Source organism: Chionomys nivalis, chromosome 3, assembly GCF_950005125.1.
Source record: "Chionomys nivalis chromosome 3, mChiNiv1.1, whole genome shotgun sequence".
Lineage (NCBI taxonomy): Eukaryota > Metazoa > Chordata > Mammalia > Rodentia > Cricetidae > Chionomys > Chionomys nivalis.
In genome coordinates, this window is record NC_080088.1 from 149,373 (window position 1) to 271,268 (window position 121,896).

Sequence of the window (121,896 nt, forward strand, 5' to 3'; positions counted from 1 at the left end):
AATTTTTTCTCTGGCTTTAAATTGGTTAACCTTTTGCTGGTGTTTGTAGTCTTTTGTATGTCTTGGATGTGAGTTCTTCTTCAGGCACATGAACATGCCATTATTTTCTCCTTCTAGCCATCTTGCCTTATTCTCCTTGTTGGTATCTCTGAAGCACGCTGGCTCATGGTGATGGAGCTGTTAGGCTTTAATCTTCTAACACAAAGTTTTGGCTGATCCAGTCAAAACAACGTGTGCCCATGTCCTTTTCCTAGAATATGCGCATCTCATTTCATACTTTTAATGTTGCATTCTGATTGTATTTTATTGCTGGTGTTTCATAGTCACCAGCACTTGTGTTTTTCACGTGGGGATACCAAATTGCCCCAGAATCATTTCTTGTTGGAAAAAAAATGTCCTGGAACTAGCTCTTATAAGCGACCTTATTGAGATTCACCTGCCTCTGAGTGCTAGGATTATAAGTGTGCACCACCAGAGCAAAAAAAGGTTCTTAAAAATGATTTTGCGGGCACCAGGAGAGACAGCAGCGGGGTGAGTTTGTGACCAGCAGCGGAGGAAGCAGCCCTGGACAGGGAACTCTGAAGTTCCTCATCCCCCACCCTATACTCCCTGGGCTCCCTGCAGGAGCTCTACACCCTGCATACTGCCTCTCCCTTCTTGTCCCACCCAGCTTGCATCCAGAATCCTTCTTCCTTCTGCCCCCTTTCCTCTTTGGGCACATAACACCATCCAGCTCAGTCTGTCTGGTGCTGGGGGCAAATCCTCAGGGCAAGTAGGCAGGCGAGACTTCCTTTGTTTCACTGGCCTGCCTGCAACAAGCAAGGTAAGGGCTTTGTTTACGAACTACCCAACCTGCACGGAGATCTGATCTTGGCACCAGGAGACAGAGCAGCGGGGTGAGTTTGTGACCGGAGGCGGCAGAAGCAGCCCTGGTCAGGGAACTCTGAAGTTCCTCATCCCCCACCCTATACTCCCTGGGCTCCCTGCAGGAGCTCTACACCCTGCATACTGCCTCTCCCTTCTTGTCCCACCCAGCTTGCATCCAGAATCCTTCTTCCTTCTGCCCCCTTTCCTCTTTGGGCACATAACACCATCCAGCTCAGTCTGTCTGGCGCTGGGGGCAAATCCTCAGGGCAAGTAGGCAGGCGAGACTTCCTTTGTTTCACTGGCCTGCCTGCAACAAGCAAGGTAAGGGCTTTGTTTACGAACTACCCAACCTGCACGGAGATCTGATCTTGGCACCAGGAGACAGAGCAGCGGGGTGAGTTTGTGACCGGAGGCGGCAGAAGCAGCCCTGGTCAGGGAACTCTGAAGTTCCTCATCCCCCACCCTATACTCCCTGGGCTCCCTGCAGGAGCTCTACACCCTGCATACTGCCTCTCTCTTCTTGTCCCACCCAGCTTGCATCCAGAACCCTTCTGCCTTCTGCCCCCTTTCCTCTTTGGGCACATATCACCATCCAGCTCAGTCTGTCTGGCGCTGGGGGCAAATCCTCAGGGCAAGTAGGCAGGCGAGACTTCCTTTGTTTCACTGGCCTGCCTGCAACAAGCAAGGTAAGGGCTTTGTTAATGAACTACCCAACCTGCATGGAGATCTGATCTCGGCACCAGGAGAGACAGCAGTGGGGTGAGTTTGTGACCAGCGGCGGCGGAAGCAGCCCTGGACAGGGAACTCTGAAGTTCCCCATCCCCCACCCTATACTCCCTGGGCTCCCTGCAGGGGCTCTATACCCTGCATACTGCCTCTCTCTTCTTGTCCCACCCAGCTTGCATCCAGAACCCTTCTTCCTTCTGCCCCCTTTCCTCTTTGGGCACATAACACCATCCAGCTCAGTCTGTCTGGCGCTGGGGGCAAATCCTCAGGGCAAGTAGGCAGACGAGACTTCCTTTGGTTCACTGGCCTGCCTGCACCAAGCAAGGTAGGAGCTTTGTTTACGAACTACCCAACCTGCACGGAGATCTGATCTTGGAACCAGGAGAGCCATCAGTGGGAGAGCTAATCTCGGTACCAGGAGAGCCGTCTTTGGGCACGGAGATCTGATATTGGTACCAGGAGAGACATCACTGGAGCACCAGGAGAGCTATCACTGCAAAGTGCCATCACTGGGAAGGTACATCAGTAGGCAAGGAGACCTGATCCGGTAAAAGAAGATCCATAGGGGAGCATTCGGAGAAAGAGATGGGCAGGCGCCAATGCAAGAATTCACCCAACAATCTGAAAAACTATATGAAACCACCAGAACCCAGCGACCTCACAACAGGAGGGCATGAACACCTTAATCATGAAGAAGTAGATAAAATTGACTTTATGAAAGTGATTGATGCCCTTAAACAGCATGTAAAAAATGCCCTTATAGAAATGGATGAGAAGTATAACAGAAAGTTTGAAGAATTGAGTAAATCAGTGAATGATACCCTAGGAAACCAAGGAAAAAGAATCAAACAGATAATGGAAACAGTTCAAGACTTAAAAACTGAAATGGAGGCAAAGAAGAAAACACAAACAGAAGGCCAGCTGGACAGGGAAAATCTAGGTAAACGAATAGAGACTACAGAAGCAAGCATAACCAACAGAATACAAGAGATAGAAGAAAGAATCTCAGATTCTGAAGATACCATAGAGAAAATAAACACGCTGATCAAAGAAAACAGCAAGGCCAACAAATTCTCATCACAAAACATTCAGGAAATATGGGACACAATAAAAAGACCAAACCTAAGAATAATAGGAATAGAAGAAGGAGAAGAAGCGCAGCTCAACGGTCCAGAAAATATATTTAATAAAATTATAGAAGAAAACTTTCCCAACCTAAAGAAAGATATACCTATGAAGGTTCAAGAAGCATACAGAACACCGAATAGGCTGGATCAAAAAAAAACATCCTCTCGCCATATAATAATCAAAACACAAAGCATACAGAATAAAGAAAGAATACTAAGAGCAGCAAAGGAAAAAGGCCAAGTTACTTATAAAGGTAAACCTATCAGACTTACACCTGACTTCTCTATGGAAACCATGAAAGCCAGAAGGTCCTGGATAGATGTACTGCAGAAACTAAGAGACCATGGATGCAAGCCCAGACTACTATACCCAGCCAAGCTTTCATTCACTATAAATGGAGATAACAAAATTTTCCAGGATAAAAACAAATTTAAACAATACGTAGCCACAAATCCAGCATTACAGAAAGTAATAGAAGGAAAATCACTAACCAAGGAGTCCAACAATGACCACAATATCTCAGACAACTAGAGACCCTTCACCAGCGCAACTCAAAGAAGGGAAACACACAAAATTTACTACTAAAAAAATGACCGGAGTTAACAACCACAAAGACAGACACCTCCTCAGAGTAAAGGGTTGGGATAAGGCTTATCAAGTAAATGGACCTAAGAAACAAGCAGGTGTTACCATACTAATTTCTAACAAAGTTGACTTCAAACTTAAATCAATCAGAAGAGATGGAGAGGGACATTTTCTACTCATAACAGGAACAATTCATCAGGATGAAGTCTCAATCCTGAATATCTATGCCCCTAATATAAAAGCACCCACGTACGTAAAAGAAACATTGTTAAAACTCAAGGCAGCCATCAAACCGCACACATTAATAGTAGGAGACTTTAATACTCCTCTCTCACCAATGGACAGGTCCTCCTGAGAGGACAATAATCAACTTTATATGGAAAAACAAAAAACCCAGGATAGCCAAAACAATCTTATACAATAAAGGAACTTCTGGAGGCATTACCATCCCTGACTTCAAATCCTATTACAGAGCTACAGTAATGAAAAGAGTGTGGTAATGGCATAAAAACAGAGAAGTCGACCAATGGAATCGTATAGAAGACCCGGATTTTAACCCACAAACCTATGAACACGTCATTTTCGATAAAGGAGCTAAAAGTGTACAATGGAAGAAAGAAAGCATCTTCAACAAATGGTGCTGGCACAACTGGATGTCAACCTGTAGAAGAATGAAAATAGACCCATATCTATCATCATGCACAAAACTCAAGTCCAAATGGATCAAAGACCTCAATATCAATCTGAACACACTGAACCTGATAGAAGAGAAAATGGGAAGTACCCTACAACATATGGGCACAGGAGATCGCTTCCTATGTACAACCCCAGCAGCACAGAAATTAAGGGCAACATTGAATAAATGGGACCTCCTGAAACTGAGAAGCTTCTGTAAAGCAAAGGACACTGTCACTAAGACAGAAAGGCAGCCTACTGACTTGGAGAAGATCTTCACCAACCCCGCAACAGACAAAGGTCTGATCTCCAAAATATATAAAGAACTCAAACTAGATGTTAAAATGATAATTAACCCAATTAAAAAATGGGGCACTGAACTGAACAGAGAATTCTCAACAGAAGAAGTTAAAATGGCCAAAAGATACTTAAGGTCATGCTCAACCTCCTTAGCGATCAGAGAAATGCAAATCAAAACAACTTTGAGATATCATCTTACACCTGTCAGAATGGCTAAAATCAAAAACACCAAGGATAGCCTTTGCTGGAGAGGTTGTGGAGAAAGGGGTACCCTCATCCATTGCTGGTGAGACTGCAAACTTGTACAACCACTTTGGAAATCAGTGTGGCGGTTTCTCAGAAAAATTGGGATCAACCTACCCCTGGACCCAGCAATACCACTCTTGGGAATATACCCAAGAGATGCCTTATCATATGACAAAAGCATTTGTTCAACTATGTTCATAGCAGCATTATTTATAATATCCAGAACCTGGAAGCATCCTAGGTGTCCTTCAATGGAAGAATGGATGAAGAAAGTGTGGAATATATACACATTAGAGTACTACTCTGCGGTAAAAAACAATGACTTCTCGAATTTTGCATGCAAATGGATGGAAATAGACAATACTATCCTGAGTGAGGTAACCCAGACCCAAAAAGAAGATCATGGGATGTACTCACTCATAATTGGTTTCTAGCCATGGATAGGGGGCCACTGTGTCTATAATTTGTGGTCCTAAAGAAGCTAAACAAGAGGGTAATCCCAAGGAAAAACATATAGTTATCCTCCTGGCTATGGGAAATAGACAAGATTGCCGGGCAAAAAATTGGAATCTTGGGGGTGGGGTGGGATGGGGGTAAGGGGATATGGAGAGAGAAAAGTGTGAAGGAGAGGATGAGGGGAACTTGGGGAAATGGGATGATTGGGGATATAGGAAGGTTGGATAGGGGAGCAGGGAAACTCATATCTTAGTTAAGGGAGCCACCTAAGGGTTGGCAAGAGACTTGAACTTGTAGTGGCTACCAGATGCCCAGGGCAATGTCCCCAGTTAGTTCCTTGGGGACCTGAGGATAGGGAACCTGAAATGAACCTATCCTATAGCCATACTGATGAATATCTTGCATATCACCATAGAACCTTCATCTAGCGATGGATGGAGATAGAGACAGAGACCCACACTGGAGCACCGGACTGAGCTCCCAAGGTCCTAATGAGAAGCAGAAGGAGGGAGAACATGAACAACGAAGTCAGGACCACGAGGGATGCACCTACCCACTGAGACAGTGGGGCCCATCTATTGGGAGCTCACCAAGGCCAGTTGGACTGTGACTGAAAAAGCATGGGATAAAACCGGACTTTCTGAACATGGCGGACAATGAGAGCTGATGAGAGGCCAAGGACAATGGCACGGGGTTTTGATCCTACTTCATGTTCTGGCTTTGTGGGAGCCTAGACAGTTTGGATGTTCACCTTCCTAGACCTGGATGGAGGGGGGAAGACCTTGGACTTTCCACAGGGCAGGGAACCATGACTGCTCCTGGAACTGGAGAGGGAGGAGAAGAGGAGTGGAGGGAGGGGGAGAGGGGCGGGAGGAGGGGGAGGGAAATGGGAGGCGGGGAGGAGGCGGAAATTTTTTTTTTCAATAAAAAAAAGAAAAGAAAAAAATCACTTAGAGAAAGCCAAAAAGTAAACGAAGAAACAGTTGACAGAAATGAATGAATCTGTTCAAGACCTTAAAATAGAAATAGGAGCAATTAAAAATGTGAACTGAAGGAATTATGAAAATGAAAGTCTAAGTAGTGAAATAAGACCTACAGGCATGCTTTACCAAAAGACTAAAAAACATTGAACAGAGAATTTCGGACTTTAAAAGCATGATCAAAGAAATGGATATATTGATCAAAGAAAATGTTAAACCTAAAATTTCCCAAACATAACATCCAGGAAATCTGAAACACTAGGAAAAGACCAATTCTAAGAACAATAGGAAAAGGAGAAGAATCTCACCCTGAAGGCACAGAAAAAAATTTTCAAAAAAATTTATAGTCAAAATCTTTCCTAATTAAAATGACACAGGAGAATGCAGATCACAGAATCAACTAAGTAGGGCTCATAGGACCTCACAGAGACTTAAATAGCAATCATGGAGCCTGCAGGGGTTTGCACCAGGCCCTCTGTATATATGTCATCATTGTATAGTTTGATGTTTTTGTGCAACTCCTAACATAAATAAAGGACATTGAGCATATAATTTGTGATCCTAGAGAAGCTAAATAAGAAAGTGAACTCAAAGAAAATCGTATAGTCATCTGCCTGGAGAGCGGAAGTAGACAAGATTGCAGGGCAAAAACTGGGAACTTGCGGGTGAGGTGGCATGGGGCAAAGGGGAAATGGGATGAGAAACGTGAGAAGGGGAGGATGGGAGGAGCTTGGGGGATTGGGATGGTTGGGATATAGGAAGGGTGGATACGGGAGCAGCGAAGTATATATCCTAATTAAGGGAGCCATCTTAGGGTTGGCAAGAGACTTGACTCTAGAGGGGTTCGCAGGTGTCCAGGGAGATGTCCCCAGATGGTTCCTTGGGCAACTGAGGAGAAGGAACCTGAAATGACCCTATCCTATACTGATGAATATCTTACATATCACCTTAGAACCTTCATCTGGCGATGGATCGAGGTAGAGACAGAGTCTCAATTTGGAGCAACGGTCTGAGCTCTTAAGGTCCAAATGAGGAGCAGAAGGAGGGAGAACATGAGCAAGGAAATCAGGACAATGAGGGATGCACCCACCCACTGTGACAGTGGAACTGATTTATTGGGAGCCCACCAAGGCCAGCTGGTCTGGGACTGAATAAGCAGGGGTTGAAACTGGACTCTCTGAGCATGGCGGACAATGAAGGCTGATGAGAAGCCAAGGACAATGGCACTAGGTTTCGATCCTAATACATGAACTGGCTTTGTGGGAACTTAGCCTGTTTAGACGCTCACCTTCCTGGACGTAGATAGAAGACCTTCGTCTTCCCGCAGGGCAGGGAATTTGGACTGCTCTTCAGTATCGAGAGGGAGGGGGAATGATGTGGGGGGAGGAGAAGAGGAGTGGGGATAGGGGGAGGGGAGTGGGGGGAGGGAGCAATATTTGGGAGGAGGGGAGGGAAATGGGAAACGGGGAGCAGGTGGAAATTTTAATTAAAAAAGAATAAAAATAAAGAAATACAAATTAGGGGCTGGAGAGATGGCTCAGTGGTTAAGAGCATTGCCTGCTCTTCCAAAGGTCCTGAGTTCACATAGTGAACCACATGGCAACCACATGATGGCTCACAACCATCTGTAATGAGGTCTGGTGTCCTCTTCTGGCCTGCAGACATACACACAGACAGAATATTGTATACATAATAAATAAATAAATAAATATTAAGAAATACAAATTAATAGTCATTTATAATAGTTAAACTTGTAGTCATGTTAGGTTTTCTAGATGTACAGAATATGGCATTTTAAATGTCTTTAAAACTTAGGCCTTTTCATGACAGTGAGACATGTTTCCTTCTGATAGCACCAATTATTTCAGAGAGGTTGATGGGCATTGAAGAAACTCATTATGGAATTTGCCTTAAATGTGACAAGGCTAGACATTTGGGCAAGAAACTGTTCTTGCCTGGATTGCTTGATGGTATGTTGTATAAACTGGATGTGCAGGACCTACAAAAAGTGACTGCTAAAGTTGCCTAAATAAGGTGAGATAGGGCCAGGCGGTGGTGGCACATGCCTTTAATCCCAGCACTCAGGAGGCAGAAGCAGGCAGATCTCTGTGAGTTCGAGGCCAGCCTGGTCTACAAGAGCTAGTTCCAGGACAGGAACCAAAAGCTACGGAGAAACCCTGTCTCAAAAATCAAAAAAAAAAAAAAAAAAAGGAGGTGAGACAGTTCCTGCTCATGAAAGAGTCTGCTAGACATTCTGCAAGACACAGAAAAAAGGTAACTGAGAAACTGCCAATATAGGTGGAAGTGTCTTTGAAATTTTCTGTTTCATGGAAAAGTCTGCCAGACACTATGGGTCTGTAGACTGAAGATGGATGTCCCAATGTTACAGAAGAACTTTGGGTGACTGTCCAGGCAGCAAGATGTCTTTGTCAATTCTATAGTTTGGAAGTGCTTATAATTAATTAGGTATATATCCTTCATGTGGCTTTGATGGAGTTGAAAAAAGACAGTTTTATAATTATAAAAGATAGATTAGATATAAAACTTTAGAGTCACAAAGATAGAATAGATGATAGAGTATTTTCCTTAATTTGCCAAATATAAATGGACTAAATATTGCAACCATAATTCTTGCTTGATAATTGTTTTGTTATGTGTAATCTTGCTATATCAAAGTTAAAACCTTCCTTTTTATTTAGACAGAAAAGGGAGGTGATGTGGGATTCCCCTCTGTATGCTGTGAATATGTTTTATTCCCAATGGTTAAGAAACTGCTTTGAATCTGTGGCAGCACAGAATAGAATAAGATGGGAATTCCAAGCAGAGATAGAGAAGAAAAGAAGGCAGAATCAGGGAGATGCTATGTAGCCACTGAAGGAGACAGATGCTGGATGGAACCTTACTAGTAGGCCACAACCGTGTGGCAATACACAGATTAATAAAAAATGAGTAATTTAAGATGTAAAAGGTACTTAATAAGAAGCCTGAGCTATTGGATATGCAGGCTTATAATTAATACAATTTCTGTATAATTATTACAGGTCTGGGCAGTGGGGAAATGACCAAGCAACATGTTTATACCAGGATATAATGAAGTTTGCAAGCTATACAGCATACACAAGATTAATGTCTAAGTTCAATTGTCCTGTTAAGCATTCATGCTTACTTGACTACTAAAGGATCATATAAAGAAGCACAAATCAGCCTGACTACTTCACTGCCTGAGGGAATGCAACAGTCTGTCAGGAACTGGGAAGTATATTGTGACCCAGGAACCATGGATTTTACCCTGAAAATCCTATGACACATGTCTCTCAAGGCAGTTAGGTCAAGCCAACTCCATGGTTCCCTGAAGAGCCTACTGCCCAGTAAAATCCTATGACCTTAACCTCCACTGTTTGCCTTTACTATCAACATTCCCATCTTCTAGGTGCTACAAGAACAGCTGATTAAACTCTTTGTCCAGTTTCTGTTATCTTCAGCATTCTTATAAGAGTCAACATTCCCAGGTCCTTTGCAGCAACAAAATCCCCTTTGAGTCCCATTTTTTTTCAACTTTCTTCTCTGTTGCTATTATTAAATTATGCAATCAAAAGCAACTCAGGTAATAAACATGTTTATTTGGTTGTTAACCCTATTTCACAATTCCTCCTTATGACAGCTTAGGATAGATACTCAAGCTAATAACTAAAAGCAAAACATGTGGAACCATTGTTTTCTGGCTTTCCCTCTTGATTTGTCACTGTCTTGTGCTCAGCTAGCTCTCCTATCTATCCCAGGGCTGTTTGTTCAGAGATATTGCCAACTCAGTGGAAGAGCCTTCCTATATCAATCAAAATAAACACAATCTCTCTCAGATACCTTAATCAGATATTCTGATCTAGGCACTCTCAATTGGTATTTTCTCAGATCACTCTAAGCTATGTCATGCTGATAGCTGAGGCTAATTAGAAGAAAGAGACAATAATATTCAAGAAGGTTTTAAAGATCCAAAGGCAATGTACTAATCATATCAATCACTTAAGCAGCAAAAACACAAAGATAGATATACCAGGAAATGGAAAGAGGCAAACATCTAAGATAAAGAAGAGAAAACTAAGACTGTCTCTCCACAGAAACTTTCCAAACCAACAAACACTCAAAGAACTCATAACATGAGAAATCTGAATACAAAATTGGTGAGACCATTATTTTCCACAAAATAAACAATATACTTAGAAAATAATGAATAAAATCAACAACATAGATGAGTAGCACTGACAAAGCCACAAAGACATATTATGCTCCTTTAAATAAAAACTACAAGATTCTAACCAAAATCAAACTCTAAGAAATCACTGACCAGCACTCATCCTATACATTTCAGTTCTTTATCCTTTACCAATAATAGAAAATGGCTTGGGTGAGGAGAGCTATTCCACCAAAACTGGATTCACATAAAAGCTTCTCATGTCTTCCCTTCATAGAAAATAGTTTTGACTACTAAAAAAAATCTCATTATCTTATAGTAAAGAAAAGGTTGTCTGTTAGGATCACTTAGACACCATTTTGCTCTCCGATTGCTGATTGCCTGTAAGTCTGCAATCAGAGTGAGGAAATGAAAACATTTTAAAACAAAATGCAAGATAACAGATTTTTAAAGAATCAGTGGACACCTAGAGAAACTTGTTTTACACTAATTGCTTTATAAGTCACAAGCACTTTTAAAAACAAGTTTATTGATGTTTTTTGCTGTGTTTGTGCATGAGTGAGAATGTCTTCCATATGTATACAAGTAACATACAAAAAAGAGGGGTTCAGATGCCCTGGATCTGAAATGGTAGAGTTATGAGCCTCACAACTTGAGTGTAGTTATCTGAACTCAGGTCACCTCCAAAGTGAATAAGTGTTGAGCCACCTGCCAACATCCATAATACCTTTTATCCAATAAACCAAAAGTTTCTCAGAGATTAGCAACAAGAGCAATAAAACCTAAATAAATAAAGAAGTAAATAAATGATCCTTGGAAACACGATACACCAAAATTAAGATGATGTGTATGGTAAATTTGCACCATAAATGAATACAGTACAATGACAATTCCCAACAATGTATAACAGGAAAGCTGATTACAAAGCTATATTCATATTGGAAGCACTCAGAGTAATCAATAGGATTATGAAAAAATAGTACACAGACTGACATAATATGACTTCTTTTTGGGCAGTGGTGGTACATACCTTTAATCCCCACACTCAGGAGGCAGAGACAGGAGGATCTCTGTGAGTTTAAAGCTGGCCTGTTCTACAGAGCAAGTTCCAGGACAGGCTTCAAAGCTACAGAGAAACCCTATCTAGGGGGAAAAATTACCACAAAGCTGATCAATCAAGAATGTGTATGATACTTGGGAAAGAATAAAGAGGATGGAGAGAAAAAGCCAAGAATAAAAGCAGGAAAACATAGTCAGGAAAACAAGACCAAAGGAAACTTAGTCAGGAAACATGTGGTCTTGACCAATGTTACCCAGCTACCTATGATTCTATGTGTATAGAAATTAAATAAAGACTTCACAATTTTCACAAAATTACCTCAAAGTGACCGTTAAACTGTTGTTTCTGATCTTCCAGCTACTGGTATTTCTTCCAGAGAGGTCCCATGCTCTAGAGCCCTCTCTGCAAAAAGAGATGATCTACTACTATGGTTCTGCAGCACTTTAGTCTTCCTGGTGTTTTCAGGTAAACCCAGCCCCAATGATGCCCAGTCCCAAAACAATATAGAATAATTTCTACTTCCTGTCAAATGGATTATAGCACAAGGTATAGATTCTGCTCTATCTACCTGCCCAACACCATACACACCTAAGAAACCTCTGCAGCTCAGAAACTCCCTTTGTCCCCTGGAACTAAACATCACTGAATCATACCATTGCAGCTGGTGGTAGCAGAAAGTTAGAAGCATTTTAATCATGCATTGCTAAATGACAATCAAAATCACCATAGTTCTACCAGCTTTTAAACTATTTAAAACACTTATAAGACAAACTTGAAAGTAGACTGCATATTCAGAACTTCTAGAAACCAGATTATCAGTTTTCAAATCTGTCTTCCCAATGTACACCAAAAGCATGACTCTGTTTATACACTGGACAGTGATATTACAAGCATAATATCCTACCATACCATTGTTGGGCTGCAGTCTCCCTCTCCCCAGGAAATCCATTCACAGGGAGGCTCAGAGGACAAGGAGAAATGTGCAGGTCATTACATAGAGCAACAGAACCATAGCCTGGCTCATGGTCCATCCAAATCCCAGCAGAAATGACAGCTCCCTGAACACCCTACACTCACCATGGCATAGCTTATGGTCTTCCTTACAATTCACCACAACAAAAGTGGAGAAGAATCCTGGAAAGAACGTGCAACCTACCTGCCATTATTATTCCTGATTGCTAAGACTTTCCAGAGTCCCTCATTGGCTAAGGCCATCCTGCTGGGCCTTAGAATATTATCTAAGCTCTCCTAATGGGTAATCAGAGATCAAATTACTCAGACAGCACAGTACTTCTTGTTATACCCTTCCAGCCCAGTAGACAGGACCCTAGTCCACAAAGTTTGCAATTTAGTAGACATTCATCCACTTTCCTAGGGCATACCCTGTTCCTCATCCAAAGCACAGGGTCCTTTGTGTGCACATTCCATTCCATTACACACCCAATGTGCAGTGCAGCCAACCCATCGCCTCATACCTGGGAAATCCTGCAGCCAAACACAAGTCACATTCACAACTGTTGTTAAAGAAAAATGAGCCATGAATTAGAAGATAATAAGGGGTCATAGTAACGCTTGGAGACAGGAAAGAGAATGTGGATATGATATAGTTATAATCTCAAAAATTTATTTTGAAAATAATGAAACAGGATTTATGGCCATGTGCTTCAGAAACTAGGGATTTATATTAGAGCACATCAAAGATTTCTCAAACCTTTTATCTCAGGTTGTATATTTAAAACCAGTAAAATAACAGTGCTTTTAGGCAGGGCCACATTTTACTCAGATCTATTTTGGTTGAACTACTGCAACTATAGCAATTTGGTTTCATGAGGTCAATTCTTTATCCATATTCTTGATTGACCTGGACAATGGACAACAAGAAATGGCCACCAGGACATTTATGGAGCGTCTAAAATTTATTACCTAATTCCTAATTAGGCAATCAGTACATAGTTAAACATTGCTAATCTCAACTACTGTTGAAGTAGGAAAGTTCTCAACCACTGTCCTGTCTCTCCCTTTCTGCACTTCCTGCTCCTCCTCCAAGGCACACAGTCCTATGTGTGCACATTCCATTACACACTCAATGTCCAGTGTAGCCAACCCTTTACTTCATAGCTGGGAGGTCCTGCAACCAAACACAGAACACATTCAAACAGTAATTGTTAAACAAAAAAAGGCCATGGATTAGAATATAATAAAAGGTCCATGGGAACAGTTGGAAGTAAGAGAGAGATAGTGAAAATAATGCAATTACAATATCAAAAAAATATGGTTAAAAGTAGAAACAAGCTTCATGGTCATGTGCTCCAGAGACTAGGGATCTGTATTAGAGCACACCAAGTACAACTCACATCGTTTCTCTCAGGGTATACAGTCATGTTAGGCAGGACCACACACTTCTACCCAGTTCTTCTAGTTTGCTTGAACTACTGTAACTACAGTAATTTGGTTTAATAATAAGTTCAGTTTTTATACCTATTCTTGAATGCATGGTCTGTGGTGTGTCACTACTCATTGCTAATGTCAACTACTGCCCCAGCAGGAAAGCTTTCACACTCTTTCTTGTCCATTCCTTTTTCTGTTGTGACTATGCTTGTTTTACAGTTGGTCAGTGAACTAAATTCTTACACCGGTCCTACTTCACTTATAAATTCACAATAAAATATAGAGAAGTTGGAGGATACTCACTCACTGATCTATTTCTCCTTCCCACAGACCAGTCAAGGTCCAGCCTGGTTGGAGTTGCAGGATTGTCTTTCCAGCACTGGGTAGCAGAGGCAGGATTAGGTGTTCAAAGCAACAAAGCAATTCTCAGTTACATAGTGTGAGGGAAGCCTGAGCTACAGGAGACATTGATATAAACCAGTTGTTGTCAATCTTCCTAATGTTGTGATCCTTTAAAACAGTTCCTCCTGATGTGTTGAACCCCCAACTATTAAATTATTTTCACTGCTACTTCATAACTACATTTTTGCTACTGTTATGAATTATAATATAAAATATCTGTGCTTTCTGATGGTCTTAGGCCAGTGATGGTTAGGCCTGTGATAGCATCATTTGATCCCCCAAAGGGAGCTGTGACCACCAAGGTTAAGAAATCCTGCTCTAAACTGATATAAATAAACAAACAGCACTTAAGAAAAAGTGGAATGAAATTATTAAAGTAGGAAACATTGAAAAATATAGCAGTAATGCATTTAAAGAAAATGAATGTTAAAAATGATACCAATAATTGATGCTTTAAAATGATAAAAAAAAAAAGAAACAGTAGAACACTTATCTATACTAAATCTGAAATGGAGTAGGCCCTTCCCTGATAGAGAGAATGCCATTAATAAGAGAATGTATGACTTTGTTCCATGTAAAATGTTAGCTACTGAGTGCTGTAATGTGATGGTGTTACAGTCAATTGCCTGTTTCTCAAACCTTTCAGCTGACTTAACTATGACAACTAAGATTGTACATATCTGCATAGGAGAGTTCTCTAATTGGAAACTGAATACTTAGTAGTTCAAGCTATCCTCCCTAAATTGTACACCCACCAACTCTGTCTGTCTTCATTCACATGGAAGGAATTAATACCTGCAGGGAAATTACAGAGAAAGTCACTCACCTACCCCATCAGTCCTTCTTTGTAATGCAGACCCCTGCAGTGCAGTCTGTGACCTGGCCATTATCTAGTCTGTTTCCCCCTACAGTGAATACAGAACAATGTTCCTCCTCTTCTGGTCTGAAAGGAGAAGCCATGCTTTATACACAAATCCTTTCCCTATTCTGCAATGGACAGTCCACTATGTGACTCAAACACAATTTTAGAACTGTGTGGTGCTGCAGACATGTAATCCAAGGTCTAGTGTTTAGTCAAGAGGAGAACAAGGACAATGCCTTGTGAGGCTAATGACAGGGTTCAAGCACATCTCAATCAAACTAGGAGATCTTGACTCAAAATCACTTCTCAAAATAATTGGAAATTAATTCTAGAATTAATATACCCCCATGGCACAAGAGGACTTAATGTTAGTTGTGATCCTGTAATGGCCCCTTGAGCAGCATTTAGAAGTCAGTTTTTTAATGGAAGGATGGGCATTTGTGCTGGTTGTAAATGAGGCTTGTCTCCTTTGTGATGGGAATGCAGCTGGTTAATCCTGAGGTACAAACTTTTATATTTTATCATATTAATCTCTAACAGGTTAGAATACCATTACCTTTGGGGCATTTGGGGTGCAGCTCTCCTTTACCTAAATTCTACGCTGTGACTTAATGTTTCCCAAGAACTGGTAGTTCCTTAATTACCATCAATTCTACTCTTCTACACCACAGTTTAGCAGTGGAGTGCTACTCTATACAGGAAATACTGTTTACAAGCTCCACAGAATTAACTCCAGATGGATCATAAAAATAAATATTAAATGTTCAAAGTGAAGAACTTCTGGAAGATACTAAAGGGACCAGGGCTATCTGACTTTGGCAAATCTGTGTTCCGCTGCAACAATACAAGCACTAAGGGAGCCCACATTTCACAGTGAAGTCAACAACAAGGGTATTTCAAAGCACAGTCCCATTCCCAAATCTCTGAACAGGCGCAGTAAGGATAGTGAAGTTACTCAGAGGCTGCCAGACAGCTTGGGAATTTCAAAAAACATGCAGAATCACGCAGGATCACACAGACCCTGCTGGGGCATGCAGGAACAGAAGGACCAGGCAGAAACATGATGAACTCTGCAAATGGTCACCGGCTCCCACCTGGCCAGAGGAGGATGCACCACACTGTCTCCCATGGCTCAACTAGCCTCTCCTCCCCGTCTGAGGATAACCCCAAGCTCACCACGTCGCGGTTTTCCAGCTTGTCCATGCTCCTTGCTCAGCTTCCTGCACTCACAGCAGAGCACAAAATCACTGACGCCATCTTCTCTTCAAAGTCAAGCTTGAAAATGGCTGCCGCTGCCTGAAGAATCCTGCACAACTTCTGACTGGTAGGTCACCTAGGGGACCTAATAGGCTAGTGAGGCCTGAGTGACAAGAGCACCTCCCATAGAGTTATACTGTCCTTAAAGACACAGCTCAGCTGGGTGGTGACAGTGGCAGTGCATGCCTTTAATCCCAGCCCTTGGGAAGCAGAGGTAGGCGAATCTTCTTGATTTCTATACCAGCCTGGTATACAAGAGCTAGTTATAGGAAAGGCTCCAAAGCTACAGAGAAACCCTGCCTCGAAAGACGATAGCTAGCTAGATAGCTAGATAGCTAGCTAGATAGATAGATAGCTCGATAGATAGCTCGATAGATAGCTCGATAGATAGATAGATAGATAGATAGATAGATAGATAGATGATAGATAGATAGATAGATAGATAGATAGATAGATAGATAGATAGATATAGATGATAGATAGATAGATAGATAGATAGATAGATAGATAGATAGATAGATAGATAGACAGATCGATCTACAAGAGCTAGTTCCAAGATAGGCTCCAAAGGTGCAGAGAAATGCTGTCTTGAAAAACAAAAATTAATTAACTAATTAAATAAAATTTAAAAAATGAAAATTAAGGACACAGCTCAATGGTTCCTGACTCTGCCTTTCATCCCAACGACCTTTTCTAGATTAGCAGAGATGCGTTTCCATAGCATTTGCCCCTGGCTCCAATAGCAGACCCTACTACCTTCCTACTCTCCACAGACTTCCCATTCTTCTCCTTGACACAATGTGGCTATCTAGCTTATACAGGCCATTACAATATACTTCCACAGGTGGAAGGATGCCCATAATATTAACAGCTAAAGGGGGATTTAAAGATACAAAAGGAGATATTTGTTATTATGAGACCCTCACCTGTGGGGGCCAGCCATGAAAGCTAAGTCTGGGCAGGTTATCCAAAGGAAGTTCTTTACCTCCAACCATTTACACCTGGGACTTTGGCCATCGATAAATTTAAATGGAGGAACAAGAGATGCACTAAATTATGTCTTCACTCCAAACATAGTCCTTCTTTTACCTCCATTGTGGAAAGGCAATTCAATTTCCCCATGATAATTGTGATATATCACCCCTGCTAATGGTGTTATTCCTTTCTTAGACTGTTGGTTTAAGGATATTTGAAGTACAAAATTACCAGGGGGAATGTTTGACTTTCCAGTTCAATAAATGTTTGCTGTGGCTCCCAAAACTTCTAGGCCAGAAGAACTTAGGTTGTAGAAACAAGAGGCAAAAACTTTCTTAGTAGTTCACTAGGATTGATACTGAGTAGAGTTATTCCCCTTTCTACCCCTTGATTCTTGGATCCATGGATCCTAGCTATAGGAGAAACTATACCACATACTGGATGCTGATTCAGAGCATATACTGCCTTCAGGAGAACATTACCTCAGCCCTCAAGATGCTGCCACCTAATTGGTGTTGTAACTATTTCTTCAAAAGACCAAAGGTCATTCCATCTTTCTATCATGTCAGCTTCTTCAAGATGCTGGGAAACATGGTAAGATAAGTGGATTTCATGACTGTGGGCCCCAGTCATGTTTCTCTGGCTGTGAAGTGAGTTCTCTTATCAGAAGCAATACTGGGTGGAACATCATATCGGTAGATAAGACATTCTGTAAGTCCATTGATGGTTGTTTTGGCTAAAACATTACATGTATAAAATGCAAATCCATAACCAGAATAAGTATCTACTCCAGTAAGGACAAAGAGTTGTCCTCCATGTGTACTCAACTTGCCACTAGGTTGCTGGCTGGTCACCTTGGGGAGTGACGAGCCATATCTATGGCTCAGTGTTGATCTCTGCTGTTGGTTGATCTGACACTCAGTAATAGTTATAACCACATCAGCCATGGTGAATGGAAGTCCATGTTGTTGACCCCATGTCTAGCTCCCATCTCTGCCACCATGACCTCTTTGTTCATGGGTCCATTGGGCGATGACCATTATGACTGTGAAAAGAGTCTGTCTGTCCACAGAAAGAGTCATTCTCTCTACTTGATTATTTAATTCCTCCTCAGCTAAAGACACCTTTTGTTGAGCATTTACATGGGATACAAATATCTTCGCATACTTAGTCCATTTAGAGAGCTCTATCCATATACTTCTTCCCCAGATGTGTTTCTCAACAATTTTCCAATTATGCGCTTTCCAAATCCCTGACCATCCAGACAATCCATTGGCTATCACCCATCAATCAGTGAGTGAATAGCTGCATATTAGGCCATTTCTCCTTCAGAACAAATTGTATAACAATGTGCACTGTCTGAACTTCCTTCTTCCCACTGTGAAGATTTCCCTTCACCAGTATCTTTCAGAATGTCCCAGAATGTGGTTTTAATGCTGCAGATGTCCACTTCTGGGAGGTGCCTGCATGATGTACAGAACCACCAGTACATTTGACCCTAGTCTTCTCTTTCTCAGTCAACCAATATTAGGGAAAACATGAGGCTATAGGTGTATGTTTGGCAACAGAAGGCATTGTAACAGGAGTAGAAACCATAGGCATTTGGGAAACTTCTTCATGTAGCTTGCTTGTGACTTCTGAACCTGCTTGGGGCTGATCTTTTATATCCCACTTCCATTTGATAACAGATTGCTGCTATGCATGTCCTACTTCATGACTTGGTGGGTCGAATAACTCCCAGCTCATGATGGGCAGTTCAGGTTGCAAGTTAAGATGGTGGCCCACTGTCAAATGTTCAATTTCTCCTAGAGACTGGGATTACTGGCATGTGCTCACATGCTTGGTTGTATTTATTTTTGAAATTCATTCTATGAGCACCAGTGGAAGACACTTGAAATTAAGAGGTATTACATTGTCCCAATTCTCCAATACTTCTTTTCTTATATGTTACTCAGTTTTCTTCTTTTCCATTGTGAGTGTGTGTGTTGTGTGTGTGTGTGTTGACTATATAGCACAGGCTTTAAAACTCAGAGTACTCTTCCTGTATTTGTGTCCAATTGCTGGTACTTGAAAATTAATTCCCTTTTTTGAGAGAGGGTTTCTCTGTAGCTTTGGGGACTGTCCTGGAACTCACTTTGTAGACCAGGCTGGCCTCAAATTCACAGAGATCCACCCATCTCTGCTTCACGAGTGTTGGGATGAAGGCCTGTGCCACCACTGCCCTGTGAGGTGAAGCACACCTGTATTTCCAGCTACGCATTAGGCTGAGACAGGAGGATTGCTTGAGTCCAGGAGTTCTGAATTGCAACGTGCCACGCCTATCGGGTGTCTGCACCAAGCTCAGCATCAACATGGTGACTGGGAGCAGGGGACCACCAAGTTGCCTAATGAGAAGTGAACTGGACCAGGTAGGAAAAGTAACTTTTATCTTGCAAGTCTCCTCTTATGGTGGCCAGGAAAGCCAGGAGATGGTGTCAGAATTCCTGATACTGGAGTTACAGATAGTAGTGAAGCTGGATACTCGAAAGAATCTTTAGTGCTCCTAACTGCTGAGGTATTTCCACCCTAAGCTTTCTATTCTTGATTGTGTTTCCTGTCCAACACAGGCTAGTCAGGGTCAGACACCTGATGCTGACTAAAAAGTAGATTTCCCCTGCATTTAAGAGAATTATTCTCAGGCAGGAATGAGATCCCTAATTGTTTTCTCTGTACAACATGGTCAGCCCATTAGCCACATATATCCAACAAATATGGATACAGCAGGTTGTATTCATGTATTTCAGCATACTTATTCACCCATGCTTAACAAAGAAAGAAGTAGCTGGAAGGGAATTGGGAAGGGATGGAATGAAGAGATAAAAGGTAATATAATAACTTTTAATTAACAATTTATTGAAATAAATTTTAAATTAAAAAAGTGTGGCTATGGGGCTAGAGAGAAGGCTCAGAAGTTAAGAGCACTGACAGTTCTTCCAGAGAGCCTGAGTTCAATTCCCAGAAACACATGGTGGCTCACCATCATCTGTAACGAGATCTGGTGCCCTTTTCTGGCCTTCAGGGATACGTGCATGCAGAACACTGTATACATAATAAATACATTTTAGATTTAAAAAGAAGGGCTAGAGAAAGGCCTCAACAATTAAGAGCACGGGGTTTTGTTACAGAGGACCCAGTTTCCATTCCCAGAACACACATGTAAGCTAACCATTTACTGTAACTTTTTTTTTTTTGGTTTTTCGAGACAGGGTTTCTCTGTGGTTTTGGAGTTACTGTAACTTTTTTATAGTTAGAAAAAGGAAAGAGTGAAATTCTTTACAGGGATGTCACAGGTCTGGGACAGACAGCATTGCCGGGGCTAGTTAAAATGAAATCCTTTTGGTGGCCTTCTGCAGAGCCAGGCTGCTCAGAGGCAAAAGCAGCTGTGTTCTGAGCTTAATAGAGATCATCATAACTGTTCATCTAGGCGCAGAGGAAACAGTGCTGTTAAGTGAGTTTTCCTTGAAGTTTTCTGTTTATGCTGTCTATCTTTTGTATCTGTGAGAATCGTGGCACTGGTACGGTTATCTTTTAGATCAAACACCAAGATTGACAGGTCACATAGGCTCCAAACAATCATTTTGTCACAGTGCCATATACTTGATTTTCAGCTAAAACCTGTGATACAAGATGAATATGGGAGAGGCATTTCTTTCCATCATTTCAAACATTATTATATGTCCCTGCATGACTTTGAGGTAAGAGTGTCCCTAAATGTTTCTGCTTTTACTTTACGATCATGTTCAGAGGTGAATTTGTTAGCTGGACATGCTTAGGGATAGGCAGAACTCATCAAGAACATGGCCAGATCCCTTAGTAAAATCCATGTTTCCTTTGTTTAGAAAAAGCATTGTTTTGGAAATAACTCCCATGTTCTCCTTGCCTCCTGCAAGTAAGAAATCTTTTTCATTTCTTCTGTCTTGGCTGTTGTGATGGTTATTATTGGTAGTCAAATTGACTACCTCTAGAATTACCTAAAACCCAAAGAGTGAGGTAGACCTGTGAGGGACTTTTCTTAAAGGGTTGGAAATTAAAGACCTATCTTTAATCTGGGTCATTTAAGGTGATAAGATCCACCTTTAGCTGCTTAGTGGCAGTGCACTGCTTTAAGCCCAGCACTGAAGAAGAAGAGGCAGTTGGATTTTCTGAGTTTGAGACCAGCATCGTCTACAGAATGAATTCCATGGCTACATGGATAAAACCTGTCTCGAAAATACAAAAACAAAAGTACCAAACAAACAAAAAAACCCAATCAAATAAAGAATACAATCCCCTTCTAAAATGGATCACATCTTCTGGTGGCAGCTGACATATATAACATATATAAAGGATATTGAAGAAAAAAGCTCTTTTTTTGTTTTTGCCTGCTTGCCCTAGCTCTGGCTACTAAGCTGATTTTTTTAATTAGCATTATAGCCCACTTTTCTGGATTTTGGTATATACTGAAGACCAGCTGAGGCATCCAGCCTCATGGTCTGATCAACTAACCACTGGATTCTTCAAATTTCCATTGGCAATTAGCCATTGTTGGACTACCTAGATCACAGACATTCTAATAAATCACTTTCTGTATACATGGTGAGATTCATTCTACCATTCTACCAGTTCTGTTCTTGTAGAAAACCTTGAATAACACAATTGTGTTTATTTTTCACCTGCCCACTGAGGAAAAAGTATTTCATAAAGACATTCTTCCTAGTTCCATTATTCTCTAAGTATTCAACTTTCCAGGAAAACTACTTGTTACTATTATTTATTTGTCATGAGTTTGCTCTGAATTTTAGGGATAGAATTTCTAAAAGAATAGAACCATCATCCAGTCTTCTGATAGAAGAAAGAACTATTATCTTGTTTGAGATCTGGTTCCTGCTTTTCTTTCCTGGTTGTCTGAAGTCCGTGTGACAACCTGGTGAAAAGTACCTTCAGTTCACCTGATTCTGCATGGAACCACAGAACAAACATCTCCTTTTGTGTTCTTAAATCTCTCTTTAATTGTTAATATTCTGGGCTTCCTTCCATCTCTGGACAGGGGTTCTACAAGCTAGCTAGCCACAACGTGTCCAGGAGAAGGAAGAGGAAGTGCCTGTGGAGTGCGGGAAGATAGCAGGGTCTGCTACTGGAGATAGTGACAAGAGCTATTCGAATGTATACCTCTGCAGATCTGGAAAAGTTCTGTGGCTGGCTGGAAGTTACGGCCAGGAATCATTGCGCTGTGTCTTTAAGCATACTGTACCACTAAGGGAGGCGCTCTTGTCACTCAGCCCTCACTAGCCAATCAGGCTTTCCAGGGGACCTGCCAGTCAGAAGTGGTGCAGGACCCTTCCGGCCACAGGCTGAAGGATTGGCTTTGAATAGGAGCTGGCGACAGCGATTTGGGGGCTGCAGTGTGATCGCTGCTGCAGGGAGCTGCGCGGAGAGTTTGGGAAAACTGAAAAACCACGACATGGTGAGAGCGGGGCTGCTGTCCCCAAATGGGACGGAGCAGATGAAGAGGTGCGGGAGTCAGTATGGTGGGGCCTCCTCGGATCTGGGTGGGAACCTGCAGCCAGATTCCCTGCCCTGTGAGGTCTCCTGCAGCCCTTGCAAGTCCTTGGACCAAGAGGCAGGCCTTTGAATTACAGCTCCGTGGGCTGAATTTGCTCAGAGCATTAGCAGTACGGAGCTGTTTGTAGAAACATCTTTCTATTCAACTCCTGCATGCTTTTGGAATGCTTTTTGGTGCTTCCATGGAAAGCAGGTTGCCAAACTCGGAGAGGCCTAGATTCTCCAATATCTTCTAGACCTTCAACACTTTGCATGTAACCTCGGCCTGTAAGATCCATTTGGTTAATTTTGTGAAGGTTGTAAAAGGCATAACGTGTTGTGTAGCACTCAGCTACTGCGAGTCTCACGAAATAGAGTTTATCTGGGGGAGGACCCAAAAGTATACGCTGACCAAGCCTATTAGAGATGCTAGAATACACATTTGCTCACCAGGATTTTCCCGACATTTGACTCCAAATCATTACAAAGAAGCCCCCCCACACCCCAGTTTTACAACCAACCTCTAGACCTATCCCCATATCAAAGGACAGGCCTTTAAGCTGCTCAAGGAGGCATTACAGGGTCACAACTAAACTTAAGGCCTGGTGTGTCATAAAGTTGCAGTTTTCTTCTTGAGAAAATCATAGTTCTAACAGATCCACAATAAGACACCAGATACAAGTATTTGAAAAGTAGAACACTGTCAAGCAAGGTTTTCATCTAGGCCTCAGGCAGGGAGGTGCAACAGCCTGAGGCCTAGGCCTTGAAAGCTTTTCCTAGGGCCTGAGGTATTGACAATATAACAGAGCTCCTCTGACACCTGGAATATGTTTGGGAGAGCTGGAAATGGTCTGGGACCAGGGCCTTTGTGGACAGGTTGCTTCAGATCCTGAGAATCCAACTTTTTCCACCAGATGGAGCTATGGTTATCAGTCCCAAGGCTACTGTGGGCTTAGTAATTAATGTTTTGAGATACTCTGCTCCCCTTGTGTAGCATTGCTTGATTAGCTTCCTCCTGAATTTGCCCCACTACCGACTTCATAGAAGCCTCCCATTTCCTTCCATTTCTCTACTTGAACTAGTAAAGTTGCTATTTTTCTTAAGAAGCTAATTTGGCATGGGACATAGCTTGTGCAAGACCTCACCAGTTCAGCTTTTATCTTTCTACTTGTCTTATGTTTCTCATACCCTGTGACCTTCACCTTAGGACCCTGCCACTGAAGAATGATCTGCTGTCCCAGATCTCTTAAGAGTATCTTTGCTGTGCAACTCTCCCATCTTCCTAAGTTCCTAAACTGGCAACTTGCCTGTCTCTATTTAAATTGTAACCTGGAGTGTGAACCTAAAAGACACCTAGGGATGATGGCATATATGGAATGAAAAGTCTGTCTAAGATGGGTTCTCTTTGAGCATCAGTTAGAGATGGATGCATACCATCATAAGATTAGATTTTTCTTTATTAATCTCTTAAGTGTGTGAAGTGATTTATCCCTGGGCAGGCATATTAATTCTAGAATAGCTGCATTTCCATCCCATTAGAAAAAAAATGTTTCTGAGACAAGCTTTCCTATGTTGACTCAGGTTGGTTTGATTCCAGTCTGTTGCTCTCTAGGGCAGTGACCTTGCTGTCCTCTATATTACACCTTCAAAATTCTTAAGTTAAATGACTATACCACCTCAGAGTTTTAAAATTATCCATTTGAGTCATGTAGTCAACTGTCCAATGCCGTCACAAGAGAAGGATTCACATGTGGAACATTGCTTCTGTCTTCAGACCAAAATAGGAGAAATAGTTTATTATGTTCTCTATAGGGGAAACAGGCTAGGAAATCAGCTTCTGGAGTCACCTTTATGAAATAGGACCTGACTGTGGTACTGGGTGGGGAGTGGTGATTTTGTAATTTCCCAGCATGTTTTAATTTATGTCATGTAAATGAAAACAGACCAGATTGTGTGGGTGTGCAGTTTGGGAAGGTTATCTCGAGCCAATGAATATTGAATTTCTAATTAGGCAGCTCTCCTATGCAGATATATATGTTCAGTCCTGCTTGACACAATTATGTCAGCTCAAAGGTTTGAGAAACCGGCCATTGACTATAAGTCTATGTGTCAGGTTACAGACCTCAGCAGCCAACATATACATATGGGCAATATCAGTCAATCTTATTAATGACATTCCCTCTACTAGGGAAGAACCTACTCTTTTTCAACATCAATATATCTAAGTTTTTTAGTTCTTAAAATACATTATTTTTATCATTTTAAAATCACTTATTGGTATCATTTTTAAATATTTTCTTTAAGTGAATTATGTTCTTATCTCTATTTGTTTCTGTTCTCTAGTGTTCTAGGTAATTAATAGTCTTATTCCTTTTCTCTCAAGTGATATTGATTATTGATTTCTGTGTAGAGCAGTGTCTCCTATAGCTTAGGCTTGCCTCATGCTATGTAACTGAGAATTGCTTTGAAATCCTAATCCTGCCTCAGTAAGTAGAAAAAACAGACCAGTTAATGAGTGTCCTCAAATCACATTGACTTTTATTGGGGACTTAAAAATGAAGAGAGATCTGTGTAAGAATTGAGTTCATTGACCAACTATGAGTCTTAGTGAAGAAAGGGAGAGGCAGGTCAGAGGGTGAGAGCTTTCCTGCCTCAACAGTAGATGAAATTAGCAATGTAGAATTAGGTAGTCAATTTTAGATGCTCCATAAATGTCCTGATTGGTCATTTCGTATGGCCTACAGGCCAGGGTAATCAAAAATCTGGGTAAGTATTGACCTTATCATGAAACCAACTTCCTATAATTAAAGTATTTCAACCAAAATTGAAGACCTGAGTAAAATGTTATGGCCCTGTCTAACAGTACTGTTATTTTTCTGGTTTAAGATGTTCATCCTTAGAGAAAAGGTGTGAGAAATCTCTAGTGTCTGGAGCACATGGCCATAAAGCTTGTTTCAACTTTTCAAAATAATTTTTGACACTATAACTACATCATATCCGCATTATCTTTCCTGCCTCCAAGCTCTACCATGATCCCTCATTTTTTTTCTAATTCATGGCCTGTGTTTCTTTAACAACAGTTACTGTGTGAATGTGACTTTTGTTTGTCTACGGGACTTCCCAGCAAAGGCTTCACTACACTGGAGATTGAGTGTGGAATGGATTTTGCACACAAATAACTTTGTGTTTTGGATGAGGAACAGGATCTGCTCTAGGAGAGTGGAAGAATGTCTGTTAAAATACAAACTTTCTAGACTAGAGCCCTGTCTGCTGGGCTAGGAGGGCAGAGCTGGAAGGACTGTACTGTCTAAATCATTTATTTAATCTCTGGTCACCCAGTAAAGGAGCTGTTAGTATTCTGAAGCCTTGCTGGGTGCCAGTAGCCCGTGAGGGATTCTGGGGAAGCCTAGCAATCAGAAGTACTAGTGGCAGGCAGCTGTGCATTCTTTCCAGGATTTCCTCTGCTTCTTCTGTAGGAAGTTGTAAGGAGAATCACAAGCCATGCCATGGTAGGTATAGGGTGTGCAGAGCAGGTCTGCTGAGCTGTCATTTCTGCTGGGATTTGGATAGACCGTGAGCCAAACTGGTTTTCTTGGCCTATCTGGTGATGTGGGCAGTGGCCCTTGTCCTCTCTGCCTCCCTGTGTATGGATTTCCTGAGGAGGGGGAGACTCTGCAGCCCTGGCATGGGAGGAGAATATGATGCTTGTACTATCACTGTCCAGTGCCCACACACAGACACTGCTTTTGGTATGCAGTGGGAAGACAGATTGAAAAACTGAAGGAGGTGTGGTTTCTAGAAGTTCTGAATGTTGTATTCCACTTTCAGGTTTGTCTTATTAATGTCACAAAATGATTTAGAAACTGGAAGAAAGATGGTGATGTGGATCACCTTTCAGCAATACAATTAGAATGCTTTTAAATTTCTGCTACCACCACCTACAATGATATGATTCAGTGAAATTTTGTTCAGGAGACAAAAGGAGTTTCTGATCTCAGAGATTTCTCAAGTGGGCATGGTTTGGGGCAGGTAGATAGGGCAGAATCCACATTTCATGCCATAATGTATGTAGCAGGAAGCAGCTTTTATTCTTATTTGTTGTTCTGGGATTGGGCATCAGTGGGGTTGGGTTTACCTAAAACTACAAGGAGGCATAAGGGACTGCAGAGTCATAGCGAGAAATCACCTCCATTTGCAGAGAGAGCTCTAGGTCATTGGACTTTGTCTTTGAATGAAATATTAGTAGCTGGAGGGTCAGAAACAATAGTTTAAGGATCACTTTGAGTTAATTTTGTGAAAGTTGTGAAGTCTGTGCTTATTTTATTTTTATCCACATTGAATCATAGGTAGCTGGATAACATTGGTCAAGATTACATTTTTCCTGGCTATGTTTCCTGTGATCTTTTCATTAAAAATTGACTATATTTTTCTGCCTTTGTTCTTGTCTTTTTCTCTCCATCTCCTTTATTCTTTCACAAATATTGTACACATTCTTGATTGTTCTATCTTTTTGTTAGTATAGAAGTCATATTATGTCAATCTGTGTACTATTTTTTCATAATTCTGTTGAGCATTCTGAGTGTTTCCACTGTGAATATAGCTTTGTAATCAAATTTTCTGTTGTAATTGTTGGGCATTGTTATTGAATTGTATTCATTTTATGGTACACATTTACCATACACAACATTTTAATTTTGATGCATCAAAATTACTTCTTTATTTATTTAGGTTTTGTTGTTGTTATTAATCTGTGAAAGAATTTTGTTTTATTGGATAAAAGGTATTATGGGTCTTGGCAGGTAGCTCTGCACATATTATTTTTGGGGATGACCTGAGTTCAGATACCTATACTCAAGTTTGGAGGCTTATAACTCTACTATTCCAGATCCAGGTGAACTGACACCCTCCTTTGTGTGTCATCTGTATACATATGGAAGACATTCTTTCTCATGTACAAACATACACGAAAAAAAACTAACAATAAACTTATTTTCAATAGTGCTTGTGACTTATAAAGCAATTAGAGTAAAACATCTTGCTTTAGGTGTGTACTGGTTCTTTCAAAATCTGTTATCTTGCATTTTGTTATAAAATGTTTTTGTTTCCTCATTCTGATGCAGGCTTACAGGCAGTCATAGAAAACAAAATGATGTCTAAGTGATCCTGAAAGACATCCTTTTCTTTATCATAGGAGAATGAGATCCTTTTAGTAGTCAAACTATTTTCTATAAAGCTAAAATATCAGAAGGCTTCAAGTGAATCTCTAATTTTGTTGGAACAGCCCTCCTCACCCAACCCATTTTCTGTTATTAGTAAAGGAGAAAATTGGAGTGTACAGGATAAGTGCTGGTCAATGATTTCTTGGATTTTGATTTTGATTAGAAACTTGTAGTTCTTGTTCAAGGAACCCTAATATATATTTGTAGGTCTGTCTTTGTGTCTTCTTTTGTAAGTGGTGCCATCTATGTTGTTCATTTCATTAATTATAATCTGGACCTTCACCAGTTTTGTATTCAGAAAATTTCTTATGAGTTCCTTGAAAATTTCTTATGAATTGGTTTGGGAAATTTCTGGGGAAAGACATTTTTAATTTTCTTGAGCTTATACACTAGCCTCTTCCCATTTCCTGGCATATCTGTGTTTTCCAGTTGTTGCTGTCTTCATATTTGTGTTTTTGCTGCTTAAGTGGTTGATAGGATTGATACATTGGCTTTGGATCTTTAAAACCTTCTTGTATATTCTTGTCTCTTATTCCTAATTGGCCTCAGCTGTCAACATGACATAGCCTCTAGTCATCTGAGGGAACCTGAATTGAAGGTGTGCCTAGATCAGACTATCTGGTTACTGTGTCTGAGAGAGATTGTGTTGATTTTGATTGATATGGGAAGGCTCTTCCACTGAATTGACAATATCTCTGAGCAAGTGGGCCTGGGCTGGATAAGAGAACTAGCTGAGCATAATAAAGCAAGAGATGAAGCCAGAAAACAATAATTACACATGCTTTGTCTTCAGTTATTATCTTGAGTTTCTATCCCAAACTCCCACAAGTAGGGACTGTGACCTAGCGGTATCAGCCAAATAAACCTGTCCATTATCTAGTTACTTTTGGTTAGATAATTTAATCACAGTAACAGAGAAGAAAGTTGGAACAAAAAAAAGTGGTACCCCAAAAGTGATTTTGTTGCTATAAAGGATTTGGGAATATTGACTTTTGGAAGAATGTTGAGGATATCAGGACTTAAGATAGCAAAAGCCATAGAAAGCTAGATACAAAGCGTAATCAGCTGTTTTTATAGAACTTGGAAGATGGGTTCTCCTTGTCAGTCAGTAGAGGTCAAGGTCATGGGATTTTAGTAATAGGCTCTGACAGGAACCATGGAGTTGTCATGGCCTACCTACCTTGAGAGACATGTGACTTAGGTTTTTCTTGTTAGAGTCTGTGGCTCCTGGGATATAATGTACCTTTCAGTTCCTGACAGACTGATGCACTCCCTGAGGCAGTGCAACATTCAAGCTGATTTGTGTTTCTCTGTATGTTCCCTTAGTAGTCAAGGAAGCATGGAAACTGAACAGGAGTCTTAGACATTAATCTTGTGTACCCTGTATAGCTTGCAAGCTTCATTGTATGCTGACAGCTACAACTGTATTGATCCTGGGAATTGTTGTCATCTTCTATTTCTGATAAAGATATTAAATGTCTGATTAGTAAGCACAGGTGCTTAGAAACTTTCATAAAAAATTAGCAAGATTTTATTTCTATGATATTTTGACTCCAAATCTTTCTTATTCTCTCCATTTCCCAAGAAAGTAAGGCAGAATTAAAAAGTAATGGACTGATATAATATTTCTTAGACAAAATATTGCTTCTATTGGATGGTTATTTCTATTGACTCATTCAAGTCTATGGTGAAAACGAAACATGTAGAAAGAAATTAAAAGTCTGTGTCTTGTTGATAAAAACAGCATGAGGTAGTTTCAGATGACAGTCTAGTGGTGAAAAAGTGGTAGGAATTTTCAAGGACTTTAGCACCATTAAGGGGAAGGCCCTTGCTCTGCATTTGAAGCCTAGGAGGGTCCCGAAGTATAAGACTCCATCCATCTAAGCCCTTAATTTATGAAAGGAGAATGCAAAGTAATTCCTTGTCCCAGGAGCAAGATCACACAGAACCTGCAGCAAATTTGGTCCAGTCTTGGTAGGGTCCACCAGATCTTGGTAGGATCATCTGTGATGATTCTGGAAACAAGAAAGATAAAAAATGTAAAGGTTATAAATTCTTCATCTGTTGTCAGTTCATCATTATAGTACCCATCTATGTTTGGCAGAGTCAGCCCCAGTGAAAAGATTGTGAGAGTTCGTTGAGTGGAGCAGTGAAGATGAAGTTGGGTTGCATTTGACAACACAGGATGTTGAGATATTGATGCTATGAGACATCTGCCATGGAGAGCTGCAGATATGGGAAATGGAAATAGAAAAGAGCAAGATGTATGAGAAGCTGAAGGGTGTTATGTGATCTCTTGATCATATTTTGATAATAAGGCTTGTTTGGAGTCAGAGCAGAGCTAGCCATTAGCGGACCAAAAAGTTCTATAGAAGTTTGGAGGACGGTGGACAGATAGGAGACAGGAAGAAGTAAATTGGGCGGAGAGAGGATCTTTCATTTTTTTGAATGGAAAAACTAAAGAGGTAGGAGTTACTAGTGGCTGCTCCAATGTTTCACTGATCTTTCATGTTTTTACCCCAAAATCTGACTCCCAATTTTTTTATTAATAAAGGTTAAGCAGATTAACACTTCACCTGATACCTTAAAAGATATACTTAATAAACAGAAAGGATAATTAAGATAGATTACATAATAGTTTATTAACTTTAATATTTTAAATGCTAATGAAAAGGAAATGGCAGTTACAGAGAAATATAAGATAATAAAAAAACTGCTAAATTAAATCAACCTACATACTTGAAAAATATGTTGACATCAGAATAAAAACCAGGATATGTGTTATGTTGGGGAAGAGGTTTTGTTTTTGTTTCCATGGGGGGGGGAGTTATAGGTACCATCAAAATTGATAAAGATTAGATTTAAACATAAAAGATCTCTTGATTAAAAGAGACAATAGTTCATTAAACAACATGATCATTAAATCTAAACTAACTTACAAGATTGACAGATGCTTTACATTTGATCAAATATAGCTTACCAAAAATAAAACTCCCCAAAGTTAGGGTTGGGGCAGGATTTTGTTTGTTTTTTACAAAAAATAAAGATATCCAACTAAGTAATCTAAAGACCAGTGGACAAATTAGACTTCTAAAAAACAAACAAACAAAAAAATCAAATCATGCCCTAAAAATAAAGTCCTCCCCCAAAAGGGTAAATTGGCCTATTGATATATCCCATTTCAAATGGGATAAAATTTCACAAATCTTCCCAAATGTTTGTTTCTGCTGTTCTCTACAGATATATAAGACAAATGGTCATTTTACAGTCCCAGTTCAATTAAAAAACAAAAGCTGGCTTTAGAGTTGGAACATGGCTCTCTCCTTCTCTAAACTCAAACATGGTTGTTAAAAGAAAATCCCAAATCTCTGTCTCACACCAAAAAAGAGCCGCTTGATATGGGACAGAAGTAAAACCAAAATTAAGAGACTATTCTATTGCCTCTAATCTCATAATTCTTTGGTTTTATTTTTAACTTTAAAACTTTTCTCAAGGTATAAATATTGTCTCAAAATTTATAAAATTTATATATATATATATTAAACTTTCTGTCATTATATTAATGGTCATATAGAATACAACTAATTCTAATAAAGGAGTTCTAACTTCCTATCCGTGATTTCAGGTTAAGAGTCTATCAGGTAACTAATAATTGTTTATGCTCTGGATGTACATAACAAATTATGGCTCTTTATCCTCTTTGAGATTTTCTACATATAGCATTTAAAAGTCTTTAAATTTTCTACAGTAAACTGATCATTCTCAACAGCTACCTTTAAAGTCTTCAAAAGGAGCATAGGGTCCCACAACAATGATTCCATCTAGTTTGTGCTGATACCACTAAACTGACAAACACCACCCAAATATCAGCTTTGAACTACAAACTACTCAGGACAATTTCATATATACTATTCTATCTAGGATTTGCGATAAGCCCTAAACTTTCCCATTACACAAAGATTGGGCAACAAATAATAGAGCTAACTCTCCCATAACTTGACAATTATCTCATTTTTTTCAAGGTTGTTGTATTAAGAGCGGCGGGGCTACGTTCCTGGCACCTGGCCACCCGCATGGTTAGCTTATACCCCGAAATAATTACACGGAAACTGTATTCTTTTAATCATTGCCTGGCCCATTAGTTCCAACCTCTTATTGGCTAGCTCTTACATATTGATCTAACCCATTTCTAATATTCTGTGTAGTACCATGAGCTGGCTTACCAGAAAAGATCTTAACCTGCATCTGTCTGGAGTGGGAGAATCATGGCGACTCCCTCACTCGGCTTCTTTCTCCCAGCATTCTGTCTGTTTACTCCACCCACCTAAGGGCTGGCCTATAAATGGGTCGAGGCAGTTTCTTTATTAAATGAAAGTAACTCCTCCATCACAAGGTCCCCTAAAGATGATGTCACCCACAGACAACAAACAATAATTTTAAAAACGCAATGCCCACATTCCCAATAGGTGGGGTGGACAGTTTTTGGTCATTCAGTAGGTTGTGATATTTGTCATCATTTAGGGGGCTTGGTTACAAGTGGTTATTGGTAATGGACAAAAATAAAAATAAAAATTAAACAAAGATTAGATTCAGTGGTCTTGTTCTGAAAAGAAAAAGGAGATATATAGAAATGATAGAATAAAAGAGTAGATTGTTAAATCTACTTGTAAACAAAAACTACTAGTCTTTAATATTTTACATTGGTATGAACTTTTGCATGTTGATACAAATTTGAGGTTATTTTTATTATACTGTATATATACATATATATATATTTCTACTCTTGTTCAACATATTTTGTATGTTGATACAAATGTCAGATTATATACTGTATGTGCATTTCTACTTTTGTTTAAAGTATTGTTCCCATACAATTCATTTAACAATATAATGTAAATTTCTAGTTCTTAAAAGTTATTACTGCAAACTATTTAAGATAATAAAGAAATACAAGTTGGCTTATTTTTCTTAATCTATAACTATCTGTACTCTTTCTCTTTAAAGACTTTACCCTTTTTAATAACATTAACTTTATTTTCTATATTCTTTTTCTTCTCTCTCCCAAACCTATGTACACTCATCCAACACTGTGATCCATTTAGTGGTCTGTTATGTCTGAATCTGTTTTATTGTGAATCTGTAAATTTTTTTTACTATCCAGGAGTTCTTAAAATGTTAAGCACTTCTTAAGAACTTAAGTTGCGCCATGTAGAGGTAATACAGTAATAGGTAGAGCCTGTTTCCTGCCCAGTCTAAACCTTAACTGCACTGTTATTATGGTAATTATGGCAGTTCCTGCCTGAGGTCAGCACAATTCAGCATGGAGGAGGTGGCACTGGTTGTGGTGGCGCATGCCAGTAGGATTTGCTGAAGGAGGCAGAGGCAGGAGGATCACGAGTTCAAGACCAGCCTGGGCTACATACAGTTCCAGGCACACAGCAAGTCTAGTTGCCATCAAGCAAGCCATAGCACTTTACTCCAAATGCTCCATTCAAAAGCTCTGTCTCCTGCAGGAGCCAGACAGAGATCACAATGGCGGCACAGCCAAGAAAGCCGGCATTTTAAAACAGCCAGTTTTTTCCTGCTGCTGAGTCAAGAAAATTTCTTTGCAGCAAGCCACCCACAAACAGCCAAAAGCTATGTTAAACTCCCCCCACCCTTTTTTTTAAAGCCCTCTCAGGTTTTTAAGTGGATTTAGTCCATCACATTGGAATGCCACTATGTTGTATGAACGGGCGGGCTGCGTCCCACCACCTGGCTAGCTCAGTCAGTAGAGCATGAGACTCTTAATCTCAGGGTCGTGGGTTTGAGCCCCACGTTGGGCGCCACTCTGTTGTATGAATGGCAGGGCTGCGTCCCGCCACCCGGCTAGCTCTACACCCAAAATAATTATGCGGAAACTGTATTCTTTTAAACACTGCCTGGCCCATTAGTTCTAGCCTCTTATTGGCTAATTCTCACATCTTGCTTTAACCCATTTCTAATAATGTTTGTAGCACCACGAGGTGTGGCTTACCAGAAAAGATCTTAACCTGTGTCTGTGTCGGATGGAAGAATCATGGCAACTGCCTGACTCGACTTCTTTCTCCCAGCATTCTGTTCTGTTTACTCCACCTACCTAATTTTCTGTCCTATCAAAGGGCCAAGGCAGTGTATTTAACCAATGAAAACAACTCAAAACAGAAGACTCTCTCCCCCATCAAGTTACACAGTAATAACAGTTACTATTTGACTGTAACCTGTGTTTGGCTACAGGACTTCTCAGCTGTGAAGCAAAGATTTGAGTGCACTACATAGTCAGTGTGTATTGCTTTGGAAGAGGAACAGAAAGTGCTCTAGGAGACTGGGAGAATTTCTACTAAAATATATATTTCCCTGGTTAACCTGTCTGCAATTAGGAGTACCTCACAGCAGAACCAGAGGAGAATCTTGGAAAGAACCTGAAACCTACCTCCCACTGGTAATCCTAATTGCTAAGCCTTCCCAGGCTCCCACATTAGCTAAGGCCACCCAACTGGACTGAGAACAATAGCAGCTCACCTAGTGGGTAACCAGAGATCAAATGACACAGACAGCAGAGTCTTCCCAGCTCCACCCTTCCAACATAAGGGCAGACAGGTCATCACAAGCCATGATAGAGTGAGTGTGGGGATCTCTGACACCCAGACCAAGAGGAGCAGTTCTGCTGAGCTGTCAGAGCTTCTGTGACTTGGGTAGACCATGAGCCAGACTGTGGTTCCATTGATCCATGTGATAACCTGGGCAGTAGCCCTTCTTCACTGAGACTTCCTGGGTGTACACTCTGTAGGGAGGGGAAGACTGCTTCACTGGCTATGGAAGGCTGTATGTGTCCAGTATGTATACACAAGCATTGCTTTAGTGGGAGGCAATAAGATAGATTGGAAAATTGAAGGTCTGGTTTCTTGGAGTTCTTAACATTGCACTCCACTTTGAGATTTGTCTTACAAGTATTACAAATAATTTAGAAACTGTTAGAAAGAAGTGTTGGGAATTATCCTTCAGTAATATGTGATCAGAATGCTTTAAAATTTCTAATACCGGTCTTGACTTGATTCAGGGAAGTTCAGTTCCAGAGGAGAAAAGAAGTTTCTGAGCTGTAGAGATATTTCAGGTTTGCATGTTGTTGGGCAGGTGGATAGGGCAGATTTCACATTGTGTGCTATAACCCATGTGGCAAGTATAGGCATTAAATTACTCTACACTGTTTTGTAATTGGACATCAGTTGGCTGGGTGTGCCTGAAACCGCAAGGGGACACTAGAGTTTGCAGAGCCATAAAATGAGATTACCTCCATTTGCTACAAGAACTGTAGAGCTTGTGTCCTCTCTGTTTTGGAAAGAATACCAGTAGTTGGAGAATGACACTTTAAGGGTCAATTTGAGTTAATTTTGTGGGAGTTGTAAAGTCTGTGTTAATTTCTACACACTTATAATTATAGGTGGTTGGGCAATATTGGTCAAGATCACACTTTTCCTGGATGAGTGTCCTTTGGTCTTTTGATTAAAAGTTGACTATATTTTTTGGGATTTTGTTCTTGGCTCTTTCTGTCTCATTTATTCTTTCACAAATATTATACTTATTCTTGATTGTTATAGCTAAGTAGTAAATATAGAAGTCATATGGTGTCAATATTTTTTCATAATCCTATTGGGCATTCTGAGTCATGTTGCGTGTAGCATTAGAAGCAGGAATCCTCATAAATTTTTAAGAATTTTCTTTGGATTTCATGTTGCAAATTTAGCAAGCAGAGCATCTTAATATTGATGTATCATGTTTTGATGGAGGTGGGTTATCTTTTTATTTGTTGTTTTATTGGTTAAGTAATAAAGAAACTGCCTTGGCCCCTTTAATAGGACAGAAAATTAGGTAGGCGGAGTAGACAGAACAGAATGCTGGGAGAAAGAAGCCGAGTCAGGAGTCGTCATGATTCGCCCACCAGACACAGACGCAGGTTAAGATCTCCCTGGTAAGCCACCAGATCGTGGTGCTACACAGAATATTAGAAATGGGTTAATCTAGATATGAGAGCTAGCCAGTAAGAGGCTGGAGCTAATGGGCCAAGCAGTGTTTAAAAGAATACAGTTTTTGTGTAATTATTTCGGGTAAAGCTAGCCGGGTGGCGGTGGGAAGCAGCCCCGCCGCTCCTATTTCTACAGAGTGGCGCCCAATGTGGTAATGGTGTGGATTTGAAGGTCAATTTTGTTATATGTATATGCATATTTCTAATCTTGATTAAGGTATTGTGATTGTATAGGTCATTAAAAAATGTAATGTATATAGGTTGTTAATGGATAATCATCGATAATTGTCAAGCTTTTAGTCATGTTAGTTAGATTTTCTAGATGTGCATAGATATATTTCAGCTAGATAGGCATTCTTCATATCTTTCAAAGACTGCAGAATATGGCATTTAATGTTTTAATAACTTAGGGCTTTTCATGATAATGAGACACGTCTGCTCCTGGCAGCACCAATCTACTTCAAGAGGAAGATGGGCATCAAAGAGGCTCCTTATGGAGTTTGATAGACATTTGGGCAAGAAACTGCTCTTGCCTGGACTGATGCATAAACGACACAGAGAACCCGCAGAGAGAGGACGGCTAAACTTGCCTAAAGGTGAGATGTTCTTTCGGGGTTCCTGATTCATGAAAGAGTCTGTAAGACATTCTGCAGGACACAGCAGAAAGTGACTAAACTGTCTTTGGAATTTCCTGCTTCATGAAAATGTCTGCTGGATACTATGGGCCTGTAGGCCGAAGATGGATGCCCCAACGGTACAAAAGAACTTTGAGTGACTGTCCAGACAGCAAGATGTCTCTGTCATTTCTAGAGTTTTGGATTTCTTGTTTACTTAGGTAATATTATATCCTTCTGGAGTCTTTGATGGAGTTGAAGAATGGATAGATAGTTATAGTTTTCCTTAGTTATGATAAAAGATAGATATAAATATTGTAACTGTAATTCTTGCTTGACAACTGTTTTGTTATATGTAATCTTACTATGTTAAAGTGAAAGCCATTTTTTGTTTAAACAGAAAAAGGGGAAATGATGGAGGTGGGTCATCTTTCTATCTGTTGTTTCATTGGTTAAGTAATAAAGAAACTGCCTTGGCCCCTTTAATAGGACAGAAAATTAGGTAGGCGGAGTAGACAGAACAGAATACTGGGAGAAAGAAGCCGAGTCAGGAGTCGCCATGATTCGCCCACCAGACACAGACGCAGGTTAAGATCTCCCTGGTAAGCCACCAGATCGTGGTGCTACACAGAATATTAGAAATGGGTTAATCTAGATATGAGAGCTAGCCAGTAAGAGGCTGGAGCTAATGGGCCAAGCAGTGTTTAAAAGAATACAGTTTTTGTGTAATTATTTCGGGTAAAGCTAGCCGGGTGGCGGTGGGAAGCAGCCCCGCCGCTCCTATTTCTAGAATGTTTCCATGGATCATTTATTTACCTCTTTGATGGGGAAAGACTTGTTAGCCAATTATCTTTAAGAGGTGGATCTAAGTTAAGGCATGGCTTCCCAGGATTGAGGGGAAAATGTGTGCACTCCCCAGATGCTCTCTCTCTGGGTGATTCCCATGGGACATAGTGAAACTTGGACTTCTTGTTTCCTGTTTTGTAAGTTTTTTCCCCTTATAATAAATAAAAATATAATGTTTTTATCCTTTAGCTAGCCTGGTTATTTCTACACCTCTTTGTTTATTTAGATTTTGGTGTTAATCTGTAAAAGACTTTTATTAGATAAAAAGTACTATTGGGCTGGGCAAGTGGCACAGCATGTATTCTTCTTGGAGATTACCTCAGTTTATCCCAGTATCCAAGTTGGGAGGCTCATAACCACCATACTCCAGATTCAAGGGATATGACACTCTATTTTCTTGTGTGCCTCCTGTATGCTCAAGGAAAACCTTCTATATCACACAAACATACACAAAATGTGGGGATAACCTTGGTTTCAAAAGCTTTTGCGACTCTCAAAACAATTAGAGCAAAACTTTTGGTGTATAATACAAATTATACACTGTTTCTTTAAAAATCTGTTATCTTGCATTTGGTTTGGAAAAGTTTCATTCCCTCACTCTGATGCAGATTTACAGGCAATCATCAGTCATAGGAAACAAAATGGTGCCTAAGTGATCCTAATGTATCATTTTCTTTATTATAAGAGAATGATATCCTTTTAGAAATCAAAGGCATTGTCTATAAAGTTTAAACATCAGAAAGCTTCAAGCAAATCTCTCCAATTTTGGTGGTGCAGCTCTCCTTGCCCAATCCATTTCCTATTATCAACAGAGGACAGAACTGGAGTGCACCTGATGAGTGCTGACCAGGGATTTCTTGTGGTTTAATTTTGGTTTCAATGTTGTCATTCTTGTCGTATTGACCATGTTCTTTCCTTTACAGAAGCTTCTCAGTTTCAGGAGGTTCCAATTATTAATTGTCTGTGCTACTAGAGTTATATTTAGGAAGTGGTCTCCAGTGCCAAGGTATTCAAAAGTACTTCCCACTTTCTCTTCTGTGAGGTTCAGTATGGTTGGTTTTATGTTGAGGTCTTTGATCCATTTAGACTTGAGTTTTGTGCATGGTGATAGATATGGTTCTATTTGCATTCTTCTACATGTCTATAGACAGGGGAGAAAGGAAGGGGAGTGGGGAAAATATATAGCTCCATTATAAAACAATAAAACATAAAAAAGAATCTTGTTAAGGGACCATGGTGTGTGTGTGTGTGTGTGTGTGTGTGTGTGTGTGTAATATGTCTTTTTGTCTTGTTTGGTCAGTGGTGCCATCTGTGTTGCTGATTTTATTAATTATCTAATTTTTTTGTTGTTTCTCTGGATAATGATAGGTGTTCACCCTTTTTTTTTTCAGAAAATTTACTATATTATATTAAGAGTTCCTTGAAATTTTTGTTGGTTTGGGAAGTTCTGTGGAAAGCAGTTTTAGTTTTCTCTTCATAATCTTAGAGGCTCTTTTCTCATTTTTGGCATGTCTGAGTTTTCCAGTTGTTACTATTTTCATGTTTGGGTTTTGGCTACTTAAGTGATTGATAGTTACTACATTGGTTTTGTGTGTTTAAAATCTTTCTCTTATATTAGTGTCTGTCTTAATTAGCTTTAACTGTCAACAAGATGTAGCCTAGAGTCATCTAAGTGAACATCAAGTGAGGCTTTGCCCAAATCAGAATCACTAGTTACTATATTTGTGAGAAATTGTGTTGATTGATGATTGATTTGGGAAAGCTTTTCCACTGATGTTTCATTACCCTAAGAAGTGGGCCTGAGCTAGATGAGAGATCTGGGTTAGGACAGGACAGTGACCAAACAAGCGAGGAAGTCAGTAAACAAAGTTTCTCTGTGGTTTTTGCCTTTACTTTGTAGCTTGAGTTTCTATCCTAAGCTCCCCAATTATGGGTTGTATTCTGGCAATATCAGCCAAATAAGCATGTTTATTACCTGAGATGCTTTTGGTTAGAGAATTGAATCACAGCAAGAAACAAGCAAGTTAAACCAAAATGTAGTATGCCAAAACAGATTTTGTTGCCAGGTGGAATGTGGGAATATTGTCTTTTAGAGGAATGTGGAAGATATTAGGACTTTAGATGACAAAAATCATAGAAAGCTTCACACAGAAGCTTAATCAGCTATTTTTGTAGGACTAGGAATATGAGAGTACAGTGCTTGAGGTCATAGGATTTAAGTGGGAAATAGACTCCATGATAATTTAGCTAGCAGTTATTTGTATAATATTTTGCCCCCAAATCATTCCTATTTTCTCCATTACTGAGAAATTGAATAAGGTAGAATTAAAAAGAAATTGGCTGATTTCTTCAATAAAGTATTGATTTTGTTGGGTGTAAACTCATTCAGGTCTACAATGAAAACGAAACAAGTGGTGCAGAAAGAAATGAAAAGTCAGTTTCATACAGAAAAACAGCACTAGGTGGTTTCAAATGGTAGTCCTGTGGTGAAACAGAGGCAGGAAATTTTAGGAAGTTTTACATAATTAAAGAGAAGGCCCTTCTTGGCATTTGAAGTCTAGGAAGGTAACCTAAGGTAAGACTCCAGCCATGCAAGCATTCATTTTATGGAAGAAATAAGGAACTGATTCCTAATCCAAAGAAGCAACTTCATACAGAACCTGCTGTAACTCTGGTCCAAGCTTAGTAGTGTCCTTTACAACTTAGAAGGCAGATTTGGGGGAATCGTCTATGTTGTACTAGTTCTGGAAACAAGAAAGATGCAAAATTTATATTTCATAAATTCTTCTCTTGTTTCAGTTCAGCACTGTTGCATGCAGAATCACAGTGAGGAGACTGTGAGAATTCATTGCATGAAGCTGTGAAGATGAAGCCAATGTTGTATTTTGAGATGATAGGATGTTGAAATACTTAAGCTGTGAGACATCTGCCATGAAGAACTGTATACAGGGAGTGGAAGTAGGAAAGGATGCACATGTATGAAAATTTTCAGGGATAGAGCTATCTAAGCCCTTTGAGAATGAAGCCCCGCCTGTCTGAGACAGCTACAGGTTATGTTATTTGCCCTGCGGAATTTTAGTCTTTCCTAGTCCATTCTTCCCTCACTGTGTTAATGTTCCTTTCTTTTTTAAAAACTTATTCTTCTCTCATACAATACATCCCAAGTACAGTTTTCCCTCACTTCACTTCTCCCAGCCCTCTCCACTGTATCTCTCTCCACCATATCAACTCTGCCTCCATTTCCCATCAGAGTAGAGCAGATGTCCCAGGGATGTCAACAAAGCCCTGCATAACAAGTTACAATAAGACTAGGAACAAACCCTCCTATCAAGGCTAGCAAAGGCAGCATAGTGGGAGGAAAAGGGTTCCAAGAAGAGGTGAAAGAGTCAGAGACACCCCTCCCCCCATTCTCACTATTCAGAGTCACACAAAACCAAGCTACACAATGATAACATATATACAAAGAATCTGGTGCGGACCCCTGTAATTTCTGTGATTGCTGTTTCAGTCTCTGTGTGCCCCTACGAGCCCTGCTTAGTTGATTCTGTGGACTGTATTCTCCTGTATTCTTCAAATTAGGAAAATTTTTGACTATGAATTTTTTTGAAAATGTTTTCTGGGCCTTTGAGATTCTTCTTCTATTCCTATTATTCTTAGGTTTGGTCTTACATCAGATTTCCTGGATGTTATGTTTCAGGAGATTTTTATATTTAATACTTTTTAAATCAATATATCCATTTCTTCTATCATAACTTCAAAGCCTGAAATTCTGTGTTCCATGTCTTGTATTCTTTTGGTGAAGCTTGTCTCTATAGTTACTATAAGATTACCTAGATTTTCATTTCAAGAATTCCTTGAGTTTGCTTATATTTCCATTTTCAGGTCTTGAACAGTTTCATTCATTTCCATCAACTGTCCCTTTGTTTGTTTGTTTGTTTGTTTGTTTGTTTGTTGACTTTCTTTAAGAAAGTTATTAATTTTCTCTGCTTTCTTTAATAAGAGATTCACTCACTTCCTCTTTAAGGTCATCTCTCATCTTTATAAAGTTGGTCTTAACATACTTGTTCTTCAACTCTGTTGTAATATTCAGGGCATACTATAGAAGAATAGCTGGAATCTAGTAGAGACATATTGCTCTGGCTGTTTTTGATTCTGTTCTTATGCTGGTGTCTAGGTATCTGGGTTTGAGGTGATTGTGGTTCTAGGTGCTGATTTCCCAGGTTGTCTTTGTTGGATGGGTTTTTTGTTCCTTGGTTTCTATTTGCTCTTTGGTATTCTGGTCTGTGTGGCCTATTGTTGAACAGGGGTTCTCACCAAAGTTGGGGGCTGGAAATTACAGTAGGGTGGCCTATGTTCCAGAAGGGAATATCTGCCCAACTTTGTGGTTACAAAAAAATGATTTGGAGAGGGAGCTTGGGGATAGTGTTGAGGGGGCACTGAGAGAGTGGGCAGGTCTGTGGGCTTCTAGCCTACATATATTTCTGGCAGATAGTGTGTCCTTTGTTTGAGCAAGGGATCTCCACCCATGTTGGAAGCCACAAACACACAGATGAAGAGAGATGTGGGATTGGGGCTAGTATTGGGAGATTAATGAAAGAACAGAGGAGGTCACCAAGTGAGCAGCCTATATGGATTTCTGACGGTTGGCATGGTTCTAATCCAGCAGGGATTCTCTTTTTTTTTTATTATTCTTTTTTAATTAAGATTTCCACCTGTTTCCCATTTCCCTCCCCTCCTCCCAAATATTGCCCCCTCCCCCCACTCCCCTCCCCCTATCCCCACTCCTCTTCTCCTCCCCCCACACCATTCCCCCTCCCTCTCGATACTGAAGAGCAGTCCAAATTCCCTGCCCTGCGGGAAGACGAAGGTCTTCTATCTACGTCCAGGAAGGTGAGCATCTAAACAGGCTAAGCTCCCACAAAGCCAGTTCATGTATTAGGATCGAAACCTAGTGCCATTGCCCTTGGCTTCTCATCAGCCTTCATTGTCCGCCATGCTCAGAGAGTCCAGTTTCAACCCACCAGTAGGGATTCTCTATCTCAGTTTGCCTACCTGTTCTTCTGGCCATTGTGGCCTGCACTTAAGCAGAGGATATCCATCCATTTTGGAGTTAGGGAGATGGCTTTGGAAGTGGCAGTTGTAGGGTTGGTGGGGATTGTATCTATGGGAATGTAGGGAGTGTGGAAGTTTCATGGGCTGGTGGCCTCTATACCTGTTCTTCTGATTGGTGTGACATGCATATGCACAGGAGATGTCTGCCTGAATTGCAGGCTAGAACACAGTCATATTCCTTTTTTCTAAATGGGAGTATATTCTGTGCCATCATAGGTTGGAAATATTTAATTTGTTTTTTTGATTTTACAAGATGTGACAGTAATGAGATTGCCCTTAGTCAGAAGAGACTTTGGACATTGGCACTGTTTGGGTTGTTACAGATTATGAGGCTCACTAAATTTAGACCAAGTGCATTTTCATTTTTTTTTCTTTTTTCTTTGTATTTATTTTTCTTTCATACAATATATCCTAACTACAACTTTTCCTTCCTATACTCCTTCTAGGCCCACTACTCCATTCTTTATTTCCCCAAATCCATGAATTTTGTTTCCGTTCAGAAAAGAGAAAGAATATCAACCAAACACGTTATAACAAGATGCAATAAGACTAGGCACAAACCTTCATATCAAGACTGGACAAGGTAACCCAATAGCAGGAAAGGGTCCCAAGAGTAGGCCAAAGAGTCAGAAACACCATGACTTCTAAAGTTAGGAGTCCCACAAACACCATAAGCTAAACAACCATAGCATGTATGCTGAGAACCTGGCACAGAGCTATGCAGACTCCATTAATGCAGCCCAAAAGGCTAGCTTTTATGGTTGCTCCAGGGTTGTAAAAAATGCCACAGCAAAGTAAGGGCTTTAGGGAACTTGTTTATCTAAGGGTCTTTAGGAAAGGAACACACATATTCCAATGGTAACTTCTTTATTCTCTCATTTGCTCTTTTCTCATCTAAGCTTCTGTCTATTTTCTCTAGATGGCTCCTGCGTCTTCTTGGTCTCAACAGCTACATACACCCAATATCTGTCTCTGGTCAGCTGCAAAAAGAAAACTCTAATGACAATTGGACCAGGCACCAGTCACTGATTATAGGAGAATATAATTATGAATCATTTCATTGATTTTTTTTTCTTGGTCAGATGTATTTGGTTTTACATTAGTTATCTAAGCCATGCAAGTTCTGGTTCCTAGCCATCCAGGCAATGTCTTTACTTCTTATTCCATGGTTTGCTGTGTAGCTGGGTGGGTAGGCCATGGTGCCCTCTCCCTTTCTTACTCCCCTTTCTTATTTTTCTTTTTTCCCAGATTTTTACTCCCATTTTATCTCTCTGCCTACCAGACCTGCCTATCATTTCACATCAAGGTTTTGGCCATTCAACTATTTATTAGACGAATAACATATTTTATATAGGCAAAGTTTCACAGCTTCACAGAGTTAAACAAATGCAACACAGAAGAATAGAATACATCTTTGCATGCGTAAAGCAAATGTTCCATGGTGTAAACAAATATAGCACATTCCACAACAGCCTGGGTTGTATTTTGAGACCATAAGATATTTAGATACCTAAGCTATGAGACATCTTCCATGGAGAGGTGGCTACATATAGGGGGTAGAAGTAACCAAAGAGAGATGTATGAGAAGATGCAGGTATAGGGCCATCTAAGCCCTTTCAACCTGAAGCCCCATGCATCGGAAACAGAGCTACGGGATTTGATGTTTGTCCTGCTGTGCTTCAGTCTTTGCTTGATCCAATCATCCCTCACTGTCTCCATTTCTGTTTTTTGGTATATGAATGGTATTCTGTGCCATTGTATGTTGGAAAGATGTAACTTGTTTTCTGAAATTACAAGATATCACTGTCTGAAGAGACTTTGGACGTTTGAACAGTGTATAGACTGTTGCAGACTATGAAGATCACTGAAATGACTCAGTGCATATTCTTCATTGATGACCATGAGCCTATAGTGACTTGGGTCAGAATGTAACTGATTGATTGTAAAACCTACCAGATAGGATGATGTATTTGAACATGTATCTCTCCTTGGTGACTTTCTTTTGATTGCTTGTGAAACCTTTAGTAAGAGAGCCTTTCTGTATAAAATTCATCATTGGGGGTGTGATAGGAGTCTCTGTAGCCTCAACCCATTTCCTGTTTTTTTTTTTTTTTTTGTGTAGACTGGGTTGTGGTTAAAACTAATCAGCCAGCTTCCTGCTTTTGCTGTCATGCCTTCACTACCATTATAGACTTGCTCTCTAAGTCACATAAGATACAGTAGAAGCAATGCCGTTCAGTGCTAAGACACTTTGGTAACTTGCTGTTTTAATTTCTTGGTTTGTTTGTTTGGTGTAGTGGGGAGCTGCGGGCTGTGTTCCTGCCACCCCAGCTCCTGGTCACCTGGCTAGCTTATGCCCTGAAATAACAACACACAAACCGTATTCTTTTAAACACTGCTTGGTCCATTATATCTAGCCTCTTCTCGGCTAACTCTCGCACCTGGACTAGCCCATTTCTAATAATGTGTGTAGCACCCCAAGGTGCACTTACCGGGAAGATTCTAGCCTACGTCCATCCTGGGTCGGAGCTTCATTGCATCTGCCCCAGAGAGGAGAGCTATCGAGTCTGAGCTCACTTCCTCTTCCTCCCAGCATTCTGTTCTGTTTACTCCACCCACCTATGTTCTAACCTATGAGGGCCAAGCAGTTTTTTTATTTTTTAACCAATGACCTTCCTCCATCAGTTTGGTTTTGAAGACTAGGTTTGTCTGTGTAGCCCTGGCTATCCTGAAAGTAGCTCTGTACACTAGGCTGGTCTCTAGCTCAGAGCTCCCCCTGACTCCGGCTCCCAAGTCCTGGGATTAAAGGTGGGGCAACATTCTTGGAATTTTTGTTTTTATGTCATTGGGTGATGAACATGGAATGTAAGTTTTTGTACATGTCATGCACATACTGTTGTACTCAGCTTCACTCCTTATCTTGAATTTTATAATTTTGTAGTGGGTATCATTCTGTTTTCCAAGATGGCATGTATTCATGTCATTAATACTGGCTGAGCCTTCTGAATCACTGGATTACAGGTGTATTACCTTCTTCCTGCCTGTTATGCTTGTTTTGAATTTTTAATGAATATGAGTATTTTGCCTGTATGTCTGGATATGCCTCACATGGGTACCTTGTCCTCATAGTGATCAAAAGATGGTCTCAGAAACTCTAAACTGGAAATAATGGATAGTTGTGATCCCCCCATATAAGTACTGGCAATTGAGGCCACCTGTTCTTTACTACTGAGCCATTTCTCTTGCCCTGTATTGATTAGCTATAGACAACATTTATATTCTTAACTCTTTGTAGAAGCTTCAGTAAACACCTGTGAGTTCTTTCTATCTTTTGTTTGTTTGACTGATTTTTGCGTGGGAGACAGGGTCTTAATATGTACTTCTAGCTATCTTGGTCCTGACTGCATAATCCAGGCTGGCATTCAACTCAGAGGCAGGTAATACTTGCCTCTGCCTTCTGAGTGCTGGGGTTAAAGGCATAAGCCAATATAACCAGTTTATCCATCTTATTTTTCTTTTTTATAGTTAGTTTTTCATACAATTTCTTTTGCATGTATTCTGTACTGTTGATCTGTTTACTTTTCTCTTTGTGTTTGTTAATAGATATTTCTCTTCCAAGGTGATATCCCATTTAAAGGTTCAGAAATGACAGAGGTGACCCTCCAGTTTACTTCTAAAGTGACTTGGTATTACATTATAATGTCTATGTCATGAAATTAGTGTTGGGAGCACCAGAATTATATGACTATACTGTTAAAGAATATAGATTTACAATGTTGTCAGTATCATACTTTCTGTTGTAAACATGTATGGGATGTTTTAGAATGCTGTGACCTATGATGATGTGCATGTCAACTTCACTTGGGAAGAATGGAGTTTGCTGGATCCTTCCCAGAAGAATCTCTACAAAGACGTGATGCTGGAGACCTACAGAAACCTCAGTACTATTGGTAAGTCTGCATTTTTCTTCATGTTTTAAAATAAGGGGACAACTATTCCTTGGTTATTGATGCTCTGACTGAGAAAAAAGAAGAATGAGGTGAATAAATCAGGCATGGTTCTAATGTTTACTGAAGATATTAACTTAAATTTTACACAATAATATAACATACATTTTTGGTACTATATTTCAGGATACAGTTGGGAAGACCATAATAATGAAGAACATTGTCAAAGTTCAAGAAAACATTCAAGGTAATTTTTATGTGCAAGCTGATACAAAATGTGTCTCTGAAGAAATTTATGTCCTGAAAGTTTTAAACAAAAGAAGCAATGTAAATAAGCACAGTTTAAAGTGCATTGATGATCATTAAATTCTCACACAGCAGATGTCCTAGTTCACTTGGCAAATGTAGTGTGACTCGCAGTAGAGGAAAATTCATGAATGCAGTAAGGGTGGTAAAGCTCTCAGTTTTTCAGTTCTCTTTAAATATGTGAAAAATATCATATAAGAAAATGCTATAATTGTAAACTATTTAAGAAAGGATCTTACCATCACATGTGTCTTAAAGAGGCAAAACAACCCTTAATGAAGAACAACATGAGTAATAAAACTTTAAGATCTGCCTCCTCTTTACAATTGGACCAAATTGTAAAATTAATTCATACAGATATAACTATTGAACAGTATATTAAATGTGTTAAAGTGTTTACCTGTGCCAATTATTCTTGCAGGCTTGAAAGAAGTCAAACTGGAGAAAAACCTTCTGTATATACTAAATGTGTTAAAGCCTTTGCCTATGACAGTCATTTTCAATGGAACGAAAGAGCACATACTGGAAAGAAACCCTCTGAGTGTAATCAGTGTGGTAAAGGCTTTGTAGATCTCAGTACTCTCCAAAGACATAAAAGAATACATACTGGAGAGAAACCCTATGCATGTGACCAGTGTGGTAAAGCCTTTGCACGTTACAGTAATCTTCTAATGCATAAAAGAACACATACTGGAGAGAAACCATATAAATGTGATCAGTGTGGTAAAGCCTTTGCACGATACAGTCATCTTCTAATGCATGAAAGAATACATACTGGAGAGAAACCCTATGAATGTAATCAATGTGGTACAGCCTTTACATTTCATAGTTCTCTTCAACGGCATGAAAGAACACATACTGGAGAGAAACCCTACGGATGTATTCAATGTGGTAAAGCATTTTCACAGCTCAGTAATCTTCAAATGCATGAAAGAACACACACTGGAGAGAAACCTTATGAATGTAACCAGTGTGGTAAGGCTTTTGCTCATCTTGGTCATCTTCAACGGCATGAAAGAATACATACTGGAGAGAAACCCTATGAATGTATTCAATGTGGTAAAGCCTTTGCACATCTCAATACTCTTCAAATGCATAAAAGAGCACATACTGGAGAGAAACCATATGAATGTGATCAGTGTGGTAAAGCCTTTGCACAGCACAGTCAACTTCTACTGCATAAAAGAACACATACTGGAGAGAAACCCTATGAATGTAATCTATGTGGTAAATCCTATGCACATCTTAGTAGTCTTCAAATGCATGAAAGAACACATACTGGAGAGAAACCCTATGAATGTAATCAGTGTGGTAAAGCTTTTACAAGTCAGAGTTATTTCCGAATACATATAAGGACACATTCTGGAGAAAAACCCTATGAATGTAATCAGTGTGGTAAAGCCTTTGCATGTCACAAAAGTCTTCAAAGGCATGAAAGAACACATACTGGTGAGAAACCCTATGAATGTATTCAGTGTGGTAAAGCCTTTGCACATCTCAGTACTCTTCAGATACATAAAAGAGCACATACTGGAGAGAAACCCTATGAATGTAATCAGTGTGGTAAAGCCTTTGCACGTCCCAGTCATCTTCAAATGCATGACAGAACACATACGGGAGAGAAACCCTATGAATGTAATCAGTGTGGTAAAGCCTTCGCACAGCACGGTCATCTTCAAATGCATAAAAGAACCCATACTGGAGAGAAACCCTATAAATGTAATCAGTGTGGTAAAGCCTTTGCATGTATCAGTAGTCTTCAAAATCATGAGAAAAAATCATACTGCAGAGAAACCATATAAATGTTGTCAATGTGGTAAAGTTTTGCACTTTATTCAGGAGTAAAAGTTTTTGTGTGCAATCAATCTGTTAAAGCCTTTGCACATTGCAGTAATCATATGAAAAAACTAATACTGAAAATCTTGTTGCTATAAAGTATTTGGTAAGATCTTCAGCCAACTCACGTATATTCAGTTATATAAGAGTATTCTGGAAAAGAGATTTTGACAGTGTCACCAACCTGTTCAAACATTATTATATCTGTCTCTATTTTGTTTGCCAACTCCATGGAACAAAAGCCCTATGAGTTTAAATAGGTAACTGTAGCAATATTTTGTTTATGATCTAACAAATAAAACTTGTCTGAAGATCAGGGTGCAAAACTAGCCACATTAGTTAGCCATAGAGACCAGGCAGTGGTGGTTTATATGTTTAATCCCAGACAGAGGCAGATGGATCTCTGTTGGCTCAAGGCCATCCTGAGATACATGAAATTGATCCAGTCTAAAAGAAAAACAGCTCACACAAAGGTAATCTCAGCATTTTGGATTCCTCACTAGGGAGTTGAAGACAGGAGTGATATGATTGGGCAGAAAGAGGACTATAAGGTGGGAGGAGACGGGAGCTCAGTGGAGTCTGAGGAGCATTGCAGTCATAGGACAAGATCACTGCTTCCATCTGAGCATTGGTAGAGGTGAGAACTCTGGTGGTGGTGGCTATGCTTTTGTCATCTTCAGCTTTACCCCAATATCTGTCTCTGGGTTTTTTTTTTATTATTAATAATGACTAGAATTTGTGCTAAATCTGGCGCCCAACTTTTGGGGTACAGCCATTTGCCTGTGGCTTTGCAGTCACCAGTATAGGTTGAAGTACATACAGTCGGAGTCACTACCCTACCAGCTGTTTCCTTTCTTTTCTCCTGTTGGGCTTTTCCTGAAACCCCTTTTTGGGATGCTGCCAAACTAGGTAGCTGCCTTGAAATTTGGTCAGGCTTTTACTGTTGTACACAGCAGCAGTCAGCCTCATGTCATAATTGTTATTGTTGGCACATTTGGTGAGAAAATTGGGAATTCTTAAAGGGAGGAATCAGGTAAAAGTTTTTCCCCCACTTTAAAAATTAGGAAACACTATTACAATGGAGAGTTAGGTCTCTGTATGATTACACAATGGATGGTTTAAAATTAGAACAATTAGATGAAGAAATTTGGGAAGGGATGGAGAGGACAAGGAAGGGGGAAAGTGATATAATATATTTTAATTAAAATCTATAAAAATAAGTTTTAAAAGCATGGCTTGAGAGATAGCAATTAAGAGCACTGGACTCAGGTTATATTGCCAGAGACTATGGTTGCTAATCATCTCCTATAACTCCAGTTCCAAGAATAAGATTTCCTCTTCTGGCCTCTGCAGGTACTGCACACAGACAGATACCCATATACATAAAATAAAGCTTAAAATGAAATTCTGTGCAGTAATGTCACAGCTTGAGCAAACAACAGTCAGGGCTAATTAAAATGAACCCTTTCTGGTCCTTTGAGCCTGCTTTCTCAGAAGCAAAAGAAGCCTTAATCTGAAGTTAGAATAGGCAGAATAGCTGTTCATTTAAATGTGTCATTCAGTGTGGAAAGGTGACTCCTCCATTTGTTTGTATTTGTGTTCTATATCCTTTGTATGTGTGAGGGTTGTAGCATTGGTACTTCTTTCAAATGTACCTTTGAGAGCATGCATTATGATCTATTTATCTTTCAGATCATACATAATACATTTATATTTAGATCATAATGCATGATCTGAAAGAGAGTTTTGCTCTGTAAATACACTCCATCTGCCTAAGTGATTAGATTCCATTCTCCTCTCCCTTTTTAAATTGTTCAAAGTATAACCTCAGGCCTGAACCTAAAAGAGGCTTAAAATGACATCATATGTGGAATGCAAAATCTGTGCCAGGCTGCCTCCTCTTTTAGCATTGAACACCCCTGGATGCATACTGTTATTAAAGAGATTTTTGCTTATTAAACTTTTAAATGTGTTGAATGATTTGTCCATGGCAAAGCACATTAATTCTATACCAATAGTACCTCTAGCCTTATAGAACAATGTCTATGAGACTTTTTTTTTTTTTGAGACAGAGTTTCTCTGTGTAAAAGCCCTAGCAGTCCTGGAACTAGCTCTTATAGACCAGGCTGCTCTCAAACTTAGATCTGCCTACCTTTGCTTCCTAAGTGCTGGAATTAAAGGCATGTGCCACCACCACCCAGCAAGACAAAATTTCTTATGTAGGATCAGGTAGCCTTGTTCCCACATAAGGATCATGTCGTGATTAAACCAACTAAATTCTTAGATTAAAGACCTCAGCCACCACTAAGTTTTAAAATTACAAATTTGAGTCATATAGTCAACTGTCCATTTCAGTAGCAGGAAAAGAATTTGTGTGTGAACATGGCTTCTGCCTTCAGAACAGAATAGGAGGAATAGTTTATTGTGTACACTGTAGGGGGAAGCAGGGTAGGCAAACAGCTGCTGAAGTCACTGTTATAAAATAGGATCTGATTGTGGCAGGATCAGTGATTTTGTAATTTCCCAGCATACATAGATAGATCCATGTCATGTGAATGAAGGCAGGCCAGATTTTGGATGTACAATTTGGGAAAGTTAGTTTGAGCCAATGAATACTGAATTTCTAACAAGGGAACTCAGATATGTTTAATCCTACCTGTCATGGTTCCATCTCTTAGCTGTAGTTGTGAGTGTCAGGATCTCAGCAGATAACACTGCACAAAGCGGCATGGTGAAATAATATGAATGCCATTCCCTGCCAGAGGCCATGGGAGTATACAGAAGATGAGAACTAATATTCAACAAGTCAACCCGCCAGATGAATAACTCTATGATGGGTAGCCCCACTTAGCAAAGACCGTGGGGCCACTGACGGTGAATCTGTTTCTGTCATGTGCCATTACATTTCTTCCCTAAAAACAGTTATGAATATTTTCCCCACTGTCTGTGTGTTTATCTCATAAATATATTCCATCTATTGGGCATACATATATCTGTGAATGGTTACAAAGATGATTTCTTCTTAAGCTGTATAATTTTGATGAATGGAAATAACACTGGGATATTTTTCATAGCTCAGACTAATAGGAAAATAGTAATATTCTCAGTTACAAAGACAGCTTTTTACACCATTACCTGATTTAAGACCTCAAAAGCAATTCAAAGTAAACTAGTTGCCCTTTGGAGATGAATTACACAAGGACAAGTTCCCAAGTGTCTTTTTGTTGAATCAAGTTCAGGCACAAACCAACTTTAGTAGACATAATTCTCTCAGCAATTGACTCTCTATATGCATTCCTAACCACTCAAGGTTCAGAAACTGTTTATTGTTTAGGTCCTGTATTTCAATGTCACTCTCCATGATGTCTCTCAGGCTACATGCCTCCCACCTGCACAACCACACATTGTCATGGTTGCTCATTGGATGGTCAGTGTGACATCCCTAGCCTGTGAGAAATTGATTTAAAGCAGAGGTCTTCCAAAGTTGTAGACCAGGATATGGAGCCAAGGGTTGGGGTGGGGAATTGTGTGCAGGTCTGGGATTTTGGGGCAGGCTTAAATGGGTTTAGTGGGCAGTGGATAGTGTCTTCCCTAAGGTTCCTAGAAGCAGACTCACTTCCTGTAAGACTGCCAGGGCTATAGGCCCTAGTTTGAAATTCAGAGGAGGGTATGCTGCCTGGTGTTAGTGTTACTAGGTCAGCTTTAAGAAGTGTTAACTGACTATGGGCAATGTCTTACCTGGTTCCTTAAACTTTCCTGGTCTCTAAAATAGCCAAGTTTGTTTTGTTTTGTTTTTGTTTTGTTTTGTTTTGTTTTTTTAAGTAGTAGGCTAGTATATGGGATCCAGGGACAGTATTGCTGTTTGGAGTTGTTGGATAGGCTTAAAAGGGTTTAGTGGTGAGTGGGGTGGGCAGTCTTCCCTGAGGTCCTGAAGACCACTCTGATCACTGGTACAGCTGCTGTGGGCTGTGGGCCCTAGGGTGGAGCCAGGGTAAATAAGTGCAGTCTGGGGTTTCTGGATGGGCTTTAAGGAGTGTTAGTGGGTAGTGTCTTACCTAGGGTCCCTAGATCCAGTCTGGCATCTGGTAGAGCAGAAGTCTTCTAAAGTTTTAGACCAAGATATAGAGCCAGGGGTAGGGGCATGGGGATGTGGTGTGTGCAGTCTAGAATATTTGGTTAGGCTTAAAGGGGTTTATTATGTCTGGAGTGCAGAAGATCCTTTAGGGCATCTCTTGGTGCTACTGTGCCCTGTGATTAAGGTTAATGGGAAATTACAACAATCTAATCCAGGAAAAGAAGACAAATGGCAAAGCCACTTCAGGAATGAAGGTATAGGTCACTTCTCCAGGAAAAGACCCATACCTTCTCAAGTGCTTGCAGAGGATGGAAGAAATACAGACTGGGTAGTAGAAGAAGATAGTTCTAAATACCTTCTAAGTCCACGTGACCAATTGCAGAAATGAGGATTAAAACTGACATAGGTGCTCTTGCGGCATTTTGTTAATAATGTATTTTACAGATATTTGTAGTTATTTCCATTTCCTTTTCATTGTTGCAACATCAATTAAGAGAATATCAGTGGTTTTCAGAGGTAAGTTTGAAATACTAGAAAGATGTCCCCCAAAGGATTTTGACACTATTCTAAATATATAATGCATTTGTGATTTATGTGGTATAGTTATGGTATGCTTAGGTATAATTATTACCTTGTTATTGGTTTTCATTTGGAAATTAATCATGGGCAATGTGATTGAAAGCAAAGTTGACAAGGGGTGGATTGTGATGGCTATTCTTGTTTGTCAACTGTGACCTCCATTTTTGAATTATTGTTCATTCCAGATAATTCAGAAATGGAGGCCACAGTTGTGATCTGCACCTTAAGGCATGAAAGCAACATACATTTGATACAGATCCTGAGGCTGGATGACACACACCTTTAATTCGGACCTTGAGGCTAGAAGGCACACCTTCAATTTGGGTTACACATTCTGCTGGAAGGACAACAGAAAAGGAAAGTAATATGTTAGTTCTTCACATCCAATTTTTCATGGACATTGAAGCCTACTTCTTTGGAATTCCAGTACATACAAAAACCCAGCTGAGATGCCCAGCCTCATGGGATTGAGCAACTACTAGATTCTTGGACTTTCCCTTCACCAGCTAGCCATTTTTGACAGCAGCCTGTAAGTCAATAAATTCCCATATATGTGTGTGCACATATATATACATACACACACACACACACACACACAGAGAGAGAGAGAGAGAGAGAGAGAGAGAGAGAGAGAGAGAGAGGTTCTTCTTTCCATAAATTCTGTGACTCTTGAGAACCTTAACGAATACACTGGAATTTCCAGTCAATTACATTTCTATACTTTTAGATCCTAATTTTTTGACTTATACCATAACTACACGTCTGAAACATTTTTAGCAAATACTTCAACACTACATTACATACTTTTGTAGAAAATAACCTTTTCTATTCTATAAAGCTAAAGAATATGGGAACTAGTCATGTAAGGGTTGGGTGCTATTTCTGGTGAAAATTTTATAAAACAGTATGAGTCATTAGACACATGGAAATATTTTGCTATTTGTTTTGATCAAGTTGATAGGTACTGGCTACTTAATGGGAAACTACCTATTTATTAATTTAATTTTATAGGTATTTATGCCTTAAACCTATTAAAAATCAAAAATTACAAAAATTGGAGTGAGTGAGCCGGAGACAGAGACTTCTGAGGGCCCAGACATGAATCTGGGACCTTCAAGGGAGTAGACCTAAGCCAGGACCCTTGTGGGTCTGGGCATGAGTCTAGGACCTCCCAGGAACTAGGCCTGAGCCAGGACCTCTGCTAGTCTGGGTGTGAATCTGGGACTTCTGAGGGAATAGGCGGGAACCAGAGATCTCTGCGGGGCAAGGGGTGAGTCTGGGACCTCGGAGTAGGCCTGAGCCAGGACCTCTGGGTCTGGGCATTGACCTGGGACAACAAAGGGAATAGGCGGGAACCTGGAATGTCTGCAGGTTCGAGCATGAGTCTGGGACCTCTGAGGGAGTAAGCCTGAGCCAGGTCCTCTGTGGTTCTGCATGCAATTGAGCCTGGGAACTCTGAGGCAGTAGACTGGAGCCTGAAACCTTTGCAGGGCCAACTCCAAGCCAGGGACTTCTGCAGGAGGGAATCCAGACCAGGATTTAAAGAAACAGGTCAAGCCAGGAACCTAGACCAAAGTAGGCCAGAGACAGCAAACTCCAAGGGAACAGAGCAAAGCACTGGAGCCCTGAGCTATCTCCATGAACACAGAGTAACCAACAGGGTAACTAGAACTGTCACTGATTGTCCTACAAAGAACAACCATCTGAGCTTTGGATTCACTGGCACCTAGAAAATTACTCAACAGAATCTCAGACAGCACCAACCATACCTATTAGAGGAAAAGATGAGTAGAAAAGGTAAGAATACACCAACACCACAAAGAGCAACACAATACCAGTAAAACCTAAAGACCCTACAACAGCAAGACCTGAACAACCAAATATAGATGAAGCAGAAGAAAAATACCTAAAAAATTACTTCAAGAGAATGTTTGAAACTCTTAAAGAGGAAATGAGAAATTCCATCAAAGAAATGGAAGAAAAGACAAACAAAAAATTGGAAGACATCAGCAAATCCATAAAAAAAAAAAGAAAAACCAAGAAAAAGAAATCAAACATATGAAGGAAACTATTCAAGACTTGAAGACTGAAATAGGAACAATAAAGGAAACACAAACCGAAGGAATTATAGAAACAGAAATCATGAGAAAATGGTCAGGAACCACAAGCACAAGCATGAACAGCAGGATACAAGAAATGGAAGAGTGAATCTTAAGCGCTGAAGATACAATAGAGAAAATAGACTCATCAGTTAAAGAAAACATTAAATCTAACAAAACCTTAACCCAAAACATCCATGAAATATGGGACACCATGAAAAGACCAAATCTTAGAATAATAGGTATAAAAGAAGAAGAAATTCAATTCAAAAGAACAGAAAATATATTTAACAAAATCATAGAAGAAAACTTTTCCAACCTAAAGAAAGATATGCCTATGCAGATACAAGAAGCTTACAGAACACCAAATAGACTGGATCCAAAAAAAAAAAAATATTCTCTTACCACGTAATAATCAAAACACTAAACATACAGAGTAAAGAAAGATTATTAAGAGCTACAAAGGAAAAAGGCCAAGTAAAATATAAAGGTAGACCTATCAGAATTACACCTGATTTCTCATTGGAGACAATGAAAGCCAAAAGGTCATGGTCAAGCGTTATGAAGATATTAAGAGATCATGAATGCCAGCCCAGATTATTATATCCAACAAAACTTTCAATCACCATAGAAGGACAAAACAAGATATTCCATGACAAAACTATTGATTTCACCAATACCTAGCCACAAACCCAACCCTACACAAAATACTAAAAGGAAAACTCCAACCCAAGGAAGTTGACTACACCAACAAAAACACAGACAATTGATGGTCTCACAGCAGCAAATCTCAAATAAGGGAAAATGCATAAATTAACTTTAGCAACAATGAAAACTAAATTAACAGGAGATAGCAATCACTGGTCATTAATATCTATTAATGTAAAAGGACTCAACTCACCTATAAAAAGGCACAGGCTAACAGACTGGATACAAAAACAGATTCCATCCTTCTGCATACAAGAAACATCTCAACCTCAAAGACAGACATTGTCTCAGAATAAAGGGTTGGAAAAAATATACCAATCAAATGGACCTAAGAAACAAGTGGGTATGGCTATCCTAATATTTAACAAAATAGACTTCAAGTTTAAATCAATCAAAAGAAACAAAGAAGGATATTTCATATTAGTCACAGGAAAAATCCATCAAGAGGAATTCTCAATACTGAACATCTATGGCCCAAATACAAGTGCACTCTCATATGTAAAAGAAACACTTCTAAAGCTTAAATCATACATCAAACTCCACACACTAATAGTGGGAGACTTCAACACTCTCCTCTCACCACTAGACATGTCAGTCAGACAAAAAATGAACAGAGAAATAAGAGAACTAACAGATGTTATGACTTAAATGGACTTAACAGACATCTATAGAATATTCTATCCAAACAGAAAAGAATATACCTTCTCAGCACCTCAAGGAACCTCTTCAAAAATTGACCACATACTCAGTAACAAAAGAAACCAACAAATACAAAAGAATTGGAATAACCCAATGTATCTTATCAGATAACCATGGTTTAAAACTAGAAGTCAATAGCAATACTAATTCCAGAAAACACACAAACACATGGAAATTAAACAATGCTCACCTGAATGATCAATGGGTCAAGGAAGAAATAAAGGGAGAAATTAAAGACTTCCTAAAATTCAATGAAAATGACTACACAGCATACTCAAATTTATGGGACACAATGAAAGCAGTGTTGAGAGGAAAGTTTATAGCACTAAATGCCTACATTAAGAAGCTGGAAAATTCCCACACTAGTGAATTTACAGAACATTTGAAAGCTTTAGAATAAAAAGAAGCAAACTCACCTAAGAAAACTAGATGACAGGAAATAATCAAATTGATAGCTGAAATCAACAAAATAGAAACAAAGAAAACAATACAAATAATCAATGAGACAAAGAGTTGGTTCTTTGAGAAAATCAAAATAGACAAACCTTTATCCAAAAGAACCAAAAGGCGGAGAGCGAATACTCAAATTAGCAAAATCAGAAATGAAAAGGAAGCCATAACAGCAGACACGGAGGAAATACAGAGAACCATCAGGTCATATTTTAAAAACCTGTACTCCACAAAATTGAAAAACTTAAAGGAAATGAAAAACTTTCTGGATAAATATCACTTACCAAAATTAAATCAAGACCAGAAAAGCAAATGAAACAGACCTATAACTGCTGAAGAAATAGAAACAGTCATCAAAATTCTCCCAATCAAAAAAAGCTCAGGACCAGATGGTTTCAGCTCAGAATTCTACAAGACTTTCTAAGAAGAGCTAATACCAATACTCCTCAAATTGTTCCACACAATTGAAACAGAAGGAACAATGACTAACTCTTTTTATGAGGCTACAATTACCCTGATACGAAACCACAGAAATATATTACTAAAAAGGAGAATTGCAGACCAATCTCACTCATGAACATTGATGCAAATATACTAAATAAAATACTGGCACATCAAATCCAAGAACACATCAGAACTATCATCCAACATGATCAAGTAGTGAAGGCGCGCATCGCCCGGCGATTCTGGGTTTATGGTTCCATGTACGGAATTGATTTAATTACATTTACTTTGTTGAGCAACTTGCATTTCCCAGTTTTTAACAAATACTAGGCGGACACTGAAACAGGACCCCGTTTTCGTCATGACTTGGCAACAGCGCCACCTGCTGGATAATAGGTAATATGGCAATTTTCGTTTCCAACACAAATTTTACTGTTTGGTTTACTAATACAATGGGTTATATCATGCAAGGTTTATATGACTATGGGGATAACTTAATTTACTGGTTACTAGGTTTCAGTATTCTTTTGAATATTCTATCATTTAGGAAGATTATAGCACTCATAAGAACCATACAATCTTTACTAGAAACTCATGCAGGTCAGGAGATTCAGGATTCAAAAGCTTTGGAATCACAGGTGCAGAATGGGGACCAAAAAATTGATACCTCAGTGAAATCACTAGAAACACATGCAGGTCAGGAGATTCAGGATTTAATAGAGACAATAATAAAAAGACTTGAAATGATTGAAGAAATTATTGGAGCTGGTGAACAGTAAGAAGGCACAAGGACAGGATACAATGCCACCACCAGCTATTAGAACTGGCTTACCCAGGGTTTTAGCGACATCCCCTGTAATTTATTCTGACAAAGCGTCAACTTCTAAAGGCTTTTCAAAGGGTGTCAAAGAAGCTAGATGGATGCCCCAACGGTACAGAGGAACTTTGGGTGACTGTCCAGGCAGCGAGATGTCTCTGTGATTTCTAGAGTTTTGTAAGTTGCTTATTTCTTGTTTGCTTAGGTAATATTGTATCTTTCTGGAGTCTTTGATGGAGTTGAAGAATAGTTAGTTATAGTTATAGTTTTCCTTTGTTATAAAAGATAAAGTAGATGTAAATATTGTAACTAATTTTTACTTGATAACTGTTTTGTTATATGTAATTTTGCTATGTTAAAGTTAAAGCCTTCCTTTTTTTGTTTAAACAGAAAAAGGGGAAATGATGGAGGAAGGTCATTTGTCAATAAACAAACTGCCTTGGTCCATTTGATAGGCCATCCCTTAGGTGGGTGGAGTAGACAGAATAGAATGCTGGGAGGAAGAGGAAGTGAGCTCAGATGCAGGGCAGCTCCTCTGAGAGACAGACGCCATGCTCTCCTCTCCAGAGCAGACACGATGAAGCTCCGACCCAGGATGGATGTAGGCTAGAATCTTCCCGGTAAGCACACATTGGGGTGCTACACACATGAATAGAAATGGGCCAAGCAGTGTTTAAAAGAATACAGTTTGTGTGTCATTATTTTGGGGCATAAGCTAGCCAGGCGACCATGAGCTGGGGCGGCAGGAACACAGCCCACAGCTCACACTACAAAGTAGGCTTCGTCCCAGAGATGCAGGGATGGTTCAACATACAAAAATATGTCAACATAATCTACCATATAAACAAACTGAAAAATCAAAACCACATGATCACCTCTTTAGGTGCCAAAAAAGCTTTCAACAAAATACAACAGCTCTTTATGATAAAGGTCTTTGAGACAGCAGGGATACAAGGAACTTACATAAACATAATAAAGGAAATATACAGCAAGTCAACAGCCAACATCAAACTAAATGGAGAGAAACTTACAGTGATTCCACTGATCTGGAACAAGACAAGGTTGTCCACTCTTTCCATATCTGTTCAATATAGTTCTTGAGGTCCTAGCTAGAGCAATAAGACACCAAAAGGAGATCAAGGGGATACAAAGAGGAAAAGAAGAAGTCAAATTCTCACTGTTTGCTGATGATAGTTTACATAAGTGATCCCAAAAATTCTACCAAGGAACTTCTACAACTCATAAACACTTTCAGCAATGTAGCATGATACAAGATAACTCAAAAAAATTAGTAGCCCTCCTGTGCATAGATGATAAAAGGGCTAGGGAAGAAATCAGAGAAGCAACACCCTTCACAATAGCCACAAATAGCATAAAATATCTCAGAGTAACTCTAACCAAACAAGTGGAAGAGTTGTATGACAAGAATTTTAAATCTTTGAAGAAAGAAATTGAAAACATCAGAAAGTGGAAAGATCTCTCATGTTCTTGGGTAGATCAAATTAACATAGTAAAAATGGCAATCTGGCCATTTCATGGACGCCAGGGCATTGAGAGCATCTGCGGAAGCAGATCGCGGAGGGTGCGGGTGGGCCTCGTCGGAGTGTTGGGATTTGAGCTGCGGTTCTCGAACCCAGGTTCTCGAAATGCATCGTGATTCCTGTCCATTAGATTGTAAGGTGTATGTAGGTAATCTTGGAAACAATGGGAACAAGACTGAATTAGAACGGGCATTTGGCTATTATGGACCGCTCTGAAGTGTGTGGGTTGCTCGAAACCCTCCTGGCTTTGCTTTCATTGAATTTGAGGATCCCCAAGATGCTGCTGACGCTGTTCGAGAGCTAGATGGAAGAACACTATGTGGCTGCCGAGTAAGAGTGGAGCTGTCGAACCGTGAGAAAAGAAGTCGGAATCGTGCCCCCCCCTCCCTCTTGGGGTCGTTGCCCTCGAGATGATTACCGTAGGAGGAGTCCTCCACCTCGGTGAAGATCTCCAAGAAGGAGAAGCTTCTCTCGAAGCCGGAGCAGGTCACTTTCTAGAGATAGGAGAAGAGAGAGGTCTCTGTCTCGTGAGAGAAACCACAAGCCGTCTCGATCTTTCTCTAGGTCTCGTAGCCGATCTAGGTCAAATGAAAGGAAGTAGAAGACCAGTTTGCAAAAGAAGTGGTGTACAGGAAGTAACTTCATTTGACAGGAGTATGTACAGGAAATTCAAGTTTTGTTTGAGACTTCATAAGCTTGGTGCGTTTTTAAGATGTTTTAGCTGTTCATGTTCCCTTAAGCAAGATTGAATTTGCTTTGAACTTTAGTTTTTCATAGACTGAAATAAACCTAGATCCTGCCCAGTTAAAGTGTGATGTACTAATGATAAACCACTGATGGAAATTGACAAAACTAGTTTCTTTATTAGCTGGATTACAGTCTGGAGCTGTGGGTGAAATGACAAGCAGTCTGTAAAAGCTGCTGTTAACACAAGTTAACAGGGAAAGGGTGGGAACTGCACTCTGAAGACTTAAGCGGTTCCTCACTGATTGCCATCTATGGAGGAAGCTGTTTGTAACATTCTTTATTTGGAAATGGAAGACTAAGTTACCAGTTGGTTTAAGGGTACATTGTAGAGCTGAACCTTTGAGTTACTGTGCAAGATTTCTTTTTCATGCTGTCATTTGTAATATGTTTGTGAGAGTCCTTGGGATTAAAGTTTTGGTTACAAATTGTTAAAAAAAAATGTCAATCTTACCAAAAGCAATCTACAGATTCAATGCAGTGCCCATCAAAATCCCAGCAAAATTCTTCACAGACCTTGAAAGAACAGTACTCAACTTCATATGGAAAAGCAAAAAACCCAGGATAGCCCAAACAATCCTGTACAATAAAAGAACTTCTGGAGGCATCACAATCCCTGACTTCAAACTCCACTACAGAGCTACAGTACTGAAAACAGCCTGGTATTGGCATAAGAACAGACAGGAGGACCAATGGATCTGAATAGAAGACCCGGATATTAATCCACACACCTTTGAACACCTAACTTTTGACAAAGAAGCAATAAATATCAAATGGAAAAAAGCATATTTAACAAGTGATGCTAGTATAACTGGATATAAACAAGTAGAAGAATGAAAATAGACCCGTATCTATCACCATGCACAAAACTCAGGTCCAAATGGATCAAAGAACTCAACATAAAGCCAGCCACACTGAATCTATAGAAGAGAAAGTGGGAAGTACATTTGAATGCATTAGCACAGGAGACCACTTCCTAAATATAACCCCAGCAGCACAGACACTGAGAGAAACAATAAATGGGACCTCCTGAAACTGAAAAGCTCCTGTAAAGTAAAGGATACAGTCAACAAGACAAAACAACAGTCTACAGAATGGGAAAAGATCTTCACCAACCCCACATCAGACAGAGGTCTGATCTCCAAAATATACAAACAACTCAAGAAATTGGTCATCAAAAGAACAAATAATCCAATAAAAATGGAGTACAGACTTAAACAGAGAACTCTCAACAGAGAAATCTAAAATGGCTGAAAGATACATATGGAAATGTTCAACATCCTTAGTCATCAGAGGAATGCAAATCAAAACAACTCTGAGATTCCATCTTACACCTGTAAGAATGGCCAAAATCAAAAACACTGATGACAACTTATGCTGGAGAGGTTGTGGGGAAAAGGGAACACTTCTGCATTGCTCTGTGTGTGTGTGTGTGTATGTGTGTGTGAATGGCCCAGAGCCTACACTATGTTTGTGTTGAATATTCCTCAAGTTAAAGAAATAGAAGGAAGCCAGGTGTGCTGGTGCATGCCTTTAATCCCAGCACTCAGGAAGTGAAGGCTGCTGGATCTCTGAGTTCAAATTTGGCCTGACACACAGAAAGAATTTCCAGACAGTAAGTTCCACACATTGAAAAACGCAATCTCAAATGAAATAAAATAAAAAGAGATGTGAATTGCATGGAGCTGCCTGGAGCCCAGGGCTGACCTCTTCCCTCATAAATCAGATCTCCAGCACTGATGTTCCTTGTTTGTTTGTTTGTTTGTTTGTTTGTTTGTTTGTTTGGATTCCAAATTAATTATATTTGTGTTTATGACTATTTATTTGATTTTACCATTTTGCTGTTCTTTTGTTTTGTTTTTTGAGAAACAGGGTCTGTGTCATCCTGGCTGTCCTGGAACTAGCTCTGTAGACCAGGGTGGCCTCCAACTCACAGAGATCAACCTACCACTGCCTTCCCAGTGCTAGGATTATTAAGAGTACATCATCACTGCCTGGTTAATTTTATTTTACCCTTCCTTCCTTATTTTTTTTTAATATTTTCTTTCTCTATTATGTCTGCCTACTCCAGAGAGTCCAAAGCCACTGGCCTCCCTACACAATTAAAACTAAAATAATTAACCTGGCATTGATAAATGAATAAAAGCAAAGGGGACCTGGGCTGGGAATGTGATGAAGCTTCGGGAGTTGGGTTGCAAAGCTGAGCTAGTCTAGAGCTCTGATCTCAGCAGTATGTGCATACAATGGGGTACACTACAGTACACAGAACAAAGCAGTTCTGGTGGTTATTGGGACTTTGGGTAGCATGAGAAGAAGCTTGGATGTTGATTGCAAAGCTAGTCTTTCTTTCTCTCCTTTTCTTTTTTAATAAGTAACATAAAATAAAAGGGACCTGAATACATTGCTGGACCCACATGCACACATGGCTTAGATGCCACCTGTCCCCATCCCTACGGCATGCCTGCAGTATCATACACACATATAAAGGTGCCCACTCTTCCACCAATGATGCATGTAGGATAAAAATCAGGCCTGGAGAGATGACTCAGCCCTTAAGAGCACTCTTCCCTCTGAAATTTTCAGCAACCACATGGTGGAATCTAGTGCCCTCTTCTGGTAAAAGGGCTTACATGCAGACAGAGCTCTCCACAAAGAATTAATATGCAAATCTTTTTTAATTAAGGAGCCTAACAAATAGAGGGCAGTGACCTGCTATTTGCACATAACTATGGGCATTTTCTGCAATTCACCAAGTTCTAAGAGAGTTCAGTGATCATGAAAGACAGAGTCAGGACCCTGAGGACTCATCATCTAATGAGCAGAGAGGCAGATTCAACCACATTTTGCCACAGTATGCTGCTTGAAAAACCACAATTATTGAAGTTTGAATAAAGCAACCATTTCTGAAAGAGGAATTGTTATTCCTTTCTGTCTGCCTGCCTGTTTCTCTCTCTCTCTCTCTCTCTCTCTCTCTCTCTCTCTCTCTCTCTCTCTCTCTCTCTGTGTGTGTGTGTGTGTGTGTGTGTGTGTTTGTCTGTCTGTCTATCTGTCTGTCTGTCTGCATGTATACATTTGTGTATGTCTGGGCAGAAGTGTTTAAGTTCCTATGATGAGTTCAGTCATCATGAAAGACAGAGACAGGACACTGAGAGCACATCTAATAAGCAGAGGATCATATTTAAGCAAAATTTGCAAGAACCTTTCATTAGTCAGTATACAGCAGGAAAAATCATAAAAATGTCAACCCATAGGAGTGGGAGTGGGGCTGATTGCCCTCTTTTTAGCTGCTTAGTACTACGATTACAGGGATGGGGCAGCACACCCAGTTTGTGCAGTACTGAGAGGATGGAACCACGGGTTCCCCCTCCCCTCATAAGTCAGATTTCTAACACTGCTATCCCTTGCTTTTTTGTTTTATTACAAGTTAATTATACTTATTTTTTAAAATCTCTTTCTTTCTCTCTCTCTCTCTCTCTCTCTCTCTCTCTCTCTCTCTCTCTCTCTCTCGTATGCCTGTCCACTCTAGTAAATCCAATGCCTTTGGCTTCTCTGGGAACCTGTACTAATGTGAGCAAATACACACACACACACACACACACACACTTAAACAAACATAATAAAAATTAAAGTGATAAGTTAATGTGGCATTTTTAAAAGTAAATAAAAGCATAGGAAAACAGGGCTGGAGACTTCCATTGGTATTGGATCAGGAACTGAGTTGGTCTAAGGAGTCCTGAGCACTGCCTTGTATCCTCAGCAATGCATAAACTGTGATGCTGCTACAACACACAGAACAAAGCCATTTCTGGTGGTTGTTGAGGTGGAGAGAGTAGGACGAGAAGAAGCAGGGATATTGGTTGCAAGTCTGTCTGTCTTTCTTAAAAAAAATCCCACACTAGTTCAGAATTGAGTACAATAAAGGGTTATTTATTTAGGGGTAGACTCACAGATCACAGTCCTCTGCTCGAAAGGGAAAACAGCAACCGAATTCAGCAGCTGGAAGAGAGAGAGAATAGATGTGCACTTTACATTGGCATTTATAGTATAAGAGGCCATGCCCAAGTGGTTGGGTAACTTAAAGGCTGAAGGATTTCCTACAGCACCTCCCCGTTTTGTTTAAATAAGAGAATTCTAAACCTAAGACAAAGTTTTTTATATATACAATAAGAAAAAATGTCAAGTATAAAAATTAGGATTACAACCAGCATAAACAATATCAAGAATAACAAACAAGAAACAAGTGATAAATATTTCAATAATTATCCTATCCTAAGGAGTCTAAGTCTTGTATTATAAATAACTTGGCCAAGTCATGAGATGAAAGTAACTATGACTATCTAGTCTTCAATCCCATCAAAGACCCAAAAAAGGAAATAATATTACTTGAGTAGGCAATAAGTGCAATCAAGCAACTTCCAAAATGTGCAACAAATTACAGAGGCAAATGGCTACCTGGGTAATCACCCAAAGTCTCATTTGCAATGTTGGAGCAACCAACTTTGGCTAAGAATTAGAATAACTGTCAGACCATTTTCAGAGGCAGGAAAATTTTCAAAACCGGTCTTACACTCTCTTGGCAGGATTTGACAGTCTTTTTTCTTGTATCCTGCTTGTCCTGTCCTGACATCATGCATTTTTTTCAGTAGTCATTGCATGGGCAGTTCCTTGCTCAAAGGCCAGTTTTGCCAAGAAGAAAACAAGCTCTAGGTGGTGTGTCTTCAATGCTAGACATTCTCTTGGGAATAGATCAGTGCTGCCAGGAGCAATCTTGTCTTACGTCAACAGAACCCTAAGTTATTTAAATGCCATATTCTACAGTTCTTTGAAGTGGTTGAATATTACCTATCTATGAAGAATACAATCTCTATGTATCTAAAGAACATGATTAGTCTAAGTATGACAAACATAGATGACTATTGATCTATAATTCTTAATACCTATATTACTTAGAGACTAAGACTTCATATTAGAATATTATACAATAAACAACTTGCAACAAATAAGGACAATGACTTCAAAATATAAATAAAATATAAGTATCCTGATCAGAGGTAGAAATGTATATTGCAATATGATACATAAATCCTAAAATTGTATCAATATACAAAATGTCTTAGACAAAAATAGGAACATATTCAATATAATATGTATGTATCAATATACAAGAAGTCATACCAATATAAATTACCTATAAATAATGCTCACAAGTATTCACTCTAGTACTATTATTATTAGTGTGAGTAAGCTCACACTAATCTATTATCCCATCCAATTTCCCTTTCTTTTTCAAGGAGATCCCTGAGCCTTCATAATTTCCCCCCAAACCTCCAGCCCTATACCAATTATAATCAACCCCTAATTGATATCCCTAACCTTGAGGACAACCTTTGGTGGGAGGCGGAACATCGTCTTCTAGAATTACTTCCAGCTGTCATGGAGGCGATGTCCTTCCTATGGGATCACAGGAGAAACAGTGTCAGAGCAGACCTCCTGATCTTCTGGCCCTTACTATCCTTCTGTCCCTTTGGTAATTTTTTCCAGAGATGTAGGTGTAGGAGTTGCATTGCAAATGTATCCACGGTGGTTGTACTCCCAAACAACAATCACAGGCACTGGCTAAGACTAATGACTGTTTCTCTTACTTGTCAGCTTGCATAGTATTTCATGGTACTGTGGCAGCTAGATGATATTTTTGATATATTCCTGTAATATTGTTGCTAGTATTTTATTTAGAATTTTTGCATATGTATTTCTCAAGGATATCACCCTGTAGTATTCTCTTTTTGTGTTTGTCTTTACCTGGCTTGGGCATTCAGATTTACATTGACTTTGGAGAATGCATAGGGAAATGCATGTCCCGTTTCTACTTTTATTAAAATAATTTAAGAAGTACTTGTAGTGCTTTAAAAGTCTGGTAAAATTCTCTTGGGAATCCTAGTATTGTTTCAAAATCTTTCTTTTTGGCCTGTTTAACTTATTGATCTCGTCTTTCCTTAGTATTAAGTATGAAGTAAATGTATTCTCTATGTACATAGTTGGATCTTTTAAATTAGAAAATAATCCCAAAATATCTTTAAGATACTAAACCAGAGTCGTGCCCAGACACAGAAGAAGGAAGATGTGACCCGCCCAGCTGAAAAAGCAAGCAAGGTAGGCGCTTTGTTTACAAACTACCCAACCTGCACGGAGACCTGATCTCGGCACCAGGAGAGACAGCAGTGTGGTGAGTTTGTGACTGGCGGCGGAAGCAGCCCTGGACAGGGAACTCTGAAGTTCCTCATCCCCCACCCTATACTCCCTGGGCTCCCTGCAGGGGCTCTACACCCCGCATACTACCTCTCTCTTCTTTTCCCACCCCGCTTGCATCCAGAACCCTTCTCCCTTCTGCCCCCTTTCCTCTTTGGGCACATAACACCATCCAGCTCAGTCTGTCTGGCGCTGGGGGCAAATCCTCAGGGCAAGTAGGCAGGCGAGACTTCCTTTGTTTCACTGGCCTGCCTGCAGCAAGCAAGGTAGGCGCTTTGTTTACGAACTACCCAACCTGCACGGAGACCTGATATTGGCACCAGGAGAGCCATCAGTGGGAGAGCTAATCTCGGTACCAGGAGAGCCGTCTTTGGGCACGGAGATCTGATATTGGTACCGGGGAGACATCACTGGAGCACCAGGAGAGCTATCACTGCAGAGTGCCATCACTGGGAAGGTACAACAGTAGGTAAGAAGACCTGATCCGGTAAAAGAAGATCCATAGGGGAGCATTCGGAGAAAGAGATGGGCAGGCGCCAATGCAAGAATTCACCCAACAATCTGAAAAACTATATGAAACCACCAGAACGCAGTGACCTCACAACAGGAGGACATGAACACCTTAATCATGAAGAAGTAGATAAAACTGACTTTATGAAAGTGATTGACGCCCTTAAACAGCATGTAAAAAATGCCCTTATAGAAATGGATGAGAAGTATAACAGAAAGTTTGAAGAGTTGAGTAAATCAGTGAATGATACCCTAGGAAACCAAGGAAAAACAATCAAACAGATAATGGAAACAGTTCAAGACTTAAAAACTGAAATGGAGGCAAAGAAGAAAACACAAACAGAAGGCCAGCTGGATAGGGAAATTCTAGGTAAACGATTAGAGACTACAGAAGCAAGCATAACCAACAGAATACAAGAGATAGAAGAAAGAATCTCAGATTCTGAAGATACCATAGAGAAAATAAACACGCTGATCAAAGAAAACAGCAAGGCCAACAAATTCTCATCACAAAACATTCAGGAAATATGGGACACAATAAAAAGACCAAACCTAAGAATAATAGGAATAGAAGAAGGAGAAGAAGCGCAGCTCAATGGTCCAGAAAATATATTTAATAAAATTATAGAAGAAAACTTTCCCAACCTAAAGAAAGATATACCTATGAAGGTTCAAGAAGCATACAGAACACCGAATAGGCTGGATCAAAAAAAACATCCTCTCGCCATATAATAATCAAAACACAAAGCATACAGAATAAAGAAAGAATACTAAGAGCAGCAAAGGAAAAAGGCCAAGTTACTTATAAAGGTAAACCTATCAGACTTACACTTGACTTCTCTATGGAAACCATGAAAGCCAGAAGGTCCTGGATAGATGTACTGCAGAAACTAAGAGACCATGGATGCAAGCCCAGACTACTATACCCAGCCAAGCTTTCGTTCACTATAAATGGAGATAACAAAATATTCCAGGATAAAAACAAATTTAAACAATACGTAGCCACAAATCCAGCCTTACAGAAAGTAATAGAAGGAAAATCACTAACCAAGGAGTCCAACAATGACCACAATATCTCAGACAACTAGAGACCCTTCACCAGCGCAACACAAAGAAGGGGAACACACAAAATTTACTACTAAAAAAATGACCGGAGTTAACAACCACTGGTCATTAATATCACTTAATGTCAATGGACTCAACTCTCCTATAAAAAGGCACAGACTAAGAGATTGGATACGAAAACAGGATCCAACATTCTGCTGTTTACAAGAAACACACCTCAACCACAAAGACAGGCACCTACTCAGAGTAAAGGGTTGGGATAAGGCTTATCAAGTAAATGGACCTAAGAAACAAGCAGGTGTGGCCATACTAATTTCTAAAAAAGTTGACTTCAAACTTAAATCAATCAGAAGAGATGGAAAGGGACATTTTCTACTCATAACAGGAACAATTCATCAGGATGAAGTCTCAATCCTGAATATCTATGCCCCTAATATAAAAGCACCCACGTACGTAAAAGAAACATTGTTAAAACTCAAGGCAGCCATCAAACCGCACACATTAATAGTAGGAGACTTTAATACTCCTCTCTCACCAATGGACAGGTCAATTAGACAGAAATCTAACAGAGAAATAAGAGAATTAATGGAGGTAATGAATCAAATGGACTTAACAGACATCTATAGAATATTCCACCCAAATAGGAAAGAATATACCTTCTTCTCTGCAGCTCATGGAACCTTCTCAAAAATCGACCACATACTCGGTAACAAAGCAAACATCCACAGTTACAAAAAGATATTAATAACCACCTGTATCTTATCAGATCACCATGGATTAAAGCTAGAATTCAGCAACAATGCTACCCCCAGAAAGCCTACAAACTCATGGAAACTGAATAGTCAACTACTGAACCATACCTGGATTAAGGAAGAAATAAAGAAAGAAATTAAAGTCTTCCTTGAAGACAATGAAAATAAAGAAACAACATACTCAAACCTATGGGACACTATGAAAGCAGTCCTGAGAGGAAAGTTCATAGCACTAACTGCCCACTTAAAGAAAACAGAGAAAGCACACATTGGAGACTTAACAGCCCACCTGAAAGCTCTAGAAAAAAAAGAAGCAGACTCACCTAGAAGGGGTAGAAGACTGGAAATAATCAAACTGAGGGCTGAAATCAACAAAATAGAAACACAGAAAACAATTGAAAGAATCAATGAATCAAAAAGCTGGTTCCTGGAGAAAATCAACAAGATTGATAAACCCCTATCCAAACTAATCAAACGGCAGAGAGAGAATTTGCAAATTAATAAGATCAGAAATGAAAAGGGGGACATAACCACAGACACAGAGGAAATTCAGAGAATCATTAGATATTACTACAAAAGCCTGTATGCCACAAAACTGGAAAATGTAAAAGAAATGGACACTTTTTTAGATAAATACCATATACCAAAGTTAAACCAGGACCAGGTGAACAACCTAAATAGACCTGTTAGTCGTGAAGAATTAGAAGCTGTTATCAAAAACCTCCCTTCCAAAAAAAGTCCAGGACCAGATGGTTTCAATGCGGAATTCTACCAGAACTTCCAAGAAGACCTAATACCTATACTCCTTAAGGTATTTCACAATATAGAAACAGAAGAGTCATTGCCAAATTCCTTTTATGAAGCTACAGTAACTCTGATACCAAAACCACACAAAGACCCAACCAAGAAAGAGAATTACAGGCCAATCTCACTCATGAACATCGACGCAAAAATCCTCAACAAAATTCTGGCAAACCGAATCCAAGAACACATTAGAAAAATTATCCATTATGATCAAGTAGGCTTCATCCCAGAGATGCAGGGCTGGTTTAACATATGCAAATCTATCAATGTAATCCATCATATAAATAAACTGAAAGAAAAAAACCATATGATCGTTTCATTAGATGCTGAAAAAGCATTTGACAAAATTCAACATCCCTTTATGATAAAAGTCTTGGAGAGATTAGGGATACAGGGGTCATACCTAAATTTAATTAAAGCTATATACAGCAAGCCGACAGCTAATATCAAATTAAATGGAGAGAAACTTAAAGCCATCCCACTAAAATCAGGAACACGCCAAGGCTGTCCACTCTCTCCATACCTCTTCAATATAGTTCTCGAAGTTTTAGCAATAGCAATAGGACAACATAAGGGGATAAAGGGGATTCAAATTGGAAAGGAAGAAGTTAAACTTGCATTATTTGCAGATGATATGATAGTGTACATGAGCGACCCCAAAAACTCCACCAAAGAACTCCTACAGCTGATAAACGCCTTTAGTAATGTGGCAGGATACAAGATCAACTCCAAAAAATCAGTCGCCCTCTTATACACAAAGGATATGGAAGCAGAGAGGGAAATAAGAGAATCATCACCTTTCACGATAGCCACAAAAAGCATAAAATATCTTGGGGTAACTCTAACCAAGGAAGTGAAAGATCTATTTGACAAGAACTTTAAGGCATTGAAGAAAGAAATTGAAGAGGATACCAGAAAATGGAAGAATCTCCCTTGCTCTTGGATTGGGAGGATCAACATAGTAAAAATGGCAATTCTACCAAGGGCAATTTATAGATTCAATGCAATCCCCATTAAAATCCCATCAAAATTCTTCACAGATCTTGAAAGGACAATAATCAACTTTATATGGAGAAACAAAAAACCCAGGATAGCCAAAACAATCTTATACAATAAAGGAACTTCTGGAGGCATTACCATCCCTGACTTCAAACTCTATTACAGAGCTACAGTAATGAAGACAGCGTGGTACTGGCATCAAAACAGAGAAGTCGACCAATGGAATCGTATAGAAGACCCGGATTTTAACCCACAAACCTATGAACAACTGATTTTCGATAAAGGAGCTAAAAGTATACAATGGAAGAAAGAAAGCATCTTCAACAAATGGTGCTGGCACAATTGGATGTCAACCTGTAGAAGAATGAAAATAGACCCATATCTATCACCATGCACAAAACTCAAGTCCAAATGGATCAAAGACCTCAATATCAATCTGAACACACTGAACCTGATAGAAGAGAAAATGGGAAGTACCCTACAACATATGGGCACAGGAGATCGCTTCCTATGTATAACCCCAGCAGCACAGACATTAAGGGCAACATTGAATAAATGGGACCTCCTGAACCTGAGAAGCTTCTGTAAAGCAAAGGACACTGTCATTAAGACAAAAAGGCAGCCTACTGACTTGGAGAAGATCTTCACCAACCCCGCAACAGACAAAGGTCTGATCTCCAAAATATATAAAGAACTCAAGAAACTAGACGTTAAACTGCTAATTAACCCAATTAAAAAATGGGGCACTGAACTGAACAGAGAATTCTCAACAGAAGAAGTTAAAATGGCCAAAAGATACTTAAGGTCATGCTCAACCTCCTTAGCAATCAGAGAAATGCAAATCAAAACAACTTTGAGATATCATCTTACACCTGTCAGAATGGCTAAAATCAAAAACACCAAGGATAGCCTTTGCTGGAGAGGTTGTGGAGAAAGGGGTACCCTCATCCATTGCTGGTGGGACTGCAAACTTGTGCAACCACTTTGGAAATCAGTGTGGCAGTTTCTCAGAAAAATTGGGATCAACCTACCCCTGGACCCAGCAATAGCACTCTTGGGAATATACCCAAGAGATGCCCTATCATATGAAAAAAGCATTTGTCCAACTATGTTCATAGCAGCATTATTTGTAATAGCCAGAACCTGGAAGCAACCTAGATGCCCTTCAATGGAAGAATGGATGAAGAAAGTGTGGAATATATACACATTAGAGTACTACTCTGCGGTAAAAAACAATGACTTCTCGAATTTTGCATGCAAATGGATGGAAATAGACAATACTATCCTGAGTGAGGTAACCCAGACCCAAAAAGAAGATCATGGGATGTACTCACTCATAATTGGTTTCTAGCCATGGATAGGGGCCACTGAGTTTATAATTTGTGATCCTAAAGAAGCTAAACAAGAGGGTAAACCCAAGGAAAAACATATAGATATCCTCCCAGCTATGGGAAATAGACATGATTGATGGGCAAAAAACTGGAATCTTGGGGGTGGGGTGGGAGGGGGATGAGGGGTAATGGGGAGAGAAAAGTGTGAAGGAGAGGATGAGGGGAACTGGGGGAATCGGGGTGATTGGGGATAAAGGAAGGTTGGATAGGGGAGCAGGGAAACTCATACCTTAGTTAAGGGAGCCACCTAAGGGTTGGCAAGAGACTTGAACTTGGAATGGCTACCAGATGCCCAGGGCAATGTCCCCAGTTAGTTCATTGGGGCACCTGAGGATAGGGAACCTGAAATGAACCTATCCTATAATCATACTGATGAATATCTTGCATATCACCATAGAACCTTCATCTAGCGATGGATGGAGATAGAGACAGAGACCCACACTGGAGCACCGGACTGAGCTCCCATGGTTATAATGAGGAGCAAAAGGAGAGAGAACATGAACAAGGAAGTCAGGACCATGAGGGGTGCACCCAATCACTGAGACAGTGGGGCCAATCTATTGGGAGCTCACCAAGGCCAGCTGGACTGCTACTGAAAAAACATGGGATAAAACCGGACTCTCTGAATGTGGCGGACAATGAGAGCTGATGAGAGGCCAAGGAGAATGGCACGGGAACTTTCATCTGGCGATGGATCGAGAGAGAGACAGAGACCCAATTTGGAGCAACGGTCTGAGCTCTTAAGGTCCAAATGAGGAGCAGAAGGAGGGAGAACATGAGCAAGGAAATCAGGACCACGAGGCGTGCACCCACCCACTGTGACAGTGGAACTGATCTATTGGGAGCTCTCCAAGGCCAGCTGGACTGGGACTGAATAAGCATGGGTTGAACCTGGACTCTCTGAACATGGCGGACAATGAAGGCCGATGAGAAGCCAAGGACAATGGCACTAGGTTTCGATCCTAATACATGAACTGGCTTTGTGGGAGCTTAGCCTGTTTGGATGCTCACCTTCCTGGACCTAGATAGAAGTGGGAGGACCTTGGTCTTCCTGTAGGGCAGGGAATTTGGACTGTTCTTCAGTATCGAGAGGGAGGGGGAATGGACTGGGGGGAGGAGAAGAGGAGTGGTGATAGGGGGAGGGGAGCGGGGGGAGTGGGCAAATGTGGGAGGAGGGGGAGGGAAATGGGAAACTGGGAGCAGTTGGAAATTTTAATTAAAAAAGAATAAATAAATAAATAAATATTAAAAATTAAAAATAAATATATACGCAAAAAAAGAGATAATAAAAAGTCTGAGCTAATGGGCCAAAAAAAAAAAAAGATACTAAGCCACAAAACAAATATCCGGTATTTTTTCTCTTACAGGATCTTCAAAGACAAAGACTATCTGTTGCCATTTACAGGCACCAATAGCAGGCCAGTAATGTAGGTTATAAACAAAGGTACCCAAAGAAGAAAAAGGCAAGAGTAGAGAATTTATTATATACACTATGGTATAGCAAATACGGGTAAGAGGAGTGTCTATGCACTTGAGAAAGGGTGAGTCAAAGTTCAGCGCATCTGGGGGAAGATTATTTGATATTATTTCATGAGTTCTTCATGTAGATTCATATCTAAATATACAGGCTGATTTCTTGCTATATTATTAGGAAAATTACAGCATCTCAACATTAAACAATACAATTCTCCTTAAAAGGGATAAAAGATAGTATATTATGGTACCAAATATGACTGAACATGGCCAGGGAACATAGACTCAGATTACATGATGACTAAGCACTTAAATATATGAGCTTATGGGAGTCATTATTATTTAAACCATCACACTCATCAGTACTGAATGAGTGTTCAGTTTTCATGACTCCTTTTACAAATTTGTTCCTGGTTGTTTTGTTAATATTTGCCATTCTGTCTGTTGTAAACTACAATCTAAAAGTTGTTCTGATTTTCATTTTTCTAATTTCTAAGGACAATATATATCATATATTGATTAAATATATATTTATATAAATCATATATTTATATATGTATGTGTGTGTGATTTTTGAGACAGAGTTTCCCTGTATAACAGCTCTGGCCATCATGAAACTCACTCTGTAGACCAGGCTGGCCTTTAATTCACAGAGATCCACCTGCCTCTGCCTCCTGAGTGCTGGGATTAAAGGCATGTGCCACCACCACCCGGCAAAACAATATTTTTTGTTTTGGTTTGGTTTGGTTTTTCAAGACAGGGTTTCTCTATAGCTTTAGAGGCTGTCCTGGAACTAGTTCTTGTAGACCAGGCTGGCCTCGAACTCACAAAGATCCACCTGCTTCTGCCTCCTCCTGAGTCCTGGGATTAAAGACGTTTGCCATTTTTCATCTTTTGAGAATTCTACTCAGGTGCAAGGCCCATTAGAAAAGTAACGAATCATTTATTTTTTAGATATATTTATTATGTATACAGTGTTCTGCCTGCAGGTCAGAAGAGGGCTCCAGGTCCCACTATAGATGGTTGTGAACCACCATGTGGATCCTGGGAATTGAACTCAGGACCTCTGGAAGAGCAGCCAGTGCTCTTAACCTCTGAGCCATCTCTCCAATCCTGTTCTTTTTTCTTTTTTTGCTTTGTTTTCTAGTTGTTTATATATTGAAGATATACATCCTCTGCCAGATATCTAAGTAGCAATGATTGTTTCTCATTTGTTGGCTTCCTCTTTTATTGATTGTTTCTTATGCTGTGCAAAAAATATTTTGTTTCATTAAGTCCCACTTGTCAATTCTTGGCCTTACTTCTTGGCAAATGGTGTCAGTGCAGGACTTTTTTTTTTTAACCTATATCATATGGGGTTCTGTCTATGCTTACTTCTAGGAGCTTCAGTGACTTAAATTTCAGATTTAGTTCTTTGATCCATTGAAAGACAGTTTTTGTTCAAAGTAAAGGATAAAGATTTAATCTTACTTTTCTGCATGTGGATGTCCAGTTTTTTGGAGCAACTTTTGTAGATGCTTTCTTTTTACCAGCTTATGTTTGGGTGTCATTGTCAAATATTAAGTGGCTAAAGTTCCCTTTAACTATGTTTGGGTCTTCAGTTTTGCTCAGTTGAAGCACATGCATGTTTTCTGTCAGGACCGCATTGTTTTTATTTCTATGGTTCTTGTCATATATCTTAATATCTGGAATTGTCCCTCAGCTTTGTTCATTTTGCTCAGAATTACTTTGGTTATCTAGAGTCTTTTGAGGTTTCATGTGAACTTTAGGATACTTTTTTCTATATCTGTGAATAATGAGAAGAGGCTTTTTATTGGGACTACATTGAATCTATACATACCTTTTGAAAGAGTGGTCATTTTCACAATGTTAATTCTACTAATCCATAAGTCTAGAATGTCTTTCCTTTTTCTAGTGTCTTTCTATCTTTCTTTAGAAATTTAAAGTTTTTATAATCTAATTCAAGAAGTTTTCTGTAAGAATTTTAGGGATTTCTAATGTATACTACTCATGTCATCTGTAAATAGGGATTGTTTGACAGCTCATTTAATTGTTTGTATCCCTTTAATTTCCTTCTCTTGCCTTCTTTTTCCAGCTAGTATTTTGAGAAAATTATTGTAAATTAGTGAGAATAGTGGACATCCCTGCCTCATTCCTTACTTCAACAGGGTTGTTTCCAGCTTTTATCCATTTAGGACAATGTTTGCTGTGGGTTTCTCATATGTATAGCTTTCATGATGTGGCGGGATGGTTCTTATACCTCTAGATTCTATAGGACATTCATCATAAAGGAATGTTGGTTGCTTTTTGTCAAAGTCATTTTATTTATATATTGAAATGCCCATATGTTTTTTAGTCTTCAAGTACATTTATGTGGTTTCTTAAATTTACTAACTTGTATACGTTGAACCATTCATGCATTTCAAGGATAAAGCCAACTTTGTAATGGTGTATAGTCTTTTTGATGTGTTTCTATATTGTTTGCAACTATTTTCTTGGGTGTTTTTTAGTCTATCTTCATGAGCAATACTGGTCCATAGAGTATGTGTGTTGGGTATTAGGTATTAGAGGACTATCAGCTTCAGTTCTTCTGTTTCAAGTGTTTGAAAGTTTAAGAAAGTTTGGCTATAGAACATCTTTGAAAATCTGGTACAATTCTGTTGTGAAGCCATCTGTCCCTGGATTAATTTAAACTGAAAGATTTTTTTATTACATTTCAATCTCCTCCTTTGTTATGGGTCTGTTAAGATTGTTTATTTCTTCCTCGTTTAATATTGGTGGTCTGGCTGAACCTAAAAATTCATATATTTCTTTTAGGTTTTCCTGATTAATAGAGTATATTTTTCCTTAGTGTATTCTGAATTTCTTTGGTATCTTTTGAATGTTCCCCTGTTAATTTCTGATTCTGTTAATTTTGGGTCCTCTCTTTTTGTTAGTTGGGTCAAAATTCTGTCTATCTTGTCTATTTTGTCAAAAAAAAAGCTGTTAAAAATCATTGATTTTTTTTCTTATTGTTTTATTGTCATTTCTGTTTCATTCATTAACATTTTGATTTTTACTACTTCTTACTGTTGACTAGGTTTGGATTCGATTTATTTTTGTTTTTCCAATAAATTCCATCATAAAGCCATTTATGTGTGCTTTTTCTGACTTTCTTTTAAACTTTTATTGGTTCTTTGTGGATTTCACATCATGCATTCTGATCCCACTTACCCACATTTTCTCGAATCTGATCTCTGTCCTTGAAACCACCCCCCATATCAAAACCAAATTTAAAAGAAAATCCCAAAACCAAGCAAAAAAGAAACAAAAACAAAGAAGAGGAGGAGGAGGAATCTTGTCGTGGAAGCGTGTAGCGTGTCCTGTTGAGCCACACATTTACACTAAAATAAACCCATTCATCTTTACTTCAAAGTGTTTCTGCTACAGCACTGAGCTATCACTGGGGCTCCTCTTAGATATCCTGCTGTTGTCCTGTGTCATGGAGAGCCTACAATTTTGGATCTGTAGATTCACCCCCCTCACGTGCTTTAACAGTTCAGAGATTCAGTGAATGTTGGGGTGGGCCAGCTCAGAGCCTGGTTCTAAGTCTGGCTGGAGGTTGGGATGGTGGGTCATCTTGTTAGCTTTCCCTAATCATCACTATCTGGTGAGTGCTCTGGCACTGCCTCAGCTAGCTCACCTGGTAGTACTGCTTTCGATATGTCCTAGAGGTTTTGTTGTGTTGTGCTTCCATTTGAATTTAGTTCCAGAAAAATTTTAAATGTCTTACTTGATTTCTTCTTTGGCCCATTTATTATTCACTAATGAATATTTTTAATCTCCATAAGATTTTTGTTTTGAGACATTTGATTGCTGTCAATCTTAGGTTCTATTGCATTGTGTTCAGATAATCTACAAGGCGGAATTTCAATCTTTTTTTGTAAATTTGGTTTGTGTCCCAGGATGTGATTTTTTTTAAGAATAACTTTCTTGAGGCCAGCCTGGTCTACAGAGCAAGTTCCAGAACAGACTCCAAAGCTATATACACAAAGAAACCTTGCAAAACAAAAGAATAACTTTCCTGAATAGAATATATCCTTATTGTTTGGGTAGAATATTCTGTCCATATCTGTTACATCAGTTTAATGTATGATGTCAATTAGTTGTGATTTTTTTTCCTATTTTTTGTTCAAGTGACCTATCTATTGTGGGAAGTCAGATATGAATATAACTATTAGTGGATTAATTGATGGAGGAAGGTCATTGGTTAATTAATAAAGAAACTGCTTGGCCCTCATAGGTTAGAACATAGGTGGGTGGATAAACAGAACAGAATGCTAGGAGGAAGAGGAAGTAAGCTTAGATGCCAGTGCAGCTGCTCCCCAGGGCAGATGCGATGAAGCTCCGACCCAGGATGGACGTAGGCTAGAATCTTCCTGGTAAGCGCACCTCGGTGCTACACACATTAATAGAAATAGGCCAGTCAGTGTTTAAATGAATACAGTTTGTGTGTCGTTATTTTGGGGCATGAGCTAGCCAGGCAGCCCGGGAGCTGGGTGGCAGGAACGCCAGCCTGCAGCTCCTTCAACAATTAATGTTGATCTATGTCTTTAAATTCAGTGATAGATTTTTTTTTAAATGGGGCACCTCAGTATTTGATGCATTTATGTTTAGAATAGTAATGTCCTGTTGGTTAGCTGTTCACTTGATTGGGATGAAGTGTCTCTCTTATCTTTTCTGATGAGTTTTAGTTTGATGTCTATATTGTCAGATATTGGTATAATGACCCCTGCTTCCTTCATGGTTAATTTGAATACTTTAGTCCATCCTTTTATTTCAAGTCAGTGCCCATATTTAAAACTAAAATATGTGGGGTGTGTGTGTGTGGTGTTTTTTAGAAAACTAATCAAGGGACTTTTGTCTCTTGATCCATTCACTCAGCCTGTGTCTTTTGATTGGAGAATTGAGGCTACTCATACTTAAATTTATTATTAAAATGTATGTGTTAGTTGTTCTTATCATGTTGCTAATTTTTGGTGATGGTGTTTGTGTTCTCAATGATATTTTGTGTTTTATGATAGTGTATTCTCATGTCTTTCCACAGTCTCTCTGTTAAGCTCATTCCCCTTAAAACTGAAATAATGTTTCCTGTATTTTCTTTAGGTTTGGCTTGTTGGAGATATCTAACTAGCAAGCTAGCTAGCTAGCTAGCTACCTTTAAGCGGAGACTGTTCATTCGTTTCCAGGCTGCCCAGACCCAAATAATAACACAGAAACTGTATCAATCACAACACTGTTTGGCCAATAGCTTAGGCATATTTTTAGTTAACTCTTACATATTAAATTAACTCATAATTCTTGTCTCTTAGCCACATGGCTTGGTACCCTTTTATCAGTGAGGCATTCTTATCTTGCTTTCCCTGAATCTTGGTGATGACTGCAGACTGAGCCTTTCCTCTCTCCAGAATTCTCTTAGCTTGGTCACCTCACCTATACTTCCTGCCTATCTACTGGCCAATGGGCATTTTATTAAACCAATACAAGTGACAAATCTTTACAGGGTACAAAACCATTGTCCCACAATACTTCCCCTTTTTTTTTCTTTTCAAAACAAAAACTCTAAATCTAATCTCCTTTGTTTAGCTTTTTGTGACTATTATCAATAACAACTTGTAACCAACACTCTAAACAAAGATAAACATCCATAATCCATATTTAGGAATGTGGGCATAGTTTTCAGGCTACTTCCTGCTGATTGGGGGCACTGATAATCTTATGGGCACCTACAGAAAATTTAGAATTATGATCAAGTCCTGACTAGAATACTCTGTGAGGCTTGATCATCTCAGCCAGCAGTCTTGAGGCTGTTCTGGATCGAGCACTCAGAAGAAACTCCAACAGAAGTCCTCTGAAACATTGGATCATCTGAGCCATCCACTCCTATCTGAGATTTTTCAGGGGGGGTCTTTCTTGCTCAAACCTGATTTTTATTCACCCAGAATGAATCCACAGCCTCTCATTTTCTATGGAAACAAAAGTAAAACCTCTTCTCCAAAGTAATATATCTTTTGGCTTAAATTTTGAAGTCAAGGCATTTTCAAAATATATATTTGGATTAATCCAGCAGCATTTATAATCAAATGTCTTTTAGCAGCTGTTGCTCCTTCCTCAGCCACCAAAGAATTCAAGACAACACAATAACATATACTATTCAAATTCTTTGTGTATTTTCCATCTTTACATGGCTTTATTTTAAACTCTATTTCTTTTATTTTTAATTCTAATTTTTGGTTTTTCAAGACAAGCTTTCTCTGTATAGAAAGCTCTTTTTCTTTTTTTTTTTAAGGACTTTATCCTTTTTATTTTCTCTCCCAAGCCTACATATATTTTTAACACACTGTAAACCATTTAAAGGGTTTTTTTCTGTATCTATCTTCAATGTATATCTCTATATCTCTCTTTTTCTAATCATATGAGTCTGTCAAAGCCACAGCTTTAATCCTAGCCATATTGCTTAGCAAATTAAAGCTGTATCCACCCCATTCTTTAGCTTTCTGAGAGTCTAATTTCATGGAGGAGGTACTGGTGAGAGCCATGTTTATTGCCACAGTTCTACAGAGTTTTAAGGTCCTTGTCACCACCAAGAGCAGGATACAGGATTAATTTTTAAAAAAATCAGTAGCCCTCATTTATACAGATAATAAATGGGCTGAGAAAGAAATCAGAAAACGTCACCCTTCACAATAGCCAGAAATAATATAAAACATCTTGGAGTAGCTCTAACCAAACAAGTGGAACACCTGTATGACAAGAACTTTAAATCTTTGAAGAAAGAAGTTGTAGAAGACACCAGAAAATGCAACTATCTCCCATGCTCTTGGGTATGTAGAATTAATATAGTAATAATGGCAATCTTACCAAAAGCAATCTACAGATTCAATGCAATGTCCATCAAAATCCCAGCAAAACTCTTCACAGACCTCAGAAGAATAACGCTCACCTTCATATGAAAAAGCAAAAAACCCAGTATAGCCAAAACAATTCTGTACAACTTCTGGAGGCATCATAATCCCTGACTTCAAACTCTAATTTAGAGCTGCAGTCCTGAAAACAGCCTGGTATTGTCATAAAAACAGACAGGAGGACTAATGGAACCAAATTGAAGACACGGATATCAATCCACCCACTTAGGAACACCTGATTTTTGACAAAGAAACAAAAAATATAAGATGAAAAAAGAAAACATATTCAACAAATGGTGCTGGCATAACTGAATATCAACATACAGAAGAATGAAAATATATCCATACCTATCACCATGCACAAAACTCAAGTCCAAATGGATCAAAAACCTCAATGTAAAACCAACCACACTGAAACTCATAGAAGAGAAAGTGGGAAGTACATTTGAATGCAGTGGCATAGGAAACCACTTCCTAAATATAACCCCAGTAGCATAGACACTGAGAAATAATAAATGAGACCTCTTGAAACTGAGAAGCTTCTGTAAAGTGAAGGACATGGTCAACAAGACAAAACGGCAGCCTTCAGATGGGAAAAGATCTTCACCAACCCCGCATCAGACAGAGAGTTGATCTCCAAAATATACAAAGAATTCAAGAAATTGGTCATCAAAAGAACAAATAATCCAATAAAAAATGGGGTACAGACCTAAACAGAGAATTCTGAACAGATGAATCTAAAATGGGCTGAAAGACACTTAAGGAAATGCTCTACATCCTTAGCAATCAGAGAAATGCAAATCAAAGCAACTCTGAGATTCCTTACACCTGTAAGAATGGCCAAGATAAAAAACACTGATGACAACTTATACTAGAGAAGATGTGGGGTAAAGGGAACACTCCTGCATTGCTGGTGAAAGTGCAAACTGGTACAGACCTTTGGAAACCAATATGGCAATTTCTCAGAAAATTAGGAAACAACCTACCTCAAGACCCAGCAATAACACTTTTGGGTATACCCAAAGAATGCTCAGTCATACCACAAGGACATGTGCTCAACTATATTCATAGCAGCATTATTTGTCATAGCCAGAACCTGGAAACAATCTAAATACCCATCAACCAAAGAATGGATAAAGAATATGTGGTACATTTACACAATGGAGTATATACTACACAGGAGGGAAATAATGACATCTTGAAATTTGCGGGCAAAATAATAGATCTAGAAAACATCATATAGAGTGAGGTAACCCAGACCTAGAAAGACAAATGTAATATGTACTCACTTATAAGTGGCTTTTAGACATAAAGCAAAGAAAAACCAGCCTACAATTCACAATCCCAGAGAACCTAGACAACTAAGAGTACCCTAAGAGAGACAGACATACATGGATCTAAGTAGGAAAGAGAAAAAGATAAAATATCCTGAGTAATTAGGGAGAGGGTAAAGGGAGAGAGGAGAGGAAGGGAGGGAAGCAGAGAAAAATGTATAGCATAATAAAAAAGAAAAAATATCCTTTGATAATCCATAATTATACTATAAATAAAGTCAATTTAATTAAATTTAATTACAATTAAAATTTGTGAACATTATTTCTAATCATGAAAATTCTCTTGACATTCATGAAAAAATTCATATCAGCAGTTCTATGAACAGTGTCAGATGATACTCATTTGTATCACCCAGTGATTCTCAAACTTCACTGTGTATCAGCATCATCTAATTCATGACAAAACCCAAGGGCAGGCTCTTAAAAGAGTCGAATGAAATCCAAAGAAGCATTAATGAGTATTTTAAAATATATTCCCAAAAGTTGAGAAATAAAGAAGAAACAGGTAAATTCATATACAGTCTGCCATAATTAAACCAAGAAGATATATACAACTTAAATGGACCCATGGGGATCAGACAGGTTGAAGCAATAAGTAAAGGTTGATTGTTTCTGGAATCGTTATTGTGACAGGATGGGGCAGATTTAGTTTAGAATTGAGCTCACTTTATTTGGCTTTCTGCATATCCCAACATAGCATTCACCTGGTGAGGATACTTTAGGCTTTATCTCTGTATTGAAGCGTGACAGCCATTTAGGCTCACTGTGGGTCACTTTGCAGTCCCGGTTGTTATGTGGTAAACTGTATTCTCTGAGTAGTTATTTCATGTAGTTCTTGGTACTTGCATCGTGGATAAGGATTCAATGGGCTAAAGTATCCAGGAATTTCATTTACATCTGAGTAAAATTTTAAATCTCAGTTATAATTTGTGTAGGCATGGGGCATTCTCTGGGTAGCACTGAGGAAGAAGGCTAGCTAACTGGTCCTTTTACAACTTCAATGTTTACATTTAATTAACAAAATTTATTTCATGTATCGTTTTGTGTTAATCCGTGTATTTTAAATTAACTGACTGTTTTATCATAGTGCTTTCTTTTATAGTCTAATTTAAAATGTATGTGTGTATGTATATAAATGTGAATATTTTAAAGGTAATTTTTAAACTTTAGTTACTTTTTCTTTTTCCTATCCTGGGTATTGGATATATTTATTTCAGTCAGTTGTACCTGAAATGCAGACATCCAAAAATAAACTCTGACTGAAAAAAAAATGGGTCATTTTAAGCCTGAGTCCTTGCTACCAGCATAGAGATTTCCAAAACAGGTAATATGGTTTACAATAAATGCTTAAAATAAAGGCAGGTTACATTAATTTCTTCCCCAACCATAATTTAACTGTTCATATATTTAATAAAACTCTACTGCTGTACCATAGAAACATATATAATACTAACTTCCTAAACAATTGAAAGTGGTACAACTGCACCTTTTAAATATGCACCACTATTTAGTTCATAGAACAAAACAAATATTTCAGAGAGATGAAAGCATCTAAGATATTGTAAGGCATAGTTATGTGATATGATAGCTAATTTTGGATTTCAACTTGACACACCTAGGGGATTCAACTAGTGCTTCCAATAGACAGGTCTTTGGGCCTTTCTTTTTTTTTAATATTTATTTATTTATTTATTTATTTATTTATGTATACAATATTCTGTCTGTCTGTGTCTGCAGCCCAGAAGAGGGCACCAGACCTCATTACAGATGGTTGTGAGCCACCATGTGGTTGCTGGGAATTGAACTCATGACCTTTGGAAGAGCAGGCAATGCTCTTAACCACTGAGCCATCTCTCCAGCCCCTCTTTGGGCCTTTCTGTGGGACATTTTCTTGGTTCCTATTGGTGCAGAAGGGTCCAGCCCATTGAGGACCATGCCATCCTCCAACTTTTGTGCCTCGGCTGTAGTAGAAAGCTGATCCTGAGACTAAGAGCAAGACAGTGAGCCATGATCCTATTGATTCTATTTCAAGCTCAGCCTGAGATCCTGCCTTAGTTTCCCTTGATGATGGGCTATAACCTGTAAGATGAAGTAAACATTTCCCAAGTTGCTTTTGGTCAGTGTGATTATTGAAGTAACAGAAAGCAAACTAGAATAATTATATAATTATTCTATGCCTATGTGTGTGTTTCCTTCATACATTATGTCCATGATAGGACCAAGAATCAGGATAAGGAGGTATGTTTCTTCAATAACAGAGTCTAAATTTTACAATTATTTTCCTGAGCATTCAAATATAATATAAAATAAAAATTGTTAAAATGTTTTATATATAACCAAAATTCATTCTTCAAAAAGCATTTGAAAATTAATGAATGAAAAATCAAAATTGACTTCCTTGACAAATGCAGAGTTCCAAGAATAATTTGCTTTGCTATATAACTATTTTAGCATATAATAGTAGAAAAACTCAAAATACCCCTGAATTCTGTACATTAAAAATATTTTCATTGGTTTATTGCTGTGGGTTATATTTCTATAAATAATTATATAGATAAAATTATTGTTTAATTTTATTAAGACTATAACACAGATATACTCATGATATGTATCCTTTTCAGATAATTATGTTAAATTAATGAGATTTTCTCTTTTATATCTGATTAGAGAAGACTTTTTTTGCTTGGTTAAATGAATGATAATTGCATAGAATCTGAAAGGTTAGTCAAAGCATGAATCATAAGTTAGCCAGGACAACAACCTCAGCTTTTAAAGGTAAATTTTTTTAGAACTGCCACACTCACATTTACTAGTTTAACTATTTGTGTATGGGTGGCCAGGATAGCAAATAAATTTGAGTGAATATGACAGAACATGCCCCATAAACTGTGATGGCTCACATGATAAAAATATTTTGTGTTCCTGGGGGTTCATGGAAAGAAGTAAAATCCCCTAACCAAGGCGGAATTTTCAATGAGGAAAACGTAACAGAAAACTTTAAGATAAACTATGGACATGATATTTGGTGTTTTCCTTGCTTCCTGGGTAAAAGTTTCAAAGATCAAGTTAACCTATTTTGAGTTTGTATCTCTCCTCTCTCTCTCTCTCTCTCTCTCTCTCTCTCTCTCTCTCTCTCTCTCTCTCCCTGTCTCTCTGTGTGTTTGTGTGTGTGTGCCCCTGTGTGTATGTCTGTGTGTGTGCTTGTGTTTTTGTGTGTGTGTGTGTGTCTTTGTGTTTATGTGTGTGTTTCCTTCATACATTATGTCCATGATAGGACCAAGAATCAGTATAAGGAGGTATGTTTCCACGTTGGAATCCACAGTTGAAAATTCATGATACATGCAGCCTGATTATTTTTCAGTGCTATTACTTAAGTAGATGGCAGGTTACTTATGGTTCAATATAGAAATCAAGAAATGGATAAAATCCCTGAGCACTTAGTGCTGGGAGTCACCTGGATCAGTCACTACTACTTTCCTGTAGTGTAACAATTTATACTGGTATTTTCAGGATTGTTATATGAGTTGCCACTGACCTAACAGACTGTAAATTCTCTGATTCAATTAGACAATATTAGATTTGTTGGAGCGTAGCTTATTAAGGATGAAAACTGATGTTTCTCCACTGTACTTAGAAAATATTGAAACTTCCAAACCTGATTTCTTATATATAGTACCTAACTGGAAATATCACCTTTCCTGATGTTGATGGCCACAGCAAATATTGTAGAAACTCAGGCTAAGTGCAGAAAATTCTTTAGAAATTAAATTTAAAGACACATAATTAAAAAGTAAGATTGGTTGAATGAAAAGAGAGGTAATTTGTTTGAACTAAAGGCCTCAAAATTCTAACTTCTTATCCTTCAGCTCACAAAATGTGGAATGTTCCTCTAATGATGAAAGTTAATTGTGTAAAGAATCATCACCTGGTCAGAAACCATGTTGATGTGAGTGACTTGTGCAGCATCTGAGGCCGTGTTGATGTCTGTGGTCCATGTGGTCCCCAAGGACCATGTTTGTGCCCATGATCCTTCTGTAGCCAGGGGCCATGTTGATGTCTGTAGCCTGTGTTACCACCAAAGGCCTCATGGATACCCATGGTCTGTGCTGGCACCTGACGCCATACTGACATGAGTGGCCAGCACTGCCATCTGAGACCATGGTGGTGTCCTTGGCCTGTGCTGCCATCAGGGGCTATAGTGATATCTGTGTAGGGCAAATGGTGGTGTTGATGTCCATGGTCTGCTGTCACCAGAGGCCATGTGGGATCCATGCAGTTTAAACAACTTGAAGATTCCATCTCTCCTCAGGCAGAATGATTATTATTAATACTAATAATACTGACAAAGAGAACATTCCCATGTTGATCTCTGAATTGGATCCAGTTGTGTGGAATATTCCTTTACACTGTGTGAATATATGTCACTGTGCTTAGTTTAATAAAGAAGCTGACTGGGCAATAGCTGGACAGGATAAGGTTAGGGGGAGAGCAAAACAGAGAATTCTGGAAAGAAAAAAGGCATAATCAGAGAGTCATGAGAGATACATAGAGAGGCAAGAAGAACATTCTGTATTAAAAAAAAAAGTACATCCATGTGGCAGAAGGTAGATAAAAATATGAATTAATTTGAAATGTACGCATTACCTAGTAACCAGCCTGAGATATTGGCTGAGCATTTACAATTAATATTATGTCCCTGGGTTGGGTATTTGGTAACTGGCAGGTGGGAAAGAAGAGTCTTCCTACATGGTTGTGGTTTTCTTTGAAGGTCTCCATTTGCTGTAAGGAGGTTCTTTCCTCACATCCTGTTCTGGCAAACTAAATTATTGATTGTTCAATGCAGAATATCAGCCTTCAAACCATATACACACCAAAATCAAAAATGGATTCAGCAATTTGTATTTCAATATATTTCTGTAAGTGCATAAATAGATTCATATATGCATATATGTATGCAACAATAATGATAAAAAAGAAGCTATCAACTTGAGAGTGAGAGAAGAAATAGAAGGGATACTAGAGAATGCACCATGGAGAGGTAGGAGGGAAGATAGGGAGGAGGAAAACCCTAATCCCTAAGCCTAACTCCCTTAACCCTAACTCTAGCCCTAAGGCTCACCCAGTATGACCTTTCCTAAAGAGTTCACAGAGAAAGTAACTCTCTGAAGCTTTCTTCTCCTACTTTCTGACAAGAAAATCCAGTGAGAGAGATTGTTATTCCCAGCTAGAAATAGATGCACAACGATGCCCCTTCCCTCTAGAGTTGGCTAATTTAAAAATTACTAGCAGAGGAAGACACTAGTCATTGTGTCAGGAAGCCAAATGGTGACTCACTGGAGAGCTGGAGTGGCCCTCTTGCTCATCCCCCTGTGAATTTCCAGGCAGTGAGAAAATGCAGCAACAAAAGAAGCTGGACGCAGAGCTGGGCTGACTAACAGGTCCTTTCTGAAAGGAAAGAAGATCCCATGGAAAGCCCCTGGACCAGAATGGAAATAAATGTATACCTCCCGCATCATAGTTGCTCAGCCATAGGGGAGACACTCACACTGACAGGCCTAGTTACAGGTTTTTAAAATTAAGAATTTCCTTCCAGGTGGGAGGTCCTTGGGGGGGTGGGGAATGGGAGGCGGTGGCGGGGAGGAGGCAGAAATCTTTAATAATTAAATAAATAAATAAAAACACTGAATATTAAATAAAAAAAAAGAATTTCCTTCCATTTCCCAAAATCTTGGAGGTTTTTGTTAAGAAATATACTTACACTTAAGTATATTGTTATAGTTGTTATGGCAAACAGACCATTTATCTAAACTATAAAGTATGTGAGTTGAGTCCTTAAAGCTCTGCTGAGGAAGAGGCAACAGCATGGGGCATTGAGGCTGCAATCAGCTATTAACCAAGAGGGTTCTGTGGTTTGGAACTTGTATAAACAAAAGAAAGATAGACAAGAAAGCCCAAATATAGACTAACCCAAGACATCTCAGTGATGCATGGAGTCACAAAGAGCCCTATTGAAAGACTAGCAGGCCTGAGCATAGCAAGCATGGGCTCTGGCAGGTTTCACCCTTTCCCTTGTTAAAACTATTAGATTGATGGAGGAAGGTCATTGGCTAATAAAGAAACTGCCTTGGCCCATTTGATTGGCCAGCCTTTAGGTGGGTGGAGTAAACAGAATAGAATGCTGGGAGGAAGAGGAAGTGAGCTCAGACTCGACAGCTCTGCTCTCTGGAGCAGACGCCATGCTCCCCTCTCCCCGGCAGATGCGATAAAGCTCCGACCCAGGATGGACGTAGGCTAGAATCTTCCCGGTAAGCGCTCCTTGGGGTGCTACACACATGAATAGAAATGGGCCAAGCAGTGTTTAAAAGAATACAGTTTGTGTGTCATTATTTTGGGGCATAAGCTAGCCAGGCAACCATGAGCCGGGCTGTGGGAAGAGGCCCGCAGCTCCCTACTACAGATGGCGCCCAGACATGGGGCACTGAATCTACAGAAAGCTTGAGAAAGCTTGGGAAAGAATAGAGTAAAGCATGTTTTCTTGGTAGCAACAATTTCTCGGGTCTGCTCTGCTTGCTAGAGGCAAGCAAGTGCTCTCATCTAAGAGAGGCTTCCTGACTCAGCTTCAGCTGTGAAACCTTGCAGCTCATTTAAGAGGTCCTGCCACGAAACACTTAAAACGGTGTTGGTGAAAAGCTGAAGGCATGCTTTTCGGTTTTCAGCCGTAGCAGGAAAAAAGTTGTGCTGTTTTAAAATGCCGGCTTTGTGGGCCATCCTGCCAGGGCAAACTCTGACTCTTTGAGGCAGGAGATCAGCTACAGAGAGAGCATTTGAGTGTTGTAGCTTATTTGCTGGCAAGGACCTTGAAACGCCACAGAGTTGTTGTGATAAATATGGCTACAGCCGGTACCTCAGCCATGAGGCTGGAAAGCTAAGGAATGGCTGGATCCAGCCATCGAAGCCACGGCTTTCATCCTACTGGTATTGCTTGGTAAATTAAAGACTCATGTGGTCAGAAAAAGAGAGATATACAGTAAAAGAAAGATTCAAAGTCAAAGAAAATGTTTAAATGATTTACAGTGTGTTTAAAAATATATGCAGGCTGAAAGTTAAAGTTCTTAAAAGTAAAATAAGGAAGAAAGAGAGTAGTTGGGTGTGGTAGTACACACCTTTAATCCCCAACACTTGGAAGGCAGAGGGAGATTGACCTCTGAGACTTCAAGGTGTGGTAGCACACGCCTTTAATCCCACTGCCTGGGAGGCAGAGACAGACAGATCTCTGTGTTCTCAAGGTCAGCCTGGTCTAAAGAGTTATTCCAGGACGAAGATATACAGAAAATATAAAATAAAAGTAAAAGTAAACAAAATAGAGTTAAAATAAAGCTGCACAAAGATGGAAAATACACAGAGAATCTTGATACTGTATGCTATTATGCTCTCTTTGAATTGTTTGAATGCTGAGGAAAGAGCAACAGATGCTAAAAGATATTTGTTTATAAATGCTGCTGAACTAATCCAAGATAGATATTTTCAAAATACCTTGACTTCAGAATTTGGATCTAAGGATATGATACTTTGGAAAAGAGATTCTTCTTTTGTTTTCACAGAGAATGAGACTCTATGGATTGCTTCTTCGATCCCAATATGGTATGATAGACCACGCCCTCCTGAAGGGTTGCTGTGAACACCCTTAAAAAATTGCTTCGCTCAACTGCCAACTGAGATGAACCTAGCAGACAGGTTATCCCATAAAAGACCCGAATAACAGCGCCCCCATTCAGCAGGAAGCAGTTTGGAGAGAAATAACTACGTCCATATTCCCAAATATTGTTTATAAATGTTCTTTTACATTTAAAGGGAGAGATGATATAGGTATGAATAATTTGCATTGCTATAGATTTTAAGGTCAATTTTGTTATGTGTATTTCTGACCTTGATTAAGGTATTGTGATTGTGTAGTTCATTTAAAAATGTAATGTATATAAGTTGCTAATGGATAATTATCAATAATAGTCAAGCTTGTAGTCATGTTAGTTAGATTTTCTAGATGTACATAGATATATTTTAGATAGGCATTCTTCATATCTTTCAAAGATTATAAAATATGGCATTTTAAGTGTTTTAATAACTTAAGGTTTTTCATGACAATGAGACACGTCTGCTCCTGGCAGCACCAATCTACTTCAAGAAGAAAGAAGATGGGCATCGAAGAGGCACCTTATGGAGTTTGATAGCCATTTGGGCAAGAAACTGCTCTTGCCTGGACTATTGTATAAACTGGACACAAAGAACCCACAGAGAGAGGACTACTGAACTTGCCTAAAGGTGAGATGATCTTTCGGGGTTCCTGATTCATGAAGGAGTCTGCGAGACATTCTGCAGGACACAGCAGATAGTGACTGAACTGCCTTTGAAATTTCCTGCTTCATGGAAATGTCTTTGGATACTATGGACCTGTAGGCCAAAGATGGATGCCCCAACGGTACAGAGGAACTTTGGGTGACTGTCCAGGCAGCAAGATGTCTCTGTGACTTCTAGAGTTTTGGAAGTTTCTTACTTCTTGTTTACTTAGGTAATATTTTCTTCTGGAGACTTTGATGGAGTTGAAGAATGGTTAGTTATAGTTATAGTTTTCCTTAGTTATGATAAATATAAAATAGATGTAAATATTGTAACTGTAATTCTTACTTGATAACTGTTTTGCTATATGTAATTTTGCTATGTTAAGGTTAAAGTCTTCCTTTTTTGTTTAAACAGAAAAAGGGGAAATGATGGAGGAAGGTCATTGGCTAATAAAGACACTGCCTTGGCCCATTTGATTGGCCAGCCTTTAGGTGGGTGGAGTAAACAGAATAGAATGCTGGGAGGAAGAGGAAGTGAGCTCAGACTCGACAGCTCTGCTCTCTGGAGCAGACGCCATGCTCCCCTCTCCCCGGCAGATGCGATAAAGCTCCGACCCAGGATGGACGTAGGCTAGAATCTTCCCGGTAAGCGCTCCTTGGGGTGCTACACACATGAATAGAAATGGGCCAAGCAGTGTTTAAAAGAATACAGTTTGTGTGTCATTATTTTGGGGCATAAGCTAGCCAGGCAACCATGAGCCGGGCTGTGGGAAGAGGCCCGCAGCTCCCTACTACATTAGATTACATTCCTAAAACCACCAAGGCATATTCCTCTATTTGGCCATTTTTTCTCCTGAGGCTGACCACCAAGGCCGAGATTTCAAAGTATCAAAAGTTCCCTTTTGGCTACCCTAACTAACATGCCCAATCAAAATTAGCCAACTCATCTGTGGTGGTTTGAGAGAAAATGGCCCTCATAGGTTCCTAGGGAGCAGCACCATTAGGAGATGTGACCTTGTTGGGGTAGGTGTAACTTTGTAAATGAAGTGACCAGAGGGCAAGCTTTGAGGTCTCAGATGTTCAAGCCAGGCCCAGTGTGACAGCCTGTTCCTGCTGTCTGCAAACTTAGATGAAATTTCAGCTCCTTCTCCAGCACCATGTCTGCCTGGACAGTATGGTTCCCTGTAGACAGAGGTTTCTGTCCCATCTGGTCCTGCAGCCATTCAGTCCCAAAGAAACACACAGAGGCCTACATTAATTATAAACTGGTTAGCTTATATTTTTTTTTTTTTTTTGGTTTTTCGAGACAGGTTTCTCTGTGGCTTTGGAGCCTGTCCTGGAACTAGCTCTGTAGACCAGGCTGGTCTCGAACTCACAGAGATCCGCCTGCCTCTGCCTCCCGAGTGCTGGGATTAAAGGCTTGCGCCACCATCGCCCGGCCTGGTTAGCTTATTATCTCAGGCTTCTTATAACTAACTCTTACATCTTAAATTAACCCGTAATTCTTGTCTGTCTGTGTTAGCCATGTGGCTTGGTACCTTTTACCATCTTGCTTCACCTGGGTCTGGGTGATGACTATAGACTGAGCATTTTCTCTTCCCAGAATTCTCCTAGTCTGGTTGCCCTGCCTATACTTCCTGCCTGGCTACTGACCAATCAGTGTTTTATTAAATCAATACAAGCGACAAACCTTTACAGGGTACAAGACCATTGTCCCATAGTATTTCCTGCAGTGACAATAATGAACTAAACCTCTGAAACTGTAAGGCAGATCCAAATAAGTATTTTTCTTTATAAACATTGCTGAGGTCATGGTATCTCTTCACAAAAATAAAAGCCCTAGCTAAGACCTCACCCTAGCACAGGGTTTCTGCCTTTTCCTTTATAAACTGCCATTCATTTGCTTACAGGCCACATCTGTCTCCTCCTTGTCAGAGGCAATCTTTTGTCCTTACAGGGCAAATATCCCTTCTACCTCATCCTATGTCTCCTGTCTTTGTCCCTTATTCCCTGCCCTTTGTTCCTCTAGGGTAAATAAATCTCCTTTGTGCTGATAACTTGGTGTGTTCTGTGCTGGTTAGGCTCATTTCACCTCTTTCATCACCAAAGACAAAAAGTCAACCAGCTGAGGTTAGCCTTGTCTGTCTGACAGAGTTAGAATTACCTAGATGTGCCTCTGGGCAGTATGTGAAAGGGACTTCAGTAAGGATTAACTGTGATGGGAGACCCTTCTTGAATGTGGGTGGTACCATTTCATAGGCTGGACTTCTGGATAAAAAGGAGAAAGTGAGGTGAGTATCAACATGCATCTCTCAGTGCTTCCTAATTGTAGCTACAATGCAACCATCTGTCTTACATTCCTACAGCCACACCTTCCCCTCCATCATGGACAACACCCTTAAAGGATGAGCTTTTCCTTCCATACATTGTTTTTGTTAGGTCTTTTGTCATATCAGTGAGAGAACTATCTATATATCAGCATAAAAATATCTATACCCCAGCTTATAGTATGACCTGTTAGGCTTGCCAACTAGGAATAAGTGCAGACTCAGATCTGTCCTCAGCAGGAATTTCCACAAAGTGTTTGAATAGAAGGGAAGAGGGGGCATTCTAAGAAGGAAGAGCTGCCAAACAAGGACTATAGTTAAATTATTTAAACAGTGTCCTTTCAAAATTCACAACCACTCAGAGGCTGCAATTTTCATATTTGGAAAGAGTCTTAGCAGAGGTGACTAAGACAAGGAAGTGGATGAAGTTGATCTGGATTGGAGATAAGACACAAGAAAGGACAAACAGGAGCAAAGTAGTTACTTAGCCTGGAGTAAAGGAACACTAGCAGCAAGCAGGGAGACACAGAAGAGACTACTGAATACTGGGGGCCACCAAGCACAAACGGGGATCTTACTTACATATGACCAAGATTCACCTGTCCATAGATAGAAAAGGGCACCAGTACTGGCACAAAGAGTTCAAAGGTCTTGCTTAAGCTAGGCATGATGGTGTATGCCTGTAATCCTAGCATGCTACTCCTACTCTGAGGCAGAGGAGCTGAGTTCCATGCTGGTCTGAGCAAGAGACACTATCTCAAAAAATAAACAAAAATCTGCTAGATGTTACGAGAAAAATGAGATGAGAAACAATCTGCTAGTCACACTTGAATGGGCATGAACACCACTTACTTCAGGCCTCTGCATCCCCACCCTTACTTCCAAGTTTCATCCTCCTCCAGCCTCAGTTCTTGAATCTGTCAGCCAGTACTTCATGAACTCCATTCAAGAAAAAACTGCCAGACTGGGAGGCATGACCTAAGTGGTCAGCCAGGTCTGCCTTGAGGAACAAGCACCAGTGTTGTAATCATGTAACCATGGTGACCTTCAGTCTACTCAGCCAAGGGAGGAGTCAGGTTTGTGGTAGGGGCCTTCCAGAGTAGAAACCTAGCAACACAAGATATGAATTGATTTGAGTTCTTCCATTTTGTGAATGTTATAAGGTGGAAATTAAATCACTCATAAGGATCCAATTTATCTGATGGGAATGCAATGCACTTCCTAGAACAGAATGGAGAAGGGGAAGAAAGGAAAGATGGAAGGGAAAACAAGATTAAGGAGTAGAGAATTAGCGAAGATATATGGAGGTCAGGCTATCTTTTTGCACATCCATTCCACTTCAGAACTCAAACTGCCTTTAACTGTGAGTCCAGCTGTGGGTCTTGTGTCTCCAGATGTTTCTGCAAAGAATGACTATGGCTTTGCCCTGTTGCTTTATAAACCTTAAAAATGACACCCCTTGCCAGACAGATACTTCAGCAACTCAAGAAAGGAGAGCAGAGGCCTTTCCCACTAGCCTGCTTGACACCATCCAGCATTCATCACACAAAATGGCCCAAGTACCAGAGACCTGCATTGACTACCTGCTGCAGAAATATTTGGGGTTGTGCACTTGGCCAATGGAATGCTTTCTAATGAGCAAGTTGCCAGAGAAATTCTACTCCACTGTGTTGGGGGCAGTTTCTCCTGCTCCTCTTGCCCCTGTTCAAGGTCTTTGTCTTAATTCACTTTTTTATTCTTCCCTGTCTCATTCCATCTTCAAATCAGGAAGACATTCTCATAGGTACAGCTGAGCAGCAACATTACCATGGAGCAACAAACTTCTCTGATGGAGGAGAGTCATCTGTTTTGTGTTGATTTCATTGGTTAAATAAACTGCCTTGGCCCTTTAATAGGACAGAAACTTAGGTAGGCAGAGTAGACAGAACAGAATGCTTGGAGAAAGAAGCCAAATAAGTCAGTCGCCATAATTCTCCCACTCCAGACAGACGCAGGTTAAGATCTTTCCTGGTAAGCCATCTTGTGGTGTTACACAGATTATTAGAAATGGGTTAATCGAGATGTGAGAATTAGCCAATAAGAGGCTGCAACTAATGGGCCAGTCAGTGTTCAAAAGAATACAATTTCCGTGTAATTATTTCAGGGCATAAGCTAGCCAGGCGGCTGGAAACTGGGTGGCGGGAAGCGGCCTGCTGTTCCTCATACTACACTTCTCAGCTGCTGAAGCATTCAAAAATAGAAGGCTCCAGAGGGAAACAAGAATATATTCAAAGCGGAAAAGGAGTTTTGTAAGAGGGTAGCAACAGCAAACAGTCACAGTTGTGACACTTGAAAGGTGTCCAAAGGCTAACACATGAGGACCCCAGAGGAAGCCAGGTGTGGAAGAGAATAAGACAGCATGCTCCCTATGGCCCCTGCTGAGATGTGCTGAGGCCTTCCAAGATTCTTTGCCCATAGATGCATTACTGGTAAAGCCTTTGGGACAAGAAACATAAGAAAAGGGAAAGAAACCAGGGCCTGCAAATGCCAATCTGATGGATGGTAAGAGTGATGAAAATAGCAGTATTTTATGACACACAGCTTTGATACCAGTGCTTAGGAGCATAAGCAGAAGGGTATCTATGAGTTTGAGACCATCCAGGGCTACATAATGAGATTCTGTCATGAAGAGTGATGAAGTAGTATGCACAGAATATAGGAGACCATGGCCAGTAGACAGGGGTTCAGAGGTGACTAACAGAAGAATAAAGCCTGCAGTATGTAGCTGCTGCCTAAAGCACAGAGCTGCATACAGCTCCCTGTGCCCTGTTTTCCCCCTACATAGTAATCTATCCTTTCTCCTAGGTACCTGTCACAATCCAAGTAAACTGCTAGATGCTTTTGTATGTGGACTTCCATTGTGTGATTCTTAAAACCATACCCAGTGGTGTGGGAAATTCTTCTGCATATGTGTTGCTTTTATTGGTTAATGAATAAAACTGCTTTGTCCTACAGAAGGGCAGAATAGAGCTAGGCAGAAAAACTAAGCTAAATGCTGGAGAAAGAAAGCAGGATCAAGGAGACACCACATGGCTGCCAAAGGAGAAAGATACCTGCCAGAGCCTGCCAGAACTTTGTCAGTAGAACACGACCTCATGGTGATGCACAGATTAATAGAGATGGGTTAAGATGCAAGAGCTAGCTAGAAATATGCATAAGCTAATAGGTCAAGACATGTTGTGATTAACACTCATATTAACAAGTTCAGCTCCAGGACAAGATACAATTATGGTCACTTCTGGAACACATCTTCTGTGTGCTGACACTAAGAAAACACATCACAGAACACTTCTGTGATGCTGTCTCTTTTTAATTATAGCTAATTCTTCATCCCCAGCTAACCAGCATTCATTATTCTAACAAAGCAAAGGTTTTATTTTAATGTTTCTGGTCTGATGTTAGTCATGGCTGATTCTTCTGCTACCGATGAGCAGACATCACAGATTCTTCCCAAAAAAGTCCCAGTAGAGTCTTTGCTTCCCTCTGAAACTTCACAAGCCAAACCTCCATCATCTGTACTGTTCTCAACATTCTTATCTTCCAGGCTCCTACAGAACAGTTCACTAAACTCTCAATATTCAATGGTTTTTCTAGTCCAAAGTTCCAAAGAACTTTCACAATCCTCCCCAAAATGACATGGTCAGATAGTGGTCTACCCCATCCTGTTGTTAATTTCTGTCCTAGTTAGTGTTACTACTGCTGTGACGAAATGCCATGATCAAAAGTAACTTGGGGAGAAAGGGGTTTATTTCACTTACACTTCCAGGTAACAACCTATCACTGAGGGAAGTCATCTCCACATCACAGTCCATCAATGAAGGAAGTCAGAACAGGAACTCAAACAGGACAGAAACTGGAGGCAGGAACTGACACAGAAGTCATGGAAGAGTGGGTTTACTTGATGGAGGTAGGTCTTGTATTTATCTGTTGCTTTTATTGGTTAATTAATAAAGAAAACTGCTTGGCCCTGATAGGACAGAAAATTAGATAGGCGGAGTAAACAGAACAGAATGCTGGGAGAAAGAAGCCGAGTCAGGCAGTCACCATGATTCTCTCACTCCAGACAGACGCATGTTAAGATCTTTCCTGGTAAGCCAGCTCGTGGTGCTACACAGAATATTAGAAATGGGTTAGATCAAAATGTAAGAGCTAGTCAATAAGAGGCTGGAACTAATGGGTCAGGCAGTATTTAAAAAAATACAGTTTCGGGGGCTGGAGAGATGGCTCAGAGGTTAAGAGCATTGCCTGCTCTTCCAAAGGTCCTGAGTTCAATTCCCAGCAACCACATGGTGGCTCACAACCATCTGTAACGGGGTCTGGTGCCCTCTTCTGGCTATCAGGCATACACACAGACAGAATATTGTATACATAATAAATAAATATTAAAAAAAAAAAAAAAAAAAAAAAAAAAAAAAAAAATACAGTTTCCGTGTAATTATTTTGGGGCATAAGCTAGCCATGCGGGTGGCTGGGTACCGGGGACGCAGCCCCACCGCTCCATATTACAACATTTACTTTTAGGAGATTATGGCAGGGCCATAAGGTGGCTCCATAAAATGCTTGCTGTGAAAGCATGACAACCTGGTTTAGGTACCAACACCCACATAGAACCTAGATGTGGGGTGGCGGAGACAGGAAAAACATGCTTGCAGACAGTCTAGTCTGAATCAGTAAGCTCTAGGTCCAGAGAGGCCCTGCCTCAAAAGTAAGAAAGAAGAATGTGGTGGTGTATGTATATATGATCTCAGCACTTGGGGAGCAGAGGCAGATGATCTCTATTAGTTCAAGACAAGCCTGATCTACACAGTGAGGTCCTGTCTTAAAAGAGGGGGCGGAATGGCTTTGTGGGAGCCCAGGTAGTTTGGATGCTCACCTTAATAGACCTGGATGGAGGTGGGTGGTCCTTGGACCTCCCACAGGGCAGAGAAACCTGCTTGCTCTTTGGGCTGAGGAGGGAGGAAGACTTGATTGGGGGAGGGGGAGGGAATGGGAGGTGGTGGCGGAGAAGAGGCAGAAATCTTTAATAATTAAATAAATTAATTAATAAAAATAAAAAATTAAAAAAGAGAGAACCTGTAAAAAAAAAAAAGAGGGGGCGGGGTGGAAAGTGGTTGAACTCTGGCGTCTAACACACAAATTCATACATATAAATATATAACACAACACATTGCTTAATGCCAAAGAGATTTTTTTTTTTTTTTGGTTTTCCGAGACAGGGTTTAATATTCAAATGTAACAATCAAATGTATCTTCCGTCTTTATTCCTGTTTCCTGGCATATAGCTCCTTAAATTCTTAGACTCTTCAAGGTGGTAAGGGTCATCTTTCTGTTAACTGTGAGCAGAATGCTGGCTAGCAGCCTTTAAGTGGCTTGAGGGTTAAGGCAGATCACAGAAAGACCAAGACAGGACCAGAGGGTATGGAATTTCAGCATCAATGTTCAGGTAGAGCTAATGGACTGAAGCTTAAGACCAACCTTGGACAAATGGCTAATTGAGGTGCCTATTAACATACTAAAGCAAATGCTGGATACCATTACCTGAGTCCTGCCTCCTCTCAGAACTTCTCACTCCCACCCCTACCCTAAACCTCCCCAACCCATGAGCTTGCTTTCCCTTCCTCCAGCTTTTTTTCTCCTAGATAACTCAGCCATTTTGCCTATGCATTCTCTTGGTCCTTAGTCCTTCTCTTGGCCTCTTGGCTCTTCTTTTTCCTCTTCCTCTCTTTTTCTCCCCTACCCTCCTCTCACGACCCATCAATTCTGCTTGCCACGTTCACTCTGTACTCTTCCATATGCCTCTGGCTGTGCTCTCCCTCATATCTACAATAAAGTCAATCCTTTGTGAGAAGCCTTCATACCAACCCAAAAGACGGGAACTTAATAGAGGTTCATAGAAGGTAGGATCTCAGGGGATTGTCTATATGATAAGTGTCTCTCCTCCCCTATGCCTCACCCGCATCCCTCTCTTCTTCTGTGTTCTTTTGTAAAGAACATTATATTGGTAATCGTCGGATACTGTTTGAACTCAATGAGAAGCTAAATTTGGAAGCTGGGCTCCCTCTCCCCCTATTTAAATACAACCATGTTTCTATCAAGTGTCCCCTAAGACCCTCTGTCCTCAGTCAGCACACTAGCCCCAGCTCCGTAATGGGGAGAAGGAAAATTAGCCAGCAGCAAAAGGGATTAAAATAATATGGCCTTAAGATCAGCTACAAGGTAAACCCTATCCAGCTTTGTTACTATTGTTTATCCTATAATATAAAAGTGTCTACAAAGGGAACTGGATGCTGGGCTCTCATCTGTACTTAAAACTCTTTAGCAATGCTATAAACTGCAAATGTAAATAAGCCTTCCTCTGGGTTCTATGAACCATTCCACCAGTCACACCTTAGAACAGGGATGTGGAACTCCAATATACAACCTGCCATTAGAAGAATGGGTTGGAACCTGGAGTTTGTAATTGGTTGAAAGTAGTGGACAGTTTGGAGGTCAGAGCCCTTAACCTCAGGAATCTTGTGCTAGTCCCAGGTAGATAGTGTTCAAAGTAGAGAATTACAGATAGTATGTACTACTCTAATCATCATGGAAGTAATGTTGGTGTTCTAAAGAGATGTGTGTCCCACACTTTACCTTTGGCTGTCCACAAGAAACTGGAATTTCCTCAGGAGTCTCCTGCTGAAGAAGGAAAAGCCAGAGGTCAGACAGAGAAGGAACAGACTTCACACAGTTCTGACAACTTGTCAGACCCCCTTGCAGAAGACAATAGGGGTGAGGCAATGATGGGACAATGAGGCAGGATTACACCTTGACTAGGACTGCTCATATTTATTATATATACAGTGTTCTGTATGTATGTATGCTTGCTGGTCAGAAGAGGGCACCAGATCTCATTTCAGATGGCTGTGAGCCACCATGTGGAATTGAACTGAGGACCTCTGGAAGAGCAGTCAGTGCTCTTAACCTCTGAGCCATCTCTCCAGCCTCGCATACCTTCTTTTACTTAAACCTAAGCCTGTCCAGACTCTAAAGGAGTGTGAGTGTGTGTGTATCTTTTCTGTACCTTTGTTCCTCCTCCCAGAACAGTGACACTGAATAAATTTCTTTTTCTACACTTGCCTCTTTAACTGGATTTTGAAAACAGGTGACCAAGCTTGTTAGGACAGTCAGGATCCAGGCTCTGACCCTGAATGCCCCCATAATACAGCCACAGTTTAGCTTCTATGAGTTTTTTAGGGAGATAGACATCCTTTGCCCCAATAACTGTGGCAAGAATCACGTCATTGGGTAAAAATGGGGTAAGAAAACCAATGCATGTTAGTTTTTCCTGCAGCTTGACCATTATGAAGGAATCAAGTGATCACTCTTGTCCACTGATGGTGAGGGGAGAATTGAGCATTGACAGGAAAGCAGTTTTTGTCAAGAGGCCAACTCTTGATCCTTCTGCAGCTCTGGCATGTGCTTACACCATCTCATTGTAAAACCCTAACTGATTTTTGTATGAGGAAATATCTTAGGAATATTTCTTGTACTATTAGGATATCCTAGACTTCTAGCCAAGAGTGTGTCAAATGAATTCAACACACAGACTTTGCAGAACCACAGATGATGTCACCGTGGTTTCTGTTTGCCAGGAATTTCTTCCTAACAATTTCCAAAGTGCAGGGACATTCGTGGCTATTAGCCTGTCTCAGAAGCTAAGTGGGAAAGGGGCATTCACCTATTTTTAGAAGTTATTTCAGACATATCAGAGACCTGATGCCAGATTAACTGAGTCACATCCCGGAAGGAGGGGAGAAGTAGAAGCTGTTCATTAATATAGGAAACAGTCATTTGACCTAGTTTCAATGAATATGCTCCAGAGTGCTTGCCTAGCATATACAAAGCTATGAGTTCACTCACCAGCACCTCAAGCCCAGCACTCAGAAAGTGGAGGCAGAAGGATCAGGAGTTCAAGGTCATCTTCCTTGGTGGCATAATAGCAAATCTGAGACAAGAATGAGCTTCATGAGACCCTGTCATAAAAAAAAAAAAAAGGTCTAGAACTAATATGTACAATGTTAGGAGATACATAAATAAAACTATAAACATCATATTTACAGTGTGAATGTGAATGCTGATGAAGATGCAATCAGTAGTTACCATCTCTGTTCTCAATAATACCACAGTCAGTCAGATGATTCTCACCACAAGGGTGGCTAAACCCTAAAATCTCCAAGAATAAAAACAAAGCCAGAAAGTCAAACCAAAACCAATCCCCTTTCTGATCTCAAACTGTTCTGGGGCAAGGACACTTAGCATCAGTACATGGCGGATGGCTGAAATACAGGAGTGATGTCACTTTCCTGCCAAAAGACTGCCAGGAAGGGGCTGACTGAATGAGTGTCTCTAGTGAGTCTGTTAGTTTTGCCACACATTTTGAGGACTCTGCCACATTCACAGAACAACAGTGAGCTTCTTTCTGTCTGCCCAGAAGACAGTATGACCTCTACCAGAAACAAGGTTGAACCCCTTTGTGTATGGCCACTGCACAGGAAAGAGCTACTGATGGTTCCAAGTTCTTCTTCACCAGGCAGTCCAAGGCACCAGAAGACAAATCCTGGGTTGGTCATCACCGGCCCCAGGCTCAGTTGGTCTGGGTTCCTGAAACAGGCAGGCAGATTTCTTCTGAATCACAGCCCTAAGAGTATAGGCTCCTGGTATTTGTTTCTGGAGAAGATACCAGTTCCCCGACGGCAGAGACCATCTTCAAGGTATTTATTTTCATAATGCCAAAGCCCAACAGACTAGTAAATAAGTGAAGATGGAAAGTGAGAGTGGCAAAGAGGTGGGCTGGCTCTATGTCCCCATATACCTCTTCATAAAACAGCTCATCCACAAGTCACTGACCAAACACAGACCCTGCAGTAGGAAACTCTGCTTCCTGTTTCGTTCCAGCTTGTTCCTGGTTGTGCACATATTTCTCCCTTCCAGATTCATTGCACGAGAGTGTTGTGCTCAGTTAGGTAGTGGTGGCACACACCTTTAATCCAAGCACTCGAGAGGCAGAGGCAGGCAGATCTCTGTGAGTTCAAGGCCAGCCTGGTCTACAAGAGCTAGTTCCAGGAGAGTCTCCAAAGCTACAGAAAAACCCTGTCTCGAAAAAAAACCAAAAAAAAAAAAAAAAAGAAAAGAAAAAAGAAAAAAAAGAAAAAATAAAAGAGTGTTGTACTCTAAACTCATCTTTTCCCATCAAGAAAAAGATGGGCTTTTAGGTTAATACATTTAACCTCATGAATATGAAATGTTCTCAGAGTAGCTTAACTTGAATATCCTGAATGGGTTCACTAGATGTTCTCACGCCCGTCTTTGTGAGCCTTACTTTTTCAGTGTGTGGAATGAGCATTACTACACTTAAGTATGATAGCTGTGCACATAGTCACAGTTGAGGGCAAGGGTGGATACAGTTAAACTAGAGTTGCCATCCCTAACCCCATTCTTGGGGGTTTACCAAAGAAACCCTATGGTGCAGAGTTCAAAGGCATTGTATTCTGCATCTTCTTTCCTTCCATCTCAAACTGTTCTTATTGTGCACAAAGTCCATAACCAGTTAGCCATGGTGGCTATGCCTGCAATCCCAGTACTCAAAGAAATGAGGCAGGAAAACCATGGGTTTGAGGTAAGCCTAGACTATATGAGACACTACCTTAAAATAAAATGATAATAAGAATTACTAAACACACACACACACACACCTACTTCCTACTTAACTAAATGCTGAAGGTTATCCATGCAATTCAGTTATTACTTGTGCCATTTGCTGACTTGCAGGTACAGCAAGGCTGGTCTCAAGGTGATGGATACTGAGGGGAAGAGAAAGACACAGTAGTGATTGCTGTTTTCTTAGGGTGCTGTCCTTCAGCCTATTATCCATTCTCTTTTATCATATTTTTAAAAGATGTATTATTTATGTGTGCGTGGCTGTGCAAGTTTATGTGTACTATGTACACGTAAATGCTCACTGAAGCCAAAGGGTACTGGATCTCCCAGAACTGGAGTTATAGTGAGAAGCATGATATGGGTAAAGAGAACTGAACTAGATCCTCTGCAAGGGTAGTAACATCTCTCCAGCCTCTTTTATGTGTATGCTATTTTTAAAGACCAGGCTTCTCAGTAGTGAAATAAACATTTAATTAATTCAATTTCACCCATGTCAAAGGAACCATGATGATGCAAGTCTCCTGGGTTTTGTGCCTACCCGGATCTGAGCTGAGGAGGCTGAGATATGGGGATGGGGAATTCCTCTTCAGATATCTTTATACGAAGCAGAGAAAGACTGGGCAGACAGGAGAGCCCACTTGATGGTGGAGGCAAAGGCTTCAGAGACATAGCTATAGGCAGAGTTGCCAGTAGCCACCAGAAGTAGAGAGGCTATAAGGATACTGTGCCAGTACCCTCCATGGGAACAGGACCCTGCAGACACAAGACTTCAGTCTAATGGTACTAACTTCAGACACTTGCCTCCTGAACTGTGACTAACCTACAAAAAGTCTTTAAGGTTGGGGTACTTTATCACAGCAATTACAAGACACTAATATGACCACCTCTACCCTCTATCCCAGCCTAATTCTTTAGAGGAACAACTACTCAAACCACAAGTTGGGCAAACTTAGATGTCTAGGTAGGTGTTCAAAGTGAAGTGATATTTAAGAGACGCGTAACTGAGTAAACTTTTCCACTTGCAAAGTTGCAGAAATTCGTTTAAACTCCACCTAAAAGCGCCTCCCCAAGTTTGCAAGAAGAATGTGTTTGTTTAGAACAAGAAATTCAGACAGAATTTTATTACACCACAGCATTATACAGCATTGTAACCCAGTTTCTGAGGGAAAACTCTAGCCATGGGGAGCAACTGGGCTAGGACACAGCCCTAGCAACAAGCCCAAAGGTCTGGGAACACCCAGGTTACTAGGCAGTCTCAACACCAAAGGAACATTCGTGCTAGGGAAGTAAAGAGCCTTCAAACAGCCAGAAAGAGATGGCACAGATGTTCCAGAGACGCAACTGAAGCATAAAGGAGGCTGTGGTTTGATCATGAGAGAATGTGGGTCTGCTATGTAGAGGGAGCAGGGAGCTGGTAAGGAGTACTTGGAAAGGGGTGGTGAGCACTGATCTAGGACAAGCAGAAAGCCAAGCAGCCATGCCTGGGGTTGCTGAGGCAGCAGACCACTGGATGCCAAGGGAGAGTGTACCTGAGTACAAGTTGATAAGACATGCATTTAAAAGGGTGCATTCAGCTAAAAACAACACACTGGGGGAAGGAGAATCAGAAATAGGTCAAGTGGCTGCAGACTGGCCAGAGTTAGAACTGGAACCCAGGAAGGGAAGAGTTAGAGCCAGTGAGGAAAGACCTGAGGGATAGTTGAGAGGTAACCTGATAAGACCTAGTGACAGCTGAAGGCAGAAACTGAAAAGTAATCCCAAGTTTCCAATTGGGTAGTAGAGCAGGCAGCAGCCCCTTTAAATAGGACAGAGCAAATAAATTCAGCTCGGAATCCCCTTCATGGACTCTAGCTTGTGAAACCCATGGGTAGGAGTCATTCAAGTGGTAACTCCTAATGAGGTGGTTAAGTAAACAATGTGTGTATAAACATGTACATGGAGGCAGAGCTAGAGATCCTACTTAGTGCTTATCAAGGGGGTAGAATCATAATGGACTTCTACTTCTATTTCAGTCCAGAGGCAGGCATATGGGAAACAAATCCGATGGTACATACAGGAAGTAACAGTCAAACCCTACAAAAGACACTACTGAGCACAAAGGTGTAGCGTCAATCCCAGAACAAAGTTGAAGTGATCGCAGGAGGGCAGAAGTGGCAGCATCCCAGAGCAATTACAGGTGACAGGACAGGGTAGAAGGTACAGTTTAGTTCCAGTGGAGGAAGCAATACACCTGAAGCTCCGAGGTGAGCTGAGAGGAGAGACAACATAAATATGGGCCAAACTAGGATGAAGTTCAACTCTCACCTAAAAGCAATGGAGAACCTAGTGTTAACACTGGAGCAAAAGAACATTTTAAAAGACTCGTTTGGTTGCAAAGTCAGGGTGGAGTAAAACCTGGAGGCTGCAAGAGCAGTTATAAAGTGTGTGTGTGTGTGTGTGTGTGTGTGTGTGTGTGTGTGTCACAGGAGGTAGTGCTTAAAGTGACCGACTGCATTGCCAGAGCATCTTCCCTATCTTCCCTGCCATGGATGAAGTGGCACAGAGTAAATGTAACAGGACAGGCAAGGCCACAGCTCTCAGAAATCCAAAGTATAGGGATGAGCACGGGGCAGAGGAAACAGTACAGAAAGCCAATAAGGTGCAAGTCGGGGGCAGGTAACCCAGGGCAAAGTGACATAGCTGCTGCCATTCGGTCCATAGAAGAAACAGATAAAATATTACATCCCAGAGGTCACCTGAAAGATCCAAAAGTTTCTTTTGTATTTGGGAAAGTTATGTCAGATTCAGAGAACTGGCAACCATAGTGGAACATGGAGGCACCAAGTGTACAGGCAGCAGGCATGGAGACACAGCAAATGAGCTGCAGCTAGCTGGGAAACAGAGAGAGGCTGCTTTGCACTCCAGGTGGTTAAAAACAAACAAACAAACAAAAACAATAAATCTGGTTTTATCTGGACCTCAGGCTCTGCAATGCAATGATGATTTTCTGGCCTGTAAAAAGAGGGGCAATGATGCATATTAATAGCCTCATCACAAGTGACCTTCTGAAAGCCATCTTACAAAACTTCTTGCTTTAACTGCTAAGCAGTTCAAAATACAAAGACATTTTTTTAAACCCTTGAATGATCGAAAACTTAAGGGTGAAATTCTAAAGTCTTGAAACTAAAGAAACTAAAATATTCAGAACTATTTATTTGAAGACCTTTTTTCTCACTTGGATCAACCCTAATTCAAGATTCCTTCTCCCACATATTTCTCACACACTTCATAAAGCTATTTTACTTTGATTCATGTGGCTAAAACCCACCTTCAGAAGTAGATTTGAAAATCACATGCTTCTTAAAATTTAGGACACCTAATTTAAGACACCTAATCTAGGCATTTTAAAGGTCTGTTTTAGAAATGCCTCTTGGTGAGACTGTCTGTTGCTATGTTCCAGTCTCTAGAGAACTGTCCTGCTGTCCTGTGGCCGGAAGTCCCTTTCTTCACAGCTGTGATTTGCAGTTTGGCATTTGTGTCCCAGCTGTCTGGTTTTGGCTGAATACAATGTCATCTGACAATGGAACTGTAATTTTTCATACAAAGAAGCTAAAAGAGAATTGGTGTTGCCGAAAAAGAGTTGTGTGGGTTCTCTCTCCCTCCCTCCCTCTTTCTCTCTCTTTAACAGAATTCTGCCTCAGCCTGTCAGCCTGCTTTGTGCTGGGATTACTTTCATAAACCACCTCGCCCAGCTTCGACACCGTTTTAAAAGGGAGAGGTTTGAATCTGTGATTGACAGGCAGACGCCACAGAGTGAATAAGAGAAACTGCTGATCTGAAACGGGGCGAAGCCTGAGAGCTCAACTTGTTCACTACAGCTCTTTCCAGGAGGAAGAAATGGAAATGAGCCACTTTCCGATAGCTCCGAATTTAGGGGCTTCCCACATAGCCACCTACCCTCGGGGCGTCCCCGAGCTCCACGGCTCCTCGCTGCACCTTCTCGGAGAAGCACCCACGCTCGGGACCCAACGCGGCCGCGCTCCCGCAGGCCCGCCCCCAGCCCGCCCTCCGCGGCCCGGCACCCAATCCCAGCGCCGCGCACGTGACGAGCGCTGCCTGCGATGACCTCATCCCTGGTGTGGGATGACGTCAAATTCAAGATGGATGGAATCACAGCGGCAGCGGCGGCTGCGGGTTGCGCGAGCCGAGTGTGAGAGGAGAGGGACCCGGCGCCTGTCCCGGGGCTGAAGAGCGGTGAGTAGCCGTCACGTCCCGCGCCCTAGGAGGACGTCGGGCCCTGTTCGGGGCTACGGCCTCCCCGCAAAACGCGGCCTTTCCTGACGTAACTCTGAGGTGATTTCTCTCCTTTTTTCCTCCACCAGTGGGTTGAGGGCGCCGGGCCGTTCTACGCGTGCGCGCGGCCGCGGTCCTCACGGAGCATGCTCAGACTCCCACGTAGCCGAGTGTGTCTTTACACTGCGCATGCTTTATGCCCGCACTTGGCCTCGCCCTCGCTCCTGCGCATGCTCGGCCTGCGGCCCGCTGAGCTGCTAACCCTAGCCGGGGTGGCCTGGGTAGCCAAGGAGTGCAATCGGGGCGCGCGCCCCCACAGAACCGTTGAGACGCCGCTGCAGGCAATGGTGTACACTCCGGACCCGGCGGCACGCGCGCTCCAGACCGGGTAGCCTGACAACAGCCAGCACCCGCCGCGGTTTGAGCGTGACAACCTGTCGGTCAGCTCCTCCGCAGACACCTCCTGAGCCCCTGCCGCCCCTCTCCCTCCCCAGAAAGACCCTCCTCGCCCAGGGACTTAGAGCAGAAGACCTCCCTGCAGCCCTTCCGTCTCCCAAGCCTGGTTATCAGGAGCACCTTAAGTGTCCCTCTGAAGAGAACGCACCTTGTAATCAAAGAACCGTGCGCTGTGCATCCCTGAGACCCTGGGTGCTGGAGAACCACACACTTCAGCACTTTGTAGGGAGCTTTAGACAGATACTCGTTGAGGTTGCCTGATACAGGGTGCGGTGTTGAAGGACACTGAGCAGCCCTCCGAAGCCTGGAATTTTTGCGTTGGTGCATGAGCTCCAAACTCCTCTACGTCCTCAGACATCTGTGTTACAGCATAGTCCGGTGATTGTTCATCAGCATGACCCTGAGTCATGAGTTCCTGGATTTGTTTCGTGAACTTCTCCACCTTGTTTAAAAGGGCCAAAAATAGGTTAATCCATGTTAGCATTTCCACCGAAAACACTCCTCCGTGTCTGGCAATTAATCCTTATCCCTAACCTTACCCCTAAATATTGGCGTTAAAGAAGAAATTTGGCTTACTTAAAAGTGACTCTAATTCAGCCTATCCACTTAACAATGTAGCATTTTTATTTAGTTAAAGTATAGGGAGGAAATAGAAATTGTTAATAAAAGCTCTCCCTCAAGGAATTGACAGTATTATGTAGTGGGAGAAGTTAGGTATGGGAACACTAAAAGCAACAAAAGGGGTCTCCAGACAAGGTGATAACTTGAGAAGCCATTTTAGTTGTCCCTGTACTAGAGCTGATTGAGGACTGGATTTACAGGTATCAGAGATTGGCCAGAGGGCAAAGGAAACAAAATACCTTTCTGCCTGAGGAGACCTGGCTGACATCACCCCAAACTAAGGAGGCAATGTATGAAGACAAGCAGGGGTAAGAGGGTGGATCACAGTGCCATGTAGGACAAGTGGGATAACTGAAATGGATCTGTTCATAAGGCAGCCAGGGACGGAAGTCTGAGCAGAGATACAGATGGAATCATAGTTCAGTTGCTAGTGTAGCTACAAAAATTCAGAAAAAAAGCTTAGAAAATGCCCTGTGCTGGGTTCTACAGGACTCTGAAAAGATAAAGGTGAGAAGTTAAATCCTCAAGTCTAGTGAACTTTCTCTGCATGGTAGACCCCTATCAAGCCTGGTGCTAGGAATTCACAGATGAAAACAAGGACTTTTTGAGGGGAGCATGTGGGATCTTCTGAGGTATCCACATACAAAATCTGATGCTTTGAAATCACTAGGGCATTATTGCAGAGGAATGTAGTATTGCTGTTGGCAAATTGCAAAAGCTTTGTAGTTCCATGGTGGCCAAGTAAAGGAGAAGTAGAAGTTACTTTTAGGTTTCAGAAACTGGAAATGCAGGTTTATGGGTTACTTGGTAAGGAGTGACACCCAGGTATGGTACAGAGAGATCTGACATTAGTCAGAGAAGCCTGTGTGCTAGTCTGTAGTTTGGGTTTTTCTAGAAAATAATAATTTAAAAAACAAACTGTGGTCTAAAACAGAGCAGTAAAGTGGCCAACTTTATTTAGAGAAAGCAATCAAAGAGCTTCATTTTTACTCCTTAATTTGAGTAGAGACTAGAAAATAATCACATATTTATTCTGTAGGATCCCAAGTTGGGCATCATGAGGAGTGTCAGAAGTAATGTATTGGACCTTAAAGAGCTTGCAATCCTAGTGGGACACACAGCCAGCTAGCATATGACAGTGAATAAACGCAATGTAGTGGTGTGCCTGTTCAGTGTGGTAAAGGATGACAAGGGTTTGTAACCCACATTGGCCTGGACTCATCATCATCCTCCTATGTCAGCCTCCCAAGTGCTGGGTGTAGAAATATGCCACACTGTATTTGGTTTACTTGTTCTAAGCTTAAGTAAGTTAATGGCTGTGTTTATTGTCCTGCTTTAATTTAGTATGCAGACCCAGTGACCTAAACAACACAGTTACAGAAACTGGAAATTGGAAATTGTTGGCAGGTCAAGTGTCTTCTGGGGTCTCTGCCCTTGGCTTGTAGACAGCATCTTCTTATATCTTCATAGGATCTTCCCTCCATGTTTGTCTCTGTTCTAATTCTTTGTTTAAAGATATCGGTTTTATTGGACTAAGGCACAGTTTAATTTAATTAGCTGTGTAAAGACTTCAGCTCCAAATATGATTGCCTTTTGAGGTGCAGAGGTTAGGACTTCTACATACGAACTAGGGATGTTGGCTGGGAATGTTCAGCCCTAAGGGATTCCCAAATGAGTAGAACTTTAGCTGAGTTGGAAAGGAAGTTTATCACAATCTAGGATGATTCAGGTTGAGTGGTGGAGGTGGTCAGGTGGGCAAATTTGTGTCTCTAGGACAGAAACAGGGAAAAGTCACAGTAGGTAACTAAAGAATTTTAAAAGTAGTCTGAATACAAATGTCTGTAGAGACTTGAAGGCCTTTTATTAAAGATTTTGTGTTTTAGCCTCCTTTGTTTTAACTAGGATAGAGGGAACTATGACATTATCCATTCTTTTCATCTTAACAAAGCATTACATCCAGATGGCTCCTGAGCTCCCTATGCACTCCTGAGGACTACACCAGCCATCAAACTTCTCTCTCCATCAAGATATTTAACACATTAAAATCAGCTTTGGGGGTTTGCTTATTACTAGACAGTGGGGCTTTATTTATCTTGAGTACCCATGTGTTCATATACATTTAACCATGCCTTGCACATGGAGACAGCCAGTGAGCAAGCTGCTTCTGTGGAAGAGATTGTGTGCTGTACAGTAATGAAAGCCTTTCTTGAGGAATCTCACATATGAAGGATAAGCATGAAGGCAGGGCAGGATGCAGGCAGCATGCAGAAATATGCCAGAACAGAACTGACTGGTTGAAAAAGAAATTTATTGTAAGAAATACTTGATTATTCTTGAGGCTTGAGGAAAATCTTTGAGAAAAAAAAAAAACCTTGAACCACAAAGGACAAAACCAAACCACTTGCAGGAATGTATGAGTCAGGCACTAGCACATTGAATTTTCAGCCCACACTAAGATCAATCCATCAGTTCCACTCAGCTATTGCCTTTGTCTTGTCATGAACCATAGTCTAGGGAGAAAGTTTCTAGTTGGCTTGGTATTCAGTAGTGTCTACAACCATAAGCTTGCACTTGCTAGACACAGGTGTTCTCCCAAAGCAACACAGAAGGTCTCTGCAGACCAGCACAGGCTGCTTGTCTGCTGTATAGCTAAGAATCTAAACTGCTACAGTGGAGCCGTCCTCTGGCTGAGGCTGACAGTCTGAACTAGAGAGAGAGAGACTAAAATGTGTTGAAGTGGAGTACAGTAACTTGATACCATGAAGGATCCCCTCAGCCAGTCTGGCTTTGAAACCCGAGGCACTTGAGATAATTTCTAGATGTCTGCAATGTTACCAGGTGAGTGATGATAAAACTGAAGCTCAGTGCCAGCTTCCTGTCACCATGTAGTAAAATCAAGTGGAGAGAGAAGTGGGGACCTGGGGATCTGCTGTGTGTGTATGTAGTCAAGTGTTGGATGTTCACCTGTGTCACCGGATCCCTAGAGTTCAGGATCGTGTTAAGTTTTTGTCAGCACTCTCCAACATTCCAAAGGGACAGCGTTTCCAGAACTTAGCTTAGGTTAGTAAAGGGACATTTCCCACAGAGCTGTTAGAGTTTTTTGGACTAGCCCAGAGCCTAGCTCATTTGTAATAATCTTTAGCTATTGAACCAGTCTTTTAAATTGAAATAGGGGAAATTGTTTTGAATCCTTTCCATCTCCTTCTCACCCTCTCTTTGTATTGTCCTACTGTGTTTTTGACTATGTGCTTCTCTTTCTTATACATTATCCCCAGATACTCTGTTCCAAAAGTACCTACCTTCCTTAAACTCCAAAGTCCTTATTCCATGTAACATGAGAATGGAAACACTTGGGTTGAATTAATTTATATTAAGATACAGGTGTCTCATGTCAGCATCTAGTATATCAGAGGCATTTGTGTGATGGCATGAAGTAATTTCATTGAGTCTAGCTGTGAGGGGCCTTAGGGTTCTTCTGGGGAGTTGACTTAAGGTCTGGGCAAACTTCAAAAGATTTTAAGCCTGGGCTAATCAGATAACATTTATGGAAGTTTTGAGCCTTTGGCTTTAACTTCAATACCAAGTGAGTCCCAAGCCTTTCCTGCTGTCACTTAATCATCCACCCTCCCACCTCCTGGCCACTTTGACAGCCTCCTGACATGAGTGTTCTTCCATATTCTTGCCTTCTTTATCACATTGTTGTCTGCCCAGTCACAGGAATGTGAGGTGCAGGAGAACAGGAAGCCAGCCTGCAAGCTCACCTCCCACCATCAGCACCTCTGTGATGCACAGTGTACAGCGGGCTCACAAACACTCGGGAGAGGAAGAGAGAAGGAAGATGTGTACTTGCCAGGTGGGATTTGCTCTGGACCTTTTGCAAGTTGCTTTGTTTATGTCTCGTGAGATTTCCACATGGTATAGGTAGGGCTAGCACTGAACAGGCAAGGATACTACTGCTCAAAAAGGATGAGCATTCCTGATAAGATTGCATTCCTAAAAGATGGCAGTAGACCGAAGACTTCTCTGTGGATAGCAATCTACCATGAGCTTTTACTGTAATAATTCTCGCCATTCTCTCCTCACCACTCCCTCCTGGATGCTCCAGGAAACAACATTAAGTAGAACTATCTCAGGCAGAGTTTGGAAAGGTATTTGTAGGGAGATCCAAGTGATGAGAAGTCTCAGCTGCTTCTGCTCTTCAGTGGACCTTTTCTTTCACAGCCCAGTACCTTCCAGGATTTTCTGCCGTGGTTAAGTGATGGGATTTTTGCATTAATGAGTCAGGTGGAGATGAGCACACTAATAGCTGTGTGGTTTGTACATGAGCTTTGTTGCTGCTGTGAGTTGTAGCTAACTCATGCAGGAAAATGAGTCTGCCATACCTTAACATTGATTGAGAAAGTACACCTAGCAGCATAACTGCTATTCTGATGGCTGAGCAGCTGAGATATCAACAGACCAGGTCCAGAGGGTTCATCTGCACTTCCCCATCATAGTGTAATGGGTTGCCAGACAACACTCAGAAGCTCTGCTTTTCCCCTTTGCTTGTTCTCTCAAGACAGTGTTTATACTTTAGTTACTAAGCTCAATAAGCAGTTATACCTGCTGTAATCAAATGTAATAATTCATATAGTCCTAGTTTTCAGGTAGACCAGGACTGGGACCATGTTTTCAAGTACTTATAATAGAATTAAAGTGTAAAAGCAGCCCCTAAGTAAAGGTGAATCATACCACCTAGCCTTCTCTTCTGTCTCTCCAGAGACTGTAGGAACAGGTGTCACTCTTCTGCTTATGATTTCCAGTGTCTTCATTTTGGTTCCCAAACCCTTTCATCTAATCAGCGTCATGACACTTTCCAGGATGACTTTAGTTCTCTCTTGTTTGTAGTGCTGCACATACTGCCCCTGTCCCTTTTTGGGTTGCCTTACCTTTCCTGCCTGGCTCTTCCCCATGCTTTGGTCCATCCTCTGACTGCCTCTCACCTGGGTCTGGTGGCTGTCACCTATACTGCGTCTCCTATGGTATCCATAGACATTGTTCTGTACCTGCATAACTGCACAGTATCAACAGATTGTTGTGTGCTATTCCTATGCAAGACTAAACTCCAGGAACTAGGCTGTGCTTTTTTTTTTTTTTTTTTTTTTTTGACATCCTATGTGGTTAGAGTTTAAGCACATTCTGGCTAACTTGCACCTGTGGTTTTAGGCTGTCTTGGTGTCTTGGTTTTCCTCTCAAAAGTAGAGCCTGAAACAACAGTTTAGATATAGATGTTTGTGTGGGCAGAGATTCCAGGGAGCTCAGAGAAGGAAATAGAAAGATGCAAAGGCAAGATTGATAAATTGTCACTTGCCTGTAGAGTGTCAGAACTGAAACCCCTAGAAAAGGAGAGGCAAGGAGGAAAGCAGCCTGATTTCTCTGCCAAATCCATTTCAAAAAAGGCCATCTTTTTCCCTGTCCTGGCAAGGTCCTTGACTCTTCCTATTGCTCTGTAGTTACTCCATTAGGAAACCTAATGGCTCTGCCTTTACATCCAGTACCAGCCTCTGCCAAGCCATCGTGGCAGTAGCCTTCTCTTTTGTTCTTTGGTTTGTTGTCTGCTGTCCACAATAAAGCCAGAAATGTTATAATTAAGACATAACTCGGGCTTATTCCCTGTGGTCTTCCCAATGCCCCACCCCCATTTCCTACATGGTACAATCTTTTCCCAGCTACTCAGCCTTACAGTGTGACTCCTGAGATGATATTGTCTGTGACTCCCAGCTCTTTTGACTCTAGTTCTACATGACCTTAGTATAGTTCTTTCCTCTGTTGTGTTGACTTTACTTCATAATCTCCAGGCTTATGCCCTGCTCTCTTGAGTCTTCTCAAATGTACTTCCATGAGTGATTGGATAGGTAGATGGATGGATTTTAGATAGGTAGGCACTATTTGTAGGTACTAATGATGCCCCTCAGCAGCATTGTGTGGAAGCTGTTACTATCCCTGTTTGCTGTGCAAGGGAAAGATTGGGACTTAGATTAACTGACTAGCCCAGAACATAGGTGACTCTGACCTCCCAGAAAAAAAATTCTTTTACCACTCATCTGGATGCATACTTGCACACAGAGCATGTCTGTCTATCTGAAACTGCTTTCCCAAACCCTTGCCACACTTAGTATTTTCTAACATTTTCTCTCTTGGTGCTTTATCTGTTCTTAATTGTTGGTTTCAATCACTTGAGAAATACCTTCCTATCCTTTGCTTCTGGTCTGCTGTTTCCCTTGTGTCAACATCTCCAGAAGTTTTCAGTGCTACAGACTGCCAGTGATGGCTGAGTCAGTCCTGTGGTTCTGCTGACCCCTGTAAAAAATGAGACGTGTCTTTATTCAGATGCTTGGTTCTTACAGTGAACTAGGAGTGAGGGAGAAACGGAAATGGAAAAGGATCTAATCCAAGCTACATGTCACTGTTAAAGAAAAGCAGGCAGGAATGAAGAGAAAACTGGTGGGTGCTAGATTCATCTCTAGTGGCAGAGCCACACCCTTGTCTGCATCTTGTAGTCTATTCTTTCTGAAAACCAAAGAGCCTAGTCTCTGAGTGACCAGTAAAGGCTACCCCTGGAGAGCTGGGGGCTGGGGACTTGTTGGCTTACATCTGGGGCTGGGTGTGGTCCTTGGCAGCATTCCTTCTAGAATAAGCCTGTCAAAGATGTATCTAGTCACTGTGGATACATTCTAATAGTAAAAATCAGTGTCTCTCTCTCTCTCTCTCTCTCTCTCTCTCTCTCTCTCTCTCTCTCTCTGTCCTGTCCCTGTCCCCCGTGGTGCTGGTGTTGGGATTCAGGGCCTTACTCTACCACTAAGCTACATCATCCTTCCAGTTCTATGACAATACTGTTAGTAGGAGTCAGTGATAGAAAACCAGACCACGAGAGGAGGTGCTCATAGAGCAGAGCCCACACATCATGTCCCATGAGCAACCTGCTTTATGCTAGAGCACCAGGGAAGGTGTGGAAATCTAGACCGTCTCCTTTGATACTAAGTTAGGCCTATTCTTGCAGTCCTGACAGCTGCACATTTATTGTATGCTGTAGAAGCTTGCACATCTAATCTTTGCTACACACTTGCAAGAAGGCGCAGTTGTTACCTTACTTCACATGCAGCCCTGTGTACAGAGGACATCAGCTCACAGGGTAGAACTAGCACCTCAGCCAAGTGTCTGGCCCCAAAACTCACACTCACCAAGTTGCCTTCTCTTACCTTTAGGTTTGAGAAGAATATCAGTGACCCTTCAGTTCAAACTCCCTAATCAACTTTACAGTCAGGCTAAAGTTCTCTATGCTGTTGAAAATGACTAGTGAGAAAATAGCATTTAAAAAATTGCAAGCAGAGCCGGGCGGTGGTGGCGCACGCCTTTAATCCCAGCACTCGGGAGGCAGAGGCAGGCGGATCTCTATGAGTTCGAGACCAGCCTGGTCTACAAGAGCTAGTTCCAGGACAGGCTCCAAAACCACAGAGAAACCCTGTCTCGAAAAACCAAAAAAAAAAAAAAAAAAAAAAAAATCGCAAGCAATTAGTGTAAGAAGGAAAACAACCTTTTAATTTTCTAATGTTTCTAACCTTTATTGAACAGTCTTACCTAGTAAATAGCAAGTAATTCCCTTTCCAAGTTCATTTTAAAAAGTCCACAATCTATTATTAATTTTTGGCAGTCATGTTGCATTTAAGTATATATCCTATAAAACAAAATATAAGATAATAATAAAAACTGAAGTAGAATTATAGACTATAGACTTGAGGAATTTTGACAATTCAAATTTAGTTTATTTTCTGAATAAACTAAATGTAACCAAGCATCAGATGGGTAAGGACCCTAAATGTTAAACCTCATTTTCAAGTGTCACCTATGTGTCTACCTATTAAGTTCGAGCAGCCTTTCATGGAATACAAATGCTGATGGTCTCACCTTCTGTCTTCCAGATCAATTGCAGGATGGAGGGACTGCTACATTACATCAACCCAGCACATGCCATCTCTCTGCTCAGCGCCCTCAATGAGGAGCGCCTTAAGGGACAGCTATGTGATGTACTCCTGATTGTTGGGGACCAGAAGTTCCGAGCTCATAAGAACGTCTTGGCTGCCAGCAGTGAGTACTTCCAGAGTTTATTCACGAATAAGGAGAACGAGGCACAGACTGTCTTTCAGCTCGACTTCTGTGAGCCTGATGCTTTTGACAACGTTCTGAACTACATTTATTCTTCCTCCCTTTTTGTGGAGAAGGGCAGCCTTGCTGCTGTGCAGGAACTGGGGTATAGCCTTGGTATCTCCTTCCTGACCAACATCATTGCCAAAGCCCCTCAGGCTCCTTTTCCAGCCTGTCCCAACAGGAAAAGAGTTCCGGTGGAAGATGATGAGACCAGCTCTCAAAAGCGAAGTGTCATCGTGTGTCAGGGCAGAAGCGAAGTGCCAGGGAAAGCCAGTGGTCCAGCTGTGCAGGACCTCAGCCATGCTGCCCGGGCGTCCCCAAGTGGTGCAGTCAAGACCAGCACCAATAAGCCACATGTGGCCAAGCCGCCAGAGCAGCTTCACAGCCTGTCCTTAACGGAAAAGAGTTGGCTGAAGGATAGTGCTGCAGTATATGCCAAGTCTGTGGAACAACCTGGGGCTTTGGATGATCCTAACAGGGGTAGTTTGGTTAAGAGAAATGCAGTTCTGCCCTCAAAGCCTTCACAAGATAGGGAGGCCATGGACGATAAACCAGGAGTGAGCAGCCAGCTTCCCAAGGGGAAAGCTATAGAGCTGGCTCTGAAGAGACCACGGCCACCTGTTCTGTCTCTCCGTAGCTCATCAGAGACTCCATATCTCTTAAAAGAGACTAGCAAAGGAGGCAGTCAGGGGGAGGATAGGAACTTGCTCTACTACTCTAAGCTAGGCCTGGTGGTTCCATCCAGTGGGCCTGCCTCTGCAAACCAGAGTGTTGACAGAAGTGGCCCACTAGTGAAAAGCCTCCTCAGGCGGTCACTGTCTATGGACAGCCAGGTTCCTGTCTACTCCCCCTCCATAGATTTGAAGTCGTCCCAGGGATCATCCATAGCAGCAAATGAGGCATCAGGCAGTGTGTTCTGTGCAGTGTCTCAAAAGTCCTCTTTAAAAGATGGCAGTGACAAAAAAACCCTGGATGACAGGCCTCAAGTGCTCCAGCCTCACCGCCTCAGGTCCTTCAGTGCGTCTCAGTCAACAGATAGGGAGGGGACCTCCCCTGTGACTGAGGTGCGCATTAAGACTGAGCCTAGCAGCCCTCTGTCGGACCCCTCAGACATCATCCGGGTCACCGTGGGAGATGCAGCAACAACTACGAGAGACCTGCCCCTCAAAACAGAGGAAGACCAGAGGGACATTAGCAGACTCCCAGCAAAAAGAAGGTTCCAGACAGACAGAAGGTCACCCTTGAAGAAAGCAAGGGCAAATGAGCATGGGCCTTCTGTCTCAGAAGAGAACTGTGAGGAGGGCAGGAGCCCTCCTTCCCTTGACAGCAACTTCCCAGATTCTGAATTAAACAGAGAGGAGTTTGGTGAGTTGGAGGGGACGAGACCAAACAAAAAATTTAAATGCAAACATTGCCTTAAGATTTTTAGATCAACCGCGGGTCTTCACCGCCATGTTAACATGTACCATAACCCAGAGAAGCCTTATGCTTGTGACATCTGTCACAAGAGGTTTCATACCAACTTCAAAGTGTGGACACACTGTCAGACCCAACACGGCATAGTGAAGAACCCATCGCCAGCCTCTAGTTCCCATGCAGTGTTGGATGAGAAATTCCAAAGGAAACTGATTGACATAGTGAGAGAGAGGGAGATTAAGAAGGCCCTGGTCATTAAGCTCAGGCGCAGCAAGCCTGGCTTCCAGGGACAGAGTAGCTCCCCAGCACAGCAAGTCATCAAGAGGAACTTGCGCTCCCGAGGCAAGGGGGCCTACATTTGTGCCTACTGTGGCAAGGCGTACCGCTTTCTCTCTCAGTATAAGCAGCACATAAAGATGCACCCGGGAGAGAGGCCCCTCGGAGTGAGCAGAGCTGCTAAGCCGAAAGAGCAGGCTCTGGCACGCGCGGTAGAGAGCAAGGAGGTTTACCCGTGCCGCCTCTGTAATGCTAAGCTCTCTTCTCTTCTAGAGCAAGGCAACCACGAGCGCTTGTGCCGGAATGCCACCGTTTGCCCTTTCTGCAGCCTCAGGTTCTTCTCCCCAGCGCTGAAGCAGGAGCATGAAGACAGGTGTGAGTACAAAAAGCTGACCTGCCTGGAGTGCATGCGCACCTTCAAGTCTTCCTTCAGCATCTGGCGGCACCAGGTGGAAGTGCACAACCAGAACAACATGGCTTTAGCAGAGAACATTTCCCTGCCTACCCTGGACCACAATGGTGAAGTGGCAGCTGCTTCCAGGCCTCAGTCTGAGCCTAGCAAGGTAAACCATGTGACTGCTCCAAAAGAGGACACAGTGTTTAGTGACTCTTCAGAGCAAGTGAACTTCGATTCTGAGGATTCCTCCTGCCTCCCTGAAGACTTGAGTCTTTCAAAGCAACTGAAAGTCCAAGTCAAAGAGGAGCCTGTGGAGGAGGCTGAGGAGGAGACTCCTGAGGCCAGTGCAGCTCCCAGGGAGGCTGGTCCCAGCAAGGAGGCTGGTCTGTGGCCCTGCGAGAAATGTGGGAAGATGTTCACGGCACACAAGCAGCTGGAACGACACCAGGAGCTGCTGTGTTCCGTGAAACCCTTCATCTGCCATGTGTGCCACAAAGCCTTCCGTACCAACTTCCGGCTCTGGAGTCACTTCCAGTCCCACATGTCTCAGGCCACAGAGGAGCCTGCACAGAAAGAGGCTGAGGTGTGTCCTGTGCCCACAAATTCCCCCTCACCACCACCTCTGCCACCTCCACCGCCCTTGCCTAAGATCCAGCCCCTGGAGCCCGACAGCCCCACAGGCCTTTCTGAGACTCCGACCCCTGCCACAGAGAAACTGTTTGCACCCCAGGAATCAGACACCCTCTTCTACCACGCCCCTCCCCTTTCAGCAATCACATTTAAAAGACAGTTCATGTGCAAACTCTGCCATAGGACATTCAAGACCGCTTTCAGTCTTTGGAGTCATGAGCAGACACACAATTAAATGACCTACCCCTCTCACCTGTCACAGAACAGCAGCCCCTGGCTTTGTGAACTGTGTCCTAAGACAACTTTTTTTAAAAAAATAATAAAGGTTGGAAACTGTTATGTTTGAATTTTGATTTGGGATAAATTGACGTTGGCTAGGAATGTTCTAACAACTTCAGAAACAAACTCTGAAATATTGTGCTTCTGGACCTCAGCCAGCAGGGCTTTGATTCTGTTACTGTTGAAGTTGAGTTAATGTTGCTGAACTGCATGGTTCCTCATTCCAAGGCGTCGCTATAATCACTTGACTGAGGTTTTTGCCTTTTGTTTTCTGGGTAGTGGGATACTAGGGTATTGTTGGGTTTTTGGTTTGGGGTTTTTTAATTTATTATTTTGGACACGTAAGTTTGAGGTAACCCTTAGCCATGTTTGTAAGGCCAAAAACATACAAGGAAGAAAGGGAGTTGTTTGCAGTATTGAGTCAGATTTTAGAATACCTTAGCAATAAGAAAAAACAAACCCCAACTTTAATAAATTATCCTGACACTTGATAAGACAGAAATTTGGTATTTTGTGGTCCTATGAAACTTTTTTTATGAAAATTGTGAGAATTTAAATCAGCAATAGTCACACTTAGTTGTGTTTTTTTTTTTTTAATAAAATAAGCTGTCAGTCACTTTGTATAATCAGTGATGGTCACATGCTAAGGAAGGCAAAGAAATGGAAGCCTGTTTGTGGAGTGCTCAGCGTCAGCAGCAACAAATTAGTGTGAAAACCACTGGACTCTGGTATGCCGTCTGCACCACAGCAGCTTACAGCTGGCGCTCTGGAACTGGCATGGTCCCTGCCAGCTTGAAACTCGGGTGTCGCTGGGATAGGCGGTGCTAGCATGAGGTTAGCACAGCACAGCCTCACCACATCCTAGACTACCATTCCTTCTAGGGCCTTCAGAGATTAGAGGAAGTGCCACGTTGTAGTTTCCATGTGCTCTCCAAGAACTGTATGCACAACATACATATTTCTGCCTGTCTGATGTGAGGACTTCTGTGGGAGTATTGACGTGGATAGGTGAGAAGTCACTCTCTGACATGCAAATGTGTATTGAAACACTAGCAAAGGTCCAAAATTAGATTTTACAACTTGATTTGGTACTTAGGGTTTGAGCATCTTTTTTTCTGTTCCATGTAGGTTGTAATTAAAACCCTCTCCATAGGCAATATCCAAAGTTCAGTGGAGTAATTCAAAAGACAAACTTTTGATTTCACTCCCTCGAGGGAGGAACACACCTGGAAAGAAAATTAGGGGAGGAGAAATTCCCTATTTACTTTTGCTGTATGCTGTGTCTTCACATTTTCAAGTTGTGCTCTAGCAGAGACACCACCCATCTGCTCACCAGCATCCTACATCCATGGTAGCAAACATTTTTATAAAATAGTCATTGACTTTATATACTCTAGAAGCTATATGTGGAATTTTGACCTTTATCCGTTCACTTGAAAAGGCTATTGAAAATCCATAAATATGTCTGCATTTCCTATTTCGTTCCTTAAATTTTCAGAAAAGGGAAATAAAATTAGGTTGCAGTTACTGATTCTTGCCATCTGCTTTTTTGAACTATGCATTGATGAATGAAGCTAGTGCCAGGCTAGGTAGCTGTCCATTGAACTCATTCCGTGTGGTGAGTGTCTGGTCTCTCCCTCTAAGCACCTTGGAGTGTCACTTTTCTTAAGACCATCTCCCTGCATGGTCATCTCCTGTGTAGCTACAGAGCGATAATCTCCAAACCTGGCATTGCTAGTACAGTGCCCCAGGACTTGAACCTATGCTACATTTTTGAAAATTTATAAAATAACATTGTTGTAAAAATAAATAAATAAAAGAAGTATTTTTTATCTAAATGTAGGGTCTGCATATCTGTTAGGTTTTACAAATTACCAGTGTTTGTCACCTTTTTTGTTTAGAATAAAACATAAGATTTCAAATAAAATTTTGAACCAAAAACATTTATAATGCAGTTGTGGTTTTTCTATTGCTTTTTATACTGTATCTTAAAGGACGTCAGACTAAAAGAACTTATTTTGGTGTCAAAAACTATCCTTCCACTCATGTAACTATTTTAAATGCTAAGAAACAAAATAATGAAAGACATTAATCACTGTATTCAGTAAACAGTTTTTTAGAGAATGTTTATCTCAGCCAGCAGGCAGATATTTGGTGTTCAATAAATAGGTCTTTCACCATTGTAAATCTTTAGATAGTAAAGATATTCTTGTAAATGTTTTTCTGATTGTAATTAATTTTTGCAAGTATGGAAAGCACATTGTTTCTTGTAATTATTTAAGATGCCTGCTTTTTATGCAGTTGTGGAAAGAATGTAAACTGTTTTAATATATTCTTTGTTAACCTGAGAACTTGTTATTGAATTGTTTTTCTTTATGTGGGGAGGATTGAGCACATTGGAAACATGTTTTTCCCATTCAAGGGTAAGAAATTAAGCTAACAGATCCTTACATCTCAGGGTTAGTATTTCCAAGCTACTGAGCAGATTCTACCTTTACAACTAGTTCCTACATCTGCGGTTCTGCCAGATGTATAGTTGACCAGGACTGTGTGTGTGACTGTGTTCTTCTATTTGAAAAGATTACGTGGTACTCAGTCATTTACCACCTGAACCCACATGTAGCCTGTGCTGGCGCTAATGATAGTGGTGACTGAGACGCCTTCCCAGGCCTGGTGGCCAGAAGGCATGCCTGAAGCTTGACTGTGTTTCCAGTAGT

At 40.6% G+C, this 121,896-nt stretch overlaps 1 protein-coding gene, 1 long non-coding RNA gene and 2 pseudogenes across 7 annotated transcripts; 3 read left to right on the forward strand and 1 right to left on the reverse strand.

The window, feature by feature from the left end:
* Nucleotides 1–22,477: 22,477 nt before the first annotated feature.
* Nucleotides 22,478–50,514, forward strand: LOC130871620 (zinc finger protein 431-like; annotated as a pseudogene).
* A 3,009-nt stretch (nt 50,515–53,523) lies between these two features.
* LOC130871622 (uncharacterized) lies at nt 53,524–106,624 on the reverse strand. Its single transcript, XR_009056846.1, has 6 exons — nt 106,585–106,624; nt 100,852–100,964; nt 99,583–99,627; nt 66,106–66,183; nt 64,680–64,728; nt 53,524–53,567 (listed from the first exon to the last, which is right to left on the reverse strand). It is a non-coding gene; the product is annotated as an uncharacterized LOC130871622 (long non-coding RNA).
* Nucleotides 59,333–61,374, forward strand: LOC130871621 (serine/arginine-rich splicing factor 3-like; annotated as a pseudogene).
* A 171-nt stretch (nt 106,625–106,795) lies between the features above and the next one.
* Zbtb21 (zinc finger and BTB domain containing 21) lies at nt 106,796–121,521 on the forward strand. Of its 6 annotated transcripts, none has more exons than XM_057765125.1 (4): nt 106,796–106,881; nt 111,709–111,850; nt 115,956–117,546; nt 118,147–121,521. In XM_057765125.1, the coding sequence occupies exons 2-4, from the start codon at nt 111,782–111,784 to the stop codon at nt 119,133–119,135; spliced, it is 2,649 nt and encodes an 882-aa protein (XP_057621108.1). In that variant the 5' UTR covers nt 106,796–106,881; nt 111,709–111,781; the 3' UTR covers nt 119,136–121,521. The 6 variants fall into 6 exon arrangements, with proteins under 6 accessions (XP_057621108.1, XP_057621110.1, XP_057621105.1 ...); XM_057765127.1 differs by having other exon boundaries at nt 115,956–116,121; XM_057765122.1 differs by having other exon boundaries at nt 106,796–106,980; nt 115,956–121,521.
* The last annotated feature ends 375 nt before the right edge of the window (nt 121,522–121,896 follow it).

Excerpts from the sequence above, each read along its gene's own strand:
- Zbtb21 (XM_057765122.1), top strand. The coding sequence starts at position 111,782 with ATGCACAGTGTACAGCGGGCTCACAAACACTCGGGAGAGGAAGAGAGA. Across the intron at positions 111,851-115,955 it reads GGAAGATGTGTACTTGCCAG|ATCAATTGCAGGATGGAGGG; the intron begins GTGGGATTTGCT and ends TCTGTCTTCCAG.